We start from the raw sequence: 140,592 nt of genomic DNA on the forward strand, positions 1-140,592 counted from the left end.
CGCTGGTGCTGTTGGGCGGGCGGGGGGCTCCTGCCCTGAGCGTCGGGGGTCGCTGAGCTGTTAGCTAAGTGCATCCAAGGTGTCCCAGGACTTAGGTAGGCAGAGGGTCCCTAGGAGCCCTGGGGCACTCCTGTGCGCTCGGTCAGAGCCAGCCCCTCCCCCGCGGGCACGGGGGATGGCGGGCCAACCAGGTCTCGGCCCTAGAGCCGGAGCAGGAGGATGGCACCCAGCAGCCGTCTGGCCAGTCTTCTCCTTGGCAGGAGGGGGCACAGAAGCCCAGGTTCACACAGGGCTGTGGCAGAGCAAGGACTAGAGCCAGGCTGTCCTCCAGGGTCCCCGTGTGGCCTCCAAGGTCTGACCCCTGCCCCGGCCAAGCCTGCTGAGGGCCGGGCCTGACCTGGCCGCTCAGGAACCCAGGCCCGTTGGAGCCCGAGGTGCCCTCCAGCTCCAGCCTGGCCTCGAGGCAACCCTGACCTGGTGGGGGCCGGGACCTGCGCACCCCCGAGGGGCAGGGCGGGGGGGCAACTTGGAGGAGCCTGGGGTCCCGGGCTTGTCCCAGCTACCCTGAGCTCCCCACCTTTGGGGTGTCATAGGTGGAATTAGGGGAGCACACTTGATGGTGCCGGCTGGGGGTGTCGGGCCCGAGGTGCGGGCGGCGGGCCAAGTGAGGCCCCCCTCGGGCCTGGCCGACAGCTCTCAGCAGCCTAGTCTCGCCCCTCCCAGCGGGGCCTGGGACCTGACGTGTGGACTTTGTCACAGCCCCAGAAGCCAGGATTGGGTCTCCACAGGGGACTAGGGTAAGTCGTCGCTCTCTGAGCCTCAGCACACCCATGTCTCCAAGGGGTGGGATGCCGGGGAAGGGCGGGCGAGGCCGGAGGCCCTGGCGCTGGGGCAGGGGCGGCGGCTGCATCACTGAGGGGGCTGGTTAGGGGACTGGGTTAGAGGCTCTCAGGCTGGAGTCACCGGGTCGGTTGGTTTATTGTGCATCGGGGCTCCCAGCGGAGGAGCGGGCTGGGGGCTCGGTGCCCTCGCCCTAGCGGGGCACGGCGCAGAGCTGGTAGGGGACCGGGGTGACCAGGAAGGAGTAGACGCCCTGGTCGCTGGGGCGGGGCTGCCCCTCGGGCACGGAGAAGCGCAAGCGCTGCAGGAGGCAGGTGAAGAAGAGGAAGAGCTCCATGCGGGCCAGGGGCTCCCCGAGGCACAGGCGGCGGCCTGTGGGCGGGCACAGTGCGGGAGGGGGCTCGGTGAGCCTGGGGCCTGGGCTGCACCCCTCAGACCCCTCGGGACGGGGCGGCGAGCCGGGCTGAGGAGGTACCTGCCGAAAAGGGCATGAAAGCCGCCTGCTTGACGAAGCGGCCCTGGGCGTCCAGGAAGTTCTCCGGGCAGAAGCGGGAGGGCTGCTTCCAGACGGTCTCGTCCTTCAGCACCGACGACAGGTTGGTGATCAGCGTTGTCCCCTGGCAGGAGAGGCCTGACGTGAGCGGGGGATGCGAGGACCCCTGCCACCAAACACGCGTGGGCACGCGCACACTGCCCGGAACACGCCTGTCCCCATGGGGCAGAGTGACGGGCTTCCCGTGGGTGCCCGCGCTGCCAGCTGTGCCCGAGTGCACGACTCCTCCTGCCCGTCTCAGTCTGTCTCCCCCCCCCCCCGGCTGGGGACTCTGGCCCTGTCCTCATCCCCACGCCCACCCAGGACGCAGCCAGTGCCTGTGGAAATGAGCGCGTGGCCGGGGCCCGGCCAGTGGCACGTCAGGGCTACCAGGCGGGAGGCGCTGTGACCTGGGGCGAGGAGGGCCACAGGCCTACCTTGGGGATGAGGAAACCCTGCACCTCAATGTCACGGGACGACTTGTGGGGCAGGCCCAGCGGTGCGATGTCCCCGAAGCGCTGCACCTCGTGGACCACGGCCATGGTGAAGGGCATTCGGGCCTGGTCCCCCATCTCCGGTTGCCGCACTTGCCCTATCACCTCGTCGATCTCCTGCTGGACCCGGCCTGCACGGACAGGCGTCCCCACGGTGGTCAGACCCAAGGGCTGGGCTTCAGCCGCCTCTGGAGGCTGTGCCCAGGTAGAGGAGGAGGTCACGCCGACCTCAGAGTTGGGACCCAGCCTCCTCGCTTAGAGCGCTCCTGGAGCTAAGCCAGCTCCGGGGTCCCAGGCTGTCCCTCTCCTCCCACCGGGGGGTCCGGGGCTGGGCTCAGCTCACGCTGCACGTCCGGATGCGTGATCATGAACAGGAGGCCCCAGACCAGCGTGGTCGAGGTGGTCACCATCCCAGCACTGAACAGGTCGGCCACCACCATGCGCAGGTTCTCATCGTTGAAGCTGCTCTCAGGGTTCCCTTTGGCCTGGGCCGTGCAGAGGGCACACTCAGGGGCAGGAGGAGGAAGCCCCCAAATGGCCTCCCAGAATGCACCCAGCAGCCTGTGCGTCAGATCACTGGGTGGTACACAGGCCCCACCTCGCCTGGGCTTACCTCATGGTACAACCCACAACACCCTGGCTCCGCCCCCGGGAGCCGCCCCTCACCTTCTCCACCTCATCCAGAAAGGCATCAGTCAGGTCTCGGGGCGGCTGGGTCGGGTCCCACGTCATCCTGTGCTCCGTGATCAGCTCGTCTATCATGTCCATGAAGGCCTTCTGCGCCGCGAAGCACTTGGCAGCCAGTCCCGGGATGTGCAGGAACACCGGGACCAAGTTCAGCACCTGCGCAGGCCGCACACGTGGGGCTCCGCACGGCCTTCCCTGCTCCCAGGTGCTCCCCCTGACGAGTCAGGTCCTAGCTGCCCCGGAGGTCTTGCCTCCACTGCCCCGGTTCCTCCCGCCAGGCGGGCCTCCACTCTCTACCCTGGCCTGGGCTGCCAGAAGGATAAACCTGAAACCTACCTGTCGTCGGTTCTGTGACTTCTAACCGAGGAGATCCGGGTTCCTTAGCTCTCACCCGGGGCGGGCTGACCCTGGCCCGCCTCTTCCATCTCTCTCGGCGATTTCCCCACCTCCAGGCCTTTCTTGCGGGCGCCTGCTCTGAAAGGCCCTTTTCCCGAAGCCCTTCTGCATGTTATCAATTCCGCGCCCCAAGGGCCCCTCGCAGGGCAGAAGCCTGCCTTCCGCTGAGCTCGCCCAAGGCTCGGGTCCTCGCCACCCTCCCCCGCACCTCGCGCAGCAGCCCCGACTCCTCCTTCAGTCCCTCCTGCATTAGGTCCAGCAGCTCGAGGAAGCGCGGGTCGTCGTACTCGAAGCGGCGCCCAAAAATGAGGGAGGCGATCACGTTGCTCACCGCCTTATTCAGGAGGACGTCGGGGCTAAAGGGGCGTCCTGGGAGGGGGCGGGGCGGGGCGGGGCGGGGCGGGTCAGGGCGCCGCCCCCATCTCCCCTTCCCCGGCCCCTCCCTCCCCGGCCCGTGCCTCTCAGCCCCCGCGCTCACCGGCCTGGTCAGCGAAGGCGGCACAGAGGTGGGAGGCCTCCTCGGTCACCCACTGCTCCAGTGACTTCTTGCCCACGCCGAAGTTGCGCAGGGTGGACAGGGAGAAGCGCCGCTGCTCCCGCCACGCGTGCCCGTAGCGTGCGAGGACGACCCCTGGGGGGCGGGAGCGGGATTGGCTCGGGCGGGCCCGGCCCCGCCCCTCCCCTCCCCTCCCCGCTCACCTGGCTCGCGGCCTCTCCCATCCCCCGGGGCAGGGGGCAGGTTTCCGCCCCTGCCCTGCCCACAAGTCCCGCCCCCTTCCGTGCAGGTTTGCCTCGGCCTGTCAATCACACAGGCTCGCCGGGCGCCGCGCAGCCCCGCCTCCTGCTCTGTGTGCACTGACTCGGCCTCCCCCCCCCAAGTCCCGCCCACTTGCCACGCCCTTCCAACTAGGGGCAGGTCCCACTCTCTGTCCGCCTTACTGCTCGCCAGCTCTCTCCTGCTGGTGGCAGGGCTGGGCCCCAGTCCGCTGGACCCACGCTGACCCCCGCCCCCACCATTCCGGGAAGGCCCTGGCCCGCTCCCACTGACCGCGTCCTCCCCGTTCCCGCTGGCTCCGGCCCTGGCCCGCCCCTCTCCGTAAGGCCCCGCCCACACCCTTCTCCCGCACCCTGGGCCCCGCCGCCCCTTCCACCTGCCGCCCCTTCAAATTCGCTGACTCTTCCCTGCACCGCATGTTCAGGACCCTCCTCCGCCTGGGCCTGCCGGGCCTCGAGTCACTGCGGACCTTGTCCCCGCGCGGCCGCTGCCTGTCCCCTCCACTTGCCTTCCGCGCGCGGCCCGAAACCCAGGTGCTGGTAGATGGGCATAGGCGGGCGGTCGGCGGTGTCCTCGCTGTGCTGCACCAGCGTCTCGCGCACGGCCGCCAGACCGTTGACCACGACCACGGGCGTCCGGACCAGCCGCAGGCTGAACACGTCCCCGAAGCGGCGCCGCAGCTGCAGGCGGAGGATCCAGGGTGTTCGCTAAGACCCCCACCCACCCAGGCTCACGGCCCTAGCCTCCGCGGACACCGGGGCTGTCAGCAGTGAGAAGGTGCTAGAACTTTATCTGGCCTCGTGGCCCGGGAGGTCACATCCTCTTGTTCAAGCACCTCACGCTGGATCAGACCACCCAGCTGTGACTTTGCAAAGGTCACCGAAATTGTCAGTAGGCCTAGTAACATCCCACTGTACAGGTGAAGAAACTGAGGTTCACAGAGGTGAGCAGTGAGTGAGGCGCAAGGACCCACAGCCGCAGAAGAGTTGAGCCCTTTCTCTACCCCCTTCAACCTGGATTCCCTGATTTAAATGGGGCTCGTGACCAGACTCCTCTCCCCCATTTTCAGGGACTTTCTCCCTGATCTAAACAGAAGGGACACGAGCTTATGTAATCTAAACACAACCCAACAGGAACCCAAACTCGTGGCCAAGCGCCATCCCCTCTCCACCCCCTCTGACCTTTGGAAAACCCGAACTGCCCTTCAGGCCCCTGTGCGAAGGCCGCCCTCAGGAAGGCCCTCGAACCGGCCGGCTCCTCTCGGCTCGGCTCCCGGTCCAGCCTGTGGCTTCCCTCCCCGCCCGCTGTCTGCTGCAAGGTGGGGTCCCCAGGGCCTCTGCTGCCCACCTCCCAACCTTCCTCACCTGGTTAATAGAGCAAGGCATGTTCTGGAAGTCCACCTGCAGCAGGTTGCCCAGCCCAGGCAGTGGCACGGGGCCTGGCGGGTAGCGTGCAGACCAGCGCTGCACAGCCTGGGGCATCAGGTCCACCAGCAGCAGGAAGATGACCACGACCATGGCCAGAGTCCATAGTGCCTCCCCGGTCAGGAGCCCCATGGCTGCCTCAGTGCCCACTGGGCTCCTCAGGGCGCCCCTCACCACCACAGGCCCCTAGGACCAGACCAGGCAGGGTGTCCTCACCACACGCCGTGAACTCAGCCAGCCTGGGCTCTCTTTATAAAGGGAACGGAGTCTGGCCTTTGCCCTCTGCCCTCTGCCCTAGCCAGCCCGTCCGTTGGGTGACTGATGCCAGAGGGTACAGGGAAGGGGCAGGAAGGTCGGGTGCAGGGTGGCCAGAGAAGTCCTCGTCCCTCCTGCCCTGTCCAGGTGTTCCCTAGGAGAGAAGGGCAGCGATGAGAAGCCCACCCCCATCTGACGCCCCAGCTCCGCACAGGCTCCGAGGAACAGCCGGGGGGTTCAGACTTGACCCCGCCACCTGTCACATTAGGTGCACACCTCGTGTTTTTACAGACTTGTCCCCAGGACACATCCTGACCTTTCACACATCACCTGCCTCCTCCTGAGTGGCCCCGCCTCCCAGGTTTGTTAGTGACTCTTGCCCGGCGCTACAGGGAGGTCACAGGCCCGCGTGGGGGGAGGGGATGAAGGTCTCAGCGTCCCCTCACTTCACGCTACTGCACTCAACACACGGGATCACACACAAAACACACTCACAGACACTACCCACATGTTTACCGACTGACATGATCACACACACACGCATTCACACACACTAGCACATGCACAGCTTACACACACGTCTCCTAGTTCTCAGTGGGCCTGTGGCTGCCTGGGCACGACCCCCACCTGGCTGCCTGCTGGCCCAGCTTCCTGGGTTTCAGGGGGCGGGGCGGGGGCGGGCTGTGTTGAGTTTGGACCTGGGGGGAGGGGGAGCAGAGCTCCCCGGTCACCCAGTGTGCTGGCCTGAGGACCCTGTCCTCCGTCTGTGCCCAGCTCTGGCGGCCGCCCAGGCAACGGATCTCCTTCACTCCCAGGACTTGGAGAGCTGTGGGCGGAGCTCCCTCCAGCCTGGCGTGAAGGGCGACTGTCCCCACGGTGGGGGGCCTGCTTCCTCCTCCTCATACTCTGTCCTGGGACATCCGCTGCCCCAGCTCCTCCTGGGAGCCGGGGAGATGGAAACCGAGTGGATGTGTAACTTCCTGAGGCCCTCGCGGGCCGCCGGGGACCCTAAGGACAGCTTCTCCCGCCTCCCCCCTCCCTGGGCCACAGGCTCTGCGCCGACCCCCCCCAGAGGTAACCCCACCCCTGAGCGCCCTCCTTCTTCAGCAGTAAAAGAGGTGGGATTTGGGTTTTTAAATCAGCGAAGCTCGTGGGAACTCTGAGGCCAAACCCATCAAATTCGAAGACCCAGGAGCCCAGAGGCAGGGACCGGGCGTTGCCTCTGCCCCCTTCACCCCTCCCAGGGGCACGTGAGGCCAGCTCTCCCTCTGGAGGCAGCTGGAGTAGTTCCAGGCCTTGAGGGTGCCCTCCGTCAGCTGAAGCAGGGCTGGAGGAAGCCCCGCCCCCCGTACCCCACCAAGTTCTCTCCCTCGCTCCCCAACAGCAAGAGCACCGCAGTCTATGCAGGGCACCTCTGGACTCCGGAGTGCTTGTGGCCTCTTGGTAAAGTCCTGCATGGCGTGTGAAGGCTGTTCCTCCCCCTCCCCAGTCCCCACATGCCACGCTCCTGCCAGGCCCAGGCCCAGGCCCAGAGGGTGGAGCTTGCTGAGGCCCAGCTGGGGCTTCCCTGCATCCTGCCTTGGCCTGGGCTTGGGTTCTGTTCCACCTGTGCCAGGCATCCCAGGTGCTGGGTGCTGGGTGCTGGGTGCCGGGTCGGGCGCTTGCAGCACAGCGGGGAGGGGCGGGCGGCCGCCTGCTCCCAGGTGCTCGTCCACGGAGGAGGAGGAGGTGGAAGCCAGAGCCGACACGCCAGGCCAGCGGTCGGTGCAGAGACTGCCTTGAGGGTCAGGGGGGCCTTGCCCCGGGCCGGAGCAGGACTTTCTGGGGAGCCTCCGTGGAGGACTTTGGCCGGCTCTGGCACTGCCAGCCAGGATGGCCTGGCAACGGGACCAAGGTGCCACTGGGAAGTCCTATGCAGGGGGAGGTGAGTGGCAGCGACTGTGCGGAACTGGGGGCCAGCTGTGAGGTCACGCAACAGACCAGGAGGACACGACCCGCAGGTGCTCTGGGGACTTCCAGGGTCCAGCCCCTGGCTTCTGTCCCAGCCTCAGCTGAACGTCCCCGTCCCAGGGGCACCCGCTTTCCACGCAGGACTGTCAGGACCGGGTGGTGGCAGTGAGGCGGCAGGGTGGTCCCACCTCACGCAGCGACCCCCACAAACCGCCTTTACCCAGCCGCTGTTTCGGAGGTCGTCCCTCTCCAAGCAGTCACCCTCCTGGGAGCGGGAAGGGCAGTGCCCGGCCGCCTGCGATTCAGGCGGCGCCCTCCCCCTCCGAGGGCCCGTCGTGTGGGACGAGCAGGAAAACCGGCAGTCACGAGGCCGGTGGCCCTCTGCCATCATTGCATAATCGCGTTTTTGTTGATGAGGCGATGGTGTGCCAGGCACTGCTGCTCGCTCCGTGCCCTCCCCACAGCCCTTAATGCAGGTGGCTTTATGGTCCCCGAAGCACAGAGGACAGCGAGTCTCACGAGTCACTCAGGTCAAAGTTACAGAGCAGCATTAGGGTCCGCCGCAAACCCCAGCTCTGAGCTTCTGCTCTAGGCTGCGGGCACAAACCTCCTTCCCTGAGGGCCGGCGCGTGAGCGACCGAGATTTACTCTCGGGAACACACTCAGCCCGTCCCCCCACCCCCCAGGGACCCCGCCTGTCCCAAGGGGTCACTAGCACCGGGGTCCTCTGGACACGCGACCTGAGACTGAGTCCAGGGTGACGTCAGAAAGATGGCGGACCAGAAAGTACCCGGCCCTGGATCCGTCCCTCCCCCCCCCCCCAACCCGGGGCACGGACACCCGGCCCCGGGCCCCCAACTCGAGGCAGAGCCGACCCCCGGTGAGAGCTCCGGAAAGCAGGGAGGGCGCGGCGCACCCAGAGGGGCCTCCGGAAAGTTGGTGGTAGTTTGCTCGCCTGCTCCCCCTCCCGCGGCGTGGCAGCGCCCGCGACCCAAACCCCCCAATTCCCGCTCCTCCCTGGGGACAGGGAGTGTAGAGCCTGCGTCCTGCTGGTCGGGGCGCCGCGCGCCCGGCCGACTCACCCGACTCAGCGCCGACCCCGGCGCGCCCGCGGGCCCCGCTCGGCCGCTGCAGTCCCGCCGGCCGCCGCCGTGGGGCGCAGGAACTCGCAGCGGGGCAGGGCTCGGCTTCCCGTTGCTTGAGGCCCAGGGCCCAGGGTTTCGGCTTCGCAAGACGGAAGGGAAATTCTGAAGGTCCGTGGCCCGACAATGTGACTGTATTAGCGCTACCGAGTTGCACGCTTACTTATTGGTTAAGATGGTAAATTTTGTTTGAACCACAATTTAAAAATTATTTTTAAAAAGTACATCACCGCTCCACACCTATGAGAACGGTCCCCGCCCAGAACACTGTGGCCCCTGCTGCCCAGGGCGTGGAGCAACGGAACTCGCGTCGGCTGCCGTGGGAGCGACTGAGCAAGGGCGCAGCCACCTTGGAAGATAGTTCGGCGGTTCCTTAAAACGTAAAACATTCTTTTACCCGTGATCACTCCTTGGTACTGACTCAAAGGTGTTGAAAATTATGTCCACGCATTTAAAACAGGCAGGTTTATAGTGGCTTTCTTCTTAATCGCCAAAACGTGGAAGCAACCAAGATGTCCTCCACGTAAATGAACGGATCAACTCGGGCACGTCCAGACCACTGATAGCACTCAGCACTAAGAAAAGGTGAGCTGTCAAGTCACGAAGACACGGGGGAAACTTCCATGCACACGACTAAGGGGAAGAAGCCCATCTGAAGAGGCCGCACAGAATGCCATTCCCACCAGGGGGCATTCTGGGGGGCGCAGAGCCACGTAGGCAGCGAGGTGGTCACCAGGGCTTGTGAGGAGGCGCGGAGGGACAGGAGGGGCACAGAGGATTTCTAGAGCAGTGAAGCTACTGTCTTCCAGAGCGACGGACACACGCCACACACGTGTCCAAACTTGGAGCATGGACACCAGAGCGAGCTCGAAAGCAAACCACCACAATGGTGTGTCCAGGCGGGCTCGCTCACTTTAACACGGGGGCCGCTGGGCTGCGGGACGTCGGCAGTGGGACAGCTGTGTGCGGTGGTGGGTCGGGGGCACGTGAGAACTTTTCCTATCTTCTGTGCAAAATTGCTATGAACCTAATACTGCTCTAAAAAATTAAGTATATATTAAAAAAAAAAAGCATGGAGCCCTGGCTGGTGTGGTTCAGTGGATTGAGCAGCAGCCTGTGAACTGAAAGGTTGCTGGTTCGATTCCTGGTCAGGGCACATGCCTGGGTTTCTGGCCAGGTCCTGCCCTGGGACATGTGAAAGGCATCAACTGATGGTTTTCTTTGCATTTATGTTTCTCTTTCTCCCTCCCTCCCCCTATCTGAAAATAAATAAAATCTCCGAAAAGAAAGGAAGGGAAAAAAAAAGCACGGAACTCGGAAGTGCTGGGAGCCGAGAGGAGGCACCCGGGCAGGTGCAGCCGCCAGCGGAAGGCGGGAAGCTGGGGTCGGCGGGGGAGGGGAGGGGCGCAGGCGGCCACTGCCCAGCCGGGTCGCCTCAGAGGCCGGTCCGAGGAAGGACCGAGCACGCTCACGCCGCCGCGCTCAAGCACCAGCAGCAAGTCGAAGGGGGACAGGCGAGGAAGAGGCAAAATGACGAAGAATCATTTGCTGTCGGGAGAGTATTTTCCTCAGGGTGCGTATTTTTCAAGTTTTGTGGTTCAGCCCCTGACACCTGAGATCTATCAACTTCACCTGAACTGTGCTGACGCCAAGTCGAGGCCAGACCAGAGGCCGAGGAGCTCAGGAAGCCGTCGTTGCTGCGCAGGCCCCACGGGCCGGGGGACACCCGCCCACACCTGCGCCCTGGCGCGGCGGCGGCGGCGTGAGCAATGGACCACGCCGCTGGATGCAGCCATTAGAGCGAAATTAATCTGCCATTTCTGCTGCCCCAAATTGATGGGCACACAAGAACTCATTTATAATTGCTTATTTCTCCTTCACAACATTCCTTCCAGTATTTCTGTTCTCTAAAAAAGTCCATTAACATTGCATTATTTTTTTATAACCTTTAAAATTAATGTTGATTGGAAGTATGTTCTCGTATCAGCCTAAGTAAATGCGACCATCCCCACGCACGGGCGGAGCCCGGCCTCCGGCTGAGCGGCAGAGAGGAGCCTCCGGCTTTGCAGCCGCAGAGGCTGTGGGGCTGGGGGTGGGGACAGGCCGAGCCACAGCCGCCTCGGGGCTGGAATGGGAGGAGGAAGAGACGCATTTGCTTTCCAGTAACAAAAAAAGGAAACAAGGTTAAAATGAAGTTTATTGGTTTTTTTTTTGATTTTTTTTAAATAAAACTGTTTGTGAAACAGCTATTTTATCCCCACGGCAGAGTGACCCCTGAAAGATGCACTAACCCTTCTTAAGGCCTTAACAAGAATTTTTTTGTACTTTTTTTCTTTTTCTTTTTTTTAAAACTCAGATTATTTAAAAAATTATACACTTTACAAAACAAAACAAAACGACGAAACGATACAACATAAAGAACCACGTAGCTCGGGGCCGCTCCGCGGACAGAGCCCCTTCTCCTTTACGAAACTGGAAGCAAAACGAAAACTGGGCCAACTGGGCGCTCCGGCCGGCGCGCCCCACACAGCTCGGACCGGTCCCTCCGTGTCCCCACCCCCAGGCCGGCCCCCGTCCTCTGTCCCGGGGGGGGCGGGCACAGCGGCCTGGCAGGGCCCTGCCTGCCCTGCCTGCCCTGCGCTCGGCGAGGCACCCGGGGTTCTCGCCGGCCACAGCGACCCAAATGTGACCTTGGGACATCTGCCAATTTCACCCCCCCAAAAAGATAAAAATTTAAAAAATAATAAATAAATAGTGTTTCTGGAAATGAAAAAATTTATTTTTGTGTTTAAACATCGTTCTCCCACTCTTGAAGATGTGGATTGCCCCCGCTCCCCTCCCCCCGAACCGCCCCTCTTTGAGACGAATGGACGACAGAGGGCGGGGTCGCGTGGCTGGTCTGCCCGGGGCCCGGGTTCGGGGGTCTCTGACCGGGTGGGGGACGGGCCGACCCTCAGAGCCACACCCTCGTCCTTTGTGAGAGTTTGAGTTCAATTTCACATTTCAATTTCACTGTTGCTGGAACCAATTTGGAGTTCTTTAACTAGATAATTTTAAAATAGAATCAATAGGGACAGCGCACCTTTCATTTAAACAAAGTCTTTCCAGACTAAAAATAGATTTATATATATATATTTTTATCCCTCCCTTTTAATACCCCCCACCCTTTCCCGTCACCCCACCCTCCCCCCACCCCCCACATTGTCACTATGGAGATTGTGTCCATGGAAACAGCCATTGTGACGTCTTGGGTCTGTCTTTCCCGCGGTGTCTCGGTTAGAGTGTGATGTGAGGACTTGGGAAGAGGAGCTGTGGGCAGGCACGGCGGGGCGGGGTGTGGCTGCACAGTGGGGCCATTTCCATTCCATCGCGCGTGTCCACCACCTTCTCACCTCCACAGTCTCACCTGCAAGACAGAACAGGTGCTGGGTGCCGGGCGCCTCCGCATGGTCCAGCAGCCGCGGGCCCAAGAATGAGCTGCTGACCTGGGAGACACCCAACCCCAGTGGCGGAGCCACCATGTGGGACATGGCCCAGGGCGGCAATGACCTGCGTGGCCGGGAGCGACTGGGACTGAGCACCCCTCGCTGGGTGTGCCCGCCCCCCCAGAGCACGGAGGGAGCCGGGACCAGGAGAGAACTCCCGACCCTTCAGGTGGGCGCTGCCCAGGGCGGAGCAGTCTTCCTTGGGAAGGACCTGGCCTGGGGCCACCCACAGCTCTTCCCCGTGGCCGGCTCCCCGGCCTCCCCTGCGGCTGGCGGCCCCTCTTCCAGCCCGGGCTCCAGGCCCAGGAAGACCCTGACGACCCACGTGGGGTAGAAGGGTCGTACCAGTGGCTCCTTGGAACGCCTCCTGGGCCATCCGGGAGCGAAGGTCTGGGAGAGACAGGGCCGTTTCCGAGGACTTCCACCCTGAGAAGCGGCCCGGACGCCGAGGGCGGCCTCACGTGCCAGTCGCAGCGCGCTCAGGCGGGGCTCGCCTTGCTGCCGCTCCGACAGATAGAACCCAGGACAGCCCGGGTCGCCTGCCCCTTCAAGTCCATAAAACTTACTAATCTGCACATCTTAAGGCTGGTCCGTGTGCACAGGACGAGAACGTTCTATTTGGGGCTCAAGGGCGCGTGCATGCACACACACACACACCCCTCGCCCTTGCCAGGGAGGTTCCGAACCGCCTGGCCACAAACACAGGTAAACAGGAAGACCCCTTTTACAGAAACAGCTGGACAAGGTCCCCATGGAAGCCCCGGACTCCAGCCACCAGGCCCTGGGGACACAGGCCAGCGGCTGAGGCGCGCCGCTCCTGTCAGGATGTCCACGGTGACAGTGGGGCTCCCCCAGGAGGCGGGGCCGCCCTCGTGGTCACCCGGACGGACTCTCCACACCGCACCTGAGCTCTCCTGGGGCCGAGGCCGCCAGCAGGGGGAGACCAGCGGTCTCCTCTGACGCCACCCCAGGGACTGAAGGTCCTTTGTAAACGCTGTGACAGAAACGGAACCTGTGGGGGACCTGGGACGACGACCGGAGGGGCAAACCTTGGTGGGGACGCGGGGCACCGCTGTGAGAAGAGGACGGGGCCAGGTGCCGTGCGTGCCCCGTGAGGCTCGGCCAACAGCCCAGGCCCCACCCCTGCCCTGCCCCCGACTCTCCATGGCTGCCCCGCCCAAGCCCCCAGCCTTGAAATGATTCAGCTTCTGGATCGCCCAGCCCATGGCCCCGCCCCCCCCCCCCCCCCCCCCCGCCTTCCAGCCTTGCCTGCAGGGACCGCCCCCCCGGCTCGAACGCACGCTGCCCTGAGTGGCACGGGACCCCAACTTCTCAGGGCTCCCTCTAGAAACCGATCCTTCAGTAGGGAAAATGGGAAGAGAATCCTCGGAGCACCTACTATGTGCCAGGCACTCTCCCGGGGCTTTACAGACATTATTTCAAGGTGACGGTGAGAGGCCTGACCTGTATCCTGCTGGAGCGGGGAGGTGACACACGTGACCCAAGGAGCACAGCTGGTCGGTGGCGGGACTGGGCCCTGGGGACTCTGACCCCAAGCCACCACCACTGTGGGGCCCCGTGCGATGCCCGGGAGCAGACGCTGGGCTGGCCGTGGAGCCGGGTGAGCACGCAGCCCCAGGGCCAAGGGTCCGCGGCCCGTGAGCAGGGTCTCCCCCTTGGGGCTGAAGCCTCCAGCATGCCCTGGCCCCCCAGCCCTGCACCTCCACCCGGCACCGGGCCCCCGTCCCCGGCTGCAGCGGGAGCCCAGCCTAGCTGGGGACTCCCTGCTCAGACAGGCCCGCAGGCCTCCTGTGGGGGCCGAGAGGGCCTCCCTCTGAGCCTGTGCCGACCGAGGGCACAGTCCTTTACCCATGACCCCCTTGGCACCGCACGCTTGCTCTGGGCCAACAGCCCTGGTCACTGTCCTAGTGGTGATGCAGGTGACAGCAACCAGGCGGCCGGGGGCTGGGGCGACGCTGGGAAGGCTTAGGGGAGGGCGGGCAGCTGGGACGAGGACAGAGGGAGGCGGGCCTCTGTGAAGACGGGATGCTGGCGTCGAGCTGGAGCCTGGCACCTGGGGGAGCCTGTCACCTGGTGGGGGGGGTAGGGGGCCCTCGGAGGCCCTGGACTGAACCCCCAGTGTGCCGAGAGCCTCTCAGGGAGAGAAGGGGCAGGGCTGGAGGGGCGCTCGGTGAAGCCCACGCAGCTGCTGACGGGCAGCGGTCTGTGCGGGGCGGCCGCAGGAGCCCCCCGGCCTGCTGGGCAGCGGCAGCTCACACCCGGGTAGCTACGTGCGCCTTTCCCGCCGCGGAGGCTGCTCGGGGAGGCTGCGGTGTCCAGGTGGCATCCCCTCGAACCCAGGACAAAGCAGCGGCCAGAGGGAGTTCCTGCTTCCCAACCGCTGGACCAGGTGAAGGGACCTGGCAGGGGCGTGCCACCGGAGTCCCACCCACCGGCCCCTCGGAGGCGGCCAGGTGACTCAGCGCCAGGAGAGGGCGGCGACCACAGGCCGGCTGCCCAGGGCGGCTCCTCTCTGCCGCTGCCGGCCCGGCCCGGGTTAAGTGCCGGGCACCTCGCCAGCTGCGGGGGTGGGGGGTGGGGGGCCAGGGCCCGGATTTTCTGCCAGGCCGGACCCCGCCTGCCCCAGCCGTGCGCGGCGCACCTGCCGAGGCCCCGCCCCACGCCGGCTGCGCCGGGCACGCTGCAGACACTCCCCAGCCGACCCGGAGCACGGGCCAGCCAGCGGCCTGCCCTGCTCACCCAGCACCCCGTGCACACCCGCTGTCTCCTCCCTGCCCGGAGGGGAGCCCGGTGAGGGCGGCTCCTGTCCCCAGCACGGAGCCCGGTGACCGCTCCTTTGGTGTGGGCGTCACGTCTCTGTCCCTGGTCGCTCCAAGGGGCGGAATTTGTAAAAAGAGTCTGCTTATTTTAGAGAGGAGGGAGGGAGGGAGGGAGGGAGGGGGCGAGAAGGGGAGAGAAGGGCCAGTTGCTCGCCTCCTGCACTCGCCCCGACCCAGGACCAAACCCACAGCCCAGGCATCTGCCTCGGCCGGGAATCGGACCCCCAGCGTCTGGTTTGTGGGGTGATGCCCGACCAGCTGAGCCACACGGGTCAGGGCCCTAAGAGTGAATGTCCTGACCCTGACAGAGGTGAAACTGCCCTAAATGACAGGCCGCTTGTCACCGAGCGCAGCAGTTTCTTGTGTGTCAACGGGGACAGTACCGCCCAGCTCTGGGGAGTGAGTGAGGCTTGTGTCCCCGAGCAGGACACGGTCTACCAGCAGGCTCAGGAGCGGGTGGGTGCAGAGGGGGGTGGGCAACACTCAAACTCCCAGGAAGAGGCCCAGGGCCCAGACGGTCTCTTCCTGTACCACGCAAGCTGCAACCCCACGGCCGCGAACAGCACGCGGTCCTTGTCTGAACCGGGCCTCCCAGGAATACACCCTCCCTGGTCCCCAGGGAAGCCAGGGCCGACACCTGGGCGGCGGCAGAGCCTGCCCAGGCATGGCAACACCAACACTGGGAACGCAGGGGAGGGCCCACAGAGACACCCTCGAGGAGCCGGCCCGGCTGCTGTCTTGCCCGGAGGGCTGCTCAGCCGGAAGACTTGGGCCAGTGGCCGCCACCGATGACCACCGGGTCCACCTGCTCGACTGCTTCCGGTGACCCACCTGCCTGTCCTGTCCTGCTCCCCGAATCCCACCTCAACTCTGTTGAGACGAAAGAGAAAAGCAGGACTGGGATGCCCCACCCGCAGAACCCCTGAGAAAGCGCTGCGAGCCCCGGGGCCGTCGGCGCTGGGGCCCCCCGGGAGGCGAGGACTCCTGGGGTCAGGAGCCTGCGCACTGGGAGGCGAGCTGTCCTTTCCCCGGTCGCTCTGGGGCTCCAGGTGCTGCCGGCGGAGCCCAGCCCACACCCCCAGGGCCTCAGACACCCGGGCTGGGGGGGCCCACACCAAGCCCTCCCTTTGAGGAGGAGGAGTCCCTCCAGGGGCGTTTCTGAGACAACCGGGCCCCAGTGCCATCCTGTAGCCTCACGTTTTGGTTTCCTTTTCCCTTTGTGAGCCGTTCTCCTCGCCCCCCAGTGCCTGGGGAGGGTGGGCGGGGCGGGGAGCCAGCCAGGGGCAGCGGGCCTGCGGCTTCCAGAGACCCGGGTTTCCAGGCTCGGCCGCCGGCCCTGACCGCAGCCCACAGACACGCTCACGGAGGGCACAGCCCAGTCCCGGGGGATTTCAGAGTAAAATGAAACTGGACGCCACATCTACTAAATCTCTGAGAGGATGTTCCTCCCCTCTGCATTTCTGGGGGCGGGGGGGGGGGGGGGGATCCTTCCTAGTACCAGGAGAAAGAAGATTTCAAATAACAAAACTTGGGACAATTTTTAAGGAAAACAAAACAAAGCAACAAAACCCCAGACCCCCCACCGGCCTCACAGACGCAGGAGGAATTAGGAGGAGGGGCCCCGGGCCTCCAGAAGCCCTTCCCGGATGCGGCAGGGACCTTGTCCCTGCCCCTGCCGCCGGGAGGCCACGCCAGCCCGGTGTCAGGACAGCCCCCTCGACCCCAAGGCAGCGAGGGGACCGTGTCGAAAGCCCCACGCCACCTTTCCTCAACAACGAAGGACCGGACGCTTTCTCCACCCGGCGGTAGAGGCTCACACGCCGACACACAGGCAGCAGCCGGCCTGGGGCGAGCGGAGGGCAGAGCCGGACGCGCGGCGGGCGAGGGGCGGGGCCGCGCCCGACTCACCTGTGCTTGCTGTGCTTTCCGTTCCCACGGCTCTCCGCCCCCCTCACCCCCGCTCCGACTGCTCTGTGCTGAGGCTGCCTTTCGCTGTCTTGCTCTGCAAGGCGGGGAGAGGGCAGGGGGGTGGGGGCTGGCGCCGGAGCCCGCGGCGGGCAGGAGGGACAGAGGAGCGAGCGTGGGGGCAGGGCGGGCGGAGGGGAGGAGGAGCGGCACATGGAAAGGAAAGAAAAAGCAGAGTCAGTATCGAGGGACACACAGGAGACACTCAGGGTTTTCTGAGGCAAAACGTGACCATTAAAGGAGGGAAGTTTAAAAAACAAAAACACAGATTAAGTAAAAATAAAGAGGACACCGTAAGTTCCCAGGATCATCTCCGGAAGTGATCTTTCAGGAAAAGCACAAGCAAGCGTGTTTCAGGAGTGCTCTGAGGGCAGACCCGTCGGGACCACCTCTTTCTAGTCCTTTCAGGCTCGCCTTGGAGACAAAGACCGTGAGCAGCCAGTGACCACCAGGTGTCACTGTGACCCCAGCCAGAGGAGCGTGGCCGCTGCAGGAGACTCCGGTGGCGTGCCCTTGGCCGCCCCGGCCGGCACCCTAACCGCTCACCCGCCCAGCGTCTCAGAGGCGGACCACCGCCCCGACCCCCACCCCTCCCCAGGAGAGGCGGCCGAGAGACCGCCCCTAGAACCCAAAGGGCAGCGAGGCAGTAGCAGCCCCTCGACTGCCAGCTGCGGACCACGGCCGCTCCCACTGAGCCGGCAGAGACGGCGTCTCCCCCAAACCCCGGTCAGCTCCGTTTCCCCAGGCCCCGGAAACCGCCTTTGCTTACGAGCCACGGCCCCGACCGACCTTACCTCACGCCGACCTGTGGACTGGGTTCCACTCAATTAAAGTGGAAATCAGTGCTGAGTCTGGTCTTCTCCTTTCTCGTACCAGACACGACTCTCTCCAACACACTTCTCCCAGCACCACCCGCACCACAGGGGTGCCGCCCCCAGGCCTCGGGTCTCCCCGGGCCAGGAGCGGCTGAGGCGGCTCTGCTCCCTTGCTCCCCCGCGAGGCCGGGAGGAGCCCAGCAGGGAGCGAGCATCTCGGGGGCCTCGGACTCTCACCTTGTGCTTGGGGCACCTCACCGAGAAGTTCTCCTCGTGCAGCAGACAATCTGCAAGACACAAGTGGACAGTCAGTGCTGGCGGGCGGCGGGACGGGCGGGGCGCGACGGGCACGGCGACGAGAGGGCCCTGCGCGGGGACTGCTACGGGGGGTGCAGCAGAGACCCGGGGAAACTGCGGTGCCCCAGCACAGTGCAACATCACTGACAAAGGAACATTCCAGAAGAGTTCGCGGTATACAGGGGGCACTCATGATACAAAATATCACGTGAAAGACCATGATACACACATGTGTGAGTACAATCCTAACGTTATCAAAATGTTTTATATGCATTAAAACAGGACAAAAGAAATCCACAAATTATAACAGTGGTTCTCCTTGGGTAGTAAGATTACAGGTGATACAATTTTTTCTGCATTCCCATATGTCATCACACTGTTTTAGTCAGAAACAATCTCTAGGCCCTGGCCGGGCAGCTCAGCTGGTTAGAGCGTCACCCCCTCCTCCCTCTGCAGGCCAAGGCTGCGGGTTCGATCCCCGGTCAGGGCGCACACAAGAACCAGCCGACGAGCACATAACTAGGTGGGGCAACAGATCGATGCCTTTGTCTCCCCCCAAGATCAACGGAGACCGTCCCAGTAGGTGTGTTTAAAATCCGCCACTCCAGGCTCGGCCCACTCCCAGGCTGCAGCCAAAGCCCCCCGGGAGGACCCTGACTCCGCAGGCACCCTGTCCCCCCCTGTGGCAGCCGCGGGGCAGGTGGGGAGGGGGCCGGGCCCAAACCCTGCCGTCCCCTCCGCCCACAGCCCACGGCACAGGGGGAAGCCCCCACCCGAGCTGCATATCCAGGCCGAATGCCTCAGAGGAGAGAAACCCCGTGAGGGTGTTAACCCTTGGAGGAAAATGACGCGCGCCCACTTCCAGCACGGCGACAGCGGCCTCGACGGCCGCCTCCAGGTGAGTCGAGCTCCGGGGCACAGGGGCGGCGTGAGGCGCAGGCGAGGGGATCTCGTTATGAGTCCGCGCTGCGCACCACAGCTCCCGGAGACCGACAGCCAGGTCACCGGTGCAGGGTGCGGTGGCAGGATGCTAATAAATATTGATTGCACACTCCCGGACTGCTCCCGGGCCGTGTGGCTGGAGGCAGCCCCGGTACTTAGCCTTGTTAAATTTGCAATTTAACTCGGTTTAAACGGAGGTCCAGATTAGCAGCCTGAGCACCCACAGACTTCAAGGGAAATGGTAAAACAGCAACAGCACAGACGAGTGAAAAATTGTGAGGTCCTTGGTCCTGAGCACAGTGAAAAGGCCCTTTCGTAGCTGGGCTTGGGCCCGTAGCACCCCCACCTCCCTCTGCAGTCCTGGGGCACCTGGGAGGCAAGTCCCGCTAACCCCCGCGCCCTCCCCGTGAGCACAGAGCACGGCAGCGCGTGAGGTGTGTTAACCTGAAACCCACGCGTACATGGCGTGACCAGGGCCCCGCTGCACGATCTGCCAGACAGAGCCCCTCGGAGTGGCAAGGGGCGGACTGGCGCTCTGTGTGCCGGCAGAGTCCCTCGTCTGGGCCGGAGAGACATGGCAGTGCCCACATGGGGCGCGGCCACCCTTCTGTCACAGCGGTTTTCAGAAAGGAGGAAGGGACCACGGCCCTTGGCAGAGGTGCCTCAGTTCCCCTCTCGGCCATGAAGAGCTGCGAAGGGCCCTTCATGAGCACGGCATGTCCGCGGTTAGGGAGCGCCTTCCCGTTACATCCACAGGCCAGCAAGAAGGTCAGGGGACCTGTCCCCAGTGGGGTGAGACCCGGCCGGAGAGCTGACACCTGGAAGGGCAGGGGACTGTCCCTGCGGGGGGAGGGCCAGGAGCGGTGAGAAGGGCCGTAAACCTCTCCCGAGGTCTCTGAACCTCAGGCGCCTGGCACCACAGCCAGTCAGCCGACCCCAACTGGTCTCCCTGGAGCCCCCGCAGCGCCTCGCACCGACAGGGCGGGGCCTCGCCTGCACCCCCACGGCGAAGTCCAAGGTGACGGCTTACTGGGTCAGCACACAAGCCGGAAAGGACTCGGAGGCCGTCTGGTCAACAAGACGGCTTCCGGACACGCAACCGCGGCAGCCCCGAAGGGCAGGCTCCCGTCTCTCCCTGTGCTCCCACGGGAGAGGGCTCTGCAGAGCCCTCCTCACAAGCGCCGTGGACACCCACGTGCCCACGCTGTCCGGAGGCTGACGAGCCGCCCCAGACTCCCACCCACCCCCACGGGGCTCAGGCCAGGGCAGCCACAGGCCAGGAGCCGGGAAAGCCCTGGGACCAGTTTCTGTGAGGCTGAGTGGCCCCTCCAGGGAGGCGCCAGACCCCCGTCACCCCTACTGACTCGCCCAGGGCTGAGCCCCGGCCCACGAGACCCGGGGGCGGGGAGGGCAGCGCGGTGCGGTGCGGCTGCAGAGCGGGGCTCCCAGCGGTGCCTCCTGGCGGGCGGGTCGCAGCGGAGAGCCCTCCAGGCACGCTCCTTCACGCGCCACGCGCCGCGGAATTGCTAATGCGCCAGCGCAGCGCTTCTTTCCTTTGGTCTTAATTGTTGTGGCTCATTGCACCGAATACATTAAACCTTTTTTTTTTTTAAACCAGAGCTCATGTTCTTATTACTGCATTTCCCGCCTGGAGCCAAACCTGGTGCCTGTGACGTAACGAGCCACACAAAACAGCTGCCCACGATGCTACAAACTTGCTGGGCGGGGGTGGGGGACGGCACACGGGACAGTGGGAGCCAGAGCCTCCTGGAACAAAGATGCTGTTTCCATGGGGACGCCCCCAGCAATCAAAGTTCCCCTGGGACAGCAACGGCTCTGAAAGCTCTGTGTGGTGGACGGCAAGGGGGAGCTGGGCGCCCTGACTTTCCCAACTCCACAGGGACACCAGGGACCCTCGGACCAGGGACTTACCGTTACCGTAACCGGAAAGAACGGCAATCAGAACGCCTTTCCTGGAGGGACAACCACAAGCACCGCCCCTCAGGGAAGCGCAGGCCGCTGGGTCGTTGTGACTCGGGTCAACAGAAAGACCCATAACTTATGGCCCGAGACAGGGTCACCTGGTGAAGCTGCTGCGTGGGTGCCAGCTCTCCGCGCGGAGGGGAATACGCAGCAGCGGGGCCAGCAGAGCCGGGGGCCAAGGCCCTGCTGACCCAGGTGGCCTCCCTCTCACTGGACACTCGGCCACTCACTCTGCCAAACAGGGAGGTCACCTGCCTACCTGGGCCGGCCGCGCAAGGCAAGCTCAGACAGAGGGACGAGTGCCATCTGCCCCCTACCCTGCAGCTGCTAAAGCAGCCCCACTGGAGAGGACAAGAGCAGTGCCTTCCCCAGAGAGCCCCACCCCACCCCCAAACTCGACCAAGGCGGCACCAAGCCATGAGCTGTCCAACTGCCAGCCACACACGGCCAAGTGCATCTAAGTGGAAATAAAATAAAAAGTCTGGCCCTTCATTCCTGCCACATTTCGGTGCTCCATGGTCACCCGTTGCTATGGCTACTGCACTGGAGAGGGCAGCTTGAGGACACCCCCACCCTCCTAGAAAGTTCTGTAGGGCTGCACTGCTCAATCCCTGGAGGAACTACCAGGAGCCCTGCTGTGCCGACAGGAGAGCACCCTGGAGGCACGAGGCCACCTGTCTGTGCTCACCTGATGGGCTGGGCAGAGCCCATTGGGGGCGGGGGGGCGGGGGGGCAGCCGCCTCTTGCAATATTCCCCACGTATAACTTAGAAACAACCGCCAAACACATGAGAGCCAAGAATCTTCACTTAAAACCACAAAGCCTACGTTAGAGAATAAAACACCCTGACTAGGATGTCAGGGCAATCTCATGAAAACGAGAAAAGGCAACGGCTGGCTCCTGAGCGAGGAGGATCTCATGGCTGTCCTACAGAGCCGCCACCCCGGCGAAGTGCAGCTCTGTCCACGTGTAGGGACAGACGGAGAACCAGAGGGACGGGCTACTAAAGCCCACACCCCCTGGACTGGCACGTGAGGGGGGCCCCGGCCACCTGCTGCCCCTCAGCGCGTGCAAACACACACTTGGATGAGAATCTAACTTTGGCCTAAGTATCCTCTTTCTGTACCTTTCTTGTGTGTTTTTTAAAGCTGCTCCCCCTTCAGAAACTGGGAAAGGACGGAAGAAAGAGAAAGGAAGGGAGGGACGGAAGGACGTGAAAGGCGGGCGCGTGCTGGAGGAAATGTGACCGAGCGGGCGGAAGGGCGACGAGAGGATCCAGACTCCCTCGCGCCGGTCGGCCCCCCGGGCTCCAGGCCTCCCACCCGCTCGGCACCCAGTCGGCCTCCCCCTCCCCCTCTCCTGCCAAACCCGCATCGAACCCCACCCCTACGACAGCACAGCCGCTCCAGGGGGAGTCAGGTGCCCCTCCTGACCCGGAAGACGCAGAGCTAGCAAGCGCCAGACCACTGGCCGCACTGCTCCTCTCTCCATTTTCCCTCCCTCCGTCCTGACGGCCAGCGTTAGGGGAGGCCCGGCTGCGTGACGGTCTCAGGCGCACCCAAAGCTCAGAAAGGAGCTGGTGAAGACACGCACGGAAGGGAAAAGACTTCAGGGAAAAGGAGGCTTCTCCCAGGCTGCCGAAGCTCTGAGCTGGGACTCGAGTCTTCTGCGTCCATCCCTGACGACACCTTGTGAACAAAGGTTTCTCTTCTTTCAACAGTCACCACACGGCCAGACCCGGCTCGGGTCGCCCCAGAGGCTTAGCAGAAACGCCGGACAGAAGGCAGCGCCCTTCCGGGATACGCACCCCCCCCCCCAACTAGGCGCTGCAGGCAGCACCCTCGGCCTCGTGACATCCACATGCAACCACGGCTCCCGTCGCAGGTCAGGGTCGGGGCGAACGAGGGGTCAGCTCCTGCCGCTTCTGTCCAGCACCGCGCAGGGGGCTCCCGCCGGGGCAGTCAGGCAAGAAAAGAAATAAAAGGCAACTGACCGGGAAGAAGTCAAACCGTTTGCAGATGACATAACTTTTATACAGAAACCCACTAAAAAGTACTGTAACTAAATCAATGCACTGAACCAAGTCGCGGGATCTAGGGGCAATGTCACACAATCGGTTGCATGTCTATACACCCACGATGAACGATATGAAAGTTAAATTAAGGAAATTCCATTTACAACTGCATCAAAAATAAAAAATAAAAATAAATTTAACAAAAGGATGAAAAACTTGTGCTCCGAAAACTACAAAAACAAGCACACGCGTCTGCGGACACCCCCTTCTCGACACAGGTGCCCCGGTTCCCGCGTGAGGGAAGACCGGTCTCTTCCACGGGTGGTGCGGGGGCAACTGGGTCCACACGCAGAAGAACCAAGTGGACTCCCGCTTCGCACCGTGTGTGCAGATTAACTCAGGCCGGACCAAAGGCCGTGTAAGGGCTAAAGCTGTGGAACTCGTGGGAGGAAACACAGGCGTAAACCTTCGAGATTTTGGATCCCACGAGGGACTCTTAGACACAAGAAGCAGCAGCAAGGAGCAAAAGAAACGACAGAGGAGTCGGACTTCCCCGAGACACGGACCACCATCAGCCGTCAGGGAGACGCAAACCAAAATGACCGGAGACACCACTCCACGCCCGCGGGGACGGCGACGGTGGAAAGACGCAGGAAGTGGCAGTGAGGACACACAGGGACACCGGGACCCTCACGCACTGCTGGCGGAGATGTCAGGCGGTGCAGCCGCTTTGGAGAACAGTCTGGCAGGACCACAAAAGGGTAAACACGGAGTCCCCGGGTGGCCCAGAAACCCCACTCCTGGCTGCGGCCCGCGAGAACGGGAACATCACGCCTGCACAGGGACCGCAGGGCAGCGTTCACGGCTGCACGGTCCGCAGGAATCAAAAAGCGGAAACCACCAGCGATGGGTGACGGAGAGAAATAAAGGCACAGCTCCCGATAACTCCTGTGGCAACGAAAACGAAGTGCTGGCAACACGCTACAACACGGGTAAGCCCGAAGAACGCTGTGCCACGTAGAAGAGGCCGGGCACGCAAACCGCGTGCTGTCGGACCCCACCCCTGCGGGGAGCCCAGCACGGACAGGCCCAGGGAGGCAGGAAGCAGAGCAGCAGCTGCGCGGGGCCGGGGAGGAGACGAGGGGTGGGAATTAGCAGCTCAAGGGTGCAGGGCTTCTATCCGAGACGATGAAATGTCCTACAGCCGACTGTGGTGACGGCTGGCTACCTGTGAGACCACTAAAACACCCACTGCACTGTACACTTCAACAGGTGCATCGTGTGCGTCCCACGAATGAAGCTGTTACCTATACATTATTAACGACTATTAAAGCTGTAGTAATTGTTATAACGGTGGTCCCACTTCACTCCTCTCTGTTCTCCCTGCACCCCTTCACGGTTTAGGAACAGAACCGGCCGGGAGAGACAGACAGCTGCAGGGAGGGGGAAGGAGGCGGGCACGCGCAGTGTGGCCCTCCGGAGCCTCCGGACAGGGGTCTGCGCCGTCTCACCTGCGTCGATGGCACACGGGTAATGGTAGCGGAAGGAGCAGCCTTTGTTGTAGCAGCCCAAGGTGGCGCCTGCCTCCTGGCAGTGGGAACATTTCTGAAAGGGAAAGGGAAGGAGAGGTCAGACGTCAGCACCCCAGACTCGGCCCTCTCCCGCCTCCAGGCTGTGCCCGCACCCCGCTGGCCAGACGTCGGCACGCGTCCCTGTGGTCACAGGAGCCGGTGGGGGCTGGAGGAGCGGGTCCCTTTCCAGCTGCCACTCACTGCCCACACGGGGAGGCGACCCAGAAGTAACGACTCAGGGCGGGCCCCACGGCTGCTCACAACCCACCCAAGAGAAGCCTCGGTGAGGTGGGGTGAGGACGGGCCCGCGGCCCCACCCCGGCACCCCGCCGGCCACCCCGGCATGCCTACACCTGCCTGTCCTCGCCCCTCACCCCCGAGGTCCTGACCGGCCTGCCTGCAGACGCCGGCTGTGCGTGTCCGCCGGGCGCGTCTCGGGCAGAGGAGGGAGGTAGGATAGTAGGGTTATACATAAACCTTTCAGAATTAAAAGTGGAATTTGGTTTTCAGTTCTTATATTTGTAAGACTTTTTATTTTTATCCCACTTATCCCAAATGCCCAATACAAGTATACTTCCCTTTTCAGAAAATACGGGCTCCTGTGAGCAAATGGTATTTTTATACACAAATCCTATTTTAAATGCACTAGGAAACCTGCCACGAGTTTCCGGCCAAGTGAGACATTATTTTGTGACTGAGATCTCCGCCTTAAATGGTCAGCTCTTCCCGAAGTGGGCACTTCTCCGCCATCCCTCTGAAGTGGCCGCTGTGAGCGTAAGAAATGTGCCCCCCCAAATAATAAAAACAAACAAAAAAGGGGAGAAAGGAAAAACAAAAAAAAAAAGAAAAGTAAGAAACAGAAAATAAAATAAAATAAAGAGAAATTTAACAAAGAAAAAGAAATGAGCCCAGCATCAGTCATCACAGCTGTAGGAGCGGACCTCACGGCCCACTGGGGAGGGCGCCGACACTCCCGAGGCCCCAGGGAGACGGCAGCCCTTGGTCCTGACTCCAGGAACGACACAAGGGGTCCCTCCGCGGCCACAATGGTGGAAGCGGCTCCCCACACGCCCACACCCTCCCCAGGCAGAACGCCCCGGGGGGTGGCCCGCAGGCCCGCAGCAGTTGGAGCACCTCACCTCCGGCCGCGGTGGCAGGAGCAGGACGACAGGGAGCTGGATGAAGCTCCGCAATGCTGACGCCGCGGGGAAAATCATGCCAACGCGGCGAGAGGGCTCACCCATGCATCAGGCACCGCTATGCCGGACTGGCGTGGACCAGCTCACCCAGGCAGCGTCAGTGCCCTGAAGCACCAGAAGGGGCAGTGACCTGCTCCGTGTCACAGCGGATCGGGGCCGACCGCTGCCGGCGTCCTCCAGAGACAGACGGGGCAGGCATAGGCCTGAAAGGCAAGTCCTTCCAGAGTGTCACTTCCTCGCAGAAGCGACTGTCCCTCTGGGTGCATGCGCCCTCACGCCCTCGCCAAGAAACGAAAGGCTACTTGGCCGGGAGTACTCCAAGGACAGCCGGCGGTGTTCGGGCAGCTCTAGACTTCACCGACTTTCATCAGCGCCGCTGGGCACCTTCAGAACAAAAGGACTTGTTCCTGGTGACCACCCGGAGCAGGAGGGAGTGACCCGCCGCTGGCCTACCGGCAGCCAGCCCTGCTGCACCCCTCTGACCACGGGAGCCCGGGGAGCCCGCTCTCCAGAGGGCTGCTGCTCCGGGCCCTCCCCACCCCCGGCAGCCATGCTCAAACAGTGGTGGCCGGTGGCCGAGTAGGAACGGGGGGTGTCGAGGGTTTCTGGCAGGACAGTCTGCAGGGAAAGGAGCCTCTGGGGAAGTTTCACGCCTCTTTCAAAGACAAGAGGCTGGAACAGGTCACCTTCTCGCTTGGCTTCTACTGGGTTGGCCAAAAAGTTCATCGTGTTTTTCCTGTGTGATGGCTCTGATAATGCCTAGTTGTCTTTAACTTCACTCAAAACTGTTTTGTTAGATTGTGTCATAGCAGCTGTCATAGCCATCTGCGTTTAAAAAAACTCACCAAAACTGTTGCATTTTTGTGCAGCCATTTTAATACTGAAGATGGAAGAAGATACACCAGATGTTTGGTGTGTGTATTATACTTTATTATTTCAAGAAAGGTAAAAACACAAAAAAAAATTTGTGTGGAGAAGGTGCGTACTGATCGAATGTGTCGAAAGTGGTTTGTGAAGATTCTTGGGAGCAGTGACATTTCGGCCAAGTAACTCTTTGCTGTGGGGCTGTCTCATGCACTGGAAGATGTTTAGCAGCAGCCCCAGCCTCTACCCACTGGAAGCCAGTAGTGCGAGGCAGCTGACATGCTCAAAATAGCCAAGTCAATGAAGTTATTGGTGAAAATGAAAAATGAGTCATTTTACGAGTAAAACTGAAAGGACTTTTTGGCCAGCCCCACATGGGGAGATGGACGGTGAGATCTCTTGCAACCACCTACTGCCACCAGACAGCTCTAGATACACAGCCTGACCCGCTGAGGACAGCAGTGACAGGACCGAGAACCGGGACATTCTGTGACACTGTCGGGCACGCAATTAACCAACCCCAGGCCTCCCCCATCACGAGACTGGTTAGGGGGAGGACATTAAAACCCCCACCTTTTAGTTTAACTGTGTAACTTGCTGTCGAAATACCCACATAGGACAGCACTTAGTGTCTGGGGCACTGCTGCGCCGGATTCAGCACTGGGCTCCGGAACCTCCCTGACTGCCCCCCTGTGAGTGACCCCACCACTCCTCACCCACGTGGCCGTGGCCAAATTCCTAACCTTTGCTTCCTCAACGGGCAACCATGGACCTAATCATGCTGTCCCCCTCACAGAGGTGCTGTGAAAGCTAAACATCTCAACCCAGGCCCAGGACGGCGGCCGGGTCAAAAGTGCCCAGTAAATGTGACCCAACATGACTATGTGGCAGACACACGCTGGACGTTCCGCCCAGACCACCCCCCACGAGCAGCCGGCAGGGCGGCCTCACCTCCACCTGTGTGCGCAGGCAGGAGAGAAGCCACCTAGTGCGCGCATGGACAACGGCCGTCTCCTTCCTGTCCCGACACACGCCCCCCGGCCCTGCAGGGCTTCCCCGGCTCCCTGCCCCGAACAGCCCGAGGCCCGCAGGTCCCGTCTTTTTCACAAAGGAAGCACATGCACCTACCCCAGCCCAGCGCCTGCTGCAACTCAAAAGCACAGTCAATTCACTACATTGCATCCAGAGGAGAGACACCCTGCACGGTACGTTGGGGCCTGAAGAGCCAGCCCTGAGGAGATCAGTTCGGTCACTCTCCAGGTGCGGTGGTGGGGCCAGCAGCGTCAGCACCACCTGGGAACTTACCAGGCACACAAGTTTGGGGACTCTGGGAAGATGGCGGAGCAGGCAGCACAAGGGCTGCCTCCCCGCCTGGCTGGCACCTGCACCGGCGGGGCCCGTCTGCCGTAACTATCCTGAAACTCGGGAGTCTGCCCAGGGCTGCAGTCCCGGGGGAGGCCTGGGTGGTGGGCTGCAGATCGCTGCGGTCAGTTTCAGGTCTGAGCACAGCAGCAGCCAGCGCGCAGCCCTGGGGGCCAGGGCGGGCAGGAAGGACCCCGTCCTCCAGGGACTGGGGGTCTCCGGATGCTGCTTCCGAGAGCAGCGGTGGAGATTCTAAAGAGGCAGGCCGCCACGGCCACTGCCCTATCCCGGGCTGAAGCGACTGCCACGGATTTAAGAGAGAGCCACTACTGCCACCCGCCCTTCGTTTCTTGCTCTCTCCACCTCTGGGTGGCAGACGTTAAAGACCACAGCATTCAGGACTGCACCTACAGGAAAAACTAGGGGTGACTGCACTCCAAGGGAGGGGCTCGGGGAAGGCCCGAGAAGGAAGACCTGAAGGAAGCCGACACCTGGGCCGACTCTGGGCACAAGCGACAGCCTGCAGCAACCGCCACAACCACCACGGAAGCGAACTCTGGGGTGGGGGCAGACCTGGTCCCCGCGTTATTGCGTCAGTGGGGTCAGATGTCCAGCAGTCAACACAAACCTCCCTGGCACCCAAACGGGAAAGCATGTCCCATTCAAAGGAAAAAACTCAACAGAAACCACCCCTGAAAGAGACTTACTGGCCCTTACACCGGACAGAAGACTTTAGAGAATTGCCTTAAAGATGCTGGAAGGACTAAGGACAGACACGCAGAAAGTAAAACAATGATGATGACGATGACGTGTGAACAAGGGAAAACATCAGTGAAGAGACAGAGAACCTGAAAAGGAGCCAAAAGAAAATCTAACGCTGAAAAATACAGCCACTACAGTACAGCTTCACTCTAGGGACTCGGTGTGGGACTGGAACAGGCGGGAGGAGAACCCGTGAGCCCGAGGACAGGAGACCCTGGCGTCCCCGGAACAGCAGCAGCCAAGGCTGAGGAACGGGGAACGGTGGACGCCGCCCCGGGGGCCCCGGGGCCACCACTGCACAGACATCGCGGGGTGCACGGCCGTCCCGTGAGGAGGAGGGCGGGCAACGGTCAGAGATGACCTCTGAAGGAACAATGGCTGAAAACTCCCCAAATCTGATAAAAGGCATGACTAAAAATATCCAAGAAGCTCAAAGAACTTTCTAAGTAAGATGGATTCAAAGAGATCCACACACCAAGACACATAATTAAACTTGCAAAAGCCATAAAAGAGAGAATCTTTTTTTTATCTTTTATCCTCACTCGGTTATTGATTTTAGAGAGAGGGGAAGGGAGGGAGAGAGAGGGAGAGAAACATCAATTAGTTGCTTCTCGTATACCCCCTGACCAAGGACCAAACCCGCAACCCGGGTGTGTGCCCGGCCAGGAATCCATCTGAGACTGTTCAGTTACAGGGCGACGCCCCGACCGACTGAGCCACGCCAGCCAGGGACCAAAAGAGACCCTCAAGAGAAGCAGAGGATCGTAAGTGATTCTCGGTGAGATTTTCGGCAGGTCTTTCATCAGAAACTTTGGAGGCCAGCAGATAGTAGGCTGCTCTGTTCTAAGTGCCAAAAGGAAAAAAAAAAAAAAAAAAAAAAGGCTGTCATCCAAATATTCTTCAAGAGCGAAGGAGAGAGTAAGACCTTCCCAAACAAATACCAGCTGACTGCGACCACCAGACCTCCCCAGCAAGGAATGCTCAGGGAAGTCCTGCAGGGCTAAGCAGAAGGACACTGGGAGTGCATGGACATTGTGTGGAGAAACGAAGTCTTAACAACGGTAAATGTGTGGGCGATTGCAGAAGCAAGTATTATTGCAATGATGGTTTGTAACTGCACCTCTTTTGTTTCCTATGTGACTTCAGAGACCAATGCAGTTAACGATGCACTTAAAACGTCATAGTTTTTGTCTAGGGGCGTGCAGTGGACAAAGATGTTCACTGCGAGACGCCAACAACCGAGGGGGCCGGGCTGTGGAGCGCAGTGGTTGTGTGTGTGACTGAAGTTACATCACGTGTGAAGGACATGACCACGCGACCGTGCCCAATGAACGCAGAAAAGCCCTTGACAAAACTCAGCACTCCTACAATAAACACACTCAACCAAGTAGGGCTAGCAGGAAACTGCCCCGGCCGGACACCAGCCACACGGGAGGGGCCTGCAGGGAAGCCCACACTCGAGGCGCAGGGCCGCGAGCGGCTCCTCCGAGACGAGGAGCAGGTGGGAACCGGCTCTCACCGCCGGCACAGCACGGCAAATCCCAGCCGGGACCCCCGGAAAGAAGAAGGTGCCCCAACTGCGGAGGAAGAAATAAACAAACCGTCTTCTGTTTGCAGGTGGTATGATCTCACATGTGGAAAATCCTCATGAGTTCACAAAAACTAATGAAAATACATGAATTCGGCCAAGTAGCAGGACACAAAGTTAACACACAAAAATCAGTTGCATTTCTATACATGAAAAATGAACAATCTGGAAAGGAAATGACAAAAACTGATTCTCAATAGCATCAAAAAGGATAAAACACTTGGGAATTAACCAAGAAAGTGAAAGATTTAATGAAAACTTCAAAACACGCTTCAAGAACTTAAAGACGACGTGAGAACACATCTAAAACTGCAGCCATCACCAGTGCGGACTGGCGGGCGCGGGGGCCAAAACAGGGTCCAGAAATGAGCCCTTAAAGACACGGTCAGGCGATTTTTGAGAAGGGCGCCAAGGTCATCAAGGGGGAAAGGACAGTGTTTTCAACAAACGGGGCCGCAAAAACTGGCTATCCACATGCCAGAGAATGAGACTGGACCCGTCCCTAAAACCACATACAAAAGTTAACTCAAAATGGATCAAACACCTAAATGTAAGACATAAAACTCCACAGCAATAACAACAAAACATCCCATTTTAAAAGTGGGGTGTGGCTCAGCTGGTTGGGTGTCATCTGCAAAATGAAAGGTCACAGGTTCGAATCTTGGCCAGGGCACGCGCCTGGGCTGCAGGAGCAGCCCCTGGTCAGGGTGCACACGGGGGGGGGGGGGGGGGGGGGGGGGGGGGGGGGGGGGGGGGGGCGGCGGCAATGGACTGGTGTCTCTCCTGCATATCAATGTTTCTCTCCCTCTCTTTCTGCCTCCCTCCCCCTCTCTCTGAAAATAAATAATTTTATTCATCTACTTAAAAAAATAAAAATGGGCAAAGGACTTGAGTAGCCATTTCTCCAAAGAAGATACTCCGGTGGGCTGTAAACACATGCAAAGATGCTCGGCATTGCTCATCGCTAGGGAAATGCAAATCAAAACCACAAGACACCACTTCGCACCCATCGAGCTGCTACTACAACGACAGCAAGAGAAAACAAGCACTGGCAAGGACTCTAGGAGCTGGGACCCCTTTGCTGCAGATGGAAGCTGGTGCGCCCACCCAGGAACACGGTGTGGCGGCTCCTCAGGAATTTAAAAACAGAGCTAGCACACGATCCAGCAATTCCATGTGCCAGGTGCCACAGTCGGAATATAAAGACATATCTCCAGGACATCTTCTGTTTCTGTTTTCCCTTCCCATAGCCAAAATCAATACCCAGGCTAAAGCCGTTTCTAATAGATTTTCATTCTTTACTTTCTACCTGAAGAAACTAATTACACCATCATTCTCTCATAATGCAAATAACGTGGCAGTCACTGCTGAGCTGAGAGTCCTGTTTTTTTTTTTTTTAAATCTACCTTCTTCTTTTTTTTAAGACCTTATTTATTTTCAGAGAGGGAAGGGAGAGAGAAAGAGAGAGAAACATCAATGTGCGGTTGCTGGGGGCCGTGGCCTGCAAGTCAGGCATGTGCCCTGACTGGGAATCGAACCTGCGACACTTTGGTTCGCAGCCCGTGCTCAATCCACCCAGCTACGCCAGCCAGGGCTGTCATCCTGTTTTTGACTGCTCTGTTGCTGCCAGTTCAACGATGTTCCTTCCGAGGATGGCTCAGCCCACCGCACAACACTGTCCCTGCACAAACCAGGCACACGCTGGTTTTGCCTGCGGCTCCTCCTCTCAGGGTGTGTCTTTCAAACAAGCTAGGGCCCCCATCTCACAACGGGGAAGCTTTCACTTACTGTCGAATGAGATAAAGGTTATTTTTTAAGCAACTCTCACGAGAACTCTGCATTTATTGACACTGTAATCTTGGGAAATAAATGATAAAATGCATGCTTAATTTTTGGACATGCCCAAACAACGAAGTGGCCGAACACCCACCCTGATCCTCACATCAGCCCGCGTCACTGTCTCAGAGGCAGGCCTGCTGGCAGGAGGTGGCCGGCTGCAGGAGCCCAGTCACCTAAGGGCAGTTTAATCCACACCCAGCGAGGTGCCCGGGGAGGGGGGACTGTGCCTCTTCATTCACAGAAAAGCTCTTTCCTAGGAGCGGTAACTCCGGCCTGAGTAATAGCCCTGTTTACTAAGCATCTCCAAAGCAGCCTCAGAGCACCAAGGCATTTGGGTCAGAGCATTATTAGTTCTGGCGACGACAGGTTCTGTTCGAGCCTCAAAAGATCACACGAGACGGCCCTTCCCCGGCATTGCACACAGTTCTGCTCATGCTTATGGTATTTATTCACGCTGGTACACCTCCCTAAACTGTGAGCTTCATTCCCGTGTCCCCAGGGCCCGGCACGCGGCAGGAACTGTAAATGTGGGCTAATGGAATGAATGCAAGGTCTGACAGCTTGGAGAGCTTGGAGGAAACTAACGAGGCCGCTCTTCAACGCGAGGTAAAAAGCCGGTGCTGCTAGATAGAGCTTCGAGAATGTGGAACAAGGTGCGTGTGAATCTTCAGCCACCAGCAAGAGCTCTTTCCCTTTTAATTACGCCTCCCATATCTGGGACAGAAGCCTCTGCTGCCGAGCCCTGGACTCCAGCTCCAAGGCAGCGACGCGGGCTGCATACAGGCAGCTGTCTGCTGGGGCCCTGGAAGCGTCTTTCTTCGATGCGGCTCTGCACCTACCAATTTTCCTTCAAGAGCACCTCAAGGTGTTGGTTCAAGCAACACACACCAAACCCTCTGTTTTGGGTCCTTGCCTCCGTAGGGCTGGATAACCTTATGCTCCCTCACGAAAGCTCATGGGACCGGCTGGGGCATGTGCCACTGTGTGCCCTTCTTGACTCGGGAGCCGGGCGCTATACGCTGGCCTCTGGAGCCCTCGGCACAGCCCAGGGCACCACCCAGGCTGCAGAGCCAACCTCAGAGGCCAGAGAGCTGCGCGGTCCTCCTCAGGCCCATTCACTCACTGCTCCGGCGCATAGTGCATGGTTTTCAAAGCTGCATCTATGTCCCGTAGCTGTTCCATTAAATGCACCAATTTCGGAAATGGAGTCCATTAAACACACACCTTAATAAAGCACGATGACCCCAGCGTGAGTGCCAGCCGGTCACGCTGGCAGCAAGCCCTGGCTGACAGCTACCTGTGCGCACCTGAAGACAACAGTTCCAGGTGTGCCCGGCTCTGGGGCGTGAACGTGGGCAGTCTGACGTGGACAGTGACCCGAAGAATGGGAAGCAGGACAAGAGCCAGTGGGAAAGGAACCCATGGGTGTCAGCCCTTGTGGGGAAGCCGAAAGTCACTCATCAATTTACTTCCTGTAAAATGGGACCCAAGATTTTGCCCTGCCTTCCTTATAGAACTGTTGTGTGAAATAACTGTGAAAGTGTTTTATAAACTGGAGTTACACGATTGTCAGGACTTACAAAAACACACGGGACACCTTCCCCTATACTGGGTGTGACACTTCTGGCAGTTAGTGATGTCAAGCTTAGGCACAAGACGTACCGAGCAGTCAGTGTCTGTCAGAGAAGACAAACTGAGTTCAAATGTTACTTTTTGGAGCTAGTTCGCTCCCTTAGAGTACGCCGGAAGAGGCAGAGCCGGGCGGCCCGAGCACCTGCTGTCCCCAGGGTGTTTGTGTGCACTCCAACAGCACCTCCCTCCGAGGGTCCTCGGCTGCTCGGTCAGCTCCTGGTCAAACCCCCGAACACGGTACCTCCTAGCTACTCTGCACTTGTCACTGCTGCCCCTCCTAATTCGGCCCCGAACAATAAAGAGCAACGGGAATTATTTGTCATGTTTTGTGAAGCACTTTATGTTGGCGCTAAGTAAATGGGGAGTAACACGACACACTCTCGAGCGCAAACTGAATGCGAGCAGGCGGTCAAAGGCGCGGAAAACTCCCCCAAAAGGCACACTGAACACGAGCGGGAGGAAGGCGCCCGCAGGCTGGTCTGTTCTCTGCAGACACAGCCCCGCGTGTGGTGTGGGGAGCACCGGGGCTGCCTGCCACCGAGTCTGTCCCCTGCACGTGCTGCCAGCCAAGGCTCTCCCAGCTCGTCCCAGCCTGGCTACGCCACCCGCTTCGCTCCCAGCAGAGCACCTGGAGGAATCCCCGCCTGCCTCCCCCAACCCCCAGAGGCCCAGCAGGTGGTACAGGACACACGGCGCAGACTTTCTGCAATCTGAGCATCCTCGTTCAGATCCAGTCATCTGGAGTAAAATGACCCATTCAGACCCTCACTCCCCCGCAGGAAACCCCCAACCAAAAAGTGGCGCTGCTGACCCTGAAAAACACTAGCTGCTTCGGGAAAGCTTTCCACACCACACATAGACCTGTAAGGGTCTTTGCGGCAGCCGAGCGGGGGTTGAGGGGTGGCCGGCCCCACCGTGGGGCGAAGTGCACGGCAGCACGACCAAGGTCAGAACCAGTGCAGCTCCCTGAACCCCTCCCTCCTATCTCTGCACTCGCACGCCACTCGGGGTGGCGGTGCGGCCAGGATGCTCCGGATCAGGCTGGAAGGCTGGGCGTTAAAGGCCTTTTTCTTCATCAACAGTGTCCTTCCTCGTCTTTCTGCACTTCACCCGCCTAACAGGCGGGCCGGCAGTCAGCCGGAACTTTGAGCAAATGAATAATCTATGTTCAGAGCAGGCATGCCTTCCCACAGTGTGTTCACTTCGCCACCCGGCAAACGAGCAACGAGAACTTATCAGGTCTAAGGCGCGACTGGAGGAGGTGTCTTTCTCTGGGAGAGTCTAACACACAGATCTCTCCTTCTGCCGTCTTACACACCCAGGCCTTCACACGCCAGGTGTGCGGGAAGCAAGGCACACCTGCGGTACCTCCAGCAGGCGTGGAGGTGGCCAGGGGCCGACGGAGGTCCAAGCCAGCCTGGCGCCTGTTCACACAATCATGAAGTGCAAGTTATTTCTTCACTGAATATAAGAAAGGATTGTGACTTCCTAACAAGCTATTCTCAGGCCTTTAATTAACAGGGCAATTTATTAATATGTCAGTCCTGACCCTGCAGCACAAAACTGAGAAGGTCGGAAACCAGCAGCACGGGCCGGAAGCACGTGCGCAGAAGCTCAGTCGGCGTGGGCTCTGTCAGCTCGGTCTTCTCCGCGCCCCCTCTTCCTCTGACCCGCGGGCCTCCCCAGGGGCTGCACAGGGCACATGACCAAGGAGTCTGTGATCCTCAGCGGCCTCTGCTCTGCTATTTGAGGGTTTTTTAAAAAAAGATTTTATTTATTTAATTTTAGAGAGGGGAAGGGAGGGAGAAGAGATGGAGAGAAACAGCAGTGTGTAGTTGCCTCTTGTGCGCCACCCCACGGGGGACCCAGCCCGCAACCCAGGCACGTGCCCTGACTGGGAATTGAACCAATGACCCTTTGGTCTGCAGGTCAGCACTCGATCCACCGAGCCACACCAGCCATGGCTGAGTTTTCTTAAATGGGTTCAACCTCAAAAATGTAAAAATCTTCCCTTTTTGTTTATTCAATACGTATTTCTTGCATGCCTGTGCGAGGCACAAGGGCTGAACGGGGGGTGGGGGGGTGGCAAGCCCATCCAGCATCTGCCCTCCGGGGATTTACAGAACGGTAGGGGTAAGAGACCAACACCGGGCTGTTCCGATGCAAACGGCACCTCGGAGCTCTGAGGTCCAGTCGGACCTGGCGAAGGAGGTCCGAGCAGCACTCCTGTTGCTGGAGCACAGTGGAGAGGGGACCGGCAGGAGCATTCAGGCAGGCAGGACACGGAAGGTGCCCGGGACAGAGAACAAACTGGAATGAGCACCCAGGGTGCGGGGGGCGGACACACAGAGTCTGATTGACAGCAGTCCTCGGGGCACCACAGAAAAGTTTGTGGGCGGGGGTATAATGGCATACAAGAGGCTGCACCTACTCCACCCTGGGGAGAAGACCACCAGCACCTGGTGATGAGCTGCAGCCAGGGGGGTCCGTGAGCAGTGCTGCAGAGGGCCCGCCTGTGTGGTGGTGCCCCCTCAGTGGGTGGGGGGAGCCCTCCGGGCATCGGTGTAGCAGGGTTCCGGGGAGAGGACACACGTGGCCCCTGAGCTACTTACTCTGAGAGAGGGTGTTCTGGGTTTAGAGGAAAGTCTCAACCGGGATGGCCAGGAACAGGCCTGACTTCCAACGATATTTTCTGGGGAACTGAAGGGAAAGCTAGAAACCCTTTCTGGAACACATCAGTCCCACTATACTGAATTAAACTGATTATGCTCAATTGCCTCTGAGTAACGATTATGTTAATAGGAATATTCTTGGGAAAAAAAAAAAAGATTTTATTTATTTTTAGAGAGGGGGAAGGTAAGGAGAAAGAAGGAGAGAAACATCAATGTGTGGTTGCCTCTTACACACCTCCTACTGGGGACCTGGCCTGCAGCCCAGGCATGTGCCCTGACTGGGAATTGAACCGGTGACCCTTTGGTTCGCAGGCGGGCGCTCAATCCACTGAGCCACGCCAGCCAGGGCACTAAAAATATTCTTATAAGATGCTAGGTAGAGACTAAACTTTGTCAAAGTGATCCCAAGATATGACTTAATTGCTGGCTGGTGTGGCTCAATGGATTGAGCACCAGCATGTGTACTGAAAAGTTGGTGGTTCAATTCCCAGTCAGTGCACACAACTGGGTTGCTTGCCAGGCCCCCAGATGGGGGCATGCAAGAAGCAACCAATGGAGATTTCTCTCCCTCCCTACCCCTCTCTCTGAAAGTAAATAAATAAAACCTTTTTTAAAAAATAAAGATAAAAAAGATAACTTAAAACTTGCTTTTAAAAATAAATCTGTTAGCAAGCTATTTATCTTATCACTTCTTGTTTATCCTAGAGTGGCTGGGAGAAAAAAAATCCAGTGAAAAACATGTTCCAGTTAGCTGTCATCTCCTGCATGTGCCTTCCCCACATGCAGTGGGGTTATTTTCTCCTTGTTTCCTGCCTCAAACACAGGCGGTCTAAAAGGAGACAAAGACGCGCAACGAGAAAAATGGAGAGAAAGCTGGGGTGGAGAGGAGGTTCTGGGAGCTAGCGCCTCACTTGCGCCGAGCTGTCCAGCGAGGCTGTGGCTGCCGAGGGGGTGGACCTGCACGACGGGAAGGAGGCGACCCCGGCCGGCCTCCCACCAGCTCTGCGCTTGGGCCAGTTAATTCAGTTAGGCCTTGACTTTCTCAACAGCACACTGGGGATGATACCCAGCTGGGGAAAAGGAGCAGGGTGGAGAGTCTTTTGAGAAAATCAATGAGGGCAATCCCTAACCCCAAACGCTGAACGTTCACGACAATGAAGGAAAAGGATATTTTAAACATGACTTGTAGGGCACTCCTAAGACACCCTGTGCAAAAAACAAGGTAACAAAGGAGCCCCTGCAGTGACCCCACACGGGACGGAGGGCCTTGTGACGGACTGAGGACGAACACCGCACACACCCCGCAGGGCTGACATTTAAAACGATCCATCCTAGTCACCCAACTCAAGCCCAGCCGCGTCGCAACTCAGGTGCACTCGTTCTGACCATTTACACTGCTGTCAGCACGTTTCTCACAGGTCAGCCCAGTATTGAACCACCTGTATCCCCACCCTCAACTACCTACTTTGATACGGACACTCTGTACTGATGGTGCGGTTTTCTGGACAAGCACCGGCACAGGGACTCGTAACGATTTCTCCCAAGGTGCCCACAGAGCCGGCACCATTTAGGGTCACGTATGGAAGCAACTGTAGCTATGATGGGCACAGATGCTGGCTACCTGCTGTGGGTTTTAAATGTTCTAGAATTCCCTAGCTCTAATTCTCTTGGGTTTACAGTCTTCAGGTTCAGCAGTCATAAATTTATGGAGGCAACCAGAGCAAAATAAAGCAATTTCCCAAATAAAATGCTTCCACTTGCCACAATTTAAGTTAAAAACCAGTCCTCACCTCTACCTTCTAGGATATTCAAGCGTTAGAAAACAGATTTGGTGTAATCGTTTTTCTCTTGCAGGGAATGTGTGTTGTTAATACATGTTCTCCGTAACTCTGTCTATCAAAGGGCCAGCACCGAGGTCACTCGGGACGCTTCCCCGGGCGGGCAGACCTGGTTTGTTCCTGAAACAGTCCGCACTTGGTCTTACTTGCAGGCAGATACACTCCATTAAAATAGTTCTAATCAGAAATTTTCTTTTCTAGCCAGAGAAGAAAGCGGTGACTTTGTTGAAAACATACTTTGTCTAGGAGAATTTTTATACATTAAGAAAAAAAGGGGTTTGTGCCCGTCAAGAAGCTAGAAAGGAGGGGCCAGGAGTTCAGGAGGTTTCGGGCGGTGATCAGCACGTCTGGGAAGACGAGGGGTAGGGCCGGAGCCGCTGGGAGCAGGAGCGCCAGCAGCCCCGAGAGAAGACAGGGAATGAATGGCCTTTGCTCTAAGTATGGAGATAAATGCTTACAGAGTTTGAGAAGCTGAGATTTAGGTTGCCCAAGACTGTGGACTAGCTTAATTTTATTTTACCCTTCGCTCAAACTATGGATTGGCTTATTCAGCGAAATAATTACCTTTTGTGCTTTCTGCGTCTAAAAAGGGATCTTTGTAAAAGAAATTACCTGCCAGGAAAGCGACTCACAGTGTAACCCCGCTCCTCTCCTGGGCTCACCCCGCCCAGGAGCTGGGCCCGTGCTTCCAGAAAGCCAATTACGGGAGCTGCTCATTTGCAAGGCACCCAGAGTCAGCTGTTTACAATTTCAGTAGCAGAAATGACAAGCTGACTGCCACAACAGGCCTCCTTTAGCAACATTTCAAACACAGCGGCTTGCGCTGGAACTCAATCTCCAAAGAAGCCCCACACTCTTGGCTCTGGAGGGCCCCTTCTTATCTTCACTGCCTCCCCGGCTGCTCGCACCTCCCCAGTCCTTTCATCCGCTCGTCCTCTCGCCTGAACTATTTACAAGGCCTTGTTGGGCAAAGCCATCCTGTTCCTGGAAGTTCAAGGGCAGGGGCGGCCTGAAAAGAACAGACAGCAGAGGCACTTTCATATGGGGTGGAGTTCCAGCAGAAAGGGATCTAAAAAACTAGCCTGCACTGGCGGATTTCAGCTCCTGCCAATGCAGCCAGCCATCCACAGGGCCCCTGGCCTCCGCGTCCGGGGGCCGGCCGGCCTGCCAGATGCGCCAGCCTCTCTGCAGGCCGCTTTATGGGTCGCTTAATGAGGTGATAATGTGTGAGATACCTCCCAGGGCGCTTCAGGTCGCCCGGCTCCCACAGCAGTGCTTTTAACCCCCTTGCCTTTTCTCCCCAGAAACCCTGTCCTGGAAGGAAAAACTTGGTCCAGCCCTAGCATGGAAACTTTGGTACCAGAGTTAGTGGACTAGCTTACAATCCGTCTTTAGTCGGCTAGTTCCACACTGGGTTCTTCCCAGTGTCTGGGAGCCGGCATCAACCACGCAGATGGCGGCCGCCACCCCTCTGACCACGAGGCATCCCCCGTGTTTCTTAGCCCCAAGGAAGTTGGAGAACGATTGGCTCGATCCGTCTTTGTGGCTATGGACACATTTTTGTGTGTGTGGTTTAGAAGCTTAACCCCAGAGTAGGAAGATACTCGGGAAGAGGCCAATCCTCACGTCAACAGCTAAAGAAAACAGAAACTTGGAAGTGACAGGATCGGGGTTAGAAATCTCGACTAAATTCAACACTTAACCTCCCCCACCACCTTCAAGTTTGAATGTCAATCAACTGTCGTGACATATTCCATTTTATCCCTTACACTGTCCTGACGGCGGAGTCCAGGTATTGCTATCTTCACAAGCTCGCCTGACTCGCCTTTCCCCTTGGTCAGCTTCTCCGCGCTTGCGCAGACCCGCCCCTTGCAGCACTCACAGCGCTGGTCTAAGCTAAGGAACCCGTCAAAAATGCCTGGCTTCTGAAAGGGCCACACTTCACCCGGCTGTCTAAGGGGCCTCTCAGACCTAACATGAACACAACACCTCTCCTGACCTCCCCACCAAGCCTGCTCCTCCTCCAAGCATGCCTGCCCAGGAGATGGCACCCCGCTCACCCACCTGCCCTGCTTCTGGTCCTGCCCGCAGAGGCCGCAGGCATTCGCTCCAGCCCACCTCTCCCACCCCATCCCCCTCTCCCACCCCATCCCCCTCTCCCTTACCCACCACCGTCTCACCATGCTGGCACTGCTTCCATTCCTCCCTACGGCCGCTGGGCCCTCAAAGACCGGCTCATGAGCCCACTCCCACGTGACAGAGACACATGGATTGGCTGCCTCCCATATGCGCCCTGACTGGGGATCAAACCCGCAACCTAGGTATGTGCCTTGACAGGGAATTGAACCTGCAACCTTTTGGTGTACAGGATGACACTCCAACTGACTGAGCCACCAGCCAGGGCTGTTACATGCTTTTAATACTAAATACTTGCCCTGGCTGGTGTAGCTCAGTGGATTGAGCGCAGGCTGTGAACCAGGCATAGCGGGTTCGATTCCCAGTCAGGGCACATGCCTAGGTTGCAGGCCATGGCCCCCAGCAACCGCACACTGATGTTTCTCTCTCTCTCTCTCTCCCTTCCCTCTCTAAAAAAAAATAGATAAAATCTTTAAGAAATTATTTAAAAAAATACTAAATACTTTAAGTGGCATCCAATGGCCCTCCTCCTATCACCAGATGCTATCTGCTCATCCCATCTTTTTCTTAAGAGAGCCTGCTAGTGGCAGGTTCACCTTGCACTGCTCAGTCCTGCGTCGGGCACCGCGGGCTGGTGCTGCCCCTGGGGGACTAATCCGGGGGAAGAGACAGTCACAATACACAGTGCTGAGTGGTGACACAGGTATAAAGGGAGCGCTGGGGCTTGCTGCCTGGGGAGCCAGGTGACAGGTGAGCGGTTTTTTTAAATCAATGTGCTTTTCATGAACAACGGTGTGTTAAAATGCCCAGGTCTGCTGGGAGGTGAAAAGTCTTGTGTCAGCAAACAAATATATTTCGTTTTTGAGGGCTGCTCTTTCAAAGTGCTAATGTATTTTGATTCCTTCCAGAGGGAACTCCAGCTAGAAACAAGGAAAGAGAACCATCTGGCAATTATCCTGTTTCTTATCTTAATGAACTACTATCCCACCAAACCAGCAGCTCTAAAGAGTTTTTTGGAAAAACAAAACACACACACACCAAAAGAACTTTCAAGCAAACCGAGAGTTTGCACCTCACATCTGCCTGAACCAAAATTAAACTTCACGGCCCTGTTTTCAGAGTCCGGAACCACCTGAACCGTGACAGAGCCAGGCGCACGGAACGTGCCCGAGAGCAGCCGAATGAACGCCCACCGTACTGGACAGTCTGCCCCCGGCGCCCGGGGACACGGGCAAGGGGTGGGCCGCCACCACGGCTGCGGGCACCGCAGCTGGGCCGCTCCCCCGGGAGGGACCGGCACCGCTTCAGAGTCGGAAATGCTGCTCTTGGTGACCTCGGTCGGTCTTACGCAGCTGCCTCTGCAGCAGTTCCTCAGTTCCGTTCTCGCCGGGCGCGTCATAACATTCTGCTGTCAACACATTCAAATCAAGTGTCAGCTCGGAAGCACACACAGCCCAAGCCACTCCACTGTGACTGCTTACAGGGACGGGTTACACGGGGCTGAGTCTTCTCTCCAGTTTCACTTCCACCCAATGAGCTTAACGACTGGAGACACCTTTACTGAAATGACACGTGAGGACACCTTCTAGAACTGACACCAGCCCGCAGTTCTTACAGTTCCTTTAAAACGACCTCAACTCTCAAGCCTCTAGGAATACTTCAGTACCCGCCAAGGAGGTCACCTGATCTCCAGCAGGATAATTTCACCCCCAGCGGTCCCCTGTCATCATCCTATTTATAGGCGAGGAGGCTCTGCCTAGAGCTCTCCTGATGCCTCCTTCAGGTGGCGCTTCTGAAGCGAGCACTTAAACTAACAGGAAACAACAGCAATATCACCAACGCAAGGGGTAAAACTGAAGAAACAGAATTAAATACTTAAAAAGAACACCCAGTGTCATTGGGGTTGTAGTGACACGTGTGCTCCCGTGTATCTGTGGGCGACCACGGCTCACTAGGACCCTTTGTGGTCCAGCCACAAGACGATACCTATCAAAAACCATAAAGTGTTCAGGTTTTTTTGGCTTAGCAGTTCAACATCTGGAAATTTCCCCCGAAATAAAACTCCATGAATAAAAATGTTTAGTGCTGCATACAAGACGGGACAAAACTGGGCGAAAAGGCAGCACAGACTTGTCTCTGCGGCACGATGGAGAGACCTCGGTCCCGTGCAGCGGCAGCAGCAGCAGGAGGCCCACCTCCGAGGCCTGTTCTGAGTTGTTTTCGGGTGACAATGCGCAGACGGGGCTTTGAAATCACCCCAGCACGCTGGCAGGCATCATCACACTCTGTCACGTCTAGTAGAATAAGCACATGGACAAAACCTGGGAAAGAGGCAAATCTGTTGGGTTATCAGAACTGTGACGGACTGGCTTACAGTTCTATTAGCTTTACAGTGTGAGTAACATCGTTATCACTCGCCTTTATGTAAGTAACCTGTGACACCTTCATAAAAGGTATTTCATGTTCCAGTGCCCAGGAGCCTCCCTCCTCCAGACCCTGTGGCCACCCCGTCACGCCTGCTCTTCCCAGGCCCTTCCCCGTGCTTCCCGAGCATGCATCCAACTCAGGCCCTCAAGAAGTGTCCATCCACACCGACACGCGGCCTCAGAGCCGTGTGACTCCACGGTCAAGTGCGCGCACTCTGTCCAGGCTCAACTCAGCCCACAAAGGCCTCGGGCTGCACTCTGGAACGCCTGAGAGTGGGGTGCTACCGGGCACAGCACAGCTTTTTTCCAGGTGCAAAATGAGCCCAGGTCCCTGACGGCGCGCCGACTTCAGACTTTTATTGCTTTTCTAGCCGGGACTCAGGTATTCACTGAACTGAAATGAATATCCGCTTTGACATGTCATGTGATCCTGTTGGCTCTTTTAATATATTAGCAGCAACCAGTTTACATTACAGGAATGAATCTTTTGGCCTACTGTGCGGTGACCTGTCAATATTCTTAGTTAGACTCCTTCAGCGTGTTCAAGGACTAGCCTGCCCCTTGTCAGTGTCCCCGGACACTGGGTGCAGCCCGTCTCTCGACACCTCTCCGCCCTGCATGAAGTGAAGAGACAGACTGCAGGGAAATCAAGAGTCTTCCAGTTTGTCACCATTTGTTCTGTAAGGTAATACAGACAATAAAATTCAAGACTGCAAATTTCATGAGATTCCTCAGAATTGAGAAAAGCCAAATCCTGCAAGAAAATGAACCTTTTCTCTGCAAGTTTTGTCTCAAGGTCATTGTGTAGTGACAAAAAAGAAGAGGTAGGTACCGAGGAGAACAGGTAGTAAGACAGTGACACCGCTCTCTGCCCTCCGCCAGGTCGTGGGAACAGAGGGGTGAACAGGCCGGGGCCCTGCCGGGTCAGGCAGACAGGCTGCGAGGGAAGCGTGAGCTCGGATAACAAAGACCAAGCGCCTGCCCGGCGGAGAGTGCGGCTGGGGAGGGAGGGCGAGTGAGGAAGCCGGAGGGGGCACGCAGGGCGTGTGGGAACTGCGGCGGGAGGGCAGGAGCGGAGGGAGGTCGCTCGGGGCACGTGTGAAGGGAGGGGCACCGGAGTTCAAAGCAGGCCCTGGGCTGCTGGCAGCCTTGCTAGGCTGCTAACTTAAGGAGCACACAGATGGGCATTCACGGGGCACCTCGGATAAATCCTGTACTTTACAGATAACCAGAGAGAGGAACTGACCTGTTTCTGTCGTTTTAACATGCAGTCACATTTTCATAATGCAATCAATGTATTAATGTTCTTATACTTATTAAATCATGTTTTTGCCATAATTTGAAGTAAATCAAGGAGGATGTTAGCCTGTTAGATTGGGCAAGATAAACTGTTCCTATTATTTAAACTTGTATTAAAAATAATTTTTAAAAATATAATCTATAATATACTGATCCAAAAAAATTAACCTAAAACCAGTTCTTTAACATATTCTTGGGGGGAGGGGAGATAAAAAGAAAAGATGAAAACTTCCCCGCAGTGGCGGCTGATCTCTTTAGAAGGGGCACCGTTAGCCCAGGCCGGGGAGGAGGGGACTGGCATGCGTGCAGGCAGCTCTCCCGAGCACAGGGCCAAGGCTGGGTTGCGCTGTCAAGGGGCCCACCAGAGACCCGCGGTCGCCAGAGCCCCACCTGCTGCCACAAGCCTTTAGGAAGGCCTTCCCATTCCTAGATGTATCAAAGGTGGTTTTTACACACCAAGTCAGAGGTGTGCCCGTTTAGAGGCAATTAACTCTGCCTCGGCATCCATGCCACAGGTCACTGGGGAGTCACATACACAGTCACGCCAAGGTAAGCAAGCAGAGGTCACAGACGAAACCAAAGAGGGCTGTGCAGACATGAATGCATTAAGTCCCATCCCATGCTCAGAAAAGGGAGGAAAGTACAGGTTTCTGCACAAGAATGTTCTGGTTTTCAGCAATGTTCAGAGTAGCGGGATACTTACAGGGAGGAGCTATTGTCTCTTGAGGACTTCATATTATTTTGTTATAATATCATGCTTGTCAAAACACCTGATAGATACATAGGCCAAAATGGACCTCTAATAAAATATTTGTGGCCTTATCTCAGCATGATGGGATGGAGAGCATGCTTATTAGGCAGACCAAAGTTGAACGCATCTGCTAAAACCCAAGATAAAAGTAGACTCACAGTGACCTCGACAAATTGAAACACCATCAATCAGATTAAATAAAAGAAGGCAAGTTAGTGTAATTTTAATTTGTTCTCAAGTACATTAACAAAAGGAGAATAAAAGCTAGGCAAAAAAGAAAAGGATCCTGTAGTCATAGTGGAACATCAGCTCAAAGAACCAAGAAGGATAACTTTTCAAATCATTTTTAAAATCAACACATCATGGCAGGGGGTGGGGGGGGAGGCGGAAATGGAGACAACTGTGTTTGAACAATTAAAAAAATGAAAACAACAAAAAAACAAAACAAACAAAAAACACATCCCTAGGCCTGAGCACACATCACGACAGCCCAGCCCCGCTTTATTCTGAGGGTGATGGAATGGTCTGTCCTCCCTTCCCGTCTCACTGGGGGACTTGTGAGGATGAAACCAGATGTGCGAACCTTTTGAAAAAGTAAGTTTAGACCTGGCTGGTGAGTCTCAGTGGACTGAGTACCAGGCTGCGAACTGAAAGGCTGCTGGTTTGATTCCCGGTCAGGGCACATGCCTGGGCTGTGGGCCCAGTCCCCAGTGGGGGGCACGCGAGAGGCAACGGATCGATGCATCTCTCGCACATCCATGTTTCTCTCTCTCTCTTCCTCCCTCCCTTCCCCCCTCTCTAAAGGCAAATAAAATCTTTAAAAGTATATTAAATTCAATATACAGAGCTAGCATTCTATTCTAAAAGGGGCATGTAAAATAGAATAGAACTGAGGAAAGAGAAAGTATTTATTTATTTTAGAACGGAGGAAGAGAGGGAGAGAAACATCGGTGTGAGGGACAGACACTGACTCGCTGCCTTCCATGGCACCCCGACCTTGACCAAGACCAGGGACCAAATTCACAACCCAGGCATGTGCCCCAACTGGGAACTGAACCGGCGACCTAGCACTGGCGAGGGCTAGAAAGTTAGTATTTTCAAAGGGCACTGGGAAAGTGAGTGGGTACAATGTAAGGAAATAAGCTTAAAGCTACAGTATGAGATTTAAGTGTGGTCAGAAAACTAGTATGTTGTATGTAATCGCATCAATTTAAAAAAAAAGACTGGTCAACTGTGTTCTGAAACCTATTATTAAAGCAGACGGTGAAATGGGCAGCCCTGATGGAGCTGTCAGAGAACTAAAGAGTCTAGGTTCGGAGACTGTGTTGTATAGGGTATAGGGAGAAAAACACCTGCTTTTACACCTTTCATCTTTAAATGAAGTACTCCAACTTTTTATCAGTTAGATCACATGACTAATTGAAGTATTTATGAAACAGCTGAGGCTGAAATGAGTATTTTAGAAAGACAAACAACCCCCCCCAAAGTTACTTTCAATGTTATCTACCCAAGATGTGTCATGTTATTTTAACCATCTAGTTGATGTAAGTTGTGGGGGTGGGTTAAAGAGAAAGAAGGATTTATCATATTCAGTGGTGATGTTCTAATTATAACATTCCAGATTTTATTTTGGGATAAAAGTTGACAAGTAATAGATGAAAATTGTCAATTTATGAAGACGTGGATTTCTGATTAGGAATTTAAAAATGCAGCCTGAGTGTTCACCAGCCTCCTGGGGATGGCGGGCACCGTGGTTTGGGGTGGTCGCATTAGTGCGGGCCCCTCCTACCTTCCAGAAACTGGACTTGGGCTGAGACCCAGGACCTAGGGCTTTGCTAGGCGGGACTCAGCCTCCTGATGACTGGTCACCAGCTGCTGCTATGGAATGTTCGGGAGCTGACAAATAAAAGTTACTGAGAGATGTTAGTAATAATCTATGTCAAAATAAAACACTTGCGGATGGACAGAAAAGTAATCAAAAAGTAACAAACAAAACAAATCAACCCACCAAATACTTTCACTCCGAGAGGAGAGCTGGCAAGCAGGCCACGAACTGGGACAAGATGAGGAATGGGTTACCATGTGCTCAGAATGAACTATTTTGAAGAATTTTGTACTTCAGGGCCCTAAATGTTATACCCCTTTAGGACTTCTGCATTTTGAAATGTCACTGTGTCTTAGGAAGTAAATCTATTTCAAAACTTGGGGTTTGGGAGTGACATCGATGATGGAGACAGGAAAGGAAACTGAACACCAGGTGTATGGGGTCTTAGTAAGGAAGAAGACCCCTTGTGTGACAACCAAAATGTTCTAATTTGAAGTACATATATAAATTTCATGTTAATGACATTTCTTTTCACTACAGTTTGAGTATTTCCTTTTTACCAGACACTGTTACAAATTCTGGGCATAATGCAATGATAAAACATAGTGCTTTGGGGAGAGCTGTCAGGGGGAGGGAGAGGACAGTAAAAAGTGTCTAAGAATAATATGACTCTGGCTGACAAATCCTTATTAACTATGACTGAAAGTCGTTTGTGTAAAACCATGAAGTTTTAAATATAAATTAACACAAAAAACTCTCATCTGATTAAATATTGTAGACCAAACATACATTTACTCATCTGTGTCCTTCCCACAAAAACAGGATAAACTTATAAGACACACTCATGAGGACATGAAGAATGGAAGAGGAACAAATGTCACACAGGAGATGTCCAAATTCCGGCAGCTGGACTGGAAGAGGCAGAGGGAGGGGTTCAGCGGCCGAGAGGAAGCGGGGAGCAATGAGGGAGGTGGAGGAGCCGCAGGAGAGCCAGCCCCCTTGCGGCAGAGCGCCTGGAAGGCAGGGCCTCGGGAAGTCAGGGTGCAGGACGGGCTGGAAACCAGAGGAAAAAAAGCTTTTCAGGATATCAGAAGCTCAGATAAGTAAATAAAAGGTTAGATGAGGAAACTGAAGAAAGCATGGAGAAATGAGGACAAAAATGCAGAAAAGTGCAGGAAAACGGGAGGAAACACAGGAGTGGGAGAGAAAGGTAAAGCCAGAGGATCAACCCCGGAGGTGCAGGTGCGATCACCTCATTAGCAGGAATTCCAGCAGAGAGGAGAGAGACAAAAAGGGAGGGAGAGGAGCTACCCAGGAAAGGACACAGACTTCCTCAACTGAAGGAACGGGGTTCACAGGCGGCAAACCCTCCCCGAGTGGCCGGCACAGTGGAGGACAAGATGGGCCCAAGGCCCGTCATTTTGAGACGTCAGGCCCTGAGGGGCGTGAGGAGACCCTCAGACCTGCAGGAGAAGAGGAGACGCACACACAGAACGGCGGGAAACCGGATCTCCGGTCCTCTCGACTGCAACCCTAGAAGCCACAGCACCAGCCAGGTGTCACGACGCCAAGGCAGTGAGAGAAAGCGATTTCAAATCTAGAACCCGACACCCAGCCAATCTTCGATTACACGCGACTGGAACGGAGACGTTTCCAGCAGACACGTCTCAGCGTGTGGGCCTCCCACGCGCCCTTGTCGGGAACCTGCTGGAGGACGGTGACGAGGGCCCAGACTAGGAAAGGTGAGGACACGGGGTTAAGGAAGAGCATTCGCTGGGGGAAGGAGTGAGTGAAGGGGACGAACCCCAGGTCAAGGCTATGAAACAGACCTACAGGATAAACGTCCCAACTGGAAAGATGTGGCCCCCCAAAATAAAAAGCAAATAATAACACAAATTAATAATTCTAGAGAAATGATGTTTTAGAAGAAAGGACCTATAACCACAGTTTACTGCTTAAGTATTTGAGTCAGACACTGAAAAATGGGAAAAAGGGATCAATACACAAAAAAAGCAGTAAAAGCTTACTATTTAGAAACAGGAAACTGGCAGAGAAAATCGGGAGCCTGGTCTGAGGAGGAGCGGAGAACGATGTCTGTTTTAGTAAGCGCTACTGCACTAGCAGGACTTTGTAACCTGCAGGCGCATGCTACTGATAAAAGTTAAACAACTCTTCCAGTTAAACAGTGAGGCTGAAACAGGCAGAGGTGGAGGAAACGGAACCACAGAGAAAGAGAGAAAGAGCACGCCGGTAAGGATCGCCACACTCACCATCTCTCTGGCTATTTCCAGGGCTTCCTGCAGGCCGTACAGCCTGCCACAGACCAGGTAGATTCCATTGGCCCAGAGAATACAACCCTCATGGACCCAAAATTCGTTGCTGTCAAGAGGTAGTTCAGGGATTTGTAACTCCAGCTCGGGGCCACCTTCTGAAGTGGTGGGCATGGAGGGCTTTGAGTCCAAAACAGTCTTTTCGCTGCTGCCCTCCGTGGTGGCTTTTTTACAGGGGAGGCCCCGGGCCAGGGACCGAGGGCCGCCGCCGCCACAGTCTTCTGAGCGGTGTCGCCGCTTAAACCGGGGGTGGGCAGCCAGGCTCCTCTGCTCCTTCTGCTGCTGCTGCTCCTCCTCCTCCTCCTCCTCAGTGTCCGTCTTGGAGCCGTTGGAAGCGCTTTTGTGCCGTACCTTAACTTTGCTCTGCATTTCTGTGGCCCTCTTTGGAGGGGGGTTCTTCGGGAGGGTGGCTGCATAATCTTGGGGATAAAAGGGTCCAAAGAGGTCACCCATGTTCCGGTAGCTGGCCCACTTGCCGCACAGACAGCAGACCAGGTGCCCCATCACAGAAGACTCTGTCACCACAGGTCCCTGCAGCATGAAGGACGAGGCTGGGAGCACCTTGCTCTCGGTGCTGCTGGGCGGCGGGGTCAGGGACCTCTGCCCCTTCCGCCCCCTCACCAATTTGGTCTGTTCTTCTTCAGCGTTGATGATTGTACAAACGGCTCCAAGTTCACACTTATTTACTACGTGGATGTAAGGGAAGAAAGACTTGTTCTTGGCATCGCTTTTATCCAGCGGCTGGGTGGCATACTTCAGTTTGATCTCGGGTTCTTGGGGTTCTACGATGGGAACTGCCTGTTTGGTTTTCCGCTTCCTTGGCTGTGCCCCAGGCTTCCTCCTCTCCCTCCTTTGCCTCTGCTTTTTTGGCTTTGGCTCTCCATCTGCAGAACCTTCTGGTACGTGGGGGGGCTGAGGGGGCGGAGGCGGTGGCTGCTGCTGTTTCTTTTGCTTATTCACACTACCAATGGGTCTCCCCTTCTTCTTTCCTGAAGGGAAATACCCCTTCGGGGGGAAGCCCTCCTGTTTGGGGGAAATGGTCACTGCATCGGTCTCCTTCTCTTCAGCCCTAGGGTCCGCCCCAGGGGCCAGCCCGCCCGCTGCAGGCGCGCTCTTGGAGTCGGGGAAGAGCAGAGGCGCCGCCCCGCCCAAGGGGCCGTCTGGTCTCCCTTGGCTACCCCCAGGCTTCTGTGAGGTGGCGGAAGTCATGGCACCAGGGAGTTCCTTTCCGGCTGTCACCGCGTCTGGGTGCGTCTCGGTCTTCACTTTGTCGTCCCCGCTGCCACGCCACTCCTCTGCAGACCGTGCAAGAGGCTTTTCTACGGTCAGCTCCTGGTTTGCTGGACAGACGAGGTCAGACACCCCCTCACCTTTTCTCTTCTCCAGCTCGGCATCCTGAACAGCCACACCCCCGCCTTCGGGAGGGCCACTCTTCAAAGACAGTATGTCATCCAGGGTAACCGTGTCCCCCCCGGCCTCTGCGCTGTTCGAGGACGCACTCCTCCTAATGTTCGGGGATGTGATCTTCTGGACGATAGCTTCCAACTTCAACCCCCGTCCTTTGCGCGGGGGCAGTATTTTGGTCTTAGCGGGGCTTGTGAGGGTAACAGCAGGGCAGTTTCTACTGTCTGAACTTGGAAGGTCCTTGGAGGATTCCCTCTTAGGGATGGACTTGAAGTCCTGGCTGTGAGCGAGATGGGCATAGGAATTGTACGCTTTATCAGCACCTTCTTTGGGCGGGTGAAGGAGGCGCCCCTTGTCTTCAGTGCCGCTGTTCTTCGAGTCCTGTGACTGTCTCTTGCTGGGGATGGGCGAGATGAAGGAGCGGACGCGCCTCCTCATGATGAGGGGGTTCTGAGACGAGTGGTCGTCTTGGCCGGGAAGCCTCAGCATGACGCTGCCAGGCTTGGATGATTGCGTGGGCTCCGCCAGGCCGTGGCCGTCGGTCTCGTGGGGTGGGCCGTACCTTTTCTGGTTGGACATTCCTGCAGGGCCGCTGCTTTTGGCTGGAGAAGTCTGCCGAGAAAGATCCCAGCAAGATTCCTGTTGTAGCTTCTGGGAGCCATGCTTCAATTCGATGCCTTTGTTAGACAGACCATCACTGGGCATGAGGCAGCGCCCACCCTCCTGACCGCTGGGGTCGTGGTAAGTCCCCATCGGCGGGCCATACATCATCCCATCCTTGTCGTTCTTCAGGGGGCTCCGCACTCTGTCTAGGAACTGCTGCTGCCTTGGGCTCTTCCGGGCCCCCTCCTGCCTGTGCTGGGCCGCCGCGATCACTCCCTGAGCAGAGCCGCTGCTCCAGTCTTTATACTCCTCCTGCTGCTGTTGGTACATCTGCCTCTTGTAGTGGAGCTGCGAGTTCAAACCTGCACTGGGGTCCCCGTAAGCGTGAGCCCGGGTGTTCGCGTGATACGCGGAGGCTAGGCTTTCCGAGTTGGGAGCAAAGGGAGCGTGTAACGAACTCCTGTTGGACCTCTCTGAGAAGGTCATGTGTGGGTTCATGTGATGAGGGTCTCCCCCCGGACCCCTGCTCCTCCCAGGAGACATCTTCAATTTTTCTGAAAAGTCATGATACTGAGAAGGGGACCGGCCCCTCATGCCGTCCCGACCCCCCACTCGGCCAGGGACCCGCCGCATGGGCACAGGTCTGCTGTCTTGCGGGCCGTAGTCTGAGAGGGAGTCATGCGCGGCGACTCCGGGGCTGGCGTTGCCTCGGTAGGACTCGTGCTTGATGCTGGCAGGGTGGCAGTGGTCTCCAGACTTCTTGTTGTTGAAACTAGCTTGGGATTTGGACTGCTCAAAGTCTTCCTCTTTTATCTGCCCACTCTGGGATTTCAGCTTTGTTTCCATGGACACCAAGCCACCTGGAAGAATGACTGACTGGCTCAAACTTGGATTGAGACGTTCATTCCTCCCGAGTCTGGTGTCGGCACCCATGTGTCCCAGCGAGTGAGCCCCTGGGTCCCTGACGATCTGTCTTAGTGGAGAAATATCACAGATCACTGATCTTCTTTCAGAGAGGGAACCCCCGGGCTCATGGGCTGATGACTGAGGCTCTATTTCAAACTTGCGGGGAATCGGATAGTCAGCCAGATTGATCTGTTTCATTTCGGGGGCGGTGCTGCTGGGTTTCCTCTCCCAGGGGCCCCAGTGCGGGCTTTCCAATAGGGACCCGATGCTTTTGTTCAGAAGGCCCCTGCTGGCTAGTTCATTGGTTTGGCTAATTAAGACATTAGGCCGCGTGGCTCCTTCCAGGCCCCCAGCCATGCCCTGATGCTCCTGAGCACTCCGGGGGTACCTCCGGTCAGGGTGGTGGTGGTAGCCCTGCAGCACTTCCTGGAGGAGGCTGGGGAACTTCTCATTTCTACCCTTCCGCTCCCCGTGGCCAGTGAAATCCCCCTTGTCTTGTCCTGCAGGGTACTGAGGAAAGCCTCCGACACTTCTTGACATGGTCGGCCCGAAGCTTTCTTTGTAACTGTAGCGCAGGCTTCCGGGAGACTTGTTGGGCTCGGTTCTGCCTATGAAGCCGGGGCCCGCTGCAGGGTGCCCGCTCTGGCCGTTGCCCTCTCCGTTGTGGTTGGAGTTGTTATCCCCGCCCTTGTTTCCCTTTCCGCCTCCTGCCGGAGGCTCTGGCTGTGGAAGTGACGTGTGACTGGTTTCCTTAGCCCCACCGGTGCTGGGTGGCCTCTGAGAGGCTGCAGGGTCCTCCTCCTGGGAGCCTTTATCTTGTCCTCCAGGCTTTTCTGCCCGAGTTGTCATGGCTTCCCGGGAGACAATCACTCCAACGGTCTTCTCATTGACTTTTGGGTTGTCCTCAGATGATGATGGCGTGTCCTTAGCACCTGGCGAGGCCGCCTCTTCTCTGGCTGCCGGACTGGCACTGAGCCTGGGGGCTTCATTCTGAGCACCCTGTGCTGGGGAGGAGCCGGCTTTCTCCGAGGCTCCACCCTTGTAGGTGGTGTCGGAGCTGGTGCTCTGGCCGCTCAGCTGCCTCACCCTCTCGCCCTGATCCTCAGAACTGCTGGAGCAGGCTCCATCCAGTGACTCTGCCATTGGGGACTTCAGTTGTTCTTCAGGCTGGGAGGAGCCTTCCGAGTTTGTGCAGCTGTCTGCTTTCTTAGAGGAGGAGGAGGGCCTTTTGGAGGTTTTCTTCTGAGGTGTCAGGGCATCGGAAAGTAGCATGTGCTGAACAGTATTAGGAAGATTGGCCACTTGAGTACTCAGGGCACTCAGACTACTCAACCCGGGATCCGTCAGTCGCTTTTCTGGCACGCCTTCTAGTCCAAACCCTTTGAAGCCTGCAGTGTGAGAATTAGGACTGGGCATCATCGACGGGGTTGGGCTAAGCTGAGGCATTAACTGTAAGATTCTGTTTCTGGAGCCCATGGGCACACTGCCTTGCCCACACTGGAGATTCTCCCCACTCTGCATTAGAGGAGACGGGGTCGAGCTACAGCTTGGAGACTGAACCACAGAGGCAGCTGGGGAGGGGTTAGAAATGGGGCTGAAGTTCTGGTGGAACTGCATTGGGGACCTCACAGGAACTTCGGGCTGGTTGTACTGCCCCACCTGGCTCTGCAGTGGCAGCTTGCTGGCAGCGTTGGTGTACTGCATCACGTGCTGCGGGGCGTGCTGCTGCTGCTGAGGCTGCTGCTGCTGAGGCTGCTGCTGCTGCTGCGGCTGTTGCTGCGGCTGCCCCTGCTGGGTCCCTTGTGGAATCTTTGCCTGTTCAAAATTTTTCATGGATTGAGGCTGATAGCTATAATTTGATTGTGTTCCATAAGCCTGTGCGTTAGAACCCACATTATGCCCTTCATACTGGGATCCCGCATTCACACTGTAACTGCCGTCATAGCTCTGCCCAGACTGGCTGAAACGCTGTGGTGATGGGAAGGAGGAAGAGGAGGAGGAGGCAGCAGAAGACTGGTAGTGCTGGCCAAACTGACCCACTCGTAACTGGTAACCAGCGGCAGAGGATGGCAGAGCCGAGGGCCGCTGCATCGGCTGCAGATGGGATGAACCAGACGCCGGCTGGCCGGCGGCCTGTGGCAGAGGCTGATGGGACTGGTAAAGCTGTTGTCTCAGCTGCTGGACTTGCTGCTGCTGCTGCTGGCTGGAAGCCTGCTGCTGGTACTGAGCACTCCCCGGGGAGAAAGGCCCCGAGTAGTCCTGCTGATAGTGAGACACACCACCGAGGCCAGAGTGCTGTGCTTGAAACTGGCCCACATGACCCTCACTCCCATACTGATTGCCAAAGCTGCTCCCCTGGGGGGGTCCATAGCTCTGCACAGGCCCGGAAGGCCTTCGCTGAGGAGGCTGCGGGGTGCCTGTCGCCACGGGATCTTTGTTGCCTGCCATGTAGTAGAAGTCTCCAGCCTCTTTCCTGAAACCCTGGTAGCCTTGGTGGCCAGAGGCCTCGCTGGCCATCGCTGCTGCAGCCGCTGCCGCCCCTCGCCGTCCACCGCCACTGCTGCCGCTGCTGCCACCGGCACCGCCGCCTGCGCCCCCAAAACTCTGGAACATCTGGGCCTGGCGAGGGCTGAAGTCTTCTAGCCGGGATGAGCTGTGTACCTCCTGTGGGTAGCTCTGCTGGTTTCCGTGGTAACTGCTTTGCTCCCGAAAGGACTGCATGCTGTTCAGCAGCACAGCAGCGGGCCAGCAGCCCTCCTGGAAACGGGAGAAAAGAAAGGCTATATGAGACTTGCGCCCCCCCAGCATAAATAAAGTCAAGTCTAGATGATGGAGGAGATATAATTCAGATGCCCAGGTGAAAATGACTGTCTGAATTTCATCTCCCTTTATTTCTTATCCCACCCATCTCTGAAAACGCAATGTGCAGAGAAGTGGCCTGAAGAGCGAGGCAGGAGCTCTCCGCTCCTCCGGTTTGACGGACAGCCACGCCTTCCTGTGCAGCGCCAGCCACCACCCCGAGACACGACGGTGAAGGTCAAAGTGAAAGGGTTTGGCCGTATTGGGAGCCTGGTCACCAGGGCTGCTTTTAACTCTGGCAAAATGGGATATTATCGCCATTAACAACCCTCCATTGACCTCAACTACACGGTCTACATGCCCCAGTATGATTCTACTCATGGCAAGTTCAAAGGCACGGTCAAGGCTGAGAACAGAAAACCTGACATCACCGGAAGCCCATCTCCATCTCCCAGGAGCGAGATCCCACCACCACCAAATGGGCTGGTGCTGAGTATGCTGCCGAGTTCACTGGTGGCTTTACCACCGTGGAGAAGGGTGGAGCCAAGAGGGTCATCACCTCCGCCCCTTCTGCGGATGCCCCCATGTCTGTGATGGCTGTGAGCCATGACAAGTATGACAGCTCCCTGAAGACTGTCACAATGCCTTCTGCTCCGTCCACTGCTTGGCCTTTCTGGCCAAGGTCATCCCTGACATGCTGGAGGGTCTCACGACCCTTTCACTGCCACCTGGAAGACCATGGATGGCGCCTCTGGGAAGCTGTGGTGTGATGGCCGAGGGTCTGCCCAGAACATAATTCTTGTTCTACTGCTGCTGCCAAGGCTGTGGGCAAGGTCATCCCTGAGCTGAACGAGAGGCTCACTGGCATGACCTTCTGTGTCCCCACCCCCAGTGTATCAGTTGTGGACCTGACCTGCCGCCTGGAGAAAGCTGCCAAATACAGTGACATTAAGAAGGCAGTGGCCATGGATTCCACCACCAAGTGTGATGATTCTTGGGGAGAGGGGTGGGTGGAGGTGGAGGAGGCTGTGGGGGGATAAATGATAATGAAAAAAATACAGAAGAAGGTAGTGAGTGCAGCAGGCATCAGCAGGCCCCCCCGAGGGCATCCTGGGACACATCGAGGAGGAGGCTGTCTCCTGCGACTCGGACAGTGACGCCCACTCCTCCACCTTCGATGCTGGGGCTGGCACTGCTTTCAGTGACCCCTTTGTCAAGCTCGTTTCCCGGTATGACAATGAATTTGGCTACAGCCACGTGGCGGTGGAGCACATGACCTCAGGGAGAAAGAGACCCCTGGACCCCCAGCCCCGGTGAGGACAAGAGGCACCGGGCAGCCGGGCAGTCCTCGCCCCACGCCGACCCCGCAGCATACTGAGAATCTCCTGACCCCTGCAGTTCCACCCCAGACCCCCTGAAGAAAGGGAGGGGCGTAGGGACCCCTACCTTGCCATGCAGCATCAGTCAGGTTCACTGTGCCCCCCTCCCCAGAAAGAGTGAGGCAGGAGTCTACGGTAGTATGAAAAGAAACTCTCTGGGTAAAAACAAATTCAATGCAGTAAAAACTTCATTATCAAGTAAATGAGTACCACCCTCCAATTCAATTAGATAAAAATATAGGACTATATTATTACTCTCAATAAAAAAACAAAACAGTAATTTAAAGATATTTTCCAGTTATGGTGTGGCATGAGAAAACACTTTTGCCCTGGCTGGTATCACTTAGTGGATCGAGCGCTGGACCACAATCCAAAAGATCGCCGGTGTGATTCCTGGTCAGGGCACATGCCTGGGGTGTGGGCCAGGTCCTCAGCTGAGGGTCTGTGAGATGCAACTGATTTTACCTCTAAAAATAAGTAATAAAATCTTTTTAAAAAACCACTTTCATTTATTTGCTTTCATGTTATTAGACTGGTCACTGAAGCAAGAGTCTCAAAAAATGATGACACAGTCACTCCAGTGGCTGCCCCCTCCCCAAATTTGAGAAAGGGACAGGCCTGAGAATGGAATTCAGTCCCTTCCATCCACATGCACGACAGTGCAGGTTTGCTGTAGTTGCCAACCCCCTGTGATGACTGGCGACTCGGCCTACCACCGCAGGGCAGGGGCCCCTCACTGCAGCCAGCCACACAGACTGAAGGGCTACTCCTCCCCGGCACACAACTGTGTCCAGGGCGCCCCCTCACCCAGCCGTCGGAGCCCAGGTGACGAAGAGCTGGGCAGCGCGAGCCGAAGAGCAGCAACCGTTCTCGCAGTTTCCTTCTGGAGGTCTGCAAGAAGTTCTAGCACCTCTGACCCCTACGCAGTTTTTTATTTGGCAATTCAGTATTCCCAGAGTAATTACTGGTGATTACTAGGAAACAGGGGATTGAAATAGTCACTTTGGAGGACAGCAAGAGAGAGGAAAATAAAAATTCATCAAGCCAAGGACCTACACTGCCCCTGAGGTCATCTGACTGGGCCAGCCCTTTGCACTACCTTTGCGAATGTACTTAGCATGGGATGTAAAGCTCTTTTTAAACAGTTAATCCAGAGCTGACTTTATTTTGTCCTTTGCCTGGGCCTGTCTCCTTGTCTCGGAGTCGGAGATGAACAAGACTAGGCTAAACTGCTCCAAATGACTTTAATATCAATCATTTAAAAAAGAAGTTACGGGACACAAAAGTTAGGACAAAGTCTTTCTACAATGGCTCTGAAGCTAGTTTCTTAGTTTCCTCTCAGGGGGAGCTGGAAATGGAGCTATTGGCAGGAAAAGTGGGTGAGGCTTTAAAACGGTAAGTTGGGCTCCTCATGGCCACGCCCTGCAGCGGCTCCGACCCCACTCCGAGCGCAGCTGGGCCAGCTGGGCCGGGAGGCCCCTCTCCGGCCCCATTACCTCTCGGCTCTCTCCGCCTACCCTGCTCTGCATTACTCCCGCCGTTCCGGGGCTCCGGGTGGGCCACTGCCATTTCTGCACCGGAACTTGGTTCTCGCCCGCACCGCTCTTCACAGCCACACACACAGCTCGTCCCTCTCACTTCCTTCTAGTCTCCAGGCAAATGCCGCCTGACTAATAAGGCCTTCCTCCGCCACTCTACTAAAAAGACCTTCACCTCGGCTTTCCCAAACGCCCTCCCCCACCTCACTCCCCCTCAGCACTTATTCCCAGCGGGCATGATATGCCACTTGTGCACTGTCTCTCTCTTTTCCACTAGAATGTACATTTCTTAAAGGGCAGGGACTTCGAGCCTTGCTGCAATCCTCCTGTCACCGAGACAGTAAACAACAGCACACGGCAGGCCCTCTGTGAACCAGTAAATGGTACAAGAACTAGGCCTCAGAGAACTAGGCTAGAACTTAATATAAATAGAACACGATCAGCCTAAAAGCAGAGCTAAAGATGCTGGAGACCCTGCCTGTCAAGTTTCTCCAGGTCCAGTTTCAAGGGAAAAGCCCCCAACTTGGATCAACACAAGAGGCATGGGAAGACCTCAGAAAACAAACACGGACCAGGGCTGAGGATGGCCAGTCACTCCACACCCCAGGAGCTTGACCTACTCCTTCCTGAAATATCTGAGGTCTAAAATAGCTAGACAAGGGGCTACTACTTTGGCATTAAGTTTGGTATATCATCACATGACCCCAAATCACCTTTAAACATTGAAATAACCTCGGAGTCTAAAGGAAACCGCCCCTCACCCTCTCCAACATGCCTCTGCAGCAGACTATCTTCTGTGTTTCGACGAACCTGCTGGGCAACACCACCAGCCGCCGGAGTGCCCCCTGCAGTGCTCGATTTCACGTGCGAACCCAACCAGTGATGCGCAGACACTGACACCCTCACCCCACAGACGAGGGAAAGCGAGCACAGGGTTCACTCAGCCCCCTCGGGCCAAGTTCCTAACACTACACGACCCAGTGGGTGAGTGGCAGCCAGGGACAGCTGGCACTTGGCCTGTCAGAGGGTGGCCTTGAAAGTGGATGGCCGCCCACAACCTCCCCCTCCCTCCCCCTCACAAGGGCGCCCGTCCCCATTACTTCTAGGGCCGTCCAGAACGGCTCCGTCCCGTCTGTGGTACGCTCCTGCTCCAGCTCTCAAGGGCCGGTGGCCTCTACATGGGTTAAGGCCAACAAAAAGACCAAACCCGGCAGTTTAATGGACAGCGTCCTAGAGAGAGAGTTGCTCCGTAAGTACATGTTGTTTAATTAATCCTTCAGTAACTGAAATCAGGCTTCTGAAAAAGCAAGGGCATAAATAACGTTGTCACTTGCCCCAAGCTCTTCCTGAACAGGAGCCCCAAGAGCTGAGGACCAGCAAGTCTGACGTCAGCACGCCCCGCATCTGGCTGTCCCCGGCTCCTGAGAAAGCCCGAGCTCCAGAGAGGCAGACTTTCGGGTACAACCCCTTCGAAGGCCTGTCCTCAGCCCTGCGCCCCCCGCCGTTACAGTGCTGGTTTCCGGACTACAGTAGTGATCTTCAACCTTTTCCACCTCGTGGCACACATAAACTCACCACCGAAATTCTGCAGCGCGCCAAAGAATGTGTTTTTTGCCAACCTGACAAAATAAGTATAATTTTGAGTCATGCACGCCGGACAACGATTGTGCTGCTGAGCCTCATTATTTATTTATTTACTTACTTATTGAAAAGATTTTATTTATTTATTTTTAGGGGGGGGGAGGGGAGGAAGGAGAGAAACACTGAGCAGCTGGCTGCCTCTCGCATGCCCCCTAACCAGGAACTGAACTGGAGACCTTTCAGTTTGCGGGGCAATACCCAGCCCACTGAGCTACACTGGCTCATTTTTTAAAGGTTTTATTTACTTACTTTTAGAAAGAGAGGGAGAGAAACATCGACATGTGAGAGAAACATGGATCAGCTGCCTCTTGCATACCCTCAACTGCAGACCTGGCCGGCAAACCATGCATGTGGCCTGACTGGGAATCAAACCTGTGACCTCTTGGTTTGCAGGCTGGTGCTCAGTCCACTAAGCCACACCAACCAGGACAGGGTTCATTTTTTTAACTTGATAATCTACGGGAAAAGAAGTCAGTGACCCTTAGTAAACAGTCAGGTACTGCGTGTTTTAAAAATTCTTGCCCTGGCTGGGTGGTAGCTCAGTTGCTGGAGTGTCACCCTGACACGCCACTGTTGTGGGTTGGATCCTCAGTCAGGGCACATACAAGCACCAGCCAATGAAGGTATCAATAAGTAGAACAACAACTCGCTGTTTCTCTCTCTCTCATCCCTTTCCCCCCTCTCTAAAATCATTAAGTTTTAAAAATACTTCTTTAATAATTTTTAAAGAATTAAAAATTCTTGCAGCACACTTGCTGGAAATTGCTAGACTAGATGAAAAAGAATTCATAACCAAGTATCTCCTGCAGGGTGCACTAAATATTCTTAGTGCACATGAAGTATCTAGCACCAGAAAGTGGGTGCAAGTCCGTATTTTTAGGAGCCCCAAGTAAAGCAATGAGAAAACCAAGTACACCAGCAACTGAAAAAGCAAGCCCAGAGTCACTGTAATTTTCACATAAGCTTTAACATAAAATAATCTGAGATGTCATTCCCATACTATCGCATTACTTAAAAAGTAAAGCATCAGTGTGATCAGCTTTAAAGCACCACGAATGAACACAGTGGTCATTAAGAAAATGTGGCACTCCGAAGGAAGCAGGTCCCCATAAGGAGTCTGTATACACACTCCGCAAAAGAGGTTCACCGATGCACCTGCCTCCCCGACTCCTCCTTGCCCTGGCTTTCCCGCTGCTGGTTTTCTCACGTTTTCCTAACTCTCTTGAGTGGTTTCAGGACGCCTCTGGAGGTGCGCCAGTGAGTGGGGTCCGGAACTCAGTGCCTTACACATTCAATGGCCCCGAGTCCCCACGCCAGCAGCCCCGCTCTCCACCCCAGCACGGGGCGACAGCCTTGTCGTCTGTAGGAAACTGGGGTGGGGGGGGGGAAGCTCCCTTTGTCCTTGGTCCCTGACAGGTCCAACACCGTCCCACTCCCCAACCCATCTCTTCTCCACAATGTTCTCCAAACTGTCCCCAAGACAGTTTCCTCGAGAGGGCTTTTCAGGGACCCACTTCTTTCGTTTCCTTCTCCGTCGCCACCCTACTCTGCGCCCTGGAGAAGGCGCCCTGGGAGACTGTCAAGAAGAGGCTCTGCTGCCTCCCTGGCTTCTGGCGCCGTCTGGCTGGGAAGAGGCGTGAGGAGAGCGAGGAGGAGGAACCTGCCCTCACAGCAGCCGCCGCTGAGGCTGGCTGCCGGCTGCGGTCCGGCCAGGCACCCTGCACGGCCGCCTTCTCCAGGCTCCCGGAGCTGTTCCTCCGCTTGCTGGCCAGGCCCGTGGGTGGTAGTCACTCATGCTGCTGCTCGCCCAGGCGACTCTGCTTTCTCCATCAGCGTCCCCACACCCTGACCACCTCTGTCGCGGCTCCGCGCTGGTCAACGCAGCAGCATCGCGAGCGCCCTCTCCCTGAGCTCTCCTCTGCCGGTCAGAAGCGGTAGCTACCTTGCCAGAACCCCTTTCCAGCACGGTTCCGGGTTAGAGCCGGCACAGAGAGACACAGGAAAGATTCGGAGGGCAGAAGAAGGGGGAGGCGGACAGGCCCGGAGGCAGCGGCAGCGGACGCGGATGCACGGCGGCTCCCCCGGGAGCTCGGGAGAGCCGCTTGCTGCGGGGCCTCAGCCTCAGGTGCGCCGGAGCAGCTCCCCCGGCCTCCCAGCGGACGGGTAGGCCCTTAGCTCCTCCAGCAAAACTCTTCCTAAGTGGGGTGGAAAGCTTCCCTTTTCCTGAATGAACCCAGAGTGATACAATTAAACGCTCCTCAAATTACCCAGTTTGAGTGTGCCATCTGTTTCCTACCAGGACCCTGACTAATATAGTTCTTCCCTCATTCCTAGAATTTCAGAGCGGACTATTATCACCTGGGGGTGAGAGACTTCCATTCCGCGCAATATGGCACACCAGAGGGGCTGGAAACCTCCCTCAGCGAAACACCTAGAAATGTCAGACCAAACGCACAGCCAAACTGCAAGTGAGTAAGAAGCGCCCAGGGTTAAAGCTGGGAGGGACGACAGAAACCGAACAGCAGGCTGGTGCTGAGCTCTGGCTGCCGGGGCGGGGCGGGGGCGGGTGGGGTGTGCGGGACTGGCTCGCTGCACCGCACGTTCTAACGGCCACGCAGGGCCAGAAGACGAGGTTTCCAGCCCTCGTCGGGTGGTTGGTGACGGGGGGACAGAACGGCCACTTCTCCTCAGACAGACTGCAGTGCTGCTTGTGGCTGGAATAATTTCTATGAAGATGACAAAATACATTTGTTCTTGGGCAGTCACCAACTCATTTTCAATGACAAAAATGTGGTTCTTTCCTCACTGGACCCAACTGATCATCCTCAAGAGGAACCACAACCCTTTCAGTTGCAAGCTTTAGAATGACCCCAAACTCCTGTGACTCTCCGAGTTTCAGATTTTGCCGGACGCTGCTCCTCCTCCAGGTCCTGCACGGGCCCTTTCCCTGTGCAGCCCTGCCCTGGGAGCAGAGCGACGCCCCTGGAGGTTCTCCTGCCCAGCGCCCACCGCCTGGGCAGCTCCCCTCCCCCCGCCACCTGGACAGCACTGCCTGCCTCACCTGAACCCCCTACCCCTCCGCACCCGCATCTTCCCACTCCACTTCTGCTCCTCCCCACCCTCTCACACAGACCTGCTCGGCCCCCCTGTGCCACTGCCCCACCTCACCTTGAGGCCTTCTCTGAAACACCTAGTCCCCAAACTCCTTCCTGCCACGCCAGGCCACACGGCTCGGCCCTTGGAATCTTAAGAGCTCCTGAAATAGGATCTCCGCAAAGTCTTCCTTAGCAGAGACTTCGCTGGCTTTTTCCCCTGAGTAAAAACACAGTGAAGTGCATTTGCCTTTAATCAGTACCTCAGGTACGTGCGACCGAGGTAATAATAACTACCGTTTATCCTATGTGTCAGGTACTCTGTAGTTTTACATATATTTCAACTTACGGTTGAGAAGAAACCAAATTATACAATTTGCCAAAAGCCACTCCTCTAGGATAAACTGGAGCTGATGTTCTATAACTCAAATTCTTCTGGTTCTAAAGCCTGTTCTTTTCTTCCACTGCACCACAAATGGAGCAAGAAGCACCCAAATCCAGGTTTTTAAAAACCCTGACAAACACCCATGTCAGCTCTATAACAACCGTAGCTGTCACCCACGTACTGCGTGTCTAACACAAGCCACACACTGTACCAGGCGCTTTACGTAAATAAAGGCACTTAATTTTCGCTATGCTCTAGGAAGTGTCAGTGCTCCTTTCTGTAAACTGAGGTTCAGAGCTGTTAACAGGCAAAACATCCACAGTCAAGAGCAAGTGGAATGTGGAACGCCCACCCCAGTCCCAGGTCTGGACTCCCAGCAGAGGCCTTCCTTGACCTAGCGGCGAGACGCTCACACACCAGGAAGCATTTTAGAAAGCGTCTGGACATTTGCTGCAAGCGAGCTGACTGCGTGTGCCTAGACGTACCCACGTTCTTTCCTGTAGGTGCGTGAAAACATGGGCTCTTCTGAAGTAGATTGGACACAGAGGTTTGCCCAGTGCTTTGACCTGATAACTCAAATTCTACGCCCTGTTTACAGCTGGGCAGAGCCTAGACTTTCTCAGGGACTGGGTGTCTCATATAATTTGGCTGATGGTGCTGATTTGCTCCCTGGCTTAGAATCCCAGAAAGCAGCTGAAGGAACCAACTCAGAATTTGCAGATCAGGAAAGAACAAAACCCCACCCCCACTGGCGTGGCTCAGTGGGTTGGGCACTGTCTTGCAGGGTGACGGTCAGGGTTTGGTTCCCAGTTGGGGCACATGCCTGGGCTGCAGTTCGGTTCCCAGGTCGGGGCCTGTGCCAGAGGCAGCCTATCCATGTTTCTGTCTCATAATGATGTCTCTTTCTCCCTTCCTTCCCCTCCTCTAAAAATAAATAAAATCTTAAAAAAACAAAAAGGGATGTACTCAAATGCTACAGACATTATAAGTTTGGTTTCTGAGGGTCAAAACTTGAATTATATTAGTCATGCAAGCTATAAAAAAATCTACCCTCACCCGTGATCATATACATGCTAGCAACCCATGGGATCACACATGTGTAGCTATAAAATTGTTCCTTCAAGTTAAAAGATGATATCCCACCTGGCGAGGTTAGGATGGAGCTGGTACAAACAGTAACAAAAGCAGCATAAATTATTACAACTCTCTGGAAAAGCAATTTTGTAATAGAGTCACGCATCACTTAATGATGGAGATCCGTTATGAAAAATGGGCGATTCAACGTAGCGCAAACACCGCCGAGTGCGGTGACACAAGCCTTGGTGGTGCGGCCTATCGCACGCCTCGGCTCTACGGGACAGCCGTTGCTTCCAGGCTGCAGACTTGTTCAGCATGGGCCTGTACAGAATACTGTAGGCAACTGTAGCACAGTGGACATACTTGCGTGTCTAAACACATCTGCACATAGAACGGGGGCTGTAAAATACACCATGAAAGATGAAACACGGTGCGCCTGCACTGGGCGCTTTCCGTGAGCGGGGCCCGCGGGACTGGCAGCTGCCCTGGGCGAAGTGGTGAGTGAGTGCAAAGGCCTGGGACACCACCGCCCACTACTGCAGACTCTATTAAACACTGCCCCACAAGCCCTCCGCCCGCTTCCTTCCAACACAGTCAGAAACGGAACCCTAGCCCTGGCTGGCGTAGCCCAGTGGACTGAGCGCGGGCTGAGAACCAAAGTATTGCAGGTTCAATTCCCAGTCAGGGCACATGCCTGGGTTGCAGGCCATGACCCCCAGCAGCCGCACATTAATATTTCTCTCTCTCTCTCCCTCTCCCCCCCCTCTAAAAATAAATAAATAAAATCTTTAAAAAAAGAAAAGAAAAAAGAAACAGAACCCTGAAGCTGTCAGCGCTGCTCCAAGAACAGAGAGGAGGGCTGGAGCGACAGGAGTGTGTGAGAGGAAGGAACTGGCCGGGTGAGGCGCACATCACTGTGACAGCGACTGCCAGGAGGGAGGGAGGGAGGGAGGTGGCCGGAGGATCAGCAGGAATACGAAATCAAGAGGAGAGAAAAGGAGCACGGGACGGTCATGGCGATGTGGTTTTGGCTGTTGCGTGTTGGGACAGTGCTGGATTAAGCAACTCGGGCAGTCACTTAAAGAAGGAAAGAGGGTGCTGAACACGGAGGAAGCAGAACGGAGGACTCAGTTGTCTGACTCTAGAAACGTGTTTTTGGTTCCACTGACCCTGTCTGGCAAAAAGGATCTCTCTGGCACTGCGTTGGGAGAAATGCAACTTATCTGTGGCTTACATCGTTACAACCGGAGACCAGGCCCGAACTCCAGGCACAGGCTGTCACAGAACGCCTGCCCTGAAGCGCAGTGGCACTGCACGCGTGCCCTGGCGAAGGCACTTCCGGGGGCCTGTGCAGAGCCCTCGGGGCCTCACCCGGGAACGCGCAGCGACGTGCTCTGCGGACCGTCAGGCCAGGTCTGGGGGGGCTGTGGTGCCCCCTGAACTCGAGGCACTGGGGGGACGGGCTCCTCTGGGCCGAGTCAGGTCGGGGGCTGACAGACTGGGGTGTCATCAGTGCACGGGAAACTGAGCTGCCATGAGAGAGAGGCACTCTATCTGTCGCCATGCCCTGAGCTACTGCCCCCGCCAGAGAAAGGACACATTCCTCCGGAAGCTGGAAATTCAGCTCCATTGTATCTGATCGGGCCGCTGTCACACATGTGATCCTCCGTTGACCGAAACTTCGTTATGAGGTGTATGACTGTAAAAATATTAGTATCCTTCAACCCAGTAATTCTACTTACTAGATTTTTAACCTAGGCAAATCTCAAAACCACCACACAGAAATCGAAGTACCAACATATTCACTCTAGTGGTATCTATAAGAAAAGGCTGGCAAGAACCTAATTCTTTATCATTTGAAAATGATTAAGCAAATTATGGTATGTCTGCTCAACAAACAGTACATACTCATTAGCAATAATTGTAAGGACTCCAGCACCAGGGAAACGCGTATTACGTGCAGGCAGAGGAGGACAAGCAGCACGTAAACTCGTACCTGCGCTACGGTTCCCGCCACCTAGAGAGCAGGCATTTGTGTTGACTGTTCAGGGTGGCAGGTCTGTGGATGCGTTTTCTTCCTTTTCATTTATTTCTACTTCCATTAATGCCCGTGTGAAAAATAACCACTTTAAAATGTTATAACCTCATTTTACAATATATACCCCTCACTCTACCTCAAAAATATCTTTGCCCTGCCTGCTCCTACGGATGAGAAAGAGCTTCCCTGCCCGAGGGGAAGGCGGGCACAGCAGTCCCTGCAGCCCAGAGGCCGGGCAGGGAGAGGGGCACTTGCCAGGAACACTCTCTGCTCCTGGAAATCTAGCACCAACACCAACTGGCAACGTGGTGCCCCAGTGAGTGTGCGCACAGAAATCACTGCCTCGGAGCTTTTTTTTTTTTTTTTCCAGAATCAGGCCTAAAAACAGCTGAAATCTGCCCCGCAGTGAGCAGGCCTATTTTTAGACATAATCTCAAGCAGCCAGGAGGCTGTGGCGCCCTATCAAGCGCATGCTCTGTCACTGCACGGCAACGCCACAAGATGCACCCCCCCCACCCCGGGCAGCCTGCCCCCTGCCCCCCAACTCAACGGCTGCCTGTTGAGCAGTCACTGGAGCATCCCAAGGTCAATCTGATGACCGATCTGTGACAAGAGGGCCACAGTTCTTGGAAAAGGGGCAGGAGAAGCGAGGGGACCAGTGGGGCTGTCTCTGGGCCGGCTGGGGCTCCCTGTAGGCCTCCCCTAACTGTTGAGCCTGAGCTTCGAAGATGTTATTGGATTTTTTTCTCACTTAAAGGTCGTATGAGTGCATATTTCTAAACCTTCCCAGACAAAATCACAGAAAGCAGTTAGTGTTGCCACTTACAGGCAAAAAGTGTTTCATTTTATAATAACAACAAAATTAAAAAGATACCAGAGGACTAATCCAAAGCAGAACTGGGCAAACGCTCTATGATGAAAAATATAAACTTTACCAAAAGAAGACCCCAGGAGTCCAAAGAAGAACTCAAAACAAAAATAAACAAGGCAAATACATTATCTAGACAAAAAGAAGTCAAGTTTCCACAGATCAGTTTATAAAACTAAGAGGTCTAGTCAAAATGTCAATAGGGTATTAAAAAACAACTCTGAAATAATCTCAAATGTGCAGAGAAGCACAATACAGGGGTACATCTGTACCCCCTCAACAAGGTTCCCCACAGATGATGTTTCCCATCGTCTGCCCCACTGCGGATACGCACTCATTTCCTATACGTGCACCCACTGGCTTTTCCCTGATGTCTTGAGAGCAGGCCGATGACCTCAAGCTTCTCCACCCCCCAAGACTCCAATGTGTATTCCCAAAAACAAGGACACTCTTCCACAACCAGATACAACCCTCCATATGTCGGGAAATCCACACTCACACTACACCACCAGTGTAACCCACAGATGCCATCCAGTCAAATCTGATAACCTGTCCTAACAATGTTCCCTCTTGCTTTCTGCTCCAGAATCCCGCCCAGGAACACAAACTGCCATTTCTCACTAGTGTCCTGTCAACCCGGAATAGCCCTCGGTGTTCTCCTGGCTTCCGTGTTCCTGGAAGCACAGCCCTTCTGTTCTGTAGGATGGCCCTCCACCTGCGTGTCCAGGCTCAGGGGCCGCCCTCCTGGCAGCAACACCAGAGATGCGGAGCTGGGCTCCCTCCGGGGCATCGTGTCAGGAGGGACTGACGGACAGCCATCCCTTCACCCGGGCAAGCCCATCCCTGCCAGGCCCCCCCACTGTGAGGTTACCGCTCACTGTGTAACTGGTAAGCACAAGTATCCCGTGGGAGAAACCCTAAGATTGTACCAGCATCTTGCTCTTTGTCAGACACACACCAGTTGACAACTCCTACGTGAATCAACCATGACAGCTGCCTAATGGTGAGTCTCCAGTCATCATTAGCGGGCAGAGCTTTCCCTCCTCATTCATTCATTCATTCATTCATTCCTCTAACGGTTCCAGAATTGGCCCGTGAAAACCCCTTGAAACTGCCTCCTGTGTCCATTTCCATGACCCACTCACTGAGCACTCCTGTACTTCCTGGCACAAGACGTTCCAGGCTCGTAGGGTGTACTCTCCCGCCCCAGCCCCTGGAACGGCCGGCCTCTTCTCCCAGGACACCTGACTCCTTTTACAGGAGGGTCCTATTTGGAAACAGAGCGGGGCATCACTGCCTACAGCTAGACCATTATGCACATATGCAAACAGCCACACCCATAACCACTTCTGTATCTACTGTACATACTCACACGTGTGAAAGAACCACGAGTTCATCTTGGTACCTCCGGTTCTAACCCAACACCCCCTGAGTCCCTTCCAACCTTCCACCTTTCCCTGCTGGCAATGCCCTCCTTGGACAGCTAGAAACCCGGCTCCCACGGTCGATGCATACTTACATATTTGTTTAATCGATTTACTTGGCTTGCTCAGTGTCACAACCTCCCCAGTCTGCAGCCTCGACCCTCATGTCCACAACCCTTCACCCCCTTGGACGTGGGACCCACTGCTGTCTCTGTGGAGCGCCCTGCCATTACGGTTTCAGAAATGAACTCTAATGGTCATCTAAAGAAAATGTGCAAAGCTAATCAAGAAAATGTAGAAAACTATTAAAAATGCAAAGATATTTTGCTCTACTGTGTATCATAACTTTTTCTAAACTATAATTAAAATATAGGGTGTTGGGATAACTACCTTTCTGGGAGAAAAACGACTGTGTAAGACCCCATCTCATGACATCCATAAAAAGAAATTCCAGGTCAACTAAAAAGCCACATATCACACATGCGCAAAAGGCGGGTATGGCCGTTAGAAAGCACTAATAATCTTGGGGACCCCAGCTGACATTCGGGTTTGAGTTTCTAAATTCCCCTCCTCAGCAGATGGAACCGGGCTTCTTGGGGAGGCGGTGGTTCCCCAGGGCAGGCAGCAAGTCCAGGGTGCGAGCCTGCAACACTCCCTGTGCCAGGAAGCCAGGGCGCGCTGCCAGCCTGATGGAGACCCGTCACACCGGCCTGAGGGGCACTTGTGGTTTTCTAGGACCATGCTTTTTCTTCTTTTACTGTGTTTGATAAATCAACAATGGAATTTTCCCAAATCAGCTCTCACTCTGTGTGTTTAAATACAGGTGAATTTTAGAAACAATATACAGTTGTCCCCACTGAACCACAGGGGATGCATTCCGATACCCGCATGGATGCCTGAACCCACTGATAGTAGCAAACCCTGTAAAACTATGTTTCTGCCCTACCCATAAAGCTTAACTTATAAATTAGACACAGCAAGAGGTCAACAACTAATAATAAATAAAATAGAACAATTATAATGTAGTATTAAAAAAGTTTTGTCAATGTGGTTTCTCCCTCTCAGAATTTGTGGTACTGCCCTCACCTTTTCACTTAAAAGAAAATCACTTTAAGGTTTCCCCCCTTGGGTGCGCCCAAGCTGCCAGCATCGCCCCTCTGGTGCTCTGGGGCCGTTGTTAAGTAAGCACAGCGCTGCGACACTGAGAGACTCGATCTGATAACTGAGACGCTACTCAGTGGCTACCAAGGTGGGCGGTGCATACGGTGTGGGAACACTGGACAATGGGATGATTCACATCCCGGCTGGGACGGAGCAGGAAGGCTTGCCATCTCATGTAATTTAAAACTTAAGAATTGTGTATTTCTGAAATTTTGCATTTAATATTTTTGTACTGTGGTGGACCACAGGTAACTGAAACTGAAAAAGGCAAGACCTCAGCTAAGGGGGGACTGCCGCGCGTGAAGAGCATGGCGTTTGGGAGCGTGGGTCTAAGTGGAGGCAGGGAGGCAGGGAGGGAGAGGCTCGGGAGGCTCCAGCTGCGGCATCTGTTACATCTGGGTGACAGATACAGAGGGGCCATTACATCTGTGCCGTTCTGTATGTCTGACGTACTTGTAAACAAACAAAATCCTGGTTCCCCATTTAACCAGTTTGAGAAAACATACGAGTTCATAACACGGAATTCGAGATCCTTCAGCTTCTGACAGCAACAGAACTTCCGGCTTCACTTCTCGGGACCTCACTTCACTCCTCCTACTCCAGTGACGCCGAGCTTCTCCCTGGTGCCCACGTGTGCTCCAGACCCCCAGGTCCCCGCCCAAGCTGCCCCCCACGTCTGGAAGCCAGTGCCTTGCCCATTAGCACCACTGACTAGCCCAGACTCTTCTGCAAAGATCTGCTCGAATGTCCCTTCTCTGGGAGCCTTCTCCCAGTGAGTCTGTCGCTCCTGTCTGTCCCCACCGCTCCTGGCAACAGGAAGCAGTGGCAAGGGCAGGCAGGGACCCTGAGCCCAGACACGGCCGGGTTCTGAACTGGGTTTTGCTGGTGAGATCCTGAGCAATTGACTCACGTCTCTAAGCCTCAGTTTTCTCAGCTGTAGAACAGCAACGCCCCTGGAGTTTGCCCTTGACAGTGCCGATGGTACACTGCACTATTTGGCCAAGACTTCTGACACTGGAAGCACGCTCATTCTTTTCTTGTTGCTGATAAATTATAAAACAATGAGTAAGTCCAGAAAATGGCCGGTTAGGATACATACCAAACATTAACTAGGGAAGGGACAACTTTTTACTTGTTTGATTTTTAAAAGACTACAGTCATGTGCTACTTATGTCCAAAAAAAAAAAAAAAAAAAAAGATGTTCAGCCCTGACTGGTGTGGCTTACTGGGTTGGGAGTCTTCCCGCAAGCGGAGTGGTTGCAGGCCAGGTCCCCGGTAGGGGGCGTTGCAGGAGGCAGCTGATCCATGTTTTTCTCGCACACTGATGTTTCCTTCTCTCTCTTTCTCCCTCCCTTACCCTCTCTCCAAAAATAAATAAAAGCAAAATCTTTAAAAGAAATTGTTTAAAGAAAAATGAAGGCAAGCCCCTAGCGCAACAGCTTGGCACCCAACAGCTAACAACCACTGAGCACTGAGGAGACGAGGGTGCGAGGGCCAGGAGAACACCAGAGTGAGGATTCGGGCTGAATGCAAGGAAGGTCCTGCCCTCGGGAGCCCGTATCTGACAGGGAAGACACTTACACACACTGCAGCGATGACCGCATTCCAGGCACTGATTCCAGGGTCCGGGGACACAGCTCCCAACAAGGCTCCCACAGTTCTCACGCTCCATGCAAACAGCACTCAGACATTCAGAACAGCGAACAAGTAAATACGCACGGAGAGAAATAAGGAGGCTAAGGGAACGAACGGAGGAGAGTGTGGGCGAAAAGGTGGGGTTTAAATAGGATGGCCCAGGCCAGCCCCTGGGGACGATGATGCGTGAGCAGAGACTGGAACGAGATGAGGGGACAGATCGTGCAGAGATCTGCGTGAAGGCCAGAGGCAGGCACACGCGCGGTGAGAGGAACGAAGTGGCCGACATGGCAGAAACTAGGTGCAGGGAGGGCGCAGGAAGGTGCAGCCAGAGGAAGGGGCCCTGAGCACACCGGGTTCACTGCGGTGGTGCCCACAGACCAGCCGCACGGCGTCAGGGTGCTTGCTGGAGATGCGGAGTCCGTGTGTTATCGGGCTTACCAGTGCGTCGCTCAACTAGCACAAGGCAAGTGGAGCCCTGCTGAAGGGCCTGGTAAGCCACGTGAGACTTTTGGGTTTTATTAGAAGGCCCTGGAAGGTTCTGAGCTAGTGAGTGACATATTCTGGTTTCAATTCTCAAATGGCCACTCTGGCTGTTTTGCAGAAAACAGACTCTGGGAGGGGCAAGGGCAGAAGCAAGGAGTTAGTGAAGAAGCTCCTTTGGTCATCTGGGTACGGGATGCTGACTGCACAGATGGATGTGGTGTTGACGGGGGTGGTGCTACGCAGTCAAATAAAGGACACGTTTTTAAGTTAGAGCCAATGGAAATTGCTAATGGATCAGAAGTTGATTGACGGACAAAAGAACAACAAACAGCAGCAGCCAACACTAGTTCAGCACCAGCCATGTGCCGGCCACCGTTCTACTTCCTTTACAGGTAAAAATTCACCCTATCTTCAAAATAGTCCCACAAGGAAGGTGTGGCAGACAACCCCCCTTGATTAAAATGAAGACACTGAGGCAGGGAGGGAGGGGTTAAGTACCTGCCCGAGGCCTCAAAGCTCGTCGGAGGGCAGCATCAGGGCTGAGCCCAGGCAGTGGGCTTGGGAGCTTGTGCTCCAGGGCTGTCCCTCACTGAGCAACTGTGGACACAGCGCCGTGTACGGAGAGGGACGAGGCGGGCAGTGGGAGAGGCTGGAGGGGTCGACAGTGCTCTGCTGGACATGTTCACGTCGAGATTCCTAGTGGACATCCAAGTGGAGACGTTAGGGAGACGGCCGGCACGCCTGGACCTCAGGGGGAAGGTGGGGATGGAGGTCTAAATGGGAAGGTCATCAGCACAGAAACAGCACTTAACGCCGAAGAGTAGATGAGATCACCCAGAGCAGTTTTTCAAACGGAAGGTTGTGAAATCAATTTAGTGGGTCATGAGCAGCACTTCAAAAAAAAAAAAAAAAGGCGGGGGGGGGGGGGAGAAACAGAACAGAATGGAAAATGCTCAGAGTAAGATGAAGTGTGAGAACTTTTTGTGAAACTTTGTTTCAGTTCTGAGTGTCTCTGCATGCGTGAGTATAGTGTGTGTTTGGTTTAAAAAAAAAAAAAAAGGGCTCAAAGCCACGGGTCCAGAGATTACGCGCAGGACTGAAGCCTAATCACTCCAACATTAGAGGCCGGGAAGCGGACGCGCCAGCAAAGGAGAGTGGAGGGAAGAAAGAGCTCGTGAGGAAGGATGAAAGGCGATGTGGGGTCCCCAGAACTGAGTGCGGCATGCTGGGCATCAGACGTGCTGGGGAGGCCCGAGCAGTACGACCCCCGACGGTGTACGAAAACCATTACGGGCCGGAGAGGCAGCCCACGGAGCCGCAGCGGCACAGGAGGGCGTGGCCTGTTTAAGGCCTGGCGGCTGGGAGCAGAATGAAAGGGGGAAGGGAGAGATGAAATGAGAATTTTACTTTAGATCCCGTTTTTGAGGGGACAGCAGGGTACCGAGTCTGTAATTTCCATGCACAGCAAATACCCTCTTCCAGGCCTGAGAATACAGGGACGACAACGACACTACTCTGTCCTGGGAAGGCTCGTCCTCCAGAAGCAGACAGACAACCGCCACACGCCGAGATCAGGGCCCCGAGGAGAGCGCGGGGCCGGATGGCTCCCCACTGAGCAGCCCAAACCCACCGCTCCGACCCGGCCGCGCACCCCACACGTGCACTCCTACCGCTCGACGTATGCCTTGTCCCTCCCCAAATGTTCCCCCAATCTCCGCCACCCTTCAAGGCAGCTCACATCTGCCCTCACTTCAGGAAACACTCAGCTCAGTGCTCTTGCCTTGCCAGCCCGGCTACAGCATTTCTTGCCCCCACACCACCTCCTGGCGCCCGGCCCCTGCCCGGCCCTTTCTTCCCTGCTGCGGAGCTCTAACAGCCAAGCAAATGCGCACTTCCCCTTAATCCAATTTACATTTCAGCACTGCTATTGAAACCCATCCCATCGACTCACCCCGACCTCCAAAACCTCCACTGCTCCTCATTCAGCCCAGTCTCACCTCCCAGGCATGCCCCACAGCCTTCCCTTTCCCTGCCTCCCAAACGCCCGAGAGCTGAACAGTGATAATCAAAACAAATACAAAAAACAAAGATGTACAGAGATGAAATTAAAAGGAAGACATTCATCAAACTGTTGACAATAGCTGTCTTTGAGGCGGAGCTACAGGGGACATTCACCCTCCAGGGACTGGTTTAATGAACATGGTATCTTAAAAGCAAAAAATAAAATTGAATAATGGCAGTTATTTTCATTGAGCGCTTACACTGTGTGCCAGGCACTATGGTCTCATTTAATCTTAACAAGTCTATGATGTAGTTAGTAGCCATTCTACAGAGACAGGGAAAGGGAGGCTCGGGAAGTTTAAGTAACACTCACAAGGTTACACACAGCTCGTCAGCAAAGAAGGAATGCTGGGATTTAAACCCAGGTCCAGTGAGGAATGTGCCCGTAACCCCCCCGTCTTAGCTGTGCTCTGTGCATGCCCTGGTGCCCCTGTGACTTCTGTAGCCTTTCCTTTGTCCTGGCTGGTCCTTCCGCCTGAGTGGGAATATCAGCTTTGCTGACATACCACTCGCCATTCGAGTCTGGTGCAAACCCTGCCTTCCCCCCACTTTCTAGAGCACACCATGGTTAGCGTCACCCAAGAGGTGCTGAGCCCTCTCTTCCGTGCACGCCCCTGGTGTGGGACTTTACCTTCTACTACCATGCACATAGCAAGCATTCAAACACTGGGGGAAGTAAGTTGACAATATAAATTCTCTTTTTAGCCCTGGCTGGTGTATGAGTGTGGGCTGTGAACCAAAGGGTCGCTGGTTTGATTCCCAATTAGGGTACATGCCTGGGTTGCAGGCCGGATCCCCAGTGGGGGCCACGTGAGAGGCAACCACACATTGATGTTTCTCTCCCTTCTTTCTCCCTCCCTTCCCCCCTCTCTGAAAATAAATAAATAGCCCTGACTGGTGTGGCTCAGTAGATTGAGCACCAGCCTGCAAACCAAAGGGTTGCTGGTTTGATTCCCAGTCAGGGCACGTGCTTGGGTTGTGGGCCAGGTCCCCAGTTGGGGGCCACGTGAGAGGCAACTACACATTGATGTTTCTCTCCCTCTCTCCTTCCTTTCCCTCTGTCTAAAAATAAATAAATAAAATCTTTTAAAAATAAATAAAATCTTAAAAAATAAATTCTTAAAAAAAAAAAGATTACAAAGAAACTCAAAGTTTTCATCTGGGAGGGGAGTTCATCCCAAGCACAGTGTCTGTAACCCTCCTGGACGCCGTGCTTTGAGACTCACCTCTCGCTGATGCCTGTGGACGCACAGGTGGGCCCGTGCCTTTGCCGCAGAGCACTACTTCTAATGAAGAAAATTACTTAACTAGCTACTTAAAATTTAAATAGTGTGAATTCAACAGGTTTTTTAAAAATCATTTTAGAGTTCTGAAAATTAGTTACCTTTTCCCAAAGCTCTGACCTTTGGAAAAAAGCACTTTTTAAGTTTAGTACAAAGAAAAGTAAAAATATTGAGATAGCTTACATGTACACAACCACGGAAGACCTAGTGAATCAGACGTGTTTAAAACGCAAAAAGCTCCGTTAGCACACAGCGACCACATCTGAACTTATGAAGAGAGGTGGAGTCCAGACAAATAGAACACTGTAAACAAAAGCACGGCCCCAAAAGTCTGAGAAAGGAGATACGGGATGGGACACGCCGATTTTAACATGTCCTTGGCCTTCTTGGGCGAACCAATGAGAAATGCAGTCAACCAAAGCATGGAGACTGGATTTTATTGGAGGTACCAACACCAAAGGTCAACCTGTCAAACGAAGCGAAAAGCAGAACTGAGTTCCATGGGTAGACTCCACCCCAGATCAAAGCCGATGGGCCTTTTTACAGATCCAGGGTCCTCTCCGTGCGGCTCAGGGGTGCAGGCAGAGGAGGAACACTGCCTGGGTGATTAACTCCTGTGAAAGAGCACAGGGGTTAGGGGCGGCAGCGCTGAGCCGTCACTCTGCAACCTGCACTGTGGCCTCAAACACACAACTCCAAAATACTGAGAAACAATGTGTTAGTTCTTGCTATCAGCTCGGCATCCTTCTAAAGATCACTGACCTTCCCACTTGAAAACAAAGAGAAAAACAAACAACAACAAAACCCTACAAATGTCCCATACCTGCAGACGTCTCAAAGGGTTGTTTCAAACATAATACTACCAACTTAAAAACTCCAACCCGGAACTAAAGAGAAAGACTCGCTTCTAAGTCTCCAAGAAGAGACTCAAGAATTAGCATGGTCATCAATAAACTAACACGAACCACTATCATTAAACATATTTATAAAAAAATAATTAATTTGGGGTTGGAAGACTTTAAGAACTAAAAAGGCAGATCATTTTGGTAGCATAAGATATTTGTGAATGGATTGAACCTGACTGTACTTTAGGCTCCTGCTTCATTTCAGAAGGGAAAAGAGGGGCAAGCCATGGCGAGCCATGACCGCAAAGAGGAGGGTGCCAAGTGCACACATGTGCCCAACAGACACCGAGAGACAAGAGAAACCACTCCTGACAACTGTCTGCGTGACAACTGTCTTTTGGGTCTCAGACCCAAAAGATCTGAGAAGCGACCTGGCTGGCGTAGCTCAGTGGATTGAGTGCGGGCTGCGAACCAAAGTGTCGCAGGTTTGATTCCCAGTCAAGCCATATGCCTGGGTTGCAGGCCATGACCCCCAGCAACCACACATTGATGTTTCTCTCTCCCTCTCCCTTCCCCCTCTAAAAATAAATAAATAAAATCTAAAAAAAAAAAAAAAAAGATCTGAGAAGCAATAACCACAGCACCCTTCTTCGATGTAGGCTATCAGGAGAGTGGGCACCTGTCAGCATACAACCATCTCTCCCTACGGAGCAGCAAGACCACTGAACATTGCTTTCTGACCTAGAATTGAACTAAATGTCTTAAAGAAAAAGACCAAGAAAAACACGTGTAAAAAAAACCCCAACTATCTGGAGGCAGAATGTTATTTTAGCAAGCGAAATGAGCAAAAATGCAACTTTGTTTTAGCAAGGCGCAACTGCTTCCCTATCAAACTTGTTTTCAATGGATTCTCCTGGGTGATGCATTGGAAAACATACTACAGGGGTGGGCAAAAGTGGGATTACAGTTATAATACAAAACAAATACAATATTAATAAATAATAATACAAGAATAAACTTTCATATACTCACGACTGTAAACCTACTTTTGCCCACCTCTGTATATTTAGAATCAATAAACCAATATTTAAATACTTGGCAGTTTTGCCTCTTGTTCTGTGACTCGGGCGAGTTGCTTCACCCGCAAGTCCCACTTCGCTCATTTGCAAAATGGACTTAACCCACCTTGCCGCCTCACGGGAACGTTCCACAATGTATGTGTGGACTGTTAGGTACCACATACATGAAAATAATCATTATTATTATCTTCCTCACTCACTTTCCCAGGGAGAAGTCTGAACCAACGACAAACTAGGCAAAGACAAGCAACGAAGAAAAAACTGGAGAAGGGGTTGGGTTAGCCATCAATCAGACAAACAAATCGAACCCTAAAAAATACCCCCCCCAAAATAACTACTATGACTGATTAGAAAGCCATCCCGTGACAGTTAATTTCTATGTGATTCTCTAATTACGAAAGCACCCACACCCTGGAACCTACAGTCCCTTCATTAAGATCACAGCAGGGTTAAACCCTCATCTGTCCTCCTAGTTCACCATCAAAACGCCAACGGAGCACACCCTCACCCTTCAGGCACAAGCCGCGAGCCCAGTGCCTGCTGTCCCCGCTGAGGGGCAGCGGCCGGACCGCCAGGGCCCCGCTCGGGCAGCCGGTCTCGGGCGCGCAGGAGTCTCTTCCGTCCCTGACCGCTGGCATCAAACTGGCAACCTCGGTCGTTCTGAAGTAAGCCCACCGAGAACAGGTGGCTGATGGGAAGACATCATCATTTACAATCCCAAATTTGGGGGGGGGGGGAGCCAAATGAACATAAACATTTTCTGAAAACCAGCTATTTTGAAATCTTCTAGATGGTTAGAACAGTAGCTAAAATTTATCTACGGATAACTATGAGTCAGGCAACATTCCAAAAGCTTTAGTTACTAGCTTAATCAGCATAATCACAGGTAAGTGCAATTAAGATTTCCAATTTTTCAGACAAGAGTCACAGAACTGCCAACAAGTGGCAGAGCTGGGATTCCAAGATCAGGTATTAGGTCTGGAGACTCAGCAGGGGGTCCAACCTGTGGCCCAACAAAAAGTGTAAATTTACTTAAAACATTATGAGATTTGTTTTGTGATTACGTGCCACAATGTATTTAATGTGTGGCCCAAGACACCTCTTCTTCTTCCAGTGTGGCCCAAGACGCCAGAAGGCTGAACGCCCCTGCTCTAGATACTGATTCTTGGAGAACCCTCCAGCCAGCAGCGCTGGGCTTCTCTGCCCAGTCCTGCCGTTGCGTGCCCATGTCACAGTGAGGTGTGAACCAGGCTGCAGTGCAGTGCCTCTCACTTGATGGTCATCTGTTTCTAGGCGAATGCTAGAATACCACGAGCCTCTAAAATTAAGGTCTCATTTTCTGCATCCAAAAATGATGGACTAAATAATTTGCCAAAAAAAAAAAAAGGATGAAATAAACATATATCTTATTAAAAGTAGCACAAAGCTAACAGGATGGGAAAGAATGACCAAATTAATATCCTGGAGATTAATATCCTGGAAAGAAGAGAAATTCAAAGCGGTGAGACCTAGGGTCACCAGCTGATTGGCCAGAAGTCGCCGAGAGGCACCACGTGGGCCCGGCCTGCACAGGAGACACCTGCTAGGCCCCTCCGCCTCCCCCCCCCCCCCCGGCAATGGACTGAGGTCTCAAATAGACGTGTCCAGGGGCAAGAGCGAACTAGAAGTGACCAGCCTGCCCATGAACTTGGCTTCAAATCACCTGGTCAGTCCCGAAACTCTCAAACTCTCAACTTGGAGTAAAGAGATCCTGGTTTGCTGGTGCTCTCAGGCACCTGGAAAAAGCAAATGAAAATGCTCCTCGGAAAAAGATACCCATGGCCTCTAATTATTTCTATAAATAATGTTTCAAATACCACATCCAGTACACAAACATGTGACTAGCCAAAACACCAAGAGTAAGAATCATCATAACATAGACCCAAAAGGGACTCAACAGAAATGAGGGAAGCTTATAGAACAATTCTGTTTACTCTGTTTTAGGAAATAAAAGCCAAGCTCAAAAATTTCAGCAGGGAACCTGAACCCATAAAAAGCAACACAGCAGACTGAAGAGAACCAAAACTGAAAAATACAATAAATTCATCCACTGAGTTCTTAATTTCAACTAACTGTAGGTTAGTCAGAGAGAGAACTGGCCAAGTGGAAGCCAGGGGGAGTGAGTGACAGAAAGGATACCGTGAGGTACAACTGTGGCCCTGGAGTCTCAGAAGGAGGGGAGAACAGGGGCCAAGCAGTATGTGGAGAGACTGGCTGGAATTCTCTAGAACAGATACAGGATACCAAGCCACAGACGCAAAAAGCCCGGTGAACACACACCCAGCGAGCGCTATCATCCTAGAAGGCATGGGCATGACCTGCTCCGCAAGCACAGAGCCACAGCCACCGAAACAGGCATCGGCTGCAGTCCTGCTGGGGGCCAGACACAGAGGCCACCACGAAGGCATAATGCTCCCAGAATGTGAAGCATTCAGATCATAATAACCTAATACACCCTCTACCTATGCGCCACCAAAGAGGAGGAAAAAAGAAAACAAGAAGGCACAAAGAAAACGCTAGAGAGAAGTATTTAAAAGAAAAGTGAGTTGACTTTAAAAGCAATAAAACTAAAAGGCACTTGTAGGAGTAACAATAAGCACACTCCAGTGTTATCCAATGGACTGGGTCTAGAAGCTCTTGCCTATTTCCATTCCTTTCACTGGGCTAATTAAAGACACCTCACAATCTAAACGGAAAGTCGTTGGCATGAGAAACTCAAAGAAGAATCTTTTCTTCCTGCTCTCCCCCAAGCCTACCTAGTAGAGGATTTTTTAAATGATACATCTAGACAATTCCTTCTTGGCTATCACGGTGGCACACGTAGGCCTAACGGGCGCCTTTCCCCTCTCTTACTTGAGCCAACACGGAGAAGCTGGCTCTTGCAAGGCCAGGCAAAGGAAGGCGAGCTGTCCGGGAGCCAGCTGAGCCAAGTGCAGTCCTGGGGGCGCAGGGGACACCAGAGCAGATAATCAGGAAGCGAGCGTCTGTAACACGTGAAATCCTCCAGTTCTATGAAAATCAGTCTGGTCAAAAGCCCAAGGATCTCTGCCTTCTATTAAGCTCAAACCGCTAAAGGACCCCTCTCTTCCAAGGGCTAACACACAGGGAAACAGTTTCTGTAACACAGTACATCCCCAGACAGGCACTCCGGCAGGAGACGAACTGGCTGAAAGGTAAGTGTTAACCAGTAAAACCCTGCACACGTCAATGTGTGATAAAATAAAATGAACCCTTTCTGAAACACAGTTCTACTGAAGTTTCAGGATAGGCCGCCCATGACTAGGGAGTGCTCCTGTGATTCTGTGTTTGGAATATGACCTTCAGACCAAAACACAGCGGCATGATTCAACACACAACTTTAAACGGCTCTGTCTTAGGAATAAAGTGGCTCACAAAAGTTCATGCACGCCGGGGCTGACTCTCAAAGCTTGGTTTCTCGGGGTGTCATGGGTCTTGTGAGCTGTATAGGCTTCAAACAAATTTCAAAATCACTCAGAATTTCTTCTATTTCTAGGGTTCCATTACTGTTCAAATCAGCATACAGGTTTATTCATATCTAAACCAATGTGGCTAAACTAACTTCTTCAAATGACACCAGCAGAAAAGAACTCCAAATTGCCAGACGATAAAATCACGTATCTGATGTCTGATAAGGGTCTAGTTTCTAAATATATAAAGAGCTCTTATAACTCAACAATAAAAAGACAACAACTCAATTAAAAAATAAGCAAAGGACTTGCCCTGGCTGGTGTGGCTCAGTGGACTGAGTGCCAGCCTGTGAACCAAAGGGTCATGGTTCAATTCCCAGGCAGGGCACGTGCCTGGGCTGCAGGCCAGGCCTCTCGGGGGACACACAAGAGGCACCACATACTGATGTTTCTCTCCCTCTTTCTATCTAAAATTAAATAAATAAAAATAAATAAATAAAGCCTTTGGAAAAAATATACATAGAAGAATTACTATACAACCCAGCAATTCTGCCCTAGGTATACACGCAAAAGAACTGAAAGCAGAGATGCAAACAGATACCTGTATGCCGGTGTTCACTGAAGCACTACTCACAATGTCCAAAAGGTAGAAATAACATCGATATCTATAAACAGATGAATGGACACATGAAGTACAGGGACGGTCTATACATACCATGGAACATTATTCAGCCATAAAGAGAAACGAAGTTCTGATATGTGCTACAACATGGATGAACCTTGAAAACATTAAGCTGCGTGAAGTACGGCAGAAAGAGAAAGAGAAGAATGCTGCATGATTCCACTCATACGAAATATCTAGAAAAGGCAAATTCACAGAGACAACGTAGACCAAAGCTACTGGGGCCTGCGGGGGAGGAGGGAATGGGTAGTTGTTGCTTAACAGGTACCTAGTTTTTGTTTGGGGTAAAAAGAAAGTCTTGGACATACTGGTCAAGGTTTCATAACACTGCAAACAACCACTGCCAGTGAAATGTCTACTTACACAAAAACTTGCACATTGATGTTTACAGCAGCTTTTTTTATAACTGCCAAAAATCGTAAGCAACAAAATGTCTTTCAATAGGTAAATGGATAAACAAACTGTGGTGTATCCATACCGTGAATATTACTCAGTGATTTAAAAAAAAAGAGCTATCTAGCCACAAAAAGACACAGAGGAAATGTAAATACACGTTGCTGAGTGAAGAAAGCTAGACTAAAGAGGCTACATAACTACCATATTTGCCATGCACAATGTGCACTTTTTTGCCCAAGTTTTTGAGGGAAAAATAAGGATGTACATTATACATGGGTAGTACCTGAAATACCTTGTATCTGTTCTTGTGTTTTGTAATTATTTGTTACTTAAAACTTCTTATACCATAATATGCTCAAAAATAAATGTGCACGGGCTAAGTGGATTGAGCGCCAGCCTGCAAACCAAAAAGTTGCTGGTTCGATTCCCAGCTGGGGCACATGTCTGGGCTGTGGGCCAGGACTGCCATAGGGTCCTGATGACGGACAACCAATCGATGTTTCTCTTGTACATCCATGTTTCTCTCCCTCCCTTCCTCTCTCTCTAAAAATAACAAAATTATTTTTAAAATGCTACAGTTCCCTTATAATACATAAAACAAGTGTTTGAATATAAGTAAATAAATAAATTGAATTTAAAAAATTAAAACGAAAGTTTTTTCCCCTGAAAGTTTGGGCCCAAAATGTGCGTGTGCATCATACCCAGCAAAGTCCAGTGTATGATTCCAACCAGGTGACGTTCTGGAGAAGGCAAAACTAGAGAGGCAGTAAAAAGACCAGTGGTTGCCGAGAGTCCAAGGGGAGGCAAGGTGGGTGACTAGGTGGAAACAGGACACTTCTAGGATGGTGAAATTATTCTGTGTGATGATACAATAATGGTGGATACATGACATGATGTATTTGTCAAAATTCACAGAATGTACATCAAAGAGTGAACCCAAATATGAACTATGAAATCTAGTTAATAAAAAGGTATCAATATTGGTACAACAATTATAGCAAATAGGCCACATTAGTGTGAAATGTTAATAGGGAAACATTTCAGTGTGATACACTTGTTATAATTGAACTACCACTGATACTTTAACTTAAGAATTAAAAATAGGTAAACAAATACATGCACAGAAAAAAGAATCCAAAAAAAAAAAAAAATAAATAAATGAGGATCGTACAAACAGCCTGACACAACTTTAAGAAACCCGACATTTGCCTCATAGAGGTGCCAGAAGGAGAAGAGGAAGAGCAAGAAATTAGAAATCTATCTGAAAAAACCGTGAAAGAAAACTTCCCCAATTTGGTGAAAGAAAAAGACATGCAAATCCAGGAAGCACAGAGAGTCCCAATTATGATGGATGCAAAGAGGCCCACCCCAAGACACATCATTATTAAAGGCCAAAGGTTAAAGATAAAGAGAGACTCTTAAAAGCAAGAGAAAAAAGTTACCGGAAGGCTGCCAGATGGCGGGGTGGGGACTAGAGGTGAAGAGGTGGCGGAACTGAGAAGTACAAACAGGTCATTACAGAACGGCCATGGGGATGGAGGATACAGTATAAGAAGTGGAGGAGCCAGACCCGGCTGGTGTGACTCAGTGGACTGAGCGCCAGCCTTCGAACCAAAGGGTCGCCGTTTGATTCCCTGTCAGGACACATGCCTGGGTTGCGGGCCAGGTCCCCAGGCAACCACACACTGATACTTCTCTCCCTCTCTTTCTCCCTCCCTTCTCCTCTGTCTAAAAATAAAGAAATGAAAATCTAAAAAAAAAAAGAAGAAGAAAATGAGTGGCCAAAGAACTTGTATGTATGACCTATGGATAGGAACAACGGTGAGGGGGCTGCCTGAGGGAGCAGGGGTGGAGCAGGTCAAAGGGGGAAAAATCAGGACAACTGTAATAGCACAATCAATAAGATATAATTTAAAAATATTAGAGAATCTGGATACCCTAAAAAGAGAATACATGTACATACATGTTCACAGCAATGCTATTCAAATAACCACAAGGTGGAAACAAACCAAATGTCCATCAACAGATGAATGAATAAGCAAATTGTGGCATATACCTAAAATGAAGTATTATTCAGCCATAAAAAAGAACAAAATACTGATATGTGCTACAAGGATTAACATCAAAATGTAGATAAACTTCAAAAACACGCGAAGTGAAAGAAGCCAGGCACAAAAGGTCACATATCTGATTCCATTTACACGAAATAACCAGAACAGGCGAGTCCACAGACAAGAAGCAGGCTGGGAGCTGCCAGGGCTGGGGGAGGGGAAGACAGGGAACCAACTGCTCGAGAGGTGTGAGGTTTCTCTCGGGAGTGACGAAATGTTTTGGAACTAGACTGAGCTTGTGTTTGCACAACACTGTGGATGTACTAAGTGCCACTGAATTGTTCACTTAACAACGGTTAACGTTGGTCAAAGGGTGCAAACTTTCTGTTGTAAGATGAGTTCTGGAGATTTAATGCACAGCCTCGGTTATTATAGTTGACGATATTAAAAACGGCTAGTTCATTTCAAACAAAATGAAGCAGGCCCCCAGAGAGATCTCTGAATCTAAGAGAACCTGGGACGTCCAGGAGCGGGTGATCTCATTACTCGCTCTTCCCCTTCTACCCTCTCCCTTAATCCTGGGGCTCACCCCACGGCTCGGTCTCCACCCTTTAAACACACCTAATACTGAACAACAGGCCGCTACGTGGGTTCCGAACACTAAATTCACTATTGTTTCTTGTAACTCTTCTCCCTTGAGAAGCAACTGAGCTCAAACACTAAAAACTAACCTTTTACCATCATGGTCCTAAAATGTCCTTGCGATACCTTCTGCAATGTCCGCCCAGGGGAGACAGGACAACGGACGCTTGCCCCCAAGACTGCCTCCTGCTGCATGGTGCCAGCCTTTCTGCCCCCCTGCTCAGGGCCACACTCTGTCTAAGATCACCCACAGCTCGCCTAGAATCAACAATGTTTCCTAGCACCTTTCCTTTCTGTGGTTGAATTATTACCATGTATTAGCACTGATCTACTTGTGAGTCCCCTCTCTACACTGGGGAGGACCCTGAGGACAAGAGTGGGGACTCATCTCCGAACTCTGAAATCCACCACGGCTCCTCTCCTAGTCCTTGCCCCACCTGGCCTCCTGTCTTCCCTTCCAATGACCTAGACCCACTGCGCTTCATTCTTTACCACGCTCCCACCCCCACACCCTGGGTTCTCTTCAGAAAGGTTTCTGACCACCAGACAATCCTTGGCTAAGGCCAAATCTCCCCTGTGCCAAAACTAAATACCATTAATTCTGCCTTTTGTGGACCTTTGTTCTTCTCTACTCCAGAAACTATTCAGTCTGCTCACACATTCAGGGCGCCGCGAGGAACATAAGGAGTGTTGACACCACAGTCCCTCCCTCAAAGAGGACGGGGAGAGGAGGGCAAGACCCTGCTGAGAAGGGTTTAATAAAAAGTGCAGATTTAACGCACACAGGAAAATTATGAAGTGGCAGGAGAAAAACATGCGGTTGAGGGATGGCTGGATTCCAGGGGGAAAGGGCCGTCTGAGAAAGGCCTCGAAGGATGGCGATCTCAACAGACGGAGGCTGGGAAAGCAGGGCACGACACATGCCCGGCCACGCGGACACAGGAGCTGCGGCGCCAGAGGACACGTGCAGGGAAACTGGGGGGCGGTGCGGGAGAGGCAGGGCAGGGTCCCGTCACCTGCACCACAAGGCAAGGGGTCCGCATTTCACTCAACGCGCAGCAGAGAGGGCACGGCAGGCTGTGCTGCAGACCCTCCTGCAAGAGTTGGGGGGAGACCGGACCGGGGCGGGGGCTCTGACAGCAGCTCCGGCAGGCCCCCCCCACGTGCTTGTCCAAACCACCTCCGACGTCCACACCCACAGCAGCCTGTCATCGGGGCTCCTCAGCATCTTTTCAAGGGAACTCTCCTTCAAGTCCCCCACTGAAATCACTAACTAAAGAGGAAAATAATTTAATAGTTTGTCCTACGGAACTGACTAAAAGCCAATCTTGCCCTGGCCAACGTGGCTCAGTTGGAGTGTCCTCCCATAAGCAGAGGACTGTGGGTTCGATCCCCAGCCCGGGGCTCATGGGATCCCCAGTCTGTGCGACAGGGGGCAGCCAATCGATGCTTCTCTCTAGCATCGATGTTTCTAAAAAGCAATTGAAAAAAGAAAAAAAGTCCTTGGGTGAGGATTAAAAAAAAACAAATCTTATGAACTGATATAACTTAAGGTACAGTCCTGACAACAAATATGTGAGCTCCTACTGTGTGCCATGGACTGCTCTAGCAACAGGCATGCAAAGGCAGAGGAGGCACAGTGTCTGTCTCCAGAGTTTACATTTTTGAGAAGAACTAGATAAAGGAAAATGTCAGCTAAATGCTGTGAAGAGAAAGGGTGGGGCAGGAGTGGGAGAGAGAGTGAGAGAGAGAGACTGAGATTGAGATTGAGATAGAGATAGAGACAGAGACAGAGACAGAGAGACAGAGAGAGAGCGGGCACCGAGTTCCAGTGGGCGGGGAGGCAAGCTGCTGAGCAGTTCTCGTTTTTACAAGGTCTGCATTTTGCATTAAGACAGAGAAACCGGTCTGGGAGCCACACAGAGCTGGGCTTCCAGGCCCGGTTCTATCACTTAGTGGCCGAGTGGTAGACTTTCTTTTAACTCCTCTTGCCAACTGCTTATTCTCTCTTGAATCTGTTTCTTTACCCTAAATATACAGATCCAGTACTGGCCTTACACATAGCTCTTTTTTGAGAAGTAAATGACAACGTATGTATACTGTGCACGGTGCCTGGCACTTGGTAAAGGATCTGTAAATGTTGGCCTTTAGATCAGTAGTTGAACACACATAAGTTATTTTGCTCCTATTGTCCAAAAACTAGATGATTCAGCATAAGCTGTCTGAAGAAAATACTTATGTCTTGGGAGACGAACTACCTGCAAACAGAAACCTGGGAATAGTTTGTAAAACAGTATTAAGAACCACCTTCCTCAGCTATAAAAAAGAGTGAAACCTTACATTTGCGACAGCATGGATTGACCTAGAGGGTATTATGCTAAGTGAAATAAGTCAGAGAAAGACAAATACCACATGATTTCACTTACATGTGGAATCTAAAAAGAAAAATAAGTGAACAAACAACAGGAAATACTGCGGGACCACTTAGTGAACTATGATTGTCTAACCACTATGCTGTACGCTGGAGACTAATACAAAATAATATGGGATGTAAAATGTAATTTAAAAATAAACTTCAAAAAATTTAACAAATAAAAAAGAAACACCATCACTACACATAAAAAGACAATTCTATTATTTAGCACTGGAAAGGAATGAGCTATCAAGCCATGAAAAGACACGGAAGAAACTTAATGTGTGTCACTTGAGTGAAAGCAGCCAACCTGAAAAGGCTACACACTGTGTGATCCCAACTATCTGACCTTCTGGAAAAGGCCGAACTGCAGGGACGGTAAGAAAGGCCAGTGGTGGCCCCGGGTGGGGTGGGGGGAGGGGCGGGCAGGTGGAGCACAGACAATTCTTGGGCACTGAAACTACTCTGCACGACACTGCAATGGTGGACACACGTCATTATACAGTTCTCCGAAACCACAGCGCGCACATCACCGAGAGCGAGCTGTAGTGTAAACTGTGTACGGACGCCAGGTGGTGATGATGTGTCAGCGCAGGCTCATCAACCGAAACAACGGACCATCTGGGGGGGGCGATGGGGGGGCTGTGTGAAAGCAGAGGGCGTGTGAGAGAACCTCTGTACCTTCCTCTCAATTTTGCTGTGAATCTAGAACTGCTCCAAAAATAAATTCTATTTTTTTAAACAGGGCATTGCAATATGCACTAAAGTGCAAACAGTAGTTATCTCTGGAGAGTATGATTATGCACCTCTGTACTGTGTGAATTTTGTGCCATGAGCACACATTAATTTTATAAGAAAAGGATACATTTCAATAAAAGTTCTAAAAGTTGTTTAAACTAAACACTATGCTAACAATCTTGAATTTTTCTTTTACATACATGATTATTTCCATGGATAACCATTTCAACAAAAGTTAACTTTTTCTAGAACAGAAACACTGTTGTAGTGGGACTTTTTTTCAAATTTTTAATTTAGTATAGTCAAATCATGTAAGAAAATAAAATACTATGAGGTATGTATTTTAACAGAATGTTAACAAGCTAAATCAGGTCAAGAAGAAAAACAACATGTTTTCCATGTTGGCTTATGGAACCTAAGTCTTATATTCATTTAGAGATAGAATCAAAATTTTCCATTTTCCTATCCTCAAATTATATATATGTATATATAAAGCATACACACACACACACACACACACACACAAATATATATATAAAATGAGGTCTGTCCAGAAAAAGTCCAGCCATTGTTAATATAATGAAAACGTTTGCACATCTATGTAACCTGGCAGCCAAGAAGAATGGACTGAATGCGCATGCGTGAACAATGGCGACTTCACTGCACTACTCAGTGGGGGCGGTAGGCGCTGCTGAGTGAGCGTGTGCACTGTGTGGCCGTCACATTCACAATGACTGAGCGAACAGAGCAGTGGATCTGCATCAAATTTTGCACTGAGCTTGAACACTCCTTGCAGAAACTGCTCAGATGACTCAGCAGGTTCCAGGGACAATGCAACGAGTGCAGTGCAAATAAAAGTGTGGCACAAAAGCTTCAAAGATGGTCAAGGATCTGTTGAAAGTGATCCACGTGCTGGAAGGCCTGCAACAAGCAGAACACCTGAGAATGCTGAACATGTACAGGCTGCAATCAACGGAGATCAGTGACAGTGCGAGAACTAGAAGCTGATCTGGGATTCCAAAAACTACCGTGTCCGAGATTTTGACACAGGATCTTGGCATGAAACGTGTAGTGGCAAAATTCATCTTGTGGGTTCTGCCACTACAACAGAAGGGACACTGTGCTGTGTTGCTAATGACTTGATTCAAACCACTACCAATGAACCATATTTCCTCAAGGTCATAACTGGAGATGAACTGTGGGTCTACAGCTATGATCCGGAAAAGAAGGCCCAGTCGTCCCAATGGAAATCTCCTGGTTCTCCACACCCAAAAAAGGCGCATCAAAGTCACAGCAAGATCAAAACCCTGCTGTGTTTTTTGATTGGGAAGGTGTTTTCCATCACGAGTACACCCCTCCAGGCCAAATAATTAATAAGGAGTACTACCTCAGTGTGCTTCATTGGCTGAGAGATGCAATATGATGAAAACAGCCACAGGTATGGGCAACTGGTGATTGGCAGCTTCATCACGACAATGCACCCGCTCATGCATCACATCTCATGCAGAGTTCTTTGGTGAAACATCAAATCACCCAGGTGACTCAGCCCCCCTACTGCCCAGATTTGACACCCTGTAACTTCTGGCTTTTCCTAAAGCTAAAATCACCTTTGAAAGAGAAGAGATTTCAGACAGTCAATGAGACTCAGGAAACAACAACAGGGCAGCTAATGGTGATTCCAACAAAGGATTTTGCAGACTCTTTTGAACAGAGGAAGAGACACTGGGAGAACTGTGTGAGGGCCCGAGGCCCCTACTTGGAAGCGTGCTGAGGCATCCCTGCCCTGTGTACAATGTTTCTTGTATCTTGTATCTTCTTCAATAAATGTCCCCCCACCCCCATACCACATGGCTGGATACTTTCTGGAAAGACCTCAGTAGTTACTGATTTGAGAGAGAGACACACACAGATGTGAGAGAGAAACATCAACTGGTTGCCTCCTGTATGTGCTACAACTGGGGATCGAACCCACAACCTTCTGGTGTACAGGACAATGCTCCAACCAGCTGAGCCACCTGGCCAGGGCCCCATTCCAAATGATTTCATTTAGAATTAACCAGAGCAGAGAGGAAACATCAGTCTGCTTTCCCTCAGGTTCAGATGAAGTCAGACAGGACTTGGACATGGTCAGTGGTGTGACCTCACATTAGCAGAGACACCTCTCGGGTCGTAGTCCAAATCACTGGTTCCTGGACGAGATTTCTGAATGAATCCCTCACTGAAGAAGCTCCTTCAGTGGACAGAGATGGGTCAGCATCAAGCATTAAGAATACTGGCAAGAATACTGGTAAGTAGAGATAATGCTTGGTCGGTTGAGAAAGGATTCCATAGATACAATATCAACTACGATCATTAGAAGTCAATTCCAGTTCTCTTCAGTAACATATTCAGGGTTAACATCTTATATCTTTGGTTTTTCATATACCTATATACCTTACATATAGGTATATGAAAAACCAAAAGCACCAACAAGAGAAATCTTATTTATATAAAAAATTTCTGCTGAAATTCTAAATCCTAATATTTCGATTAAAAAAATAAGCTGCTGATTATTTAAATCAAGAAAACAGTCGACTGAGCCAACGTCCTTTGAAAGTTAAGCAAGTGAAGTTCAATAAAAACCAGCAGGTAATGAGCTCATGGAACTCATTAATTCAGAACGGGACCACGAACCAAAGGGGAGAAGAGAAACGGAAGCTTCTGTGGCATATCCCTTTAAGAGATGGCGGCAAAATTTCTGCTCCATTCGTTGATTCACACAAAAACTATTTGCTGAGCACGAACTACACACCAGGCAGTCCTGTCAGTGCTGGGAATATCATGGGGAACAGAAAGTCCCTGTCCTCACACACCCAACCCGGCCTCTTCCCCTTCGGAGGGTCACACACACTTCCTCTGCAAGAGTTATCTTCCAGTTCATGCAAATTAAACACAGAAGCACTCTGTGCACAGGTGAAGGGCATCGAATCTTAAAGTTTTTTAAAGAAACATCTAATACATGACACGGACTGCCTCACTACTAAAGCCCTTTACCCCACTCTCCTGTTCAGTATGTTAGACCTTCAATCTCCTACCACACAGACTTCGACTAAAAGAAAATGAAGATTCTACGGCTGCTATGTTTAAATTCATGTATCCACTAGGAACAAACAAACAAACAAGGAAAAACCCACTAAATTCAGGTTCGTTTCCGCTGTCTCTGTCCAGGAAGGCACAGGCCCCTGGGACTCTGTTCGGGCCCACGTGCCGACCGTGTGCTGTTCGGCTGGAGTCTAGAGCGCATGCCCGCCACACCTCTGCCTCCGAGCAGGAACTATGAATACAAGTGGGTCTGTCCCCCAGTTCTAAAGCTCCCGAGGAGGGGTTCCCAGCCCTCCTCATGGCGGAGGTGTTCCTTGGTTTGTGTACCTGCCCACTCAGTACCCCTCCCATCCTCACCTGCTGTTCCCTCCTCACAGCTGGGGAACAACCATCACTCCAGGACCCTCATCACCTCACCGCTTAGAACACTTTGCCGGGCTAACTTAACCCAGTTTTTTGGTTATTGTTTCTCTGAATTTTCCCCATCCTTCAACCATTTTACTCACTCATAGGAATGCTCTGCAAGTTTTCTACAAATCCAAATTTAACATTAATACCTACTACTAGAAAGGAAAGACATGAAGATTAATAAGGCGTGGTAGCCACCTAAGAACAGACAATTTTGGGGCGAAACAGATACACTCTACAGCAAACTAAGGATGAAGATGGAGGAGGACGGCCGGGCATTCCAGAGGAGAGGATCAGAGGTAAATAGTGCGCTTGCTCTCCGCGCACCCGCAGGCCACGGGCCAGCTGCAGGGCTTTAAAATGAAAGAGAACACAGCCCTGACCCCAAGGACCTCAGAGCCCAGCGCAGTGGTGTTCAGAGACCTTCGGCGGTTTTCCCAGCACAAACCTACACGGACGCCCAAAAGACACGAGAGTGCTGACCAGAGCTGCCCTGGCCGGACTTGCGCAGAGGACGGATGCCTCCTGTCTCTTGTGCCCCAGATGCTTCTGCAGACCCGGGGCAGCTCAGCTCCCGGGGAGTAAGGACGGCCCCCACTCTCCGTGCTGTTTGGGTACACCACTCAGAACACTGCCGCCTACCTAATACAGCGAGTGCTCCCGAGTACCGGTTAAATAAAACACGGGAGCCGTGCAGTAACGTACAGGCCACTGGCCTAGTGCAAGGGGACGGCAGAGGCACACTGGGAAGGAGTGAGACTGCCGGCACAAGGCAGGAAAAGCGGAGTCCCAATCACTGGAATCCAAAGCGAGACAAAGAACTGTACAGGTCTCACCAGTTTCTCAAAAATCCCAGGAGGAAGAAAACTCACCTCAACCACTTTTCACTTTCCCCCGAAATGCCTGTTCCCTTAGTTGGCTCTACCTGCCTGCCACGGCAGTCTCCCCGGATCTTCCCTACACTCCTCCAGCTCCCAGCTCTCCACCTGGCTCCTGGCCCTGAGCAGAGCACCCTCACAGAACAGAAAGAAACACATTCCTTGTCCTCCCAACCCCCACGCTCATCTGCTCCCATCCACATACCACTGCTTTCTTCTGGGAGGGGGATCCTCACTATCCAGAGCCGGTCCCCTGGATCTGGATGGCCCCGGGCCCCGGGTTCTCCAGGAAGGTCCTCGATCCAGCACCCTCGGGCTCAGTCCCACCCCAGTGCACAGGCTCAAGGTTCTCCTGTATTTAAAAATTCTTCTCTTGACTCCGGATCCTCCCTGAAGCTCCTTTTCACTCTAACAGCCAAACTTTAGGGAGGCTGGACCCCAAACTCACGGTTTCCACTTCCTCACCTCACTCGCTCATCCATACGCAAGCACTGGGCCTCGCCCCGCACCCCCAAAACACATCTCCACAGCCCTGGCTACCCACCGCCTCCGGCTGGAAACGCGCTCGCTCCTCGTGCCATGCATCTGGGTTTCCCTCCTAACCTGTCTGGTTGCATGTTCTCTGCTCTTTAAACAGCACCCTGCTTCCTTAAATGTTCACATTCCTCAGAGTTCTGTCCTGACCCTCGGGCACTTGTCGTTATGAGGAATGGCGGCCTAACTGGGGGGCGGGGTAGGACGGCGTCTGAAACTGCACGACCTCATGGGGTGTCCCCCGCATGGCCCAGGAGGGCTATGAATGTGGCCCAGCACGAAACTGTAAATTTACTTAAAACATCATGAGATTTTCTGGTGGCTATGTGTCAAAATGTATTTAATGTATGGCCCCAAACAACTCTTCTTCCAGTGTGGCCCAGAGACACCAAAAGTTTGGACACCCTTGTTCTAGGGGGCTGGGCTCTGTAAAGCCCGTTACTGGAGGGAGACACCCATTACTCAGGGGAAAAGGGATCCCTGCTCTACATACTCACACTCCTGCCCCCCCCTCCCCCGGGGCAACCTCGCCCACTCCGAGGCTGATGCGCATGCGCTAACCTCCGAGTCTCAGTCCACAGCCCGGCTCCTTCTCCTCAATGGCATCTGGGCCTCAGGCCCCTGCGGCCTTCCTCACAAGCACCTCCAACTAAAGTCCAAAACAATCCACTGCTATCCAACGCCCCCCATCTTCCCTTTCTCCACTGTTTTCTACCTCACCAACAGGCACCACCACTACCTCGTTTTCAGGCTGGAAGGCTTGACTGCCTTGCCCCGCCTCCCTCACAAGCCCGCCGCCTCAAGCACCCTCATCCCAGCCCGTCCGTGCTCAACGCCCTCTTGGCCAGTACTCAGAAGCCACCTGTGCCAAACACGGTTCCGGGCACTGAGCGCACAGCAGCGAACAAGAAGCCAAGCTTCACCCTAGAGGGAGGAGACAGGCAGCGCACAAATAAACGACAAGGTAATTCCAGATGGTGATCAAAGTTATGAATAAAACAGCAAGAGGAGGTGACGGGGCACTGCTTTAGACGGACAGGGCGGCGAAAACCTCCTGGAGAAGGAAACATTTACGCTGAACCTGAAGGACAAACAGAAACAAGTCCCACAGGGATTTGGGAGGCAGAGAGCTCCAGGCAGGGGAGGAGCCCAGAATTAAGGCCCCCAGGCAGACAGGAGCTTGGGCTGTTAGGTCAAGGAGGCCAGAACTTAGGGACCAAGGAGGAGCCTGGTCGGAGGGGCTCAGAGGGAGGCGGGGGTCACGTGGGCCCTTGTCGCCCACCAAGGAAGCAGTGAACAGCCACCAAAGGGTTCTGGGAAGACAAGGGAGGTAGTTCAGCTGACTTTTAAAGACCAGCTAACACAAGCAGAAAATGGTGTGGGCTGAAGTCAAAACCAGGGGCTTGGGAACCCAGTCGGGAGGCTGATACAGTCCAGGTAAGACGGGGCGGTGCTCGAGATGGGAGGGGACAGATTCAGAATTTGTTCTGGACATAAAATGAACAGAACTCGCTGGGAGATTAGACAGTGGGGGTGGGGAGAAATCTAGGACAATTCCTAGGTTGTTTTCAGGTATAATATACAAACAGTAAAATTACATAGAACATGACTCCATCAGATCTGATGAATGCCCATCAAGAGCCAGAACACCTCCATGATTCTAGATCGTTCTCTTCTGTCCCCTCCCAGTCAAACCCCTTCCGCCCAAGGAGCAACTACTGATCTGATTTCCAGTCGCACAGAGTAGTTTTGCTTCTTCTAGAAAGTCTTACAAGTGGGATCATCCATCATGCACTTGTGTGTTTCTGGCTTTTCTCTCAGCACGCTGCATGTCAGACTCACCCTCACCGCCCGTGTCGGCAGCTTGCTCCTTCTCGTCGCTGAGCGGCCTCCGCCGCGTGGATGTGTCGGTCTGTCCAGCCACACCCTCACTGGGGGCACCCGAGCTGCCCCCAGGTTGGGGCTGCCATCAGGAAGGCTGTTACGACATTCTCGTACAAAGCCTGTTTGTTTGCGGACGTGTGTTCTCACGTCTCTTGTATAAGCACCTAGAAACGGAACTTCTCAGTACAGAGTGGACGTACATCCAACTTCTTAAGAAACCACTGGCTTTCTGAAGCGGCGGCACAACACACTCCTCAGCTCTCCCGAGGTCGCTCCCCCTCCTTGCCCCGTCCCCTCTGCGGCCTGTCTCATGCTGTGTGTTCACTCAACAAACACCTAAAGGGCGGACGAGAAGAGGCTGGGGCGGCCAGGGCTCTGGGCAGGGGGATCAGCACAGCTCCTGAGGTGGGCGCGCGTACTCAGGCCCTGTGGGAAATGGCAAGCAGTGTGGATTTTCTTCTAAGTACTATGAGAAACTGCTAAAAGATCTTAAGTGGGACAGAGACAGGTGACTCCTGGCTGCTCTGGGCAAAGTGGAATAAAGACAGACAGGAGGAGCCAAGAGAGGAGGCAGCCCGGAGGGTGGCGGCCGCACAGCAGACAGGCAGGCAGACCGTGGACACAGCACTGGCGGGAGCTTGCTGGTGGGTAAGGTGCGGGGGTGCTAAGAGAAAAGGAGAAATCTGACTTGAGACGCTGAGTGGATGATAAGCCTCCTGGGAAGAAGGGAACAAGTAGAGGAGTTTGAGGAACGCGTGCTGTGTTGGACCGTGAAGCTCGGGTCACCGGTGAGACATCCTAGCAGCGGCGTCAAGCACGAGCTGGAGGAGCTAGGAGAGGTCTGGCTGAGGATACCAACGTGGAGTGGTCAGCTTATGGACCATCGTGAAAGCCTGAGGATGTCTGAGAACACCAGGGACAGCGCCCAGAGAATGCCAATGTCAAGTACATGGGGAGGGATGAGCCACAGAGGTGGGAAGAGACAAGTGAGAGCCAAGTGGGTGATGAGGAAGTAAACAGTCCTTTGAGAAGCCTCCTGTGACCTTTCATGTTAAGGTGACACACCATGCTGCAGCTCCGGGGGTCCCCACCCCCACCCTGGCCATGGCACTTTTGATACCCCTGTGTAACTGCCTTTCCCCACCGGGCGGACAGACAGCTGAGGATGCACAGGCACTAAGTTCGGCAGGAGCCCGTCTTGCTCGAGTCCAGTGTCTTGGTACCCGGCACAGGGCGGAACGTTTGGGGACCACTGCCATGCAGTGCGCGTCGCCCGTGGGTGGTGCGCTCCACTGCGGGCTCTCCCATCTGGGCACCGCCCAGTGGTCCTGAAGACGGGACACCTCCACTTCACGTACGAGGAAACCGGCTCCCGCAGGACGCCCAAGGTCGCCGCTGGTAAGTGATGGCGCCAGGCTGAGGCCACACATCCTCCTTCAGGTGCTCTGCTGCCTCCGTAACGTGCCCGCCACGGGCACTCTTACAGCCGAGCGCCCTCTCACCCCACTGCCAAGGGCGCAGAGAGGCCGCCCTCAGGCCGCCGGCCCACCAGAGCACCGAGCCAGGGAGATGTCCAGTCAGGGAGATGTCCGGGGAGGCAGGCCTGCTCCTCGAGGACCCCTACCGTTGTCAGGCCCAGCGAACCAGCTCCGGGCTCCCAAAGCAATGCCTCGTACCCAGGGAGACTTTAAATGCAGAAGTGCAATCCTCCCTGAACAGGGGTCTGGAGGTGAAAAGTTAGGGCTCCTAGGGCCTCAACTCAAATTCTAGAACTCAGTTTTAAGCCGCACAGCAGAAATCTCCCCCTGCAGCTGCAGGGCCTCGTTCTAACGCCACAACTCCTGCCAGACACGGCACAGGGCTTCTCCACGAAGTCCGTCCTGGCCCAAGGCACACCCAGGGTGAAGTCGATGAGGCCTAAGACGCCAACGCTGCACGTCTTTGTGAAAATTTTCTTTGTCCACCCTCTGCTTTCAAGGTGGGTGCGCAGCCTCTCTCCTGACTTAAGACCGGAACGACACAGGCTCTTCGCCTGAGTGAGTGCATCAGCACCCAGAGGCTCCCTTCCTTCATCTACTCAAGAGCAACGGCCAGCTGCTCTGGGGAGAGCATGGGCCATGGCGGGAAAGAATGGGGCCCTAGCCCGGACTCTCCGTGTAAAGCCGCGTAACGAGGGACAAGTCACCGCCTTCTCGGCACCTCTCCTGAGCTGCAGAGCCAAAAGGCTAGCCCAGACAATCCCCTAGGTTTCCTCGCGCTCCCCATGTAACTAACTCCACAAGCAGAGCGCACAGAAAGGGTGGGTGAGGGTACGTGTGCAGGACGCCGGCCAGCTGGTTGGGAAAGGCGGGGTTAACCATGAACCCCTTGGGCTATGGTTAACGAAGCCGTCTGACCTGTGCTGTTCCCTCCCAGGCCAGAGCCCCTGCCCTCAGGCCTCCTGCGTCCCTCCACGGCCCCGCCCTCGCAACCCAAGGTCCACCCAGTGGCTCTGGATCCTTCACGTGAAGCAACACCCAGCACAGTGCCGTGCATGCAGGTGTCACTCGCGGCTGCGGGCTTCATCTGGGGCTTTAACAGAGTACGATGATTACAACACCGTGATCCAATCCCCATGAAGAATCGTACACACAACTAAAAGATGTTTCTAATAACGCCTAGCACCAACCAGTATCTTCACATAGTTCTACTTTTTTTTATTGGCATGATTAAGAAAAGCAGACGAAATTCCTCTTTCTTACCCTTTACAACACAGGTGGCCAAACACAAAGCCCATAGGTTGAATCCACCCTCCACCTTGTTTTATCCAGCCCAGCACCTTGTTTCTACTGGGTGGCAATGCCAAGCTCTCGCTTAACTGTTAAAGAGTAGTTACATTTGTACAGCCCTAAAATGACATTCGGCCCTCTGAGGGCAACCGTGAGGCTGATGTGGCCCCCAGTGAAAGTGAGTTTGACACCCCCGCTTTACAAGGCACCACTGACGACCCCTTGCAAGCTCTTTTGAGCTAGGTCTCCATTCACAAAGCATAAGGGTATGAACACAAGGAAGACTTCAAGCAACCACCTCTATAGTTTGGAGTGACTGCTCAAGATGCTCAGGACTAAAGCAAGTCATTTACTGTGTTTAATGCCACTTCCACCCACCCCACAGATCACGTCCGACTGCCCTGCCGGCAGAAGAGGCTTCAGAAAAGCGAGCATTCTCACCACCGCTCGGAGTCGCACCCCCCGAGTCACTATCATATTGTCTCTGTATTCTCTTAATAGCTGTTATCACCACCTGACACTCACGTTGATGTACTGTTTACAGCCTGTCTCCAGAGCAGGCTCCTTCTCTATCCTGCTCACCACTGCGTCTCCTCTGCTTAGAACAGGGTCTGCAAACACTCTGTTAATGAAAATTAGAACACGACACTCAGAGACCTCAATCCAGGTTCAAGGGTGTGATGCTCAAACATGGAACCGTCTTCCCATCAGGCTGACAGTCACGTGTTCCGGCGAACGTCCATCCTTCCCTACAGAACAGCTTCCACGTGCACACTGCAACACGGACGCTTTCCACTGCAGTTAACGTCTCCCTTCTTAACGTCCCCAGAACGAAGCCTCACGTATACCGATAAGGCACGGCAAACCTTCGAGTTCACCTTCCCGCTGGGCTGTGTGCATTACTCACAAAGCAAACACCACTCTGACACAGAAAAGCCCCGACCGCACTTGTTGCCATGAGAACCTTTTCCCCACACTGCACGATGCACAGGCGTCGGCACTAAGAGGACTTCGACGGCCTAACTAACAATAAGCAACTCTCCAGTCTAAGTGCAGTGTGCCCAGACTGTCCGCTGTGAAAGCCTTGATTTCATTATGTAGTTGAACTATTCAGGTGTGAACTGTACGGGTCCACTTATACACACTTTTTTTTCCCGATAAATACTGTAAATGTATTTTCCTTATGATTTTCTTTTCTCTAGGTTAGCTGGTTGTTAAGAATGCAATACATAAGACAGATACGAAACATGTTAATCAACTGTTTATGTTATTGATAAAGCTTCTGGTCAACAGCAGGCTACTGGTAAAGTTTGGGGGCAGTCAAAAGTCATATGCCAGGGGGTGGGTCAGCCGCATTATATCTCAAATGTATAACACTGATGTACAGCTTTGCTCCGATGTAAACAGGGTTCTGTTGTTTTGCTTTATTTTGTTATTTTTACCTCCACAAAAAGCAAACAAAGGCAGCAGAGTCAGAAGCCCCAGACAGATCTCATGAGCACTGAGGTGCCTAGAATATTAAGTCCCCATGAGGAAGAGCACCTAAGGCATGCTGGAAAAAGAACTGTCCTTTGTAAATGTACCTTTGGCGTCCCATCTGGTCAAACTGAGAGCGGTCCCCAGACAACATGATTCCTGTGCACTGTCAACCAGTAACTGAACAGAGACGGCCCTTCACACGTCACCGTGTATCCCTCTTCAGGCTGATCAAGATTTCAGCTCCGGACAGAACAGCAGAAATGGGGATGCAAGAGAAACGTTTTAGATTAAATCTCAGGTGCACTGGCACAAGTGGCCAGGTGTGGGGAAAATGAAAGTTCAGAAAACTCCCAGAGGTCACTAAACCGCGTGGCACAGTCACAAAGATCATGCTTTCCATTATTTTGTCCAAGTCCAGATTTGAGGTTCATTATAACTTTAAAAAAGAAAATATGGATTTCAAGACCAATCTACCAGGATCTGACTTTGCCCTGAGCAGGCACTGAGCTATACTGGAACTAGTAAAGGCTCTGGAGCGGGGGGGGGGGGGGGGGGGGGGGGGGGGGGGGGGGCGTGGGGGAGGAGCGGGGGGGGGGGGCGGGGGTGGAGAACGATGATGACGGTCACATCCCTGACCCCTCATCAGCTCTATGACCTCTCAGAAAAAGGAGAGAGGATCAACCTCTCAGGTATGCTGGGTGGCTTTGGCTTTTTTTTTTTTTAATCCTCACCTTATTGATTTGAGAGAGAAAGGAAGGGTGGGGAAAAGAGAAAAAACACACTGATGTGAGAAACATCAACTGGTTGCCTCCCATATGCGCCCCTGACCAGGGATAAAATCTGCAACCAGGTATGTGCCCCGACCAGGACCTGGACCTGCAACCTGCTGGTACACGGGGCGATGCTCAACTGAGACACCTGGCTGGGGCTGGGTGGGTTTTTTTTTAAGGCAACTTAAAATACCTTGAACAGGACTTAACATACTGAATCTTTTTTAAAACAAACAAACAAACAAACAAACAAACGTTAGTATCCTTTCCTGTGTACACGAAGAGAAGGCTGACCTCACCAGAAGTAGTCCAACTCTAATTTCCAGGTCTAACTAGATGCGACTACATTCTATCCCATTCCACTAAAAGGTTACAAAACCTAAAACCTAAAAGATGTCTCCTCCCATCTCAGTACCTCAGCAACCTTCTCTCACGTATATAAACACACACAAATTACCTTTGTAGAATAACAGTGTTGTAACTTTTCCTTGTAACAGTAACATACATGTGATAACTACTTGCAATTCGAGGAACTAGGGTTCTTAAAACTCCACACCAAACAAGGTCATAATTTAAATACCAATGCAGACTAAGTTGCTTATTTTGGGAAACTCCAAGTAATTGATAGCTGTGTAGATGTATAAAAGCGCCTACTTATGTGACAGGCTTGATGTGAGATGTTAACGCACAAGAAAGATTCCACCCATCTGTCTCCAAAGCCAACAGCATGAGCACATGAGCACACTCACCAGCGCGGCCTCCCTTTTCCCAGCAGCGTCTAGGCCCACAGTGGAGGGTGTGCTCAGGAAGGTGACTGAATTGCACGGGGCACATGTCCTTCAAGCATCGCAGTACAAGAAATAACCTAACGCAAGACCAACTTCTGAGGTTGGTCTTCAAGGGCCACCCAGTCTGGAAGCTGGGCCTGAGGCTCTCCCACACCACAAAAATCAGGGAAACTAACTGGGGTTCTTCCGCATCTGAGAGGAAGCATCTGGCCACCATTAAAGAATAAACTGGGGATGCAAATAATCAGTGCACCCCGAGGTGAGAGTTAATTCCACTAGCAAACCATCTCACAGGACATACATATTACGGAATTCCGCTTTATTTCTACTCTGAGAATACTGATGTTGGAAATTTCAAGTGAGCCAAATGCCAAATATCCCTTGAAAGAATGTTAAATCCCTCCCCATCCACTGCACGGAAAGGCCTTGGCACACCTCGGAGCCCACACCCCGCTGACCAAGACACACCTGCATGATCCACAGCTTCCGGTGGTCGAATGTTCCCTGAAAATTTTTTTCCTGAGAACTTCTTGCACAAAGACCAAAAATTCAAGACACATTCAGCATGGGCTAGGAGATAATACACTTTCTGAAAAGCACAGAACGTCTAGGATTTAAGAAAAAGCTGTACCCAGACCAAGTTTCATGCTCTGCTGGAGCAGGAAAAGGCTGGACGCTAAACAGGGAGGCAGGCTCTCAAGAGCCAGGTAAGGCCCGGCTTGCCCTTTCTCTGGAAGGAGGCTTCTGGCTGAAACAAAAGCACAGAATGGGAGAGACAAGAACAAAACAACTAGCCAACCCGCCCCCCCCCCCCGAATGTTTGCTCTGGAAGAGACTTCTCACTTAAGAGATGAGGAAACTGGAACCGTGAGGAGGCAGGTAACTTGGCCGAGGTCACGGTTCACCGGTGACAAAGCTGGAAGACAGACTCCCGGTCTCCCAGGTCCGGGCTTCAGCGCAGTTGCCCACCCCGCCGAGCCGCCACCCCACGTAAGACGTTTCATAAAACTCTTCACTGAGGCTGTTAACATAAGGGTCCAATTATCATCCAAAGATCTGCCCGTTAGATAATAGCTCCAAAATTCCATCCATTTTACAGCAGTTACCAGAGTCATCTAATCTTCGAGAGACGGAGGGGGGAGGAGCAGAGGGAAGGGGGGGGGGCGGAAGCCTAATGTCCTAATTTTGATCTGTCCCCTAAAGGCAAACTCAAGGGTTTCACGCAGGCAAACAGTGCTCGTATCCACAACCACAAAAACAGACAATAATCCCCACCCACAGGCCCAGGAAGGCGGCTGCTCCTCGGCACCCCCCACCCCCACCCCAACTCACTCAATTCCACTCCCATCCCGGCGTGCAGGAGACGTTCCACCTCCCGCCGCCGCCGCCGCCGCCGCCACAGCGGGCAGGGCCGGACCAGGCACTTTCCTCCAACGCCACCTTCCCCCTCGGAAGGGAAGGGAAGCCGAGAGCCAAGGGCCCCCCAAACGAACGCGCTCTCGCACGCGGGGACCACCGCATCAAACACCCCGCCCTGCTCCCCGCCGCGGGGAAGGGGGAGAAAACCCCACGCAGGAAGTGTGTCCTGCGCTCCGCTCCCCGCCCCTCCCCGCGCCGGGACCTTGCGCCCTGCCAGCCGGTACCTGCCCTCCGCCCCCAACAGGCGCGAAGCGGCCGCGTCCACATGGCTTCAGGTGCTCACAAGGCAGCAAGCGGGACCCTGTCCCCTTTCGCGGCCGGGGCGCGCTCCGACTCCCGGGCGCCCCCGCGCCGCTCCAGTCCGCCCGGCCGGCCCATCCCGCCCAAGCCCGGCCCTCCGCCCGCCGGCCTCGCCCCCAGCCCGCGGAGAAGCGGCGAGCGCGGCCAGGTCCCCCGAAGCGGCCAGGGGCCCCGGGGCGGGCGTGTCGCTGACCCAGCCGCCCCCCCGTGTGCGCGCCCTGCTCGCACCCGCCTCCTAGGCGCCCGAGGCTACGACGAGCAGGTACCTAAACCACCCCACCCCGGCACCCTCGGCTAGGGCCGGTGCCCCGGCACTGCGGGACTCTCAGGCCGGACCGAGGCACCGCACGCGGATGCCAGGCCGGGCCACTTCCCCTCAGCAACCCTAGACCAGGCCCGGCCAGCACCCTCTCCGCCCTCCGGGTCGGAACCGGGCGGGGCCGTTCCCCTCGGCACGCCGGTCCCGGTCGCGGAGGGACAGGGATCTCAGCACTCCCGGGTCGGGCCCGGCAAGGACCTCTGCCCCCAGCTGGCCCCCGAGACCAGACACCCCGGCCGGGCCCTAGCCCTGGCGCCAGCCCCCTCAGTCCTGACCTCTGCCCTTTACCCCTCGCCCCCCGGCCCGGGCGGCGGGTTACCTGCGGGGAGCCCCCTCCCCGGTCCTCGGCCTCGGCGCGGGGGCGGGAGGGGAGGGAGCGGCGGCGGGCGGTGCTGCGCGGGGTGGGGGTGGGGGAGCCTCCGCCGCCTCCAGCTCAGGCGCCCGGGACGGCGGCGGGGCGGGCCGGGGCCGCGGCCCCTGGAGGCTCGCTCCGGCCCGCGCACTCGCTCCCCAGTCGGGCACGCCTCAGGGCGGGCTCCCCCGACGGAGGCCGCGGCCGCCTCGCAGGGGCCGAAAGCCGCTCGATTCGGGATTTTTTCTCTCCATTCTCCCAACACACAGGAAATAACAGAGCGTCAGGTGACGGCGCGCGGCCAATGGGGAGGCGCAAGGCCGCACCGCGCGGGCGGGCGGGAGGGCGCGCGGCGGGGGCGGGGCGCCAGGGGGCGGGGGCCGGCGCGCGGCGCGCGTGCCCACCCGCGTGCGGCGGCGCCTAGGCCTGCGCCCCGCTCGGCCGACCCTGGCTCCGCGACCCCGAGCGCGCGGGGTTCCTCTCCGCAGCTGCGAAGCGCAGCGCGGCCGGCTCGCTGCTTGCCCAGTGCCATCTTGGCCCGCAGCTCCCGTCCGTCCGCCCTGGCAGTGGCCACAAGCCAACTTTCTGGGGAGTTAGCGGCCCGGAATGTCTCTTTGGGCTTTCTAGAGTTCCCCGAGGTCTCCAACGCCACAATCACGTCTCTGGCAGCCGGGGGGGGGGGGGGGGGGGGGGGGGGGGGGGGGGGGGTGGGGGGGGGAGGGGGGTGGGGGGGGGGGGGGGGGGGGGTCCGCGGGCCACTGCCCGACCTCCTCTCGTAACCTGTCCATAGGGCTTGGTATGGGGGCGGCTCTTGCCAGCCAGACGCTCTCACGGCCCCGCCGCAGACCTGGTTCCTTAGCCGCCTCCACCCTTCGCCCTGCGTGTCCTTGAAGACTTGGGCCCTCAGTTCCTTTGCTTTCATTAGGCGAGGTGTGGGGAGGCCCACCAACTTCTCAGGTAAAATATAGGCTCGCCAAATGTCAGTTGCCCTCGCTGCAGGGGCATTAAAACCTGCAATGCCTGGTTGACCGGACCCAGAGTCCAAAATTAATTTAGAGATAAGGTGGGGGATTTGTGGTGCCAAGGCCAGGCTGTTTCCAGACTTCCTTTGCAAATCCTACATGTGTTTCACGGAGCAAAGGGATGGCTTGACTTTTTTTTTTTTTAATGTCAGTTGTAGAACTGAGATATTTGTGTAGGGTGACCCACCGCTACCAAAGTGAGGCCTGTGATGATGTGGTGGTGGGGTTTGTGATCCTGCCTGTGACTCACCTGGATACCTGGCCAGGTTTCTCCCCCCACGCTGGGCCTCAGTTTCTCATTGGCGCAATGGGAACAGGAGAGATCCCTAACGTTGGCTAAATTTCTCATTCTAAAGTAGGTTACATATCCCCGAATGTTGGAGTCGTTCCTTTTCTGAAGCAACGAACTGGAAGTAAATTGGAGTCTGAAGATGGCTTTGCGCAGCAGGTGGAGGCGCATCCTGGGGCTCAGGTTTAGGTATTATTGAGGTGCACAGCTCCCCAGGGCCCGGCTCTGCCCTTCACCTCCCCTTCACCTAGCAGACTCCTTAACATTTTGCCTTGCCTCAGGCCACCAAGGAGGGTCCACAGCCCGGCTGTGGCCACACCTATCCCCACCACAGGGATGCCAGGCAGGGCATGAGGGTAGTTCCACCACCTCAGGAGGATGTGAGTGGGGAAGACATTGTATCTCCTGGCTCCTGTCCAGTCTCACGAAGTGGGGGCCAGGTCCCACGCGGGTCAAGGCCATTCCTGAAGACCTGCTTCCCAACACTCCTGCGTTCCAGGTGGGGTGCGGCTCTTCCGGGGCAGAGCTGAGCAGGCCGTCAGGCCTGCCCTTTGGCTGTTCCCATTGTTCTGTGAGTTTCATTTTCAATTCTTTGGCACATTCTTTTAAAGACCAGTGCTGGCTTCTGCTTACATCAGGGCCGCAGAGGGAAAGGTTGGGGGGACTCTTAACACAGAACCATGTTTTGGACAAACATGAAAGGATGCAGGGGAGCCTGTCGAACCCGGGGTTGGGGGCACCCTCAATTCTCGAGAGAGCTCATGAAGGAAAGGGAAACCCTCTTCCTTGAAGTCCCGCCCCGTCACTCCCCCTTCCTCTCCCCTCTCCCCAGCTCACTCAGGTTCAGACCTGCGGACTGGAACACGAAATGGGTGGTGAAAGGGTAAAAGAATGCGGCCAGATAACTGGAATCCGGGCTCTTGTCTGCTCCTGGCTTCTGTCCTGGGACTGACCTGGGAGCCCCTCCCCCCCTCTGGATCCTGCTGGAACATTGCCCAGCCAACCTCCACCAGGAAACTTCCAGTCCTAGGGCCAGCCAGCCTCAGCTTCTTCAACCCTTGGCAGTCTGTCACTGTCCCTTTTGGTACCATTTGGAAAAGGACATGCGGGTGGTTTCCGCCAACAGACAGATCGGGGTACCCTTGGCTGGTGTGGCCTTTGAGAATTGACTTCACTTCTCTGAACTCTGGTTTCCTCAGCTATGAAACGGGGATAATATGACCTCCCTCATAACATAGGTATTATGAGAATCTGGAGATCTGCATAAAAATTCAGGACTAGCCGGCACATGTTAGCAGTGGCCACAGTTCTGTGATGGGTGGACACAGTATGACACATGAGCAGACAGAGGCTCGAGAGATTGAGTTGCCGCCCAGAGCCCTGCAGTGGCTGGAGCTCAGTCAGTAACTGGGAGCCCCCCCAGCCCCCACCCCCGCGATCATGTTAGCTAGCACCTTCTGCTGTTCTCTCACTGTTTCATGTGCGAGCGTCTGTTTTTTCTTTCCAGCTTTAAGAAAAAGATACCTAGATTCATTTTTTTCCCTCTTTCCAAACCCAGTCCACTCAAAAAGTACTTATTGAACTGAATCAGTGGTTTCATTTCCAGAAGCAAAATTAATCCTTTCCCTCCTCCTCTGGCTCAGAGATAGCTTTTGGAAACCCTGTGTCACTCCCTTTATTACAAACTCCTCTGCCCTCCTCCAGGCGCCCGGGCCACTCCGGGATTACAAATGGAGCCTTCTGCCTCCAGGTCACGATTCCGCTACCATGTTCAGTGCGGATTGATTGAGGAGACCGGCCCTGCCCGGCAGATCAGTGACTTGTGCGGCGAGCCGCCTGTCGTGCCTTCAGTGGCGGGCGGACGTCCTTCCTCTCGCTGGCAGGCTTTCTTGCACACACGTGCATTCCTCACCTTTTCTCCTTGAAAACGGGCCCCGGCTTTCCTTCCTTGTGGGAGGGGCCTCCTGCCAACTCGAGCACACCAGGGGGTTGGCCTGGAATGCTGGCTCCTGTTCTCCAGAGACAATGGGCAGGGGCCTAGGGTTTCGGAGGGGGACCCCCGCACAGCACCCTGCAGAGCCGGTCCCAAGCCAGGCACTTGCCCCGTGCAAAGCAGAGGAAGCAGAGGACACAAACAGCAGGGTGGCCAGATCCTTTGTGGCACGCTTCATTCCACACACAGCACCCGCTGGGATATGGAATATGCTAGGTTGTCGGCACTGATGGCATAGGGGCTCGGGATAAGTCTGTCTGGGGCAAAGTCAGGGCCAGCTCCCAAGCTGAAGGGGTCAAGGAGGCTCCAGAGGGCCAGGGAATACCCGACGTGGCAGGGTGGAGACAGCCACCTGCTCTTCGCAGGAGGGCTGTGCCCAGTGTAGCGCTAGGGGAATGCGAGATGGGACTCAGAGGAGGGCAAGGGCGGGATCCTGCAGGGTGGTATCTGTGACATGCATGGCGTGGATCTATATCATAGGACCTCACAGTGACCTCTGCTCAGGTGTGCCCCACCCCCCAGGATGGAAGCTGTGGCTCCCTTCTTAGCTCCCACTGGTCACACTGGCCTGTGTATAGGACTGTGTCCCTCCTCCCGGGAGTGTGAGCATTGGCAGGGCAGACACCTCTGCTTCCCCCAGGCCCCGGCACCCTGTGCAGGGTAGGGGACTGCACCCACAGCACTGTCCCTACAGCCCAGAGAAATCCCAGGGTTTCTGTGAACAGGCGCTGTGCATCTGCAAACAGTGTGACGAGGCTGGCACTGCCATCAGCCGCACTTTACAGACGGGGCCGCTGAAGACGCACAGAGAGTTTAAGTTGCTTGTCCAAGTCACACAGCTTGGGAGAAGCCGAGCTGGGATTTGATCCCAGGTCTTCAGAGGTTCCGCTTCTAACCACTAGCTCCCAGCGCTCGGTAAACACTGGAAAGATGGAGGGACACAGACGGTTGGTGGGCCCCAGAGTCTGCAGGCGGACAGGGAAAGAGATGTGAGAGGACAGCAGGGTTGGCACCAGCTTCTCCCCACAGGTGACATGGTATCCCCCAGGCTGGGCAGCTGGCCTGCCCAGCAAGTGGCACTGCTGTCCGTCAGCACTCATGTGCCCACAGGTGAGCAGAGAGAGAACAGCAGGGGAGACCCAGCTGAGCAGCTGGAGGCCCTTGCAGCCTGGCCCCACGGGACAGCACCCTGTCGGTCCACTCGGCGCTCCTGCTGCTAGGGGCCCGACTCTCCCGGGGCAGCCCCTGGCATGGTGGCCCAGTGCAGGTCACAGCAACGTGTGCCCTTCAGCAAATTCTCCAAAGGCTCTGATCCGAATTTCTTCATCTGGAAAGTGTAGCAGGTGGGAGGAGGGGCCGAGTGGTCTGCAGCCTCCAGGGAATCAGGGCCCTTACCTGGCTGACCCCACTCACCCCTCCCAACAGCCTTAGGAGTCAGGGACTGTCCCCGCCGTGGTACAGACAGGGAAAGGGGCAGAGAGCTTAAGAGACATCCCAGAGTCACACAGCTAGCGAGCAGCAGAGCTGGGCTCTGAACTCAGCCTCTCGCCTCCCGAGCCCCGCGGAGTCACGCAGAGCACTACAGAGGCTCGCGGTGAAAGGGAAGTGACCTAACCATCCTGGTGACAAAGGCACGTTCTGACCACTTCACCTGCATTCACCTGCTTAACCCTTATAGCGGCCCTGTGAGGCGGGTACTGTTATTACCGCAGCTTGCAGATGAGGAAACTGAGGCCCGGAGCCACTGGGAAGGGGCGGGGTTGGAATCTGCAGCCGGGAGGGCTGGGCTGCAGGCTCCTGTGTCGTTTTATCACCGGATAACAATGGGGAGGGTCCTTTCCATTGGGATTATTTCTGCTTGAAAGCCCGAGACTTTTAGCCCCATCTCTGTGGGGCTCCACGGGAAGGCAGTGCCTCATGCTGAGGCATGCTGGGAAAAGACTTTGTTCTATCCTGTTCTGTTGACATGCTCTTCATTTTAAGCCTGAAACCCGAGCTTCCTGCGAAGGATTCAAACCAGGGAGAAAAGCGCAGCCATGATACAGCCACCGCTTCTAAGCCTCAGCGGTCCCTGTGCTTGGGGCTCCACGTGCGCCTGCGCCCCCAACTCTCCCAGCGCCCGCGCGGCTCCCACTCCACAGCTGAAGAAACTGAAGCCCAGAGTTGCTAGCAAGATGCCCGAAGGTGCACAGCTGCTAAGGCAGATCTGGGACTTGTCCCCAGGCGCTTCCGGCGAATCCCGCCTCTCCGGTCCACATCAGCTGCGCCCCGCCCGGGGGGGGAGGCGCGGAAGTGGTTCTTGCTTGCTAGGCCTTGACGGGAAGGCTTCCGCTCGTCTACCACAGCCTGGTCCCTCGGGGTCACGATTCCTGGACCACTGGGAAGGCACCGGGACACACAGGTGCAGAGATGTGACGCTGGATGCTGCCTCCTCATCTGGGAAGCTAGAAACGTGGGCATCAACGCTCCCGCCACGCCGTCTCTCCTCCCGTGCCTTAGCAATGGCTCCCTCGCCACCAAGGTGATTGTCTTCTGGAAGCAGCCGTGCCACGTGAGGTTCCTCGTCACTGCCCCCACCTCCCTGGCGGGGTAACTGCCAAGGCGCATGTGGTTCCAGGGAAAGAGAAAGTAGCAGCGTCGACGGCTTCTCCAGCACCCAGCCAGCCGGCCCTCTTGGCTGCAGCAGCCCCTCTGCGGGCCCACCCCTCCCTGCGGCGGGCTCATCAGTTACCCGGAGCCAGCTGTGAGCCTACTCCCCTGGCTCCGAGGTTTTCAGTGGGTTCCAAGTGACTTCACACTTCAAGTCGATTCTCATGCACCTGGAGCACAGAGCCTCATCTGACCCAGCTCAGTTCTCCAGCCTTCTCTCACATGTCCCATCCTGCCTCTTCGCCAAAACAAATGAGCTGTATTCCCGCCATGTGCCCACCTGTGCCCTGCAGCAGGAAGCTCTTCCTCTTCGCTACGGATCGAAATGATCCCTCTTTCAAGTTATACTCAAACGCCACCACCTCCATGAAGCCTTACCTTAATGCTAATCATACAGTCACTCAACAAACATTAGCTGAGCCCTTTTCATATGCCAGGCAGTGAGCCCAAGGGTCCCTGTTGTCATGGAGCCTACAGTTCTAAGGGGCCATTAGCGAGAATAACTTATCACATATAACAATCATTCGGTAACAGCCACAACGTACAGTAGTAAGAAAGCATGGCAGGTGCACAGAGGGTATATAATGGGACCCTGGGTCTTGGGGACCCAGGACACTTGAGACGAGAGCTGAAGGACAGATAGGGAGTAACTCTAGGATAAGGCTGCAAGAGCTCCAGGTGGCAGGCACAGCACGAGCAAAGGCCCTGAGGCAGCAGGGAGCAAGCAGACTTCCGGGAAGGGAAAGGAGGCCAGTGCGCATTTGCGAAAGGAAAAGCCAGAGATGCAGCTGGAGCAAGGCAGTGCAGGCCACAGGCTTGGGGACTCGTTCCCACGGGGAAGGGGGACCTGCTGAAGGACTGCAGGCAGAGGAAACAGTCAATATGCCTTTATAACGACCCCGCCAGCTGCCCTGTGGCCGAGCATCTTCTGGACAGTCCAGGCTTTGCGTCGGGCCGCTCCTGAACCTCAGGCATTTGGTCATTTGGGTGGGGTTTTCAGGTCCCTCCTCCGGGACTGCGTTCTCAAGGGCAGGGCTGACCCCCAGCTCCCCCCCCCCCCCGGCACGCCCCGCACGTGAGCCGACACAAAACACTGCGCCACAAACCGACAGAGAGCACGAGGCACTTACCAGCATTTCCCCTGGAAGGGGCCAGGCTGCCTGAGGGGCCTTCCACGTTCTCTGGAAATCACAAAAGTCAAGGGTTTTAGTAAGGCCGCTCCCTGCTCAGGGCGCCCTGCGAGCAGAGCCGGCGTCCCACCGACATCCACACCCCGGGTCAGGGCCCAGCGTGACAGCGCCGGTGGCCGTTTCCTGAGCGACAAGAGCAGAACCAAAAGCCCTCCAGGTGCTTGTGCGTTTACAAAGCACGCTGCGCACCAGCAGTCTCGCCCAGGGTCGGCCCTCCTGGGGGTACAGTGACTGCTCCGACTTACAGATGAGGAAACTGAGTCCCAGGAAAGGGAGGTTCCCCGGAAGTCACGGCAAAGCCACGGCAAGAACCTGACGATAGTTCAGGCTACTAGGGCCCCCCCATGGGGTTAAGAAAACTTTCCGGAAATTTCCTTTAAAAATGTTTCCAAGTGACAGATTTCATCAGGACGTCTGTCACGCCAGCAGTGGGAGCCAACACACCAGTTCTCGCGGGCTGCTCCCCCTCCCCTCAGACCACACACTCGGGCCCTGAGGCTGGCTGGGCCCAGGGCACAGGAGGGCAGGCAGGTGCCCAGTAAATCGGAGTGTTTGGGGGAGTCTGAGCTGGTCAGAGGGGACAGCAGTGGAGCACATCCCTACAGCTCTTACGGGGTGCACCGTAAACTCGAGTCATCGTCACAGCAAGCCTCTGAGGTGCGTTTACAACGGTCCCTGTTGGTAGGCGTGGGGACTGAGACTCGGGGCAGGAACTGCTCAGCCTGCGATCGCACAGCCAGCGAGCGGCCGGGCTGGGATCTGAGCCCACGCAGAGCCCTTACGCTGACTCCCCCGCCCCGGCTGAGGACGGTGGGCAGACAGCCCCCAGGCAAAGGACACAGCACCCGTGCATGCCTCTCGGGCCCTGACCGTGTGCAGCCCCCTTCCCCCGTACCGGTGACCACTACCCCCACCCCCGTAGGCCCTGTGAGGTCAGTGGCGAGCTGGTATGGGAACCGCCTCAGCACAGCTTTCACGTCTCCCTGGCCTTCCTCCCGCAATGGTCTCCGGACCCCCTTTCCCTGGGGCGCCCAGCACTATAGCCCTCCTGGGCTCCTTCCTGGTGGTGGGTGGGGGGTGACGCCACCTTAAGTGAACTCCCTAAGCCCTTGGGGCCTCGGCCTCCTCCTCTCTCACCACAGGACGCGCGCTGTTCCCATCATCCTGGCCTGGGTGACACCACACAGCGGACTCACACATCCCTGCGATCTCCCAGCCCCGACGCAGTGACACAAATGCCGAGCTGCCTGTCCAACTCCGAAGCTCGTGCTACGAGAGGAGGGGGAGCATGTGAATGGCCCGGGTCTCCGTGGCCACTCAGACCCACAGTCAGGTGTGGGCTGGACATGGCTCCCCAGCCCTGGGCACTCCCTGGCAGTGGTGCACACCGCATGGTGTGGGGACAGCCCCGTGCCTCCGAGGGACCTTCTGGGGTCCTTCCGGGAGCCACTGCCCCGCCGGACCCTCAGGGCTCCGGGCTGCACCCCAGGCGGGGTGTGCTGGTGGGAGGAGGAGGGAGGAGCCGTGGGAAGGCCAGCACCAAGGTTGTCCGTCTGTGGGCTGATTGCAGAACAGAAGGGAAGAAAGCATCCTTTCTGGAAAAAATCAATGGGCAGATGATACCGCCCAAATCACAACCTACATGGACGCCGTCCAAGAAAATCAGAACCAGAGAATCACAGCCCCTTCCAGCAGCTGGGGACCTAAGGAGTGAGTGAGCGAGCCCAAGCCGCCGTCCTCCCGAGAGGAGAAGACAGCCAAGGGTGGGGCCGTGACTTGCTCAGGGCCCCAAGATGTTTTGGTGGCTGTCACGTGCAGAGGTGTCCAGCTCAGGTGAATGGCCCCGTCTCCCGTGGCAACTCAGACCCACAGTCAGGTGTGGGCTGACACAGCTCCCCGGCCCTGGGCACTCCCTGACAGTGGTGCGCACCGCACGGTGTGGGGGCAGCCCCACGCCCTCCCCTGCCATACAGTGGTAGGTGGGCCCTTGCTGGTGCCCGGCCATCCGATTCCCTCTGATCTTGTCTGCACCGCCAAGCTGGCACTCTAGCCGCGCCCAGAAAATACTGAATCTCTGGGGCTCTTCCCTGCGCGCTTTTGGCTTTTGGCATGCCCTGTCCCCTCACCCCCACCCCACGTGTGAGGCAGAGCCGGGGAAACTGCCTGATTCACAGTGAGTGCTCACACATGTTAGTCACTACCGAGCACGTTACCATCCCCATTTGACAGCCAGGGAAACTGAGGCTTGGAGAGACTGGCCCACAGACACTCCACCCTTCGCTTTCCTAGGCTGACTTTTCCCTAAGCCAACAGTTCCTGAGTGCCTAAAGCAGCCGGCTCTGGACTAACTGCTTTGTCAAAATTATCTCACGTACTCTTCACCCCAGCCCTGCGACTTGGGTACCGTTGTTACCCCAAGAGACCAAGACTCGGAGAGGGCAGGCCACTTACTTGAGGCCACGCAGCTGGCAAACGGCAGGGCCAGGGCTGAACCCCGGTGACCTGGTCCCTGCTATGTTCCCATCCCGGCCGGGGATGGACTGAGGGGAGCAGCCATGCTGGCCTCTTACAGGAGCACCCAGTCACCCCGGGGCCCCAGGCCGGAGAGGCTGCTCCAGGAGCCCTCACTCCCGTCGGGGAAGAGGCACGCACCCTGCTTCCCTGGCAGCGGCGGCCCCAGCTCGGAGTGCGGCCTGGCTGGCCCTGCACCCCGGGAGTCCCGAGGCTCCTAATTAGAAGACCCAGGCTGGCCCTTAAATTCAACAGGGGGCCTTCTGGGAACCCCATGCCACAAGGCCAGCCCGAGAGGCCTGACGTCGGGGGAGCTAGAACCAGCCAGCTGGGCGGGGCCCTAGAGAACCGCCTGAAACTCTGACACAAACGCCTCCGGAAGGCGCATTTGCAATGGCCACCGGACGTCTGTGTGAAACCCGCCCGCCTGCTGGGTCATCGAGCTGGGTTCTCCCTCCAGAGCTGGCTCCCACTGCAGAGAGAAACAGGGCCCCCCTCCCCCTTCCCCTCACTGGGCTTGGGCCACATGAGATGACCGGCCTTGTACACCCTGAAGCTCTGCTCTTACACTTCCTTTTGGTGGTACGCCCTCCCCTGCCTTAGCCTGGCTAACTCATACTCATTCTTCAAGGCCTTCAAATGCCACCTCCTCTTGGAAGCCCCTCTTGATTGCCCTGTCAGAATTCACAGCGGTAACTCCCGGGGAGGATGTTTTCGGTTGTGCTCCCAGGCTGCTGGCACAGCCTGCTCCTCATGGCCACAGCGGCCACGAACTGCGCACCTGCAGCCTCACAAGCCGGCAGGTAGAGGTGACTACTCACTCCCAGGTCTCTGCCTTTGGAAACCGCAGCTCTGAGAGACTGAGTCACTTGCCCAAGGTCACACGGCTAGAAAGAGGCCAGGGAAGACCCTCCCTCAGGACCACCTGACTCCAAAGCTCCTGAGGGTCATCAGATGGGGGTGTCTGCAGGGAGGGGGTCGGGAGTGCTTCTCCCTTCTCTGTACACCTGGAGGGTGCCGACTCCTCCGAGTGGGCAGGCTCTGTGCACCTGGGCTGGGAGATGGGCGCTGACCGGGCCAGCTGGCCCTCACCGTGGCTACCTGCCTGGTGCTCCTGTCGTCTTGGCCTTGGGCAGAGCCTATCCACTCTTCCTCCCTTTTCCGACCGGCACAGAGAGCTCCGGGGGTGCCAGGGCCCCGCCGACCAGGCTGAGGCCAGGCAGGCAGCTGCTGCTCACGCGGCCCCCGCAGCGCCCTCTGGCTCCCCTGTGCGGGGCCCAGGACCTGCAGGAACGCCGGGATAGACACGCCAGGCTGCCGCCACTTCCCAAAGGGACATTATTTAACCGCGTGAGGCTCTCCAGCACAGGACAGATGTCCGCCTCACAGACACAGCTGCAGCTTCCCCCCGCATACCAGGCTCAGTGGGGAGAAATCCCCTTGGGCGGGTTTGCCCTAAGGAAGTGAGCCCATCACCCCTTCTAGGACGTGAGGCCGGGTGTCCGTTCCCTCCTGGCGGCCCACCTCCCTGGGGGACTGTCTGGACCTGCTCCCCTGGGTTCCAGGCACAAAGCTCCTCCTTGCCCAGCTCTGGGCAGGTGCCCAGACACTGAGGATGCCTTAGAATCCTGCAGCCAAGTGACCACAGCGTGGTCAGTGCTGTGAGGGGGGTGGGGGGGTGGCGCAGGCCCCGCCCGGCCGGATGGAGGGCAGGGGCTTCCTGGAGGAGGCCAAATGAACCCAGAAGGACTTGACCTGGCAGAAGGAAGCCGTGAGGACAGGGTGAGGAACCCGCCCCAGGGAAGGAACACAGTGGGGCACAGCCTGAGGCCCGGTGTGTATGGACCCGGCTGGCCACGCCCTCCCCTGACCATCCATGGGCGGGGGGCTCCTGCCTCGGCTTCTCGGCTGAAGAGCTCTCCTGTCCCTGCCCGGGCCTGCTGAACTGTGGGCTGGCCCTGGCGAAGCCCCACCCTGTGCCTTCTCTGGAGACGGGCTCCGAAGACTCCCACCTGTGTGCTGACCATGGCACCTGCCTCAGCTGGCTGCGGTCCAGAGCCTTGGGCTGTGCTTGCTTCCCAACGCAGACCAGGCTCAAGCTCCCTGTCCTCATGGGCCTGCCAGAGGAGCCAAGGCCCCGGGACACTCGGCCAACACCGGCCCGGCGACGGAACCCTTTGCCGGCCTCCCAGGCAGGCCAGGCCAGCTCTGCAGCCGGGGGCATGCCCAGCCCGGACCTGTTCTCTGAAGCCCATCCCCCCGCCCCGGTCCTGGGCTCCTCGGCCTCTGCTCATCCTTGGGCAGCAGCTGTGGGCAGAAGTAGCCTTCTGAGACCATCCGGGCTGAGGGAATGACAGGAGCCGTGACCCTGGTCTGGGGACAGAGACCTGGCGTGGAGGCAGCCAAGACAGGGCAGTGTCTGGGGGTCGGGAGAGCAGACCCGGGCCTCCACAGGGCGAGGAGGGAGCAGGACGGGCAGAGAGGAGGGAGGGCCGGCTCCTCCCCGCCATGCCAGCCTGTCTGTCTTCTGCACTTCACTGGGAAAATAAATGGAAGCAGCACACGCCAGACAGAAAAAAGGGAAGGAAAAAGCCAAACCGCCCCACATGGGCTCCCTCCGCGGGTTTGGGCCAAGGCCTTGGCCTGGGTTACTTGCTGCTGCTTTTCCGGGAAGCTGCCGGTGCCAAATTTGCATTTACCACAAACAGAGACAACACAATGTCATAATCCTTCTCCTGTCATTCTCCCCTCTCTTCCTCCTCCCACCTCAGACACACACACGCTAACACAAAATGACGGCTCCCTCGACAGCCTGAATGAGCAAAGCCCTGGATCTGCCTCTTAATTGTTGGCGTTTCTCTCTGGCCACACGCTCTGTGCCCGCTGCCCAACTTGCAGCAGACCCCCCACTGCCCCCTCCTTTGTCCCAAATCGCCTCTGACAAATGGCCTGCTGGAGGTGAAGAATATGCCTGGAAATAACAGGGAGGGGGGTGTGAGAGGGAGCAGCCAGCTCCGCCCCCCACCCACACTGCCTGCCTCTGCACCCTCACTGCTGGCACCCTGGCCACTGACGCTGGCTGGGTCTGAGGGGACGAGGGGCAGTGGTTTGGCCCCCGGCCTCTGACCTGGGGCCTTGCCCTTCACGCCCCTGCAGCTGCCCAGCCGCCGAGCTCCCAGAGCAGCCCCTGCCGCCCCTCCTCTGCGGGCCAGCCTCCTGGGCACTGCTCCGAACATCCCCGCGCTACCCCTCCCTCCATCGCTCTTTATGGCAGTTCAAAGCTGCAGCCGCCACTTGAGCAGCTGCAGCCTTTGATGGGACAAGGCAGTCAAGGCCGCCGGGAGGCCCCCGCCCGCCCTGCCCTGGCCCTGCCGCCCCCCCGCCCGCGCCCCCCTCCAGGAGCCTGGGCCCGGCAGCGTGGCGCGGCGGGGTGCCCAGCGGGCACGCCTCGCACACCAGAGCAAACTTTCACGACCGGAGGGAGAGGCGCCGTGCATGCCGGTTTACCTTTGCAGGCAGCATCCTTGCTGGCACTTGCCCAGGCGCCCCGGACGGACCACGGCGGACGGACCGGACCGGGGGAGGAGAACAACTCCAGAGCGAGGGTGGGGAGGAGGGAGAGGGAAAGAGGAGACGGAAAAGGAAAGGGGGTAGTTTCTCAGCTCTCAGCCTCCTCGTGGCTCCTCCTGCCCAAGCCGGCAAGTGAAGTCACGGCCAGGGCGGGTGACATCAGCTGAGCCTCTGACATCACGGCCCTGCCGATCTCACCTCTGCAGGGTGGAGATGGAGGAGCAGCAGGGAGGAGGGGATGGATGGAGGAGGGGAGGGGAGCACCAATCCCTCCGAGAGTGCGCGTGCCAGCGCTGGGGGGAGGGGCGGGCAGCTCATCTCGGGGAAATGTTTTATCTGTATAGATAGGGGCGATTATGTGTCTATTTATAATTGGGCCCAGAGTGAATAGCTTAAAAGGGGTGACCGCCCACCACAGCCAAGAACCACAGTCACTGCTGTTCGTGGAACCTGTGGGGTAAAGGCCAGCAGCTTGGGCACGGAGCGCCTACTGTGTGCCTGGACGCCCACCCAGTTCTGCCGGGGGTTTTCAGGAAGAGCTGGCGAGGCTCCCAGAGAAGGGGCTTCCCTGAGCCTGCTCCTCGGGGAAATGAGCTGGGATCTGAGGCAGGGGGCGTGAAAGGGTGGGCGAGGGCTGCTCAGGGGCAGCAAAGGGGCTCAGGACCTGAGGGCCAGCCGGGCGGCCGTGGGCTCACGGAAGCCTCAGGGGCGGCTGGAATGAGGGCTTGGGTCTGAGAACTCAGCCCAGGCCACCCTCTGCGAAGGTGGGCTGCCGTGGGGGTGGGCAGGGGAGAGCAGTCCCAACACCCCGGTCCCGCCTGGGGGCGGGGGTGGGGAAGGCAGGCGAGTTGCAGCAGCAGGAGGCCTGCCCCTCAGTGTGTGGCCAGCAGGGCTGGTTCTGATGGGCTGAACACTCAGCGCTCAGACTCCTCCTTTTACTCCATCGCAATGTCTAGGAGGCAGGTACCAAAGGCCCAGTCAAGATAGGGCAACCAGCCCTGGCTGGGTAGCTTAGTTGGTTGGAGCATCATCCCGATGTGCCAAGGTTGTGGGTTCAATCCCCACTCAGGGCACATCCAGGAGTCACCAATGAGTGCATTAATGGGTGCACCAACACATCAGTCCCTCTCTTTCTCTCTCCCCCCTTTAAAAATCAGTAAATAATTTTAAACATTTTTTTTAAAAGATAGGGCAACTGAGGCCTAAGGCTGATGAGACAAAACAAGGACTCAGGTGTGCGGCGCCTGGCCTCCAGCCCAGGGCCAGATCCTCGGCCCTGCAACGCCCTCGGCCTGCGTCTCCTACGCTACGGCTGCACCAGGCTATCCCCGGCCCGGCAGGGTCTCCCCTCATCCAGTGCCCACCTCCTCTGAGAAGACCACAGGGGCTCCCAGGCTCTGCCCTCTGATGCGAGGCCATGTGGCCCACTCTGCTGTGCTCCCTTCAGCCCAAGCCCCAAGCCCAGCCCGAGGCCCCTCAGGCCCATGTGCCAGCACCCGGCAGCAGCCTCTTCCTTGGCACCACAGGGCATCTGGGCTGCTGACCACTGGCTGCCCCAAACTTGGCACACCCTTCATTTGAGCTTCTGGGCCTGGCATTTGATGAGGACCTACTATGTGCCGGGCTCCAGTTCTCCAATTTCATCCTTCCCATGTCCAGGATGTCAGGGTTCCAGGCCAGGACACGGACTGTTCCCGAGGTCTGGAAAGTACTCCCATTTCTCCCAGGCTTTCCCTCAAGCCCAGAGCTAACGTTCCCGCACCCCTCCGTCCTCAGGACTCCCTCCAGGCTTTACACCAGCCCTTCCCCCCTCCCCACTCAAGACTCAACACGGCAGAGAATCCACACCAGGCACTCACTCAACCCTTGCACGGAGGGTAATAAAGTGACTCCACTTACAAAATATGTGTGTGCAACTGCCAACACCAGCCAGGAAGCCCAGAACAAACACCTCATTCGGTTCCCTACACAAACCATGCTCTCTTTCACCTCCAGGCCTTTGCACATGCTGTTCCCTTTGCCTGGAACACCCCCATCCCTTCCCTGGTTGCATGAAGTTCTCACCTGAGACATCACTTCCTCTCAGAACCATTTCCTGACCCTCAAGTCCAAGTTAGATGCCACTTCCCATGTTCCCCCCCATCATAGCTCCTATTCACAGTGTCCTTGGAGACAGCAGGAAGTGGTAAAAAGGGATGGGGACTTTGAAGCCCCCATGGAGATGGGGGACTGCCAGGTTCAAATCCCAGCTCCCCAACTTGCTCACTGTGTGACCTTGGACAAGCCACTTGACTCCTCTAAGTCTGTTTCCCCCTCTGTGAAAGGGGGACAATGACAGCTGTGCTGTTAGGAGGGTCTCGGCATAGTACCTGTGCCCACTGTACCTGTCCTTTCATCTGCCCTCTCCCCTAGCTGGGCAGAAGGACATGGGTGTGTCTTATCCTCTGACCCCTGGCACAGTGCCTGCACACCGTGAGCACTCAAGAAACACACACGGAGGAACTAGGCAAGGTCGGTTGAAACAGTGGGCCAGAGAACTTAACTCATGTCGGCAGGCACCTACATCAGGATGTCTGGTTTTAAATCTTGGCTCTACCACTTCCTTCCTCTGTGATCTCTGAGCCTCACGTGCCCCACCTGTAGAATGGGGCATAAGAACAGAGCCCTGCCTTATAAGGTTATTGTGAGAGCAGAGGACGGGAGGGATGCGGGATGATTAGGGCAGTGCAGACTCCGGCAGGAACCAGACCTGCGTTAGCAAGGTCATTACTGCTTTATCTGATCAAGGCCTGCCTGTGCCGCCGAGGGAGGGAAGGAAGGCTGCGAGCTGTGGGGAGGAAGTGGGCTTCGGGGGACGGGCTGGGCTCCCAGAGGACCTCACGGAGCTCAGCTTCCCACTCTCAAGGCAAGGGAGCTCCCCTGGCTTCTCTGAGTTTCAAGGGGTAGCTGCAAACAGGGAATATGAAAGCACCAGCACAGGGCCGGGCACTTAGTAAATACATAATAACGTGGGTTCCCTTCCATCTCCTCGATCCTGGGACACACGTGCACAGTTAGTCAATAACTTTTCACGAAACATCCTGGCATGGGTGAGGTGGGGTCACGAGCCAGGAGTGACGATGCAGGAAAAAGGCTCCGAAGGAGAGGCAGCTGGCGGGGAGGCCTGGAGGAGGCATGCAAGCTGGGTCAGAAGGGCTGGGGAAAGGGAGGAGGGCCACAATGCATAGAAGAGTTGGGGACACCCAAGCCCCAAAGGCAAAGCATATTTCTGAGGCAGCAACCCCGGCATCCAGGGTGGAGGTGAGCATGCGTTTTCGGTGGCGTGCTGGCTGACCGATGGGCTCCATGAGCACCCAGCCTCTGTGTCAGGAATAAGGACCAAGGACACAGAGACCAAAACAACCGACCAGAAGGAGGAGGAGGCTGGCATCACATGGCCCAGTCACTCTACAGATGTGGAAACTGAGGCCCAGGGAGAGGAAGAGACTTGTCCAAGGTCACATGGTACGTCAGTGGCAGAGTTAAGGCCTACACTTAGCTTTGTAACCCCTCGGTCAGAATTCTTTTTATTTTCCAGAAGCAATTTCAAAGGTTTTTTATTTCTTTTTATTTTTAGAGAGAGGGGAAGAGAGGGAGAAAAAGGGGAGAGAAACATCAATGTGTAGTTGCCTCTCACACGCCCCCCACTAGGGACCTGGCCTACAACCCAGGCATGTGCCTTGACCGGGAATTGAACCGGCGACCCCCTGGTTTGCAGGCCAGCATTTCAATCCACTGAGCCACACCAGCCAGGGCAAAGAATTCTTTTAATGATAACAACAGTTAATGACACTTAGGTAGTGCTTACTGTATGTACCCCATCTTAGCTTCTTAGGAGAATTGTGAGACTACTGTTACCCCCATTTTACAGATGAGCAAACTGAGGCCCAGAGAACTGAATCAAGTTGCCCCACGTCACACCGCTAATAAAAAGCAGAGCCAGGATTCAATGCCAGGCTGTCTGGCCCCAGAGTCTGGGCTTTTCACCAACACACTCTGCTGCCTATCACAGCGGGCACCCACCCCATCGTGCGTGCACGCGCTCATCCATCCAACCGAGCACGCGTGCATCCGTTCAGGCGGCGCTCACGCCAGCTCCCACACTGCTCCAGGCCCCGGGGAGTCGGTCGTGAACGCACAGCTGACCCCGCAGAGCCCGACCCGCCTCTGCGTGACCCTTGCCACCTCATACCGCGCCCAGCCGTTCCAGAGCTCACTAAAAACTGTCCTGAAAAGCCCAGTTTCAAATTTAGCTGCTCACGACCACAGACCGCCCCACTGCTGGGAAACCACAAACCAACCCCCTTTCAAAGGCCGTTATGTCACCTGCTTAGGAAAGGGGGAGTGAAGGCAAGGGGCCCGGTATCCATTTCTGGGCACAATGGTGAGGTCTGTGGGGGCCTGAGGCCTCACTGGCAAAAATAAATAAATAAAACAAAACAAAACAACATCCCTGCAAGTCAGATTTGGAAATGTTCAGTCCACGGGCTTGGGCTTGAAGCGATGGAGCGAAAACGTGCAGGAGTGGATTTCTGCCGCCCCAAGAGCTTTCACCGAGTCCGGCCCCCGGGCACAGGGGGGCCGGCCAGCTACATGTCCTGGGCACCCTTCCGAGCAGCCTGGGGGCTCCCAGGAGACCTTGACCTTCTCCTGCTAACAGCGGAGCACCTGCTCTGTTCCAGGCCCACTGCACCGTTCCACCCCCAAAGGCTGGCATGCCCGTCCCATGCCCCAGGTGAGGAAACTGAGACTCGGAGACCGGAGGAGCTGCCCGAGGGCACCGCGGTCTGGCTGGGTGCAGAGACTGGGAGCCCCTGTCAACACTGCCGCTTCGGCGCGGCCCTGGGCAGGCGCGTTGCTCCCTGGGGCCTCTGTTTCCTCTCCCTTCCAGTGAAGGCATGGGGGAGAGGAGCTGCAGGCGCCCTTGCAGCCCCGGTACGGGGTGCTGCCACCTGACAAGGCCGTGAGACTGGGACCGCAGACAGGAAGGAGGGCAGGGAAGATGTCCCCTGACTCACATCACCACCACCCCCATGTCACCTCCGTCACTACCCTAAGTCAGTTTGTAAACAGCCAGAACGACAGGCCTTAACGGCAGGAGTCCACTTCAGGGCGGAGGGGTATTTTGTACCCGTTCGACAGATGGGGCTGTAGGTTCAAATCTGTGAGACGGTCAGTGTGCTGTCACTGCCCCTGCTCCCCCGCACACTCTCTGGGAGGCCCCACACATCGCCTGCTGCGGCCCACGGGGCCCAGAGTGGGAGGGACTGGGGGGCTGCTGAAACCAGGTCATTAGGATGAGTTATGATAACTCCCTTGCCCTGGCCAGTGTGTCAGTTGGAGTGTGTCCCATAACCAAAAGGTCGTGGGTTCAATTCCCAGTCAGGGCACATGCCTAGACTGGGGGTTCGATTCCTGTTCCAGGCAGGTGCGGAGGCAGCCAGCAGATGCTTCTCTCTCCCAGTGATACTTCTCTCCCCCTTTCTCTCTCTTTAAAAGCAACGAGACAATGTCCTCAGCTGAGGATAAAAAACTAGTAACAATAACCCCCGACATCTGCACAGCACGGCGCCACTTCCTAGCCGTGCGAAGGCTCACGGCCTCGGTGCCCTCCTCCGTAAAATGGGAACAACAGTAGTTAGGCTCCCCTGAGGTGGCACAGCAGGAATCCCGTGTCCCGCTGCACAGGTGAGGAGACGGAGGCCTGGAGAGGTGGCAGGAAGTGCACCGAAGCCACAATTCGAACGGGGGTCTGTGACACCCACGTGGGAGGCTAAAAGGAGAGAAAGGCCCGGGGTGTGGGACGGGCTGAGGTTCTGAACCCGACACACTTTTATCTGTTGGCGGTCTGCCAACGGCCGCAGCCGAGGGTGATCTACCCGCCTGGGGGCCATCAGGGGCCTGTAGCCCGCCCCAGGCACAGCTGCTGCCCTGGCAGACCCCCAAAGAGCCCCCGGAAGAATCGCTGCGCTCCCAAGCTTTTTTCCCATTCCAAACATGCCGGAGCCCCACGGACCCCGGAGGCTGCTACTTAGCGCCAGATTAATCACACCGAATTCTCCATCCAGATATTGCGTGCAGGCCGAACTCCCACCGCTAATCGCCGTAATATTCTCCTCGGCGTGTGCAGGCTGCCGGGGCGATGTTCCAGGAATATTAATTCTCCACAGCCGGCTCACTCCCGCCGCACGCATGCGCCCCCTGCACTGCCAGGCTGCTGCTTGGGGATCAGGGGACAGGGGGCCAGCAGGAGGCCGAGCCCAGGCAGAGAGACCCTCCTTGAGGGCCAGGACCCGCTCGGTGAGGAAGCAGTGGTGTCATGGCCTAGCTGAGGTTTTAGCATAAGCCACTGCAGGAAGCAGCTCATGCCTATGGGGAAGGTCTCCCCTCCTCCAGGTCCTGCCCCCGCGCTCCCGCCCTCCGGACCTGCAGAGGCTCAGGACCCCTGAGAAGCCACAAAGCCAAGGGCCCTCTGATGTCCTTTCAACACAACTGGGCTTTGAGGAAACAAGCAGCTAGGGACCCACTAATTTCAGCCCCTCACAGCCCCCCCCAAAACATACACACAAAAAGGGATGGAAATCTTTCATCTGCTCAAAATATAAAAATGCGGGCGGCGGAGGGGAAGGACGGTTGGGCTCTGCTGTGGGCCTGGCCGGGGCACGGGAGGGGCAGGCCCCTGCTGTCGGTCACTGAACCCTTGGGGACACTCTCCCGTGTGTGGCCACTAATAAGGAGAGCCCAGGGCAGGCTGGGGTGCCCTGGGCGATGGCTTCCAGCTGCTGGAGGGCCCCTGAGCAGGCCGCACACGGTTCCAAGCCCACAAGCTCTGGCCGAAAAGCAGGCTGCTGGGCCCAGGGACAAGACACTGGCCTGCCCCCCACCCCCGCCCCCGAGAGCACCCAGCATGCCTGCAATTCAAGGTACACATCAGCCCCCTCCCTGCCCACCTGGACCCTGAGGCTCCTGAAAAACAGCACTGGGAAGAGTCACATTTTCAGGGGCTTTGGAAAGTGGCCCCTCTTGCCTGGGTTCAATGTCAATACAATCTTAGTCGGCACCTTCAACACACCAGTTTACAAATAAGGAAACTGATGCCCCAAAAAGTAAAGCAAGTGGCCCAGCCAGGTCAGTCCCAGGCTGCCAGGATTTGAACCCAGGGCCCTCTTCTCTCTGGGGCTCCATCTCCTCTTCTCTGAAATGGCCTCAACATCCTTCCAGCTCCCAGAGCCTGTCCAACCAGCAAAAGCATTTATTGAGCACCTGTTGTGTACCAGACCCAGGGTGCCAGAATGTGTAAGATTGCTCAAGGAACACGTAGTCTGGTGGGAAGGAAAATAAGTAAACCCAGAACCAGAGTCCAGCCTGAGCCCCAAGGGAAGGGTCCTCCCCTATGGCCTTGGAGGTTAGGGAGGGCTTCCCAGAGGAGGCAGTCACTGAGGAGTGGAGATAATGAGGCCAAGAGCCGTTTTTGTGAGCGGTGCAGTGACTTGGCCTCCGGGTGGGGAGCAGATGAGAAAAGGAAGGGTGTGGCAGACAATGGGATGGTTTGCTGGGTGTGATGGGAGCCCCAGGCCTGGTGTGGATCCTGGTGGCCTGAGTTAGTCCCTGACTCGGATGTCCAGGCCAGCCCAGGCCAGGCAAGGGCAGGCTGGGGCCACGGGACAGTGAGGAGGAGGGGCTCTTGAACTTGAGCTGCCTGACTCCTGGCCCAGTGCTCTGACCGGGAGGCAGAGCTGGTCAGAACAGCCAAAAAGGTGGGTCTGTCGAGCTTACCAAAGTGAGCCAAAGGGGGCTGCATGACAGTTTGGGGGCTCGATCCAATTCCCTTCTGGCACACAGATTAAAAGAATCAAGGTTTAAATTACAGAGGTGAGTGATATAGTTCAAACCTCCGGCCCCCCGACAGCTGCCAGCACCTGCCCAGATGCCCACCATGCCCCCGGGACCCCAGGTGTCTGGCCCAGGCAGGTGCCAGGCACCTCTCTCACACTGGCCCTCACGTAAGTCTCACAGGCATTAGAGAAACACTTGGTCTTACACCCATTCTTCAGGTCAGGAAACTGAGGCTTGGAGACGAAACACACAGAAACAAACACTTGACGGGCCTCCTACGTGCTGTGCTGGGTTCTCCCCGCCTACAATCTCGCAGGGCGGGGCATAGGAAAGGAGCTCACCCAGGTGCCCTAGGCAGCAGGAGGCAGCTTTTCCGGCTCTCAGATCTGGGCCTGGGCGTGCAGTGTCTCGCTCCCCCGGGCCGTGCCCCTCACTCCCTCTCTGAACATGCACACGGGGAACACGGCCAGGGGGCCAGGACACTGTACCAGGAGCCCTTCTTGCCCTCCTGCTATGCCTACAGTCCCCAGGCACCAATTCCATGCCTTGGACTCACTTAACACATGAGAAATCCCAGGCAGAGCTAAGACCCAACTGGGGCCCAGCAGGTTCTCAGGGGACAAGCTGGAGACAAGCGGGTGCCCAGCCTTGCCCTCAAGGAGATAACAGCCCAGGGTGTCACCTAATAACCAGGCTGGGCCATGAAAACCCAGGAGAGTGGGCAGCAAGTCAACCTGGGAAAACCCCAGGAGGCTTCTTGGAGGAGGGGGAATTTGGCAGCAACCTAGAGGATAAGGAGGCCTGTGCGAGCTGCAAAGTGTCACACGTGAGACAAAGGGCTCCATGACTTCGAGAGAGATGGGGCCCAGGCTCGACCCTCAGACCTCCCCCCCTCCATCAGCCCCCTTCCAGTCAGCCCCTCCCCTTCTCTGCCCCTCTGTCCTCTGCCTCCAGGGTGCCTGTGCCTGTGGCCCGTCCCGGTGCAGCCGGATCCCAGGGAAGTTCTACTGAGTGGCCAGTCTGACCATGGTGGCACAGGCCCATGCTTGGTGTGCCCCTGGGCTGCAGGTCCACCCCAGGCCCAGGAGTGCTAGGGCCTGGGTCTCAAGCAGGCCAGTGCACCAGGGAGCCAGGGCCTTGGGCTTGTCCTAGATTTGGCTCTGGGGAAGGCAGGGGGCAAGTCCGGGGTCCGGCAGGGCAGGGGAAAGACCAGGTGTGGGCCCAGCCTCCCACTCCTGGCTGACAGTCTGAGCAAACCGCCTCCCCCGCTCTAAGCCTCATCTGCTCATCCCGAAGGTGGACTGGCCATTCCACCTTGCACAGGGATTGTGAGGATTCCGAGTGGGGAGGCGTCTCAAAGGGAGTGACAAGCAGAGGGGAGGGTGCTGGCTCCCCCTCCAGGGCTGGGCATTTAAAGAGGCCCAGGGAAACGAAACTAGGCTTTCTCCTGGACAAGAGAATTCACAGCTGCCCCCTTGATTGCTCCTGAGAACCTGGCGAGGGAGGGACCTCTGTTCCACCTTCACGGGTGAAAGTCTAAGGGCCGGCAGGTGACAGGGCTTGCCTGAGGTCCCAGGGGTCCGAGTCCCGGGTGCGCCTTGCCTGACTCTGTAAGCGGGTGCTTTCGGGATATGGAAAGGGGTGGGCAGGGAGGGGGCCTGACACCCCGAACCAGCCCACTGGACAGCCCCAGCCCCAGCCCCAGCCCCAGGGCAGCAGGGCTCCAAACGCCGCCCCCTGGGTCTGGAAGGGGAGAGCCCCTGCAGCCATTCTGGGCCCTGGCAGGGGTTTGCTTGGAAAACCTAGGACGCACCCCAGCCGGTGTGGCTCACTTGGCTGGAGTGCCATCCTGTAAACCTAAAAGTCTCGGGTTCAATTCTTGGTCAGGGCACGTGCCTGGGTTGCGTGCGGGTTTGGTCCCAAGTCGGGGCACGTGTGAGAGGCAATGGATCCGTGTTTGTCTCTCACGTGCATGTGTCCCTCCCTCTTTCTCCCTCCCTTCCCCTCTCTCTAAAATCAATAAGCATGTCCTCCAGTGGGAATTAAAAAAAAAAGAAGAATGAAAAATACAGATTTAAAAAATAAGAAAACCTAGGACAAAAGCAAGAAGGGGCCGGGATGAGGGAGCATTCCCGCAGGACAGAGCCTCCTGGTGGGAAGTTACTGCCCGCCAGCATCCAGCCGCCCTCCCGCCGGCCCGCCCGCGGGGCCCGCAGTGCAGTGCATTAACGCAGCACAAACGCTGTGCACGCACTGGCAGGCACCTGCCAATCTCAGCCCACGCCCCCACCCCAGCCCCCTCTCCCGGAGGACAGATAATTCTCTTGCTCTCCCAGCCTGACAAAATAACTAATGCTAACTCAATAAAGTCCCCCTTGAAGGTTTTTAATTACCAGACTGTGCTGAAGACTTAAGGCTCCAGGAGCAGGAGGGAGGCCAGGGCAGGCCGGTGGAGGTCAGAGGGCCCGAGGCAGGAAAGCCGGCACCCCTTCCAGCTCAGGGAGAGGGCAGGGCCAGGCCGCTGCTGCTGTCCAGGGTGCTGGTCGTGGCGGTCACACAGGATCTAGAATTCACACTGGCAGCAGCGGCCACGGATGGAGGCAGGCTGGGTCCCTGGCAGGAACTTGGTGGATATTATCTCATGTAAGCCCCCGGCCAATCACAAGGCAGAGCTGATGTTCCCCCCCCCCCCCCCCCCGTGCAGATGAGGACAGTGAGGCTCAGAGCGGGGGCAGTGGCATGCCGAGGTCACACAGCCAAGCTGGGACTGTCCAGTCCTGCTTGGTGTCAGGCAGGGAGCTGGGCTGCCCGAAGCAGGACACTCAAACAAGGGGCGCGGGGGGGGGGGGGGGGGGCCGGGGGCACGGCGACAGACCCCGGGAAGGGGTCTCACGGTGTGTGGGGCTTCCGAGCAGTGAGCTGTACAGGCCAGGAGGAGGCTGCCCGAGGGGACTCTGAGGCATCTGTGACGAGCCCCCACGGCCACGGAGGGAGCTGATGCGGGAGGGGACGGCGCTGCAGGAGAGACCCCTAACCCTGGCCCCAGCGCCGCCTCATCGACTCAAGGAAAAGAGAGTAACCTCCGGAGTGCCACGCCCGGCTGCCTCTGCCCCAGGGGAGCCCCAGCGCCCCCCCACCCTCTGTGAGGTGGCCCGGCCCTCCCTCCGTGGCCTCGCCTCCCAGCACTCCCTGGGCCGGTGCCATCCTCCTGCTCCTCCCAGCCGGCCGGGCCAGGCCCTGCCGCGGGACCTCTGCCCTGGCTGTCCCCTCGCTTCCCTTATGTTTCCACACAACTGGTTCGTGTCAGTCAGGTCACAGCCCAAAGAGCGCCTCCTCAGAGAAGCCTTCCTCGAACTCCCGACCACATCCTCCTCTGGCAAAGGCCCTGAGCCGTGCGGCCCACAGAAATGCTGCGTAGCTGTCAGCCCCGAGCCACACCTCTGCCCTCCTCCAGCAGTCTTCCGGCCATGGGGGGACAGCCCATGGGGGGGGCAGAGGGGCCGGCTCCCCCGCGGGCTCCCCACGAGGAGCAGGCCGCTCTCTACCCTCAGGCCCCACGCATCACCGAGGTGTCGCCTCAGAGGCCAGCTCGCTGGGGTTCAAATCCTGCCTGCCTCAGCCACAGCTGTGTGAACTTCCCTGAATCTCAGTTTCGTATCTATAAAATGGGGCCTCAGAACAGGGCCTGGTGAGTGCTCAGTGTTGCCTAGCAACATACCCTTGTCCCCATCAACCTACCTGCCCCCCACCCCCCCACCCCCCCGCCAGGCCTCAGCTAACTGGATGCCACATCCTTTGGCCCCAGCACAAGCCCTGGACAGGAGGGCGCTCAGCAAGTGCCGGCGAGACGTCTGGCCCTGTGCGACAGGCCACGGAGCTGCGACTGGCTCCACTTTCCAGAGGAGGAAACAGAGGCTGCGGGAGGCTCGGTGCTGTTTTGTGGACCCGCTGCCCCGGCTGTGCTCTTTTCGTCGCAGTTTCTGTGAATCCACCCTTCCCAGCTCTGCGGAGGTGCCAACTTGGGGGCGGTGCCGAGAGCCGGCGCAGCTGCGTCTGGTTCCCCAGGGCCACGGGGGGTGGCTGGAGGCCCCAACACCCAGGCCTGCCTTAAGCCTCCTGGCTGAGACCACGGCCCTGCGGCATTCGAGCTGCTGCCCACCAGCCGGCCCCCTGGCACTGGGCCCGGGATGCCAGCCAGCCGGAGAGGAGGCAGCTTGGCTGGCAGCCAGCTCACAGTGCCTGAGCTGTCAGCTGGGAGGCAGGCCAGGCAGGGCTGAGACCCCCGCTCCTGAATGGAGCCCCGGCCAGGCCACCGGGACCGGGCCAGCCTTCTCGCTGCCAAAGCTACAAGGGCGCCCTGCGGATCCAGCCCCGAGCAAGGCCCAGGGACATTCGTAATCTCGCTGGGTGACAACCCAGGAGACCTCATCCGCATTTACTCAGCTCGGCTTCCCACTACCGTGGGAGCAGCACGTGGAGCAGAGGGAATTTTCAAGTCAAATAATAATAAAAGCAGCAACAGCCACAGCTGACATTCAGCGAGCGCTCGGTCCGTGCCAGGCGCGTTATGTGCTGCTGCGCTGACCCCCCCCCCCCGAAGGGAGGCGCGAGGATTTCCCTCCCCGGCAGACGTGGCCGCTGAGCTCAGAGAGGCCCGGCACCTTGCGCAGGGCCACGGAAGCCAGCCGGAGGGGGACTCCGATTTTGGATTCAGGCTTCAGAACCAGTGTCCCAGCCTTTCCACCACTGGCTCAGGCAGGCCGAGGGACCCGCACTGGACAGGCAGCCCAGCTAGGCGGCCCCTGGGCAAGGAGGTGGCCCGCCAGTAAAATGGGCAATCAGAGAGGACCACACTGCAGAGCTGACCAAAACACAGGCGCGTGCAGAGGACGTGTTCCTAAACGGGGCCGGGTCGGTCACAGCCCTGGAGCTGCAGGAACGGCCCAGGGTGGAGGCCCCTCCCATCAGGGCCTCTGCCGGCCCGTCCCCACCCCCCACAGCCTCCTGGGCACCCTCCACGGGCATGGCGGGGCCAGAGGGGCCAGGCGGTGGGGAGGGCCAGTTCCCAGGCCAACTGTGCAAGCCCACGATTGCAGGGCCTTGAGACTCCCCTGCACTCCATACACTCGGGAAAATTCCGCCCATCACATGTGGGCCAAGTTCAAACGGGTGCAGACCCATCTCTGTGTGGATCTCTCCTGCCCCTGGGGCCAGGGAAAGACCTGGGGTCTCTGTCCCCCCGTCGGCTGGGACCACCAGGCGGGGCCCAGCATTCCTCGTTCACGGTCTCCCAGAAAGGGCACGGGATGGGCACCGGTGAGCACGTGCCAGGTTCAGGGCTGGGCACTGGGGTGCAAGGGTGACCACTCAGCCCAACTGCTCATGCTTGTACTGAGTGCTGGGGGCTTTCTTTTAAAAAACTATTTCTAGTCTCATTCACTTCAAAACCAACCTGTGGGAGAGAAGATATTGCCACTGTCCCCATTTGCCACAAGCCCGCAGAGGGACAGTGACTTACCAAGGCTACGCAGCTGATCAGGGTGCAAACCGGGGTCCTGAGGTCCCCAGGACTCCTGTCACCAGATTCCCTCACCCCCAGGAGGACTCAGAGCCGCTGCCCAGCTCCCAGAGGGGAGCAGGGGCAGGGATGAGGACGGACAGCTGCGGACGGACAGAGGTGTTCTGGAGGAGGGACGGGAGGGCAGGCTCTGGCCAGGGTGCACGGCGGCAGGCATGGGAGGACAGCTGTGCTGAGAAGGCACCGAGAGAGACAGGAGCCGGCCCGGGTGGCACTGTGGACGGAGGCTCCGAGGAAGCAGACCAGGCAGATGCAGATTGCACAATGGCAGGGCTGGCAAAAACCGCGAAAGCCCTGTGCGCACCGCTGAGGTCTCCCTGAGCGCTCCTGCCCAGACACCCAGGCAGCAAAAGGCTCCCTGACCCAGGTGAGGGGTGGGGGTCGCAGCGGAGGGTCTGGCTCCAGCCCTGCTCAGTGGCTGTGTGAGCCTCAGCACCTCCTGAGCCTGGGCTCCTCGTGGGTGCGGTGAGGGGGCGGGGCAAGTGGCACCCTCTCTGCCCCTGAGAAGGGCTGGGCGCACAGTGGGGCCCACGGGCCGGCTGGCACAATGACAGTTTTGCCCTAATTGCTTCTGTCTCCCCAATGGCCTTTCGTGAGCCCGTCTGCAAGGAGAACCAATTTAACCGCAGAAAGTAGAGCAGGGACAGGCCAGAGCCCGGGGGCTGGAGGCGGAGGCCCCACCCCCACCACACAGAGCACCCTCCTCGGGCCAGCCCAGAACCTGCCAGGCCTTCGCCCCTGACTCCACCCTTGCTGGTGTGGACCAGTGGGCTGGCAGTGAGTCTCAGACAAGGGTGGGGGGCGGGGTGGGAGGGGGGCTGGGGTAGGGTTAGGCAGGGAATGGAGGCTGGGAGAAGTCACCAGACACATCTGAATGTGGGCCCTGGGATTCAGCCTTTAGAAAGCTTGGGAGGGACAGAAGGCGTGGGTGAGCACACAGCAAGGACCCGAGGGCCACAGACTGGAGACCCCAGGAAACACCTACTCAGAAGGATCCACCCCTCCCCTAACGCGGGGGGGGGGGGGCAGGAGCAGGGAGCGCAGAGAGGGGCTCCTGCAGAGGGACCCTCCCCAGCCCCTCTTCTCCCCTCTGCCCAGCCCCCTCGGGGTGCTCACAGCACTCCCCACCTGCCTCTCACACACCAGCCTCCCACCTGCACCCCCTCGCTCCCTGCCCACTGCGGGGCTCCCTGTCTCATCTCCCCGCCCCCAGTCCGCTCCCGCCCCTCCCCCTCCGTTCTGCCAGGGGGCCTTCAATGCACCAGTCCTCAGTTTACCCCCAGGACAGAAAGGCTGCAGCCCCAAACGAGGCAGCCTTGGCCTCGTGGATAAAACGCGCTGGCAGCGGCGGGCCACCCAGGGACGTGGTGAGAGTTTATCCACAGTGGGCACAACTCTCACTCACTGGCCACCAGTAACGGGTCTTCTGTTTCTCTCCAGCCAGCAACTCACCAACCTCCGCTCCTCTCCCCCCACGGCAGCCCCCTTCCCCAAATTTCAACCTCCTGTCACCAAGCCAGGGAACAATGTCAGGAGTACTGGGCAATCAGCAGGTACCTGGAGGAGGAGGGGTGGGGAGGAGAGAATAGCAGAGGAGGAGGAAGTGGAGGGGAAGGGGGAGGAGGAGGGGGAGGGGGAGGAGGGAAGGGGGAGGAGGACATGGAGAGGAGGAAGGAGGAGGGGAAAAAAGAGAAAGGGGGAGGAGGGGAAAATGCAGGGGGAGGGGGAGGACAGGGGAGGAGAGGAGAGAATGGAGGGAAGGAGGGGAGGCAGGGGGAGAGAATGGAGGAGGAGGAGGAGAGGGAGGAGGGGGAGGGGCACCCTGAAACCAGTGCAACATCAAAGCCTTCGCAGCCGCAGAGCGCGGTCACGTGCGCAAGGCTTCGTTCCTTCGCTGGGAGAAGCCGCTGGGCCTGGGGCTGCTGAAGGAATTTTAAAATGAGGCAGATTGCCTGGAATATTAGGGGCGGGGGCGGGGTGGGGGGGGCGGTGTGCAGATAGAGAGCTGCATCGCAAGGCAGGTTTGGAAGCCTCCCCCCCCACCCCAAGGAGAGCGGCGGGGCAGAGCGGCCTCTGGTCAGCCGCTGGGCAGGCGGCCAAGAGTGGGGACCACCCAGCCACTGCCGAGCAGCTGGAGTGAGGCTTGTGGCAGGACCAGCCCGTTGTCAAGAGGAGCCGGAAATCTGGATTTTTATGTGAACGCGTCCTCTTTTTAATATTGGCTCAAGTGATAAAAAGGAAAGAAAAAAACCCACGTAGGCCAAATAGAGCGCGCCCTGATCTGGGTCCAGGACCGTGGTCTGATGGGCTGCCACCTACTTGGATCACAGGTGGCAAAGCAGGCCCAGGGAGACAAAGGGGCTTGTTCAAGGTCACCCAGTGGGCTCCAGGGGCGAGAAGCCGGAGATCTCGGGACCCCCAGGCTGGCAGGGCTGTGAACTGATGAGGAAAGGGGTAGTGGCAGGGGAGGGTTTCGGAACCCCACCGTCACTCAGCCCGCTGTCCCCGCCCCCTTCTCAAAGCCGTCCTGACCCATCCTGTCGAGGCCCTGCTCCCCAAGGCCCGGCCTCAGCATACAGTCCGTCATCCCCTCCTCCACCGTCCGCTCTGCTGCTACCAGGCCTGCGAGGGTCCCACTCACAAATAAGACCAGGACAGGGTGCAGAGAGGGTGCAGAGGGGGGACTTCCAAGGGGGGAGCAGCTATCTCTATGGGGGCCTCCCCTACGGAAGGTCCCCGGGCAGGGGACAGAGGATTCTGGGCAAAATACGCAGCCTCTGCATTCAGTGGGGGTGGGGGTAAGAGAAAGGAAACGGCCTGGTGGCTGGAGAGAGGCATGTGTGGGAGGTAGGGGTGGAGGCGGGGAGCCCCCCTGACAGCCCGACTCGGAAGCTCTGGCTGTCTGTCTAGCTTGAGGGCACTGGGGAGCCCCCGGAGGTCTCCGAACAGGAGACAGGCCGGCAGCTCAGACCAGGCTCGGGTCTTCAGACCTGCGCTGTGGAGTCTCGGGGAGCGCGGCTGGAAATGCTGCTCTAGAAGTCAGCCGCCCCTTCGCTGTCCGCTTGACGAGTGTTTGCTGTGCGCCTACTGTGTGCCCCGGGCAGACAGGCCGGGTGCCTGCCCTCCTGTGGCTCGGGAGCCAATGTGAATGGGACCCTGAGCCAGGGGCTGGGGGCCTGAAGCAGGCAGGACAGGGGGCGTGGCCTGAGCTGACCTGGTCCCTCTGAGTGGGGACCCACCTGCAAGGCCAGGGCAGGAGGGGCCGCCCCCAGCACAGGAACAGGACTGTGCGCAGGCCCAGAGAGGGGAAGACGCAGGGGTTTCTGAGTAGGGGAGAGGTTGCGCAGGCTGAGGTGTGGGCAGGAGCCGTGTGGAAGGCAACAGAGCCTCTCCCCTTTACCCCAAGGGCAACAATGGGAGTGAGGGTGGGGGACGGGCGGGGGGCCTGGCCCCTGCCGGGCTCTCTGAAGGCCATCGTGGGGAGGTAGGTACTCCCCGTCCCACCGGCAGAGCCCCTTGGCCGGTAGGCCACACGGGCTGGTGTGAGCAAGACTCAGGTGGACAGGCCTAAAGGGTGGCTCAGGGCCCTCAGTTACAGATGGGTGACTTCCGGCAAGTCCTTACCCTGAGCCCCCCTAGCGGGAGGGCCCTAGTGGATGTAAGGGGAAGGGGGTGACATTGATTGTTTAATATTTCAATACATTCTTTGGGTTTTTTAGAGCATCCTTTTCTTTTTTTTTTCTCCCTAAGATTTTATTTATTTATTTTTAGAGACAGGGAAAAGGAGGGAGAAAAGGAGAGAAACATCAATGTGTGGTTGCTCTCTAGTGCCCCCTACTGGGTCCCGGCTCACAGCCCAGGCATGTGCCCTGACTGGGAATTGAACTGGCGACCCTTTGGTTAGCAGGCTGGCGCTCCATGGAGGGGCCCTGGGAGAGGAGCTGTCGGGGGACTCAGGGAGAACCCTGCAATGGACCCAGTGTGGGGCTGACCTGAGCCGGGAGCTGGCAGCAGAGGGCAGCTAAGGGGACAGCGGGGAAAAGACCCACGCCTGGGGGAGTTGCGAGGCACCCCCACTGCGCAGGAGCCCTGATGCCACCACTGACACCACCGTTGTCCAGACGAGGAAGCCGAGGCCAGGACTGGTGCTGAGGCCAGTAGGGGCCATAGTCAGGGTCTCTGGAAGGGCGCTCCAGTGGAGGGGCTGCCCTGGGACGAAGCCAAAGGGCTCCAGGGAGAGGGCCTAGTGAGAGGGGGCCTTCTCAGTCTTGGCCACGAACCGCTGAGGACGGGGGCCCGGGGGGAACCACCCCAGTGCCGGCACCTCCAGGTTCCATCCTGTGCCCAGGCCTGGGGTAGGCATGGGGGAGGTGGGGCTCAGGAGACCCAGCTCCACCCTCCAAGAGCCCCCAGCCCACCCTCCAGCCACGGACCACCCTGTCTTGCAGAAGAGGAAGCCGAGGCCCCGAGAGGATGTTCTGCCCGTGGGAGGCGGAGGCAGGCACTGCCCGCTGCTCCCAGGTGGAAGCCCCGTCTCACTCTCACGTGCGGGTTGGCTTGGGAGGAAGGGAGGGGGCAGAAAGGGAACTGGCCCTGCCCGTGGCCTTGCCCCTGACGGGCCCACCCATGACACCTCCCCTTCGCACCCAAACCACGGAGCACACGGCACCCTCCCACCTCGCCATCCATTCCGGAATGCCCTCTCTCCTGGGCACGCCTCACACAGGAGGGGTTTAGTACACTCTGGGGTGGATTATTCATGGGACCACCGTGTGCCAAGCCCTTCAATGGATGATCCTGTTCACCCTCATCACCGACCCTAGCAGGGGTAGGCACTGCTCATACCCTTGGAGCGGAGGCAGAGGCTCAGAGAGGCCCAGGGGCCGGGCCCCTCGCCCTCAGCCGCACAGGGACAGCTGAGGCCAGCGGACACTCCGCGTGTTTGCTCCGCGTAGAGCAGAAACCCGGGCACCTTGCGATGCTTTCTCATTTGACCTTCAAACAGCCCCTCGGGCAGCCATTAGTTTCCCCCCATTTTTCAGACGAGGACGCGGATGCGCAGAGGTTAAGTAACCTGCCTGCTCAGCGCAAGGACTGGGATTCAATGCCAGGCCGCCTGGCCCCGTCCACACCTTCAAGCACCTCCCCACGGTCAGCCTCCTGGTGAGAGGGAGACGCACTCTCGCTGGCCAGGGGGTGAGAGGAACGCACAGCCTGGAAGAGGCTCAGGCCAAAGAGAGGAGGAGGAGGAGAGTCTAAGGGGGAAGGGAGGGTGAGGGCGTTGTAAGGAGGTAAGGGGTGTGGAGGAGGAGAACGGGAAGGAGAGAGAGGAGGGAAAGGGGTGAGAGAGGAGGGGACAGGAGAAAGGGAAGGGGGGGAGGAAGGGAGAGGAGAGTGTGGAGGGCCCCCTCCCCCCGCACCGGGGTCCTGGCAGACCGAACCGGCCCGGCTGGGGCCGAGGCCGGCAGTGCCAGGGAAGACCTGCCGGTCCCCGGCTGCAGGAACATCAAAGCTGGTTCCCGGCCAGCCCCGAGGTAGTGTCCTTTGAGGTTTGGCAGAGATGGGGCCATATTTCAGGCTGATACAAAGCAGGCCGCACCCCACCCCCTCCAGCCCGAGATCCCCATCTGGGTTGTCTACTTAATACCCCATTACAGGAGAAAATATACAGCCGGCTCCCGCCAGCCTCAGCTGCCCGTTCCTCCCTCCAAAGAGATCAAAGCTGCGCTGCATGCCCGCCCAGAAATTCCATAGCCGGAATGCGGCCTGGGGAGAGGCAGGTAGAGCCCAACATGTGGGTGGGGAGTGGAGAGGCCAGGCAGGTGCGGGTGGGACCCGGCTTCCAGGCGGGGGCTGGGGTGTCTGGGTCGGGAGCCTGACCAGAGGGGAGAGAGCTCTGGGCTTGGGAGAGGGAGTCACACCTCTCACCCTGGGTCCTGGGACCCACCTGTCCTGAAAGCCCCCACTGCCCGCAGAGCCCTCCCAAGTCACTGTGTCCTTGGCTCACGAGGCCTGCTGGGCTTTACGTCCACGATGCACCACCAACGGGCCAACCTGTGTCTGTTGTAACCAACAGGCACGGCCGAGGGGCTGCGGGGCTGCGGCGTGTCAGGTGGGCCCCCCAGTGAACGTTGAAGTCTCCCCACAACGCTGCGATGCGGGCAGAATCATCTTGTTTTCTAGCAGGGGAAACCGAGGCAAAGGAGTAAGGAGACTTGCTGAGTGGACTGTGCCTGCCCAGGGTCAGCTCCTCCACACCGACCCACTGGACTTACGTCAGGGGATTCCTGGCTTCAGGGTGGTCTTGGTAGGAAGTGGACCAGATGTCAGACTTCCCTGGGGGGGCTGACACCACCTTCTATATGCCAGGGGTGGGCACTGGGCCCCGGAGCCCCCAGCTTACCTGACCCCAGGTTCTACGGGTGGCCCTGTGTCCTGGGGACTGTTGGTCTCCATGACTTGGGCCCTTTCCCAACCAGGACACAGGTTCAGAGAGGCTCAGAGACCCACGGAGGACGTGCGGCCTTGGGGGACTCTGGTCACCCAGCAGGGAGGGAGAATGGCACCGGGCTGCACGCCCCCCGGGTCTCCTGGATGAACGCAGACCCACAGGCACCAGAACACAACGGGGCGAAGGTCAGCCGCTCCCCCGGGCTGTCTCCTGGCCCTGGGGCTGCAGGTGCGAGTGAGGTCGTGAGCTGGCCCGCTTCCCTAACTCACACCAGGTAGGAAGGGACCTGCTCCTTCCTCTTGATGAGGCCCTCCCTGCGCCACACCCCGCCCCCCTGCAAAAATTGCTCCTCTTCCTGCGTCTCCCTGCCCCCTTCTCAAAGAATGGCACCGTCCTCTGTCTGGGGCCAGAAACCTGGGGGGACCCCACCCTGCACCCCCTAGCATTCTTCCTGGTTTCCCTGCGGCCCCTCCCAAACACTCCACTCCGGCCGTGCCATCGGTTCCTCAGAACTTCACATCTAAGCGAGTCCCTCCCAGCCCGGGGAGATCAGACTCCTCTCCGGGTGGACCCCCCATTCGCCCCTCAAGCCCACACCCTCATCTCCCCAGCAGCTGCCGGACCGACGCCTATGGGTGAACAGCTGGACGCAGTCCCTGTCCCTCAGCACACGTTGCTCCAGAGTCAGAGGATCTGTCTCGTCCCTACCCCACGCCCAATCCGTCCTTCCAGATCCTGGCCTCCCAGGCTGCCCATCCTCTGGCCTCCGTACCCCTCGGCCTGACAGGGACCCTGGGCCAGGTGTCATTGTTGTGGGTGTGCCACCTGCCTCCCCGAGGCCCGGCTGGTGTCACCTCTCGGGAGAGGTGCTCACGGTGCCGCCATCACCATGCGCATTCCCCTGGGAATCAGGTGCAGAGGCGGGGTGTCCCTGGGAGCTCAGAGACCCTCTGTCTCCTCACTGATCTCGAAAAGCCGACCCGGGCAGATCCCCACCTCCACCTCCCCTCCCCGCTGGGAACGGAACGGCAAGCACAGGGCGAACGAAGCAATTTTCCAGACCCAGTGGGGCTCGGCGAGCCAATCTGAGCGTGGAAGACACCTCTGGCCGGGGCGAGGGGGCGTGACACACAGTGTGAGCGCGGTGGCTGCCGTGCCCCCCCGGCCGCCCCCCACCTGCAGCCGGAGAGCGGCTGGCCCGGAGATGCCGTGCACGGCTGCCAATTTCCCGGCTCAGCAGAAAGTCTCCATTTTGCAGGGAGAAATTAATGAAAGGGAGAAGCCTGGGAAATTACGAGTTGCCACCTGCAATTTCTCCTTCCAAGGAAAGTGGCACGATGGCTGATTAAAGCAGCAGCGGCCCTGCCAGGCTGGGCCAGCAGCTGAGGACCTTGTCGCCTGCTAGGAGGCAGGTGGGAAGCAATGGGGGGGGGGGGGGGGAAATGCAGGCAGCCTTTCCCAGGGATCTCCAGACTGGGGAAACCTCCAGCTCCCTCACTCCTCCATCACCAGCAGACAGTCGCAGGCCCCTGTGACCCGAGAAGCCCCGTGGATAAAAAAAGCACGAGACACCTCCCTACCCTCATCTCCCCACCCCCAGGGGCCGGGCTCCTCACACGCTGGTGGGAGAACTGGAAACAGGGGCTGATGGGGCTTCCCTCGCGCCGGGGGCTGTGCTGGGTGCCTGCACCGAGTAAGTCTTCAAAGCCACGGGAACGAGGCCCTTGGAGCTGCTGCACAGACTGGGAGACAGAGGCTCGGAGAGCAACCCTTGTCCAGGGCTGACGGCGAGAGAAAGTCAGGGCTGGGGACCAACCCAAGCCATTTGCTGGCAACGGTGGGGCTCGCTGGGAGCACAGAATCGCCCGAGACGGGCCCAGTTAGGGCAGGCGCATGGGACACTCACTGCAGCGGCTCGGGCTTGCACCTGACCAGCGGCACAGAGCGGTCAAGTCACGGCGGCCCTTCCTCCGTGATCGGAAGGAGGGCAGGTCCCCCTCCTGTAATCACACCGAGTTCCGCAACTCCCAGCCTGCCACCTGCACTCGGGGCCAGGCCGGCGGACAGCCGGGAAGGGTGACTCCGGAGACCCTGCTCTGGGTTCCACGGGCTGGGTTCTAAGGCGACAGGAGCCAGACTGTCTCTCCTGTCCAGGAACCCACAGACCCCCAGCTCCCCGGGATCTCAGCCCCTCCCCAGGACACGGACTCAGACTCGGGCGAACGACGGACGCCAGCTTTACCTTCTCCTCTGGGGGGTCTGCGTTCTGAGGCACTACACTCGACTTCCCAGCTGTGAGGACGGTGGTTCCAGGGTGAGGTGCGGAGCGAGGAGCCCCCCCCCCCCCCAAATGAGCATCTGGACGCTCTGGCCCTGGCCCTGTGCACGCATCCGACACACTGGGACCAGCCCAGGGGAAGACCAGTCCTCCCGGGCCGGCCCATATATACCCCTTCAGCTGGGTGTCTTAAGGTGAGCCCCTTGGCCTCTCTGCGCCTTGGCCTCCTTACACTCTCCCCTCCCCAGCTGCGTGACCCCAGGCAAGGCCATCCGCCTCCCCGGGTCCCCCAGCCTGGAAAGCCAGGAGGCAGCCTGCCTTCCTTCCAGGCCGGTATCCTTCGGAAGGCAAACTTTGAGGCACCGCTATCTCAGCTGAGCTCCGCGGCCCCGGCCATATATTATTATAATGGCCTTGGCCAATAGGGGCGCAGGCTATTAGAATGAGTTAAGACCAGATTAATCTGCTTAAAAAAATATGCCTGGTTTTTACGCTGTGCATTCCCTCCTAACAACTCAGGCTCCTTCCAGGCCATTATCTCATTTTATCGTTAATTCAATTCCATAAACACGTATTAAGTGTCTATTATGTACAGAGCCCTGGCCCGGTAGCTGGGGTGCAGTGAGGGGGCCATGGGGGCAGCGCCCGGCCCCGAGGCGCCCGCAGCCGGCAGGGAGCCCACCTGCCCCTCAGCCCTCTCCCCTGGAACGCGAGGCAGGTGAGCAGGAGCCGAGGGGAGGCAGCCGCTCGCTCCCCGGCTGGAGGATGTGGGAGTGCTCCCTAGGGGAGGGGTCCAGGACGGCTGGGACTGCAGACAGTGACATGTGACACGGAGAGAGGGCCCACTATGTGCCAGGTACTGTTCCCTGCACTTGACACACAGGGACTCAATCCTGACGACACCCAGGGGCTGGCACTCACGTCGGCCCCGTTTTACAGACGAGAGACTCAGGTTCGAAGAGGAAATGCACCTGAGGCCCCAAAGCTGGGGAGGGGGGAGCCCGGACACCCAACCCCTGCGCCTGGGCTTCAGCCTCTCTGTAGGGTGCCCCGGGCCTCAGAGGTGCCTGAGGTGGAGGGTGGGCCCAGCGCGTCCGGGCAGGAGGGAAGGAACTCCGAGCCTCCGCCACATGCCAGAACCGAGCGCGGTCCTTTGAGGGGGCGCGTGGAGGATGGCTGGGTTCTTCGAGGCAGAAGTGAGGCGGGGACAGGGGAGGGGGCTGCCCCGGCAGGGCCACTGGGACGGGAGCACGACTGAGGAGTCGGCCGGACTTGGGGCCGAATCCTGGTTCCCCCTCACTGGCTCGGTGACCCCACGCTGCCACGTAACCTCCCTGAGCCGCAGTTTCCATCCCTATGGAGTGACGTGGCAACCCCGGCCCTAGGGGGCTCCCAGGGTGAACACTGGTGCCTGCATCCTGGTGTGGGCGGTTGGTAGGGCACACGGGAGGGGCCCCCTGGCCCAGACCACTGGCCCCCGGGCGGGGGGTGGGGGCGTGTGAGAAGCATGGACCATGAGCCTCAGAGAGGCGGCCCACGGCTACACGGGGACACATAGGTAGCACATGCCCATTCTGTAAATTAGAAGGCAGGTAACAGAGGGACCCGGCAAACCCTGTGCAACGGTCACTGGGCTCACACGCACGTTCTCCCCCAAGGATGCAGCCTGGAGGGAACAGGGCGGAGACTGGGCCAGCCTAAACTACAAACAGAGACAAGCAGGGACCGTGGAGCCGGGAGCCGCCAGAAACCGAAGCCCACGGTGGCCACATGCCAAGGCCACAGCAGCAGACCGCACGGCAGGAGCCTGGATCCGCGACCCAGGCCCCCGGCAGGCACCCAGGTCGCCAGCCTGGCCCGACCCCCAGCCTCCCCCCTTACCACTTGCCTTCTTCCCGCCCAGGCAGCTCCCAGGCTCCCGAGCCTCCCCACACGCGAGAGCCCCCCACCCCTCTACACCTCCTGCACCCCCCAACCCCACCCCCGCCCCCGGTTCCCCATGCCCACAGCACCCTCCGGTTCCCGGGCTCCCCCTTTGCCTGGAGAAATGCACGCTCTCCCCACCAGCCTCAGCCCAGCCCTCCACACGTCCCTCAAGGGACCAGAGTAGCGAGTGGCCGGGAACGCAGCTTTGAGTTCAACTCCAGCTTTTCGTGAGAACTAGCGGCCAGTTACGTCACCTCTCGGAGTCTCGCTGTCACCTTGTGTCAAATGGAGTAATACCAGCGCTCCACAGTGTGATGGTGATGATGAAACAAAACAACACAGGAAGACGGACGGGAGTCGTGTCTGGCTTTCGTCCCACCGTCACCAGCGGGATGCTCTGAGGCTGCCGTCCGCAGAGCGAACTCCACACTGTGATCCCCGTCCCCCCCCAGCCCCGTCTCCCCAGTGCCCTGCACGGGGCCTGGTGCCCAGCGGCAGCTGAGCCAGAGGGCAGAACAGACAACTCTGCCCGGAGAAGCCCTTAAAAAGGAGCTATCTATTAAGGTTTCAAAGGATGAATAGGAGTTTGCCAAGTAAAGGGGGCAGATAAGGAAGAAACTCCAGCCAGAGAAAACTGTTTTAGTTGGACCTCACTCACAGGCCTGGAATGCCACACTCGGGAGTTTGGATTTTATCCTAGCGGCAGTGGGACACTGAGATTTTTAAATTAGCAACAATATTCATTCATCAAACATTTGCTGAGGGCTGGGAGGTACCAGGTACTGGGGATGCCACGGGAAACAAGATGCATGCGGTCCTGGGGCCACAGAGCCCACGTTCCAGTGGGGGAGATGGGCAGTAATGGAGGGCCCCATAAACACTTCACTGACCCCCACTGTCTAGAGGGCCAGCAGGAGAGGTGAGTGCTGCTCTGAGACCACCACCACCAACAGGAACCCAGCTGGGGGCGGGGGCGGGGCTCTGGAGAAGGGGTGTTTTGGCCAGCCCTTAACAAGGGGTCTTAGCAGAGAGCAGAGGGGACAGTGCAGGCAGGACAGAGCAGGAAGGACACTGCGGGCAGAGTGGACAGCCCGGGCAACGCCCTGAGGAAGGAAGGAGTATGGCTGAAGGGAGGAAGCGGAGGCCCGAATGGCTAGAATGTGATGGGGGTAGGGGGACTCCCATGGAATGCAGGGGCAGGGCCAGTGGCCCCAGGCGAGCAGTTCGGGGTTGGTCCCCTCGGCAATGGGCGGCCAG

The 140,592-nt window shown here is 56.4% G+C and overlaps 2 protein-coding genes and 1 long non-coding RNA gene across 6 annotated transcripts; 1 reads left to right on the forward strand and 2 right to left on the reverse strand.

The window, feature by feature from the left end:
- Positions 1–954: 954 nt before the first annotated feature.
- On the reverse strand, positions 955–8,534 carry LOC114512883 (cytochrome P450 2D14-like). 2 transcript variants are annotated; one of them, XM_028532012.2, is made up of 10 exons: positions 8,436–8,534; positions 5,089–5,557; positions 4,233–4,404; positions 3,428–3,580; positions 3,158–3,318; positions 2,533–2,709; positions 2,210–2,351; positions 1,810–1,997; positions 1,316–1,457; positions 955–1,212 (listed from the first exon to the last, which is right to left on the reverse strand). In XM_028532012.2, the coding sequence occupies exons 2-10, from the start codon at positions 5,278–5,280 to the stop codon at positions 1,034–1,036; spliced, it is 1,506 nt and encodes a 501-aa protein (XP_028387813.1). In that variant the 5' UTR covers positions 5,281–5,557; positions 8,436–8,534; the 3' UTR covers positions 955–1,033. The 2 variants fall into 2 exon arrangements, with proteins under 2 accessions (XP_028387813.1, XP_035875594.1); XM_036019701.1 differs by having other exon boundaries at positions 5,089–5,334; positions 8,436–8,485.
- Positions 8,535–10,674: 2,140 nt separating this feature from the next.
- On the reverse strand, positions 10,675–109,149 carry TCF20 (transcription factor 20). Of its 3 annotated transcripts, XM_036019700.1 has the most exons (6): positions 109,087–109,149; positions 48,871–54,600; positions 24,348–24,441; positions 17,838–17,887; positions 16,729–16,855; positions 10,675–11,901 (listed from the first exon to the last, which is right to left on the reverse strand). In XM_036019700.1, exons 1-5 carry the CDS (start codon positions 109,090–109,092, stop codon positions 16,772–16,774), a joined length of 5,964 nt encoding a protein of 1,987 aa, XP_035875593.1. In that variant the 5' UTR covers positions 109,093–109,149; the 3' UTR covers positions 10,675–11,901; positions 16,729–16,771. The 3 variants fall into 3 exon arrangements, with proteins under 3 accessions (XP_035875593.1, XP_028387454.2, XP_028387452.2); XM_028531653.2 differs by lacking the exon at positions 109,087–109,149 and having other exon boundaries at positions 48,871–55,041; XM_028531651.2 differs by lacking the exons at positions 16,729–16,855; positions 109,087–109,149 and having other exon boundaries at positions 48,871–55,041.
- LOC118499200 lies at positions 101,480–108,225 on the forward strand. The gene is made up of 2 exons (XR_004901723.1): positions 101,480–101,594; positions 107,291–108,225. It is a non-coding gene; the product is annotated as an uncharacterized LOC118499200 (long non-coding RNA).
- Positions 109,150–140,592: the final 31,443 nt, after the last annotated feature.

Source organism: Phyllostomus discolor, chromosome 2, assembly GCF_004126475.2.
Source record: "Phyllostomus discolor isolate MPI-MPIP mPhyDis1 chromosome 2, mPhyDis1.pri.v3, whole genome shotgun sequence".
Classification (NCBI taxonomy): domain Eukaryota; kingdom Metazoa; phylum Chordata; class Mammalia; order Chiroptera; family Phyllostomidae; genus Phyllostomus; species Phyllostomus discolor.

What these genes read in the sequence shown, in the direction of transcription:
- TCF20 (XM_028531653.2), bottom strand. Translation starts at nt 54,651, where the DNA reads ATGCTGGGGGGGCGCAAGTCTCATATAGCCTTTCTTTTCTCCCGTTTC. An exon ending in CCCGTGTGCCATCGACGCAG is followed by an intron (nt 17,888 to 24,347) that starts GTGAGACGGCGC and finishes TGTGTCTTGCAG; the next exon opens with ATTGTCTGCTGCACGAGGAG. An exon ending in TGAGGTGCCCCAAGCACAAG is followed by an intron (nt 16,856 to 17,837) that starts GTGAGAGTCCGA and finishes CTCCGGCGCCAG; the next exon opens with CCCCCACCCCCCTGCCCTCT.
- LOC114512883 (XM_028532012.2), bottom strand. Translation starts at nt 5,280, where the DNA reads ATGGGGCTCCTGACCGGGGAGGCACTATGGACTCTGGCCATGGTCGTG. An exon ending in TGCCTTGCTCTATTAACCAG is followed by an intron (nt 4,405 to 5,088) that starts GTGAGGAAGGTT and finishes CTCCGCCTGCAG; the next exon opens with CTGCGGCGCCGCTTCGGGGA. An exon ending in AGGGTTTCCTCATCCCCAAG is followed by an intron (nt 1,458 to 1,809) that starts GTAGGCCTGTGG and finishes CTCTCCTGCCAG; the next exon opens with GGGACAACGCTGATCACCAA.